At 40.4% G+C, this 144179-nt stretch overlaps 1 protein-coding gene across 2 annotated transcripts; it reads right to left on the minus strand.

The window, feature by feature from the left end:
* Window positions 1–2608: 2608 nt before the first annotated feature.
* Window positions 2609–69594, minus strand: TRIQK (triple QxxK/R motif containing). Of its 2 annotated transcripts, none has more exons than XM_074145457.1 (4): window positions 69507–69594; window positions 50884–50964; window positions 17583–17668; window positions 2609–7781 (listed from the first exon to the last, which is right to left on the minus strand). In XM_074145457.1, exons 2-4 carry the CDS (start codon window positions 50942–50944, stop codon window positions 7668–7670), a joined length of 261 nt encoding a protein of 86 aa, XP_074001558.1. In that variant the 5' UTR covers window positions 50945–50964; window positions 69507–69594; the 3' UTR covers window positions 2609–7667. The 2 variants fall into 2 exon arrangements, with proteins under 2 accessions (XP_074001558.1, XP_074001559.1); XM_074145458.1 differs by lacking the exon at window positions 69507–69594 and adding an exon at window positions 51167–51200 and having other exon boundaries at window positions 7668–7781.
* Window positions 69595–144179: the final 74585 nt, after the last annotated feature.

The raw sequence follows: 144179 nt of genomic DNA on the forward strand, positions 1-144179 counted from the left end.
CATGTTTCTTGCCTATGCAAAATTCCTGTGCTGCAGGAATGCTTCTTGTTTCCAAATGCCCTTGCTCACAGAGAGCACTTTTTCTTTCTCCTGTATGTATATTTTACATGAAGATGTACAAAACAGCAGTTGTCTTCTTCCAAACGCAGGAATTCATTTAGTAAGAGACATCTCTTCTGCGTAAAACAGCATAACATAGTGTAGCAGAAACACCAGCCCCCGTGAGTTTGAGGGTGTAACACTCACAAGCAGAGTAGGTTGTCACAGATGTGTTGCATCTCCATCACCCCATAACACTGACATAGTCCAGTCACAGCAGAGTGTATATGAGAGATGGAATAATGCACATGAATAATGCACTCTTAAGCATTTATTTTGTTTTTTTCAGTTGTCCTTCAGGCCTTACCCATTCCACCATGATATCAACTTGAAAATTTCCTACTATAGAAGGTAAAACTCATTGACAAGGAAAAATTTCAAAACCGTTGGTCTTGTTAGAGTCATAGAGCTGATATTTCTGTGGAGAATTTACCAAATGTCAGCATCACAGTCTTTGGAAGAAGTCATTCATATTGAAGTAATTCCTATTTTGAGGCAACCGTTAACCAAAGGGAGGCAATTATCATTCATTCTGAAACATCTCAGAAGAGAAGCTATATTTGATGAACTCTATCACCCACAAACAAAGCCACTTTTCTATTAATTAAAAACAGCCAATGACTGTTTTACGAGAAAAATTAATTCTGATGTATTCTCATGAATAACACAATCAGGTTTATAACTTGTCTTATTTTAATGTGAACTCACAAGCCTTCAGGTATAAGGGCAAGGACTGTCAAATGGCATTCACGAGAACAGAGCAGGTTTTAAAAGCTGCTCTTCAAGGTAAAAATCTCTATAGCGCACTGGGAAAATTTCCCCCACATATATTGCCTAACTTTAAATGAATTTGTGGCTTTGGTAATGATCTGAAGAAACTGCTCTACTCTCTTGTCTGTTTAGCGCATACCATTATTACTGGAGCAGCAGAGACACGGTGGCACAAAGGTAAAGTACTGCCTGAGACGAGCAGCTCGGGAACGGCTACGATTAATGAACAGATAAACACAAATATGATTGTCTGCCTGTTGCGAAGGAACAGTCACGAGCTCATTAGGGCAGTGAAACCCCATGATACTGTTGTTAAAACAGCCCTGCTTTAAGCAGACAACCATAGCACCTTAGCTCATCTTTTACATGAGAAGCTGAAGGAAGCCATCACAAGAAAAGCAAGCAAAAACCTGACTTTCACCCTGCGGGCTGCTCTGAAGGCTCCCCCGGCAGGAGAGGCTAAATAAAGCTGCCCTGAATCCAGAATTTGCTGTCCTTCCCAAACCAGAGCAAGTCTTACTGTATTACACAATAATACAGCAACAGCTTCAGCCAGGAGAGAGCTGGGGAGATGGCAGGTCACTCAGCTGGGGAGATGGCAGGATAATGGTTACAGTTTTCCTATCAAAAGCAGGAGGCACAGGCTTGGCATTCCTTGACTGGAAAGCAGTCTCACAGACACTCAGGGAAACAACTATGCAGAAACAAGTTTCAAAAGGACAACAAAAGACAATTTTTTTCTGGCACCTCCCCGGGAACCTAATAAATAAAAGTAAAAAGCCTGAACATCTCAGCTTCTATTTATTTGTGATAACAAATCAGGCACCAGTGATGGTAGGAGACTCACCCTGTAGGTTAAGCTCTGCTCTGTTCTTTTTTGTAGCCTGTCCAAAGCAATCCAGGACCACAGTCCTACTCCAAACACCAGCAGCTCCCCATTGAGCGGGGGTGATGCCTTAGGAGTGCAGAATCAGCAAAAGGGCTCCCCTGCCATTTCCATCCCTGTCCCTCCTCTCTGCTGACAGTATCACAGGAGAAGAAGGTGTCTCTAGAGAAATGGGGACATCGCCAGTATCAGTACATTTGCATTTAACTCAGACACACAAAGATACTTTACCTTGGCATTTTTTTATAAATGAAGGCAACAGCAATTAGCCTGTCTTATGCTTTGTGTAAATCCTCCAAACCCCATTTATTCCTTACTCAAATAAAGGAACCATTGATCCAATGAGAAGCTACTTCATTTCAGACATCTTTATCTCCTCCTGGCCCTTTTTTTTTGCCCTATGAAAAATAAAAAGCTGAGGTAGCTTTGATTTGATATCAGAATTAGCTTTCCTTCCACCCTCCTCTTCTTGAGCAACATGGTGAGTTGTGAAGCGGTTGTGTCCTGGAAGAACTGGCCACTTCAATTTTCTCCCACCCTCATTCCTGGAGGAACTGCAGCAGGAGAATGACATCAGTTTGTCACCAAACTCCATACTCACCTCCTGTGGCTTCGCTCTTTAAAATTCCTACAATCTCTTCGTGAAATGGCAGACTCAGAAAGATCTATATGCTGCTCAGTTTTTCCAAGGTTCAGCAAAATGAAGCTCTTCATAGCTCACATCGACCTGAACAAACACCTTTTAGGGAGAATTCAGGGAAGGCATGAACTATGCTGCAGGGCTGTCAGCTTTTAGCTGCTTTTTTAGTCACTCCGAATAAGACAACAGAATCAAGCCTATTGTTTGACTAGTCATGTATTTATTTGTGGTTTTAACATGCAAAACCAGTATAACGATTATAGAAGTTAGAAAAAATATAGCACTGAAAAAAGTATTCATGCAGAATGAGGCTTCTACTTGAACTACCCTCCACAATCACCAGTTAGTTGATTTGTCCCAATATTTATAGTTCATCATTGCAACTGCCAAAACTGGCAACCACCAGGATTGTTGTCTCAATTAAGGACAGTAAACAGATTGTCCCATTTTTTTTTTTAATGAAAAAATCTAAAATGTAATACTTCACAGTTTAACATGTTTATTCACTTAAACGAGCTAAAAAATAGTGGTGTGACATCTGCTTGAGAGACACTGGTACCTTACATTTTGGCTGTCTCCCCACCAATTTAGTTGTGATTGAGGGGGGATAAAAGGAAGAGTAGAGGATTCTGTCAATTAAATGCATTGATGAACTAGAAAAAATATTGTTCCACTCTTGGAAAAGTGTAGAAATACATCTACAAAAGAATGTACTACAGCAAACTAAGAGGACGATGGGGAAAAGTGGTGCGAAATATCTCCGTCGTCTCTTTCAGGGAAAAATATTGTAAGCATAAGATCACAGACAACTTTGCCAGTTTATTCATCTCCTGGATTCATTTCCCAAAGTGCAGGCATAATCCGCTACAAAATCTTTTAAGAAGCAGTTCCAACATCACATTTCTGCTGTCTTATTGATGTGCCATCTTGTTATTTTCTTAGTCATAAGCAGCACTAATTATCATGCTACTGTAAGTAAAACTTGAAATGCGATCAAGATCTGTAGTATCCTGTTTGTTGGCACTCTCACTTGCCTGGTCTGCATTTCAAGTACAGTCCTTTACTGAGAATTGTCCTGAACGCATCTGACCTTCACCAACTGGCCCAGTTGTGCCTTACAGGCACCATTCCGTGTCAAATCAAAATGAAACATCACTCTACTGGTAGCTGCTGGCAACATTTTCCTCCCCGAAAGGGAAGCATTCAGAACTTGGCCCCAAGTCAGCAGATAAGCCTCTTCCACGGTAGCAACTTTCATGGAAATGGGATGAGCGATTTTGTAGGGCTTTCACTGTGCCTTCCTTTTCGTAGGGTTGTTGCAAAACCCGTTTGTTTTCAGACACAACTTGTTAGGTCAGCTACTCTAGATGACACCTAAATCAGACGAGCTTGCTCATGCCGCGCGTGCTCGCAGTTACGTGTTGCAGCAAAATCTCACAGTCTACGTGTCGTCCCCGCTACCGCTGGTCTGATGCATGGAAGGAGCTATGACAGATTCTGAATCGTGATGTCTATATGATACGCAACAGTGAACTTTAAATAAAGCGTTCTTCAAGAAAAGTTTAAGTATATCTCTAGGGTCTATTAGGGAAATGCTTAACATGCCTCCTAAGCTTCCAGTAAAATGTATTTATGGACTCTAGGAAATAGAGTTAAAGCCTTTCCTTGGCAATGTTCACCAGCAGCACTAGTAAAACTACTATACTGAGGCTTCTGTCCTGAGATGGTCTACGTGCTTGTTCTGCTTTTGTAGGATCAAAGGGAAAAGGAAAACTGCTGAGGAAAGATTTACTGAGCAAAATCAGCAAAATCACTGCTGGAAGACTGTTGTGCCTTCCTAGCCAGAGACTCTTCCAGATGGGACATCCGCTCCCACCCACAGTATGAGGACTCAGTACAGGCATCTCCTCCACAACCTCTGCTGGAAAGAAATTCAGTTTATTCCAGAAGCAGAGGGAAACAATGATACTGACATCTACCCTTTCCCCAGAGGTGAATATCCTTGAAAAAATCTGCCCTGTTAAGCCAGGGCTGCTGTGTAAACTGTTTGATCAGAAATCTTTCTTTGAAACAAGCATATAAAATTATTACTTTTATAATAAAGTCATTCTGTCTGAAGTTGAAGGGAGCTACATGGAACAATTTTGTCTGCAGAAAGAGATCTGCTCTACTGGTATCGGCTAGGATGCCAAGGGAAGTTCTCTTCATTGTCTTTTAAGTATTCATAGGCTACGCTTATTTTTAATATGAGCTTAGGGGCTAGAACTGCCTAGAATAATCCAGATATTCTAAAACTGTTGAGCATCACTGCTCACATTTCAACATTGTGCTGTTTACATTGCTTTAATGTCCTTTCAAATGTATATATAATTCAGTGTGACACATCCAATATTAATAAGAGCACAAAAATAGGAAAAATACATTTATTATTAAAATAGACACTGAGCAACTCATACAAAGATAGGTGGTCCAAAAACCAAGAGGCATTCAATCTGAGATATAACTGAGGGCAAAGTAAGTCACATGTTTGCAAGATTAAAATCACTCTCTACTTTAAAATATCAGGCGTGGACAATGTAGCACTCCCTAAAGCAGAAATAACTTCAAGTCAGTTTCTGATTTTCCCTTGGAGTAAATGAGTTGTAATTTCAGTGAACTCAGAGGAAATCATAAATCAGTAAGCTCAGAATCAGACCTCATTGCTAATATTGTTGTGTTTGTGCCTTTTAGAAAACCAGGGATGAATAATTTGATGAGAAGTGGGAGCTTTTAGCTTAAAAAAACTATTGACATAGTCCCATTAGAAATTATTGCACTGATAAGAGAAAACATGTATTTGCTGCAATATTTGCCATGTATTTCTAAGTAGAGTGAACAGAAGTCTACCCAGTTTACCTAAACACAAGGAAACTTTCTGGTTACATGAGAATATCTTTCATGTGAATGAAAAGGCCTAATCTAAACAGTCTAACTGCGAGCTATGGCACTTGCCGGCGATATGGACTGATAAGCCACAAATCAGGGAAGCTGCTTCAATCACACATATACGCACTTCGGATTTTGTCTATGAGTCAGAATTATGGGAAATGCAATCTTCCTGTTCGAGGAATTTCATGTTCATAAATTTGACATCACCCAGAGAGCTACGTGTGGACATTAAGAAAGCAATCCTCTCAGTATTTTATGGAATAAGAAAACTGCTCATGCGAAGTAACAGGAGAGGTCTGCAGCTTCTGCGACATGTGGTGTGGCACTGGTGAAGTGAAAGGCATGTCACATCCAAGGAGACAGCTTGTGATATGCTTTTCTCTCCACTGAAAGTCGGGCCATGTGTCAGATAACGCTTCGCCATAAATGCCACATGTTGCTAAGCGTTTGGTCATGTGTGCGAAGATTAGCGGACTATAGGTCATATGAATGCACAAATGTTAGGGTTTTGTGTCTGCAACAGTCATAATTAGAAAATGAGAAATATTTGCATGTACATGTTCATGCTTTTTCATATCTTTCTTGGAAGACTTGTACTCTGAATTTCTAGAGGAGGTGTTTTGGCACTGCATAAAGGGAATGAGGAGTATGACAGATAAGAAGTGGATCCTTAGAGACTCATAATGTATATGGTCATAGTTACTGTATGGTTTAAAAATTAACTGTATTGATCTAAGTTCCTTAAGTGGTGATAATGGGACTGTGTCAATTTAAAATAAATATATTTTCCGTTATAATACTTGCTATGATTTGTATCCCTTTGTCTTCACAAGCACTATAAGAAATCGTAGTCAGGCATTTCTGGAACAAGTCAGTAAATATCTCAGTTGCAACTAAACCTAACATTCAGCCCCGAAATTGGTATCAGAGATAAAGCCAAGCTAGTTTGCTAACAGAATTTCAGAATTATTGTTAACTTTTCTGGAAGTCAACCTGCCTAACTCCCTTGCCGCATCCAGCACCAGCGGCTCTATGCTTTTCTGGGGATCAAAGTGAATCCGAACTAGAGAAAGACTGACCATGTTTTTAAAAGGATCGAAAGTGAACCTTTGCAACCACAAAGCTCGGTTTTATGCCAAAGCCGAAGCAGAACAGGATAAAGCCAGAATTCTACAGCTCCCTGCAGCTGCTATGACACACTGACTTCTGCAAGTGGCTTGTGGTTATCAAAGGGATCAGAAATGTTATCTACAGTGCATATTCTGAAAGGTACTTTGCAAGAACTGAAGGATGTCATCGAGCCAAGATCTTCCCAATTATTAGTACACATTAAAAAAAAAAAAAAAAGGTTTCTTATTACTTACAAATTCTCACCTTAGTTTGGCGATTGAAATGATTGTATAACTGGAAAGCAATTTTTTTTACAACATCCTCCTAACAGGTAGTGCAAGTCGATACCACAACCAGCAGGAAGAGTATAATTAAAATACGATTTTGACTTCATATTAATAATAGAGCAATACACTAATTAAAACCAACATCGACTGAACTTTTTATTTACACTAGTTCAGACAGCACAGGAGGCAAAGAACTGTGTTTCAGAGGCATATGTGAATGTTAGAGCTTCTGTCATCCAGGTGCCATTTCTGACAGAACACATGTGTGCTGAACAGTTGGCAAAAGAATGAAAAAGATTACTGCAGATATATGGGCACACAGAATCTGGGATGACATAAAATTAAGTCCATATAGGAGGTGACAGACTGCTTCTAAAAAGACTTTTTTTCCCCCTACAATTTCTTCCATCTTCGTGCGTGCGCGTGTGCACACATGCACAAGGAAGATTAAAAGGGAGAGAAAGGATGAGGGGGTTTTGATATATTTTAAATACAAATCAAGAAAAGACCTTTTTATTTGGTATTTCTGCTTTCTTTTGGGAAAGGAAAAGGAACCTAATTTGGCTATTAGGAAGCTTTGATTCCTAAATTTAGTCAAGGCAGACTCTCCTCCTGTGAAGTCAGCATCAATACCCATGATAATAATAGCACCTGTCTTTTGACATCAAAGTTCTCTGCCTGAGAAAAAAAATAATGTAAACAATAAACTTCATGTATTGTACTGCTGCTCCTGGCTTTGGTGTTAACCAAACACACTTGCTGGCCATGAGCGTTCCCTTATTTTGGAGATTTGGAATGTAAAAGTGACGGACGTATTGCAAAACTTCCTTATGAATTTAGACTGCAAGAAATGGCATCATTTACTGTCTCACAGTGAAGGTACTGTGTGCTCCTCCGTAGTCTTGTTCAAGCTGAAGAAATCTTGGTGATAGATTCCTCGCCTCTGCTAGTTTTCATCTGGATCCAGATCAAGGTCAACTTCATTGGAAATGTTAAGATAAAAGAAAGCATAGAAAGCCAACAAAAATACCAGTATAGCGGCAAGGACAAGGGCAACTTCCTGTAGAAATAAGAGAAAAAAAAAACACCACAAACCAAAACCTGTTAGAAATAGTACCATATTTTCAGATACATCAGGAATAAATACTATTTCCATTCTATAATGCACATCAAAATAACACCAGGCATATATAATTGCATAAGGCATTGATACATTAATGATTTCTTCTTTGCGATTACCATTTCAGAGTGTTACAAAATCCATTCACTTAATAAAGATTCTGCTAAGTCTCATATACTGCCAGATATGGGATATTTGGTTTAAGGATCTTTGGTCTGACCTAGAAATAGGAGCTTTACGTCCTTTTATTATGCTATTGCTTCTTTTTTAAAAGAAAAGACAGAATTCACAAACCACAGTTTTGAACACAAATTTAAGTTATGAATTTACACTGTGAATTTTGATGTTTTCTAGCAATATGTTACTGCTTTTTGCCAACAAATTTGTAATTTTTTAATGAAGCAAACACAGTATGGTGGAAGTCAATGAAAATTGCTACCTCTACCTCCCAACCTCCTGGCATGCATCAAAATATGGAGCTACAAAATCCTTCAGAATTGGATGAAAGTTTTCTTCCTTCCCCTCTGCAATAAGGCAAAAAGCACAACAATTTGCACTTGCCTCTCTTCCCATAAAATATTGCAACTTGCTGCATCTTCCCTAATTAACATAAAAGAGTCTTCCAAAGTATACATGATTTATAGCAGCTTTCAGAAGCAGAAAAATGTTTTTGTACTACACGTCACACTCATTATGTGACTGCCTATCATCCTGTTCTATCTTAAGGCTGGACTCTTAAGCTCCAACTTTAGATCTCAGATATAATAAATCATAGCATGATCATCCTCTTTATAACACTACTTCTTTCAAAGTCACTGTATTTCACATTCTTAAGCTTTTATTCTCCTGGAAAGCACAGCACACTTCCTATAGTGTTGACTCTCATTTTGCTAGACAATGAAAGAAGAAATATAAATTTGAGAAAAATCCTTATGTTCCTTCAGCTCACAGAAAGCACCACTTCCACAGCTAACAACATACACTGCTTCATTCCTTATTATCATGATGTATTTTAAAAATCATGCTCAAAAGGAACAGGTTAGTTTGTACCCCCTCCCCCAAACTGTTTTCCCTCTACAAAAAGAAGCAACCACCTCCCCTCCAAATCTCAGCTTCTTATTAACCTAGAAAACATCTGCATCAGAAGAATCCAGCTGTATACTTAAAAGGAGAGGAAAAAAAACAGTTCAGTGACTCTGTAACAACTATTCTGAATTGGTACAGAAGATGCCACATCAAATCTACTCCTCCAGTGGCACTGAAAGGAGATGCCTACACCATACCTAGACAATCAGAGATCCTTTACCGTCCAAGGAGAGAATCTGACCCTCCTTGGTGCAAGATTAATTGTGTCCTCTTAAAAGAGGTGTGGTGATTTCTTCCTAAAAATGCCTATTTCTCCCCTTAGACCAGAAGGGGAATTGAGATGATTTCTCTGGTGTGGAGACCTGCCCTGCAGGATGAATTCCATCCAGTATCTCTAGATTTGTGGCGGCTTCATGACCAACTTTGTGTGTCCACTGCCACGAAGGAGTTAAAACTGTACTAGCTTCATTTTTTAAAGTCTAGCCCATAATCTGGCATTCTTCTATAGAACAGCATTTCATTTGCATTTACATGAATGCATTATATAGTTTATCAGAATGTTGGATCAATAATTCAACATATGCCATCTAATAAACTTTGAAATACTACTGCCTAGTTGGCGTACGCGCTATAGGAGTCTTTGTTCTATAGAAACCTTTGCTTTACATTTTATACGGATGATTAATTGAGATGTACTTTAAATTTATTTTACCACATTAAAATTGCTCCTGTAAATTTGCTGAGGCTGCTTGCTACAGATTTCAACCACATTTTCCTCTGAGAATTATATCACCCTCTGAACCTCATCCTCCTGATTTCATATGATTTGATTAAAAAAAAAAAAAGAAAGTACATCTAATTCACTAATATATTAAAGGAAAGTGATTTTTGCTTTGTTGCAGTTGCAACACGTCAGTATCTCACAAAAGGGCATGGCAGCATCAGACAGGTTTCATTTATTTCCTTGTATCCACAGCTGTGCTCCCAGACCCATCTGGCCACACAGCTACTAATCTTAAGAGGATGTAATAAACAAGTGACATACAACTGCAAGCTCCATCTGCTCAGGAGAGTGGACAACAAAACCGTACAATGCAGGCACCGTTCACACTTGACACAGAGAGCAAATTCATTCCAGTATTAAAAAGTTCTTTCCCTTGTTTGGATGCCACGCTTGCCACCCGTTCTGCTTTGTGATAGGTTCATCTTTCCTTCTCCCCAGTCTCCCTTAGGAAACGCCGTGGTAGCAGCAGCAAAATTCGGGGGAATGTTTGCATTAAAGGTTTGTTTTCTAGGAAGCGGAACTGGGAAAATCTTGATCAGTAACTGTTTTGATGGGAGTAGTTCTTTAATTGCTCTCCCTAAGTTTTACAGTGAGTAACACTGAGATAAGAATACTGCTTTCCTTACACGGGCACTAGGAACGGGGTGGCTGGATCAGTATTTATTAACCTTGGGAATGAAAAGGTTATTGAAATTCCAGGTTTGAGAATTACGCAAGAACCTTAATTTTGAGTTACTGAAGAAGGCAGAGTAACAAAAATCTAAAATAAACGGCCTAACAAGGGACAGCTGGTTCTCAGCTAGGGATACGTAGTCTCTTAAGAATTGTATCCAGTTTATGAACTTTTATAAACATAAATTTTGCAATGTAAATAGCAAATGAGATGCTACACTACTATAACTGTCTTTGCAACAACAGTATATATTGTCATTTTAATTTGTTTTATACTTATCAGGCCTTGCTATTTGTATTTTAAGCCATGCATAGAAATGAAATGTTAAAATACTCCCCACTCGGCATTATATAGCTCCCTTTCTCTTGCACTTTATGGATCATCCCCATCATCCCTCTGCGAAATCCATTTACTCAGAGGATTTCACCATGAATAATTAACCAATATAGAAAAAGTCCTATAGAAATAAACTTAAAATGATCACAGGGCTTTTTCTCCTTTTTTTCTTTTATAACATGGTACAGATCGCTAGGAAATAACATCCCTGCTCTCAAATCCCAAAGTACAGTCAAAGAAGCCTTTAAAAGGAACAGAATTTTCTATTATATTCTCTTATATTTAGAATAATGTCTGTAGAACCCTACTGATTTCAGCTTGGTTAAGTTTTTCAGAAACTTTTCCATAAAGGAAACACATGCCATTACACCATAACGTAGATTTAATTGTCCTATCATTTTTTTGTCAGTTTTACGTCTCTCATGTCAAAATACTTGGATAATGTCCTCAGATTCACCCTACTAGAGCAAGTTGCAGAGTTGGGATCTAAACAAGATTAATCAGGAGATGAAAAAACAGAGCTGAGGAAAAAAATGTTAGTTATAATAACACAAAGCTGGACACTGTACATGGCAGCATCATATCCTACACAGATAGAGAAATATCACACTTTCAGGAAATTTCAGATTTTAACATATTTTTTATTGTCCTCCAAAGAGAATTGTACCTCTTTCACCTGTAACCAGCTTAAACCTAGGTGAAAGAGTACTACAAATTGCTGTCTTTGAAATGCTAAACTATCCCTAGCTATTTCTGCAAAGAGATGAAAAGAAAATCATGCTGATCAAGGATACCTTGAGAAATGAAATAAACATACATGGACTTGACAATCAACCTTTTAATTCCATATAATTTCTAACTGGAAGACTTTATCTGGACATTCACTGATCATTTTTTAGAGTTTCAACAAAATCATATTTAAAAATGGATGTTTACTTTCTTAATGCAGGACTTTCTACATCTAATACGAGGTAACAAAAGAAATTTATTAAATTTTATCAGTAATTTTTATGTTATAAATTTTTAATTGTAAGAACTTCAGATGGAACAAAGATCATTATTGTATCAAATAATGAGAACAAGGTACTATTACAGAGTCATTTAAAAGGCCTGGCTATGTGAACACAAAGCAACAGGATTTTAATATAATTTTAATATAGTTAAATGTTAGATAATACATACAGGTAACAAATATATAGATAGTACTTAACAAAATGGAGGACTCGGCATTGAAAAACTGTGACTCTAAAAAGGTCTTTGCATTTAAGGGGTAACCACTCCCTCATTGTGATCTCTGGATGTGCAAAGGCAGAGGGATTTCCAGCAGGGAGATGACTGGTTTTTATTTTATCACAGAGAAGAATGAGAGGTAGTTTGGTTACAGCATATAACTATATATGCCATACACCTGTATTTAAGTAAGACGCTTCACAGTGTGGGGTCCTTCTATCTTGTTTATAAGAACCTCTCAAGGTCCAGCTGCCGTTAGATAAGCTCAGTCTTGAAATAAGATGCCATTTTCTAGGAGCAAGAATGATGGAACATTCCAGTTGCCTCTTGGGGAAAATAAGGACTTCCATGGCTGTGAGTCTTCTGCGGTCAGTTCTCTCAAAAAAAGTGCATTTTTATTTAGGTGTTGGGAAGAATACTTCAACCTGGGCTTATGTGAAAAGGAGGTCCTGGCTGCCAGCCTTGCAGTTGGTGAACTCAGCCCACCAGACTGCTCCCCTCCTTCGAGGCCCTGGGAAGACTGGGATTACGTACATTGTCAGTGCTATGTTCTGAACCCCTGAAGTCCCAGATTGTTAAAAGTAACTGCACCACATGCTTCAGTGTTTCAGACTTTTCTATATAGGATCAAAAGACTTTTCCTTCTTTTGCAGGAAATTTTCCTCCAATTGTATTGATATAATTTCTGGGATTTGAGGTTTTGTTGTTGTCAACTATCCTTTGAAGTGTTAAAGATTGGTTGTAAGTAGAGAACAAAGCCTGAGAAAGATAGACTACCGCTCCGAGACGGTACAGAAGATCCTCCTAAGCTCCTGCTTGGTGTATCTTGTTCACATGCTCAAACCACCACAATTACTGTACTTATGCGGACAGGGTCAGATGGAAGCACTCCGATTTTGTTTTTCTCTTTGTAGGGTTTTTTTCCCTCCCATTTCAAAGTAGGGATCAAAGTCTGACTACTGGGATCACTGGGAATATCACACTCTGTTCACTGGTGGCACATTAAGCTGCCCAGCTCTTTATGCGAGTCACATACATAAACTGGTTTGAAGGCCCAGTATTTTGGCCACTGTAAAGTACTTGGACTTCCTAGAAAGAATTTGGATGAAATTTTATGATCTGTAACACACAGAAGACCAGATCAAATGATCTAATAGTCCCTTGTGGCCTTAATTTCTGCAAAGCTATGAAACTATATTCCCAAATTATCTTGGCAAATGTAGTCCACTAATTTAGCAGATTATGAACAGCATGAAATCAGAGAATAACCTTTGCCAAAATACACTAGGAATGTCTTGTTATCTATTCATACATAACTTGTTCCAGATGAGATAAACTCTTAATAGCGAGCTACACAACAGATTAAGCAGATATGCAAAAATGACAGACAGTAAACTCTCACTTTTTTAGGAAACAGCTTTTCCTTAGCTCAATCAATGTGCTACGTTGCTAATAATTCTCTGTGGAGTGGTATTCTGCAGTCAATTATGTCTTTGCAAGTGGGTGTAAAATAGTACTGTTCAGATTTGTGTCTACCTTTCAACAAGAAAGAAATCTTCATCATCTAGCCCACGGACCACTGATTCATTCTTGCAGCTTGTGAAAAAAATCTCTTCCCGGGAACTCCCATTACTTTTGTCCCCAGCGCACCAAACCCCAGCTATCTGGGGCTGAGCTTCCACATTCCTCAAACCATTTTCTCTTGCCACCCACCTGCTGACACCTCTTCCTCACCCACGGAGGGCAGAGCTAGCACCGATGGTGCAGACCCCCTTGCTGCTCCACCTGGTAAGGATGAGCAGGTGGGCTTCCCCCAGCATGAGCCCCCCGCAGGGGGGACAACAAAACAACCACACAGAGAAGGTTTAGAGGCTCCCTTTTTGGTACTGCTACAAAGAATTTCGTCTTATCCAAACACCAGGAGACATACAGCATACTACTTTATCTCCGAGTTGTTCCTTGAGACAGGGGTCCTGCTTTTCCAAGAGATGCCACCGTATATTTTGGCACTCACCGACTGCACTGGTGTCACATAGACAGAGCCAGCACAATAGCTCTGCTACAATATTTAATTTTTAAACATGTTTAAAGAGCAAACATTACACACCAAATACTAGGATGGTCACCCTGCTTGAATTAACTTTTGATAGTTATTAGTGCTTAGCTGCGTCTCTGACATTATCAACAGGGATAAAATCTCTCATTGGGGAAATTAAAAAATACTAAATGCCAGTGACTGAAAGAAACTTTGTTACTTTAAACCTTGCATTAAAATGACAAGGCAATCGAAGTTTGACAAGACAAGCTAATTAGTATGCCAGCGATGAAATGTGAAGGATCTCCAGGGGATTGGTTCTCAAAAGTTTTATGTCATTTATAGGGCTTTTTTTTTTTTAAGCGAATCTTGTCAGCTCTCATGGTGAAATACACAACGGTTGAATTTCATTATCTTCATAGAAACTAAGGACTAAAATTCTTCACTATTTTCCAGTCCTCTTGGGTTTTTTTTTTTTTCCCCTAAATACTACCTCAAGTTTACAGCCAGGAATACAAGCTCTTCAGGACGCTAGTGCAAAACAACTCTAGAGGTATCAATGAGCACTAAAAATCCTGTCGTTTTAAGTGGCAGTATGGTAGTTATTGTGTTAGATATTTCACAGAATTATAAAACTCTCTTTCCCAGAGAGTTTGTTCTTTTACATGTATGATAAGGATATCCTTCCTCTACAATATTTTTATTAATTGCAACTTAGCTTTTTATAAGAAAATATTAATGTATTTTGAAATGCTGCATACTGCATCATGTACTGAAACCTGGATAAACAAATAAAATATATGGTAAGTACACGTATGTGTGTTTTCTCAAAGATTTACAAGAACTTTGGACATTTATATTTAAAGTGCTGCCTACTTATTACCTTGCACCGTAGTTACACCGTTTTTTTTTTCCTCAACACAGACCAAAGTTAACCAACTGCCACAGCACAGAGTCGGGACCTACATCATGTAAAAAGACTAAAATTCCAGCCTTTGGAAGGTGAATCATGTCGCTTATCACCCTCAGAAAACTTTGTTAATAAGAAGTGACAACTGTGATGATACCTTCCCAAAGGAAGAGCTCAGGCACGCTCAAAAGCTCTGAATATTAGGAAGCAACTAAAGGAACACACACTCAAGCCTCAAAACAGTTCCATGAATGTACATAACCTGATGGGACCCGACTTTGCTGACTCTTCTGACGGCCACAGACACGAGGAGCGATTTAAGACTCTGCTATCACACTCAGTAAGAGACTTCAAGAAATTCTTATTTCAAAATTTATCCAGAAGGCAACAGAGGAGTATCTGGGATAGGCGTGGAGGATGAACGTAAGAAGACTGAAGTCCTGGAGGAACTTATCTGAGCCAAACAAGCCCTGCCTGAGAGAGGAGGAGAGCTTATGGGGCTTCACAACTAAACAGCCTCTCCTGGGGTAGGGAGGGCGATTTCCCTGCAGACACTCCAGGCGCATCCACTGCCCATGATGAAGCTCTGCTGAACCGGAGGGACAGAGCAGGGTGAAGAGTTGTCACTGCGAGACGGGAAGAGGTGCAAGTTTACCCCGAGGCATTAAAGATGCCTCGCTTCCTTGCTGAGCGCTGCAGGGTCTGTCAGCAGAAGTGGAGAGTTTTATTCTACAGGGATCGCCCGTATTCTGGTGGAAGTATTGTAACATTTAGTAAGCCTGAGGTCGCTGGCATTAAGCAGGCTCAGCGAGAAGGATGCATACAAAGGCCCTGATCTCCTTCCTCCTGGAGGGAAAGGTGCCCAACTTACCTTCCCTTTTGCTTCAGCTGTGTCAGCTTTTCTCAGCAATTAGGAAGCAAAGCAAATGACTGCGATCTGTTTGGGGATGATCCAGAGCACAGTTTATGGTCCAGGCGTGCAAAAAATGTTACAGCAGGAAGACAATATTTTAAAGAATTTCTTCCTTTTTTTTTTTTTTTTTTAAAGGCAGAGGCAGAATTGCAGACCTGAGAGACTGCACGCTGGAACTAGCAGAAGCCCAGAAACACAACATCCCGTGACCTGGAGGGCACATGTGCGCCTTGATGGGAAAACTCATTCTTACCTACAAGTCAGCTGGTGTTCTGCTATAACATGCAGGAACCTATTTGTACAAAATAAACCATTCTTGATTTCTTTACTCACTAATACTTGATTCTTCATTATACATACGATCACATGTATGCTTTCCTGTTCTTCCTCATTTTAAGTAAGAACTACGGAAGAAAATCAGGAAAAAAGCGCAGGTTTTGAAGGACCAAAGTTCGTATTTTTCTCACTTGCGAAAGACATGCAAAAAACTTGCACATATTAAAAGAACTAGGCTGTACAGTAAAAGTCTCCAAGTAGAACATCACTTTTAAAAGGTCATGTCATTGAAAGTAAAATGAAAAGAAATAGTAAAATTTAATAAGAAAGGAAGGAAAAAACATTGAACTCAAAAGGTTAATAATCTATCCTTTAAACAAAAAAGGCAATCTACTTTTTCTCATTAAAACCTGACACACAGCACTAACTGAGGAGATTATGTTGTGAAAACATACTGCATCGCACGGTAATGCTTGATCGAGATCAGCAATCAGGAGCAAAAAGAAAGCACTGTTTCGTGATTATAATAGCAAATTCTGGAAGACAACCAAATACATCATCTGGCAGCTCAACAGCTGTTACAGCTTGGTAGTAATACCTTGGCATTTGCTATAAGCTATAACTTGAAAAAATTGATTTCTCATCTGCTAGAAACAAGAAAACGTTCGCCTTTTAACATTTCTGAAGTTTCTTTCACTAGAATACCCAGGTATTTGATCCACTTTTTTATTTTGCTCAGTTTTTACCCTTGCTGCTAAGCTAATTGTATATCAATTTGATTCCAAAATAAGTTTGAGGGAAAAATACTGGATGCACCTTAAATAAACACTGTGCGTTCAGATAAATTCCATTTTGATGACACACTGGGTAGCAGATAGCACAAAATATGGTCCTCCTTGCTCACATTCACAGCCGTGATCAAATAGTCATTATTATACTTCATACCTGCCTGAAAAAGTGACATTTCCAAAATAAAGTTCAGTACCTTTCCATGTGTTTTGCTATTAGTTAAGCCTTCTTTTTCCAAGCCTGAGGCAATACACAAGGATGTAGTCTGAGATAATAACACTTAGAATATATAATACTTAACAAACCCAGATTTTAAATTACTCCTGGGTACAGGAGAGAAAGAGGAAGAAGGAAGATGATTATTGTAATTTTTATATCTACATGAAATCGTTAAAAGCATTTGTTCTTTGTGTTGAGAGGCTCCCTGAAAAGATTGATTTTTTAAGCATACAGTACTTTATTAGTAAGTATGTATACATCATAACAATGACATGGACTACTTAAAATCTTTTAGCATTTCAACTATTCTAGTTATTTTAGGGTTAAGTAAAAGCAATCCATCATAAATATTTTAGATTCTGGCATTCCACTTAGATTTTGAAGTGTCATAAACAATATCTCTCAGAAATCAATATTCACACAGTACATCTATGGGGAAAAGAAACAACATATATACAAAGGTGGTATAAGCTATCAAATAGATCTCTACCTTTACGCCTAGTGCAGTTTTCTTGGCCTCTGCTTTTAATCTTGTAGCTCTTAACATAGGCCTGGTTTTCTTATAATCTTGTTTTCCTAGAGTAGAAAAGCACATTTAATGAAAATGATGCAAAAAGGATATAAAGAATGTCAGTAATTATTTCAGTTGAAAAGTCAGATCTAACATTTGAAAACACCTCACAGTCCAGCACTTCAAACAGGAGCTACTCTGTAAGACAGGGGCTCGATCCGCGGAACAATGGTCCTTTACACAGACAATGACAGCAACAAGCAAGAGCTGACAAATCAGCGTAGAACCTATTACTTCAGAGGGACACCAAAATACACGTACAGATAGCCACCCACTAGTACAATGTTTATTAAATCGTTCAGTAAGCATCAGACAGCAAGTAAGTAGGTGGACGATGCTTTTCCCCTCACATTTCAATCAAAACAAAATTTTCATTATAATTTTTGTTGGTTAGTCATCTCTAATGCACATATAAACGTATAATACAGGACATTACGTTGAGTGTAAATGTTTCATCATTCTGAACTGGAACATTATTTGCAAGTACCAGAACTCGGAGACATGCAGGTCAGTCCAAGTAAGTGCTAATAAAATCATTGCTTCACACCATCTGCTTGTAAAAACAAGTTACACAGAATCTTCTAGAAGTGCCTTGGACTTTTTAAAAGTTATGGGGACTATCTCTTGCAGCCACGGAGTGCAGCCAAGTGCTTGACTACTGTGAGTCCATATGAACTGAGTTCAGAGGAGGACATGCAAGTACTTAGAAATGGCATAAATCATTTATCTCAACTTAATAACAAAGCATAAAACACTTGATATCTCTCAGGGATATTACTGCTGTACTATGTACTATCAACCATAGCTTCTTTAAGTCAACAGAATTCATGGTACAGATACAGTCACGAAAGGAGGAGAAAGAAAAGAGGAATTGGTGAAGAAAGTGCTCAGAGGGGCAGAGCCTCAGCACAACCACTTTGGTTTTTCTTTTGAAAGTCCTTTCAATTTTTTCCACCTAATGCATACATGCCTTCTTGTCCTTTTTGGCTATTTCCAAAACCGAGCTACAATGCCTAAAGCAGAAGTGTTTGGCCATTTTTAAACCACTAATTTTACTTAATTGTACATTAGCTTTCATTACTGTTATATTCCAATAATTTAACCTTTCCTCTAAAACTGTCCCCAGTAGTTTTGTGAATGCAACACTCTCATTTGCTCAACCAGATGCGATCCCACATTCATAATCAGTAGTGCAATCTTCTCATTTTATGGTCACCCTCAAAACTGGGATATTATAGTGCAGTGGTGAAATTCTGAAACATGAATTGGAAAAGAAAGATCTTCTCCAGTGATATGCTGGATTTGTGGAAACCCACCTCTGCCTTTTTCTACTCTTTCTATCACTCTGCTCCTATTCAATACAGAGCTCTTCTCTGTAGCATATTGTGGATTCTGAACTCGCATTATGAACTTGCTTTCACTGTATAGTCTCTCCTCAGCCCGAGGGATTATATAATGGGAAGGTTTCCGTATTATCCTTTGGTCAGATATTATGCATAAAAGACCTGAAATAACTTAGAAAATACTCAATGACAAAAGGAAAAATAACTGAAACCATGTTTAATGGGAAAAAAAACCCCAACAACAAACAAACAAGACATATATCCAAGGAACCTTCTTAAAGAACAGAGTGAAGAAAAGATGACAATGACTATTTATGTCTGATGCTCCAATATATTCATCCAGTCAATGTAATTCCATTTGCAGGACAGGACCACTGCAGCATTATTCTTCAGAAGTCGATGATATCTGATAATAGGATGCATCAGGAGTACCGCAACCTTTTTTTGAACAGTTAGGGAAAGAATCACAGGAACCACCAAAATGGCTAAGTCATGAGACGCAGCCAGCCAGAAACAGAACACGTTTCTTCTCCCTGAAGTACTGCAGTCATATTTTTGCTATGAAATAGTTAAAGAGCTGTCAGAATTTCCATTATAAATGGCAAGAGTTTATAACTCATAAAAATTCACTCCAGGCTGAAATTTGGCACAGATGTACCCCAGCCTTGAATTTTTTGTTTGTTTGTTGGGAGCCAACTTTCAATAAAGTGATGCAGCTGTTCTTACTTACTTGGGAACAAACTATAGAAATTTATCCATCTGAGAAGTTTAAGCATGAAAAATACCTTCGTTTAGAAGTATGTAACTGACAAGGACTAAGTTCAGTTTCAGTTCTCATAATTCAGGTTTGCTGCTCTCCCATCTGGGGTAAATAAAGCAGGACAGTCAGAGGTTTCCATTCCAGTGATGCAATGGCCTTAGGTAATGAAAACTAGAAAGCCTTTTAAGGCCCATTAGGAATAGGAAACAAGTCAGTTACTGAAATACACCTCCCCTTCCTCCCATTGCCCATTCTCCCTCCTCCTCTCCAAGGCTCAGCTGTGAAGGTGGCACGAGCAGGGGTAAATATTGCACACGAGACCCAGTCTGTGAACTTCATTTATTGGCAGGACCAAGTCTACTTCTAGAAAAGGGAAAGCTTATTGGTGTTCTTTCCCTTGGTTTCAAGCACTCTGCTACTGTTCATTCCAGTATGGTGGCTATGGCTAAGACTGGGTTCTACTTATCTAGAAAACACTTCCAGATTTATATTAAATCTGATACGAACAACTAACCCCCCTATATAACAAATAGGCTATTTTAATAACGACTCTAGAGCTGGTAGTTCTCCAAATCTATGCACCTGCCACTAATTTACCACTCTCCTTGCTAAATGTGATAGCCAAAAGGAAAAAAAAATGGTAGGGAAAAAGTCTGAGTCCACCAAGTGCAAAAGTTTAAAAAGGGCATCTGTAGAGTTCCTTGTAATGAAAACCAGATTCAGCAATTGTACTAAAAGACTCTTAAAACATCTGAACTTTCTGAGGCCTTGGAAAAGACATCTGCACTCCAGGACTATAAAGAACTATGAAATGCAAAGCCCCTACCACGTGAATACTGATCATTACCACCTGGAAAACAAGTAGAAATAAATAATACAGGCTCCAAACCTTCTTTTGGGCCTGCAAATTCAACCAGTTGGAATATGTATATTCACACTCCCAATGCCTTCTAGTTTTATCTCACTTATCCTTCAAGCTTTCTCGTACGCTTATCTGTCAGAGTCATCAGCTTAAGCTGTTTCTTCTTCCCAGGAAGAGACCATCAAAGCCAGTTACAAAGAACTTATCAGACAAAGCCCCATTTGTCTGTTTTACCCAATGTCTATTCAAGACACTTGAGTTTTCCTGAGGGAACACAGGAAGAGAAGAAGAAGCAGCCAAAAAGATAGACTTGGAAAATAACCAAACCAAATCTTACTTTTTTTATTACTTAAGCAAAATCCTTTCCTCTTCTACTTCTCATTATTGTTATCAATTTGTCATCTCATCTCTTCTCTCAAACTCCAGTGTCAGCTTTCCTTAACTTTTTTTTATAACTACCACAATCTCCATTTTTTTAAACAAATTTGCCACTTCTGTCTTTACAACTTTTCCCAAGCCTATCACTTTCTTTCCATTTTTAAGGCCAAAGAACTAGTCCACAATAAGGCAACTTTTCTTACGTCATGACTACAGCCATCATCCCTCTGCTTGTCTTGCCTCCTGCCAGTGCCTCCCAAAACCAGGTGCAAAGATCATCCACCTCACCTCTCCATCCAACCTTTCCATTTCAGGGCTTGAAGTTGCCTTTGACCTTCAGAAGCTCTCCAGAGTCCACCTTTCATCCCACCCCTTCATCCCACCCTCTTGCACAGGTTTTCTCCACTTCTTTGGTGGCAAAGTGACCTCAATAGCAGCTGAACTGAGTTGCGCCCTGTTAATATATCTTGCTTGGAAAACCTTCCATTGATAGAAACAAAGACTATTCCACTAGATGTAGGATTAGAAAAGGGTGAAGATAAGGGTGAAATAGAGGGACTTTTTTAGCTACTAAACACAGCTGTATTGTGAAAAATGCCATGAATATCAGCGATTCATACAACATGCGACAGGAGTTTGTTTTTCCTCATGTAACTAGGATTAAAAAATCTACGGATTTCACAAGAATTTTTGTCATTCATCTCTACTCACGAGGCAAACTGAGGTCCCATAAGTCTTCTATTCAATAATTTTAATACCAGATTAGAAACGACCTGATCTTTTATATTCAGTACTCGTTTTAACTAAACCTCCAATGATACCATGATTCATGCAAAACTTTAACTAAATAACACATATGAGCTAGACAAGTTCATTAAGTTCTGGGTGATCATTGGTATTTTTTTAGTCTACAGAAAGACTGTGACATTACCTGGTAGTATGCATAACACTGTACTTTTGCATACATACCAAGCTTTGTTACACATGTAACTGAGAATGTAAGATGCTGAGCGCTATATCTAAGAAAAGTGTCTACATTTAAGATTGTGTTTAAAGATGCTGTGGCTTAAGATACAACCTGAACAAATCCATAGAATAACTTCACGAGAAAAAAAAAATTAGATTCCCAACCCTTCTAGATATTTACTTTTTCATTCTAACAATAGCTCATTACTGGAATTGAATAACAGACTAAAGACTGCCTCTCTGCTTTTCAATTCATCAGGCTTAAGCAGAAACAGGACTGCATCTTTGGCCTTTGTTGATGCTGCTGTCCAAGCTTATTATCATATGAATATCTAGTTATTGTTTTATAAATGTTCACATTTCGGGAGCTCCCTGCTTTCTTTTCTCTCAGTAGACTTTACAATATCCACCTTCATTATCATCATGTGGCAGCATTGCTCTTCGCCTGCATTTGCTACTTTAAAAATTAATGCACTGCTATTTTCTGAATACTGTACTGCGTAAGCTGCTTATGAGTACATTATGCTATCAAGCAAGCACATGCAGAAAAGCTTCCTAAACTGTTATTCTTTCAATGAAAATACAGCTGGTTCTGCTTCAAAGGCACTTCTTTTCACCTGCAAATGGACTTGCTCCTACACTTATTCCTCAATTCATTGTCTTTTATTTGTGTCTGCAAATCTTTAATTGCCTTTAATTAGAAAAAAGTAAATTCAGTGCTTTAATCTCGCAAATACATTCAATCATAATTCTGTCTGGGATGAATACCAAGTTCTATTCACTGACTGATCTTTATAACAAAGGTATATAAATTTATTGTCCGTTTATATAGACCACACCAATTAAGCCACAATGGAAAAGGAAATAGATAAGAGTCAAAATATTTGAAACGAGAAATGTGCAATCTAAATTTAATTACTCAGACAAATTATTTGAAGATGAGTTATTTACAGCATGCCAAAAAACCTGACAGATAGTAAAATTTGCTAATCAACATTACAGATTTAAAATTCCTTTCAACACTTTAACTATAATTCGTAACAACCAACAAACTGCTGCCCTGAATCTTTCTGTGCTGGTATTACAGTCATAATCAAAACTTAGGAAGACATTTTCCATTCAGTAGCAATCCATTTCATATGTTAAAGTATTGTTTAAGGTGTAATAAAACTACAACTACTGGATAAATTTTAGTTACCAGAAGTAGTTTAAGTAAAGTACATTAATGTAACTGATGCCGAAACCCATACTAAAATGCATACATGGCTAATTAGGAACTAGAGACAGACTGTGGCAAGCTTTACCGTCAAACTGGAAGTGTGAAATCACACACCTAGTTAAGCTAAAATCAATGTTCTTATTATCATTATTGACCAGAATTAGCAAAGGTTCCAGGAACCCTCCACAAAACCCCACAGAACAAACACAGAACAAGAAAATGGTCCTCTGGTCTTTTCAGGGTTTCCACAGCCTGGCTTTGAGCATCCCTTCCTTTTCCCTGCTACAACAGGGGGAAGGGAATAGTTAGATCTTGCTGTTGGGGGGAAGGTCCACGATGGAGAAAGGCTCAGTCACACTGTCCTCCACAACCTCCTTACATGCAAGTCACAGAAGGTCACAACCATTGCACCTGGCTTGGGTTTTAGGTGATTGCTTGTTTAGGTCTCTCTTTACTTCCCATAGAGAGACTTTTCCAAAGAGCGAGTGACAGCAATTGTCTAGGACAGCCTAAAGTTGGTTGTGGAGTCTCCTTCTCTGGAGATATTCAAAACGCACCTGGATGCATTCCTGTCCAGCCTGCTCCAGGTGAACCTGCTTTGGCAGGGGCATTGGACTAGATGATCTCCGAAGGTCCCACCCAACCCCTACCATTCTGTGAAAGTTCTTCCTGGCAGTGCTTATTTTACTGCCACCAGCAACAGGGAGAACCTAGAGATGTTCAGTGACCAAGTCAGGTGGGTTGGTTTCACCTCTAAGGTTAAGCAAAATGAATCTGAGCCAAGAAAACCGGATCTAAAGGACAAGTGGAGAAGGAGAACCAGTTTCCTACATGATTTTATCTGGATTCTCGGGACATTTGCAGACATGGCCAAATTACCTTTGAAGTAATTATCTTAAGTATTACTAGTACTATAGAGACAATATTACAGACCCACGAAGGGACTGTAAAATGCATCTAAAATCACAGCTTGAATTCCACCCTTGCTCAGCTATGCTGTGGTGGTTCCCAAGTCAGATAGCTATGTCTGTACTACAGGCCCACTGTTGTGAAGATGTACCATAATTATCACACTGCTTCTTCAGAACCGTTCCTGTGTACCAGCTATGGTCCCTAGGGCTTTAAGCTACAGTCTCATAAGATAGTTTAGGTTAGAAGGTATTTCTGGAGGTCATCTGGTCCTATCCTCCACTCAGAACAGATCCATCTTCTAAAATGGATCCAACCTGAAATTAAGCTCCAGTTGCTCAGGGGGCTAGTCTAGCTGAGCTTGTGTAGCTGAGTTTTGAGTATTTCCAAAGGTGGAGATTCCACCACCTCTCTAAGCAACCATTTCCAACACTTGACCATCCTTCTGGTAAAAACATTTTTCTCCTACCTAGTTGGAACTTCCATATTCTAACTTGCCTCTTGTCCTACCATTGTGCACCTTTGAGAAAAGTTAGGCTTCACTCTGTCTGTAGCCTCCTATTAAATATTTGTAGAAAGCAACAACATCTCAGTTGAGCCTTTTCTTCCAAACCAGCTCTTTCAGCCTCTTCTTCTACATCCTGTGCTCCAGACGGTCATCATTGTCCTTTAGTGGACTCACTCTAGTATGTCCATGCCCTCGTAATTTTCTTGTAGATGGGTAGGGCATTTGCCTTTTTCCAGTCATCAGGGAACCCTTCCCTGGAACCAGCTAAACAGCTGACAAGTAGGGAGAATTTGGCCATAAAATCACATTGTCTGGAATACCTTAATGTAAACTATGATAATGTAACTAAAGTGCACCAAAGGAATTCAGTAGGGTCTGTAAACAGCAAGTCAATGGACTAAAAAGTTTAACTCAGTTTGTGCTTTCAACAATTCCATAACTTTACAGTAGTCTGTTTTTTAATAGTAGGCAATATATATTTTTTTCCCCTGCATGCCCTGGGACTCCTCAAAATTGGTCTCTAGCATCTCAGTCTCCGGTAGGAGAATTTTTCTTTAAGTGCCTTTATTAATGCCAGCAAGTTAGGTGTCTGGCGTAGGCAAAGAAGTGTTTTCACAAATGTTTTGTAACATCAGCCAGATCCATAAAGGTACCTACGCACCTACCTTCTAAGATGTGTGTACAGAAGTAGATGATTAAACATCTTTGAGAGATTTTAAACCAGTCACTGTATAGTCATTGAGTAACAGAATTTAAATCCAGGGAAATTCTGTGGAACTCTACTCACACACAACACATCTTAAACACATGTGCCTCATCCATAACACTTTAACTCTAAAGCTGGAAATAACCATTTATTTAGCATGTTAGAGGAACCTCAGAAAAATAAAATTCCACGGGAATTTCATGCCTAAGCTCAGTTAAATTCAGACAGCAAAAAACATATCAGTAACAGCGTTATGATCTGTTTGAGAATCGGTGACAACTCTAGCTCACATCTACGGAAACAAGACTAAGCTCTCAAGTATTTATTATTGGGTTTTGTGCTCTCAGTGTCACACAGACATATTCAATGACCATTGTTTTCCTGAGAAGCAGAAGTGAGATTTTCTTATTTTTAATTGCTGTGATTCCAAATGGAGTTTTTGGAGTCTTAGGTTAACAGAAACATTTTGATATGTCTTATACCTACTCAAAAGTATATCTGCACTCAGAAAAGGCATGAAACCCCCCCACAGCCTCTCTCTCTTTTATTCAGGTTTAATGGCAGCTCAAATCACTGACCATTTTTCAATCTTGAGAGACGGAACAGCTTGACACTAATAATACATTTGCAAAGGACACATCATCATTTAACACAACATTAAGTGCTCAGGGACAACTTTTTACCGTAGACACAATGTGCTCTGAGCTCAGGGTTGACATTTAATGCTACAAAGATAATCCAACCAGTCATTCATGAGGGGTAAATTAATTTTCAAGCAACTGTATTTCAGCTTTAAGCCAACAAGAAGGATGCATTAAAATGAATAAGTTCCTTTTATGCTGCATGTAAGATTAAAAAAAACCCCAAAATATAAAGCATTCTTAAGTACCAAAACATACCCATTTAATTATTGCTATCTTTCCCTGATTCCAAAACAGAAGTCTGGTAATACCCCTTAGAATCCCTTAGAAAATCCCTCTGAATTTGCTATGAGTTGCCATGAAAAGCAGCATTTCATTAAAGAAATGCTTTACATTTAAAACTTGTATTAGACATACATTGATTGTAATGAGTAATTAAGAACATATTTAAACTAGCACCTTTTCTGATACTTCTTTTTAAGGAATATTTTAATAATCTATATAAGCAATTAAGAAAAGAAATTCAGAAAACTGGTAACCAAGAATGTACAAAACCAAAAAATAACATCAATACTTTAAATCAGCTGGGTAATTTCATGGTTTCCAGTACCTGTAGACTATACTCAATTAATTGCAAGACTATAATAAAAGATCTGAACAACAGCACTAAAAATATTGATCCTTACTAGATAACTATTTGATGGACAGTCCTTGTTCACGCCTTTCAGTACTAAATCATCTTTTACAGTCTTTTGCTCAAGCCCAACAGGTGCATGCCTACAGCCATTAAAAAGTAATAGCTCCGTGTAAAAGGAGTACCTTAACACACATGATGGCAGTTCTTCAATTAACCTTTCCAACAATCTCCTTAACATTTCCTACTCAAACAGACAACTATGAAAACATTAAATACCTTTCTTAAAAACAAATTAACACAATTTGAAACAGATCGCTGGCTGCTTCTTTTCTTCTCCACTTACATAATAAATACATGCACTGATGTGCATGTGTAGTTTTGAGCACACTTTTATTGCTTTGCTATGGAACAACTACTAGTAGTGGCATTTTCATATAAACAACCATGTTTTAATATGAATGCTGAAAACAAGAAAAGCAAAACAAAAATACTGCTACTTAGAAGTGAAGTACCTACCATTAATGCAATTAAAAGCCCTATTTTTATCAAACATTTGATCAGATGATTTTTGGACAAAGGAAACTATCGTGCTATTTCTTTGATGATGAGAGGTGTGAAAAAGGCAGCGTAAGGTGTGGCAAGAAGGACACACAGCACACAAAGACTGTTTTTGCCTTTCTGAGACAGACTGCACCCAGCTCCAATTTGGCTTACGCTGATTTTATTAACATTGTTGGCTGCAAGTAGAGGAAAATGTGATATACTCCAAAATAAGTGGAAACAGACTTATGGTCAGAGCTTTCTGGGAAGACGGAGGTAGCATGCAGCACCTTCGCTACTGAGCTGTGCAAATCCTGAGTGTGCTCTTCTGGTCTTTGCCAACTCCGTCTCTCAGAGGCCTCAGACTTTCTTGAGTATATCCCGTGTGAAGGTGTACTCAGCTCACTTAATAAGGGGAAAAGCTGAACAGGAGGGCATCTGCCAGATAGAAGATAAGTGGCAAAGACAAAAGAAAGAGATATAATTCCATTGTTGTCACAGATACCAGCCTGGAGGACTCATCCAGCAACCATGTTCCCCACAGGGACTAGAGAGTCACAGAAAAACAGGTCCTTAAAAATGGAGATGGTATAGCCTCACTAGCTTTCCCCCAGTGCTTCACTAGCTTTATCATGAAAAGATTCCTCATGTCCAATATCTACCTCAAATCTCCTGTATTCAACTCTTAGAACGTTACTTTTTGCCATATCCACCACAGACTTAGAGGACAGTTGATTCTGTCCTCCCTTCCCTTCTTCTTTGCATAAGGCTTTTATATATTTTAATAATATATAACTTATATAATAATATAATAATAGAAATATTATTTTTATTTTATTATATATATTTTTAATAATATATAACTTATATAATAATAACATAATAATGTTAACTGCCATTAACATGGCAAGTCTTCTGCTCTCCAGATTGAACTAGCCCTTCAGTCCCAGTCCTTCAGTCTTTGTTTTCTGGGCTCCTCTTGCTCTCCTCTGGACTTTTTTTCTGAAAGTTGAACACAGCACTTCATCTGAGGCCTTACTGGTATCTTTTATGTACATACTCTCCTTATACACTCAGTCACAGTCTGCCTGTGACTCTGTTCACTGTTACAAAACCTTCCTCCAAAATTATTGCCTAAGATTTCTTACCTATATTCAGTTTGTAGGCTGATTGCTTGTACCAAATCTTGCCCTTTTCCTTGTTGGATTATACTCTATTTTTACAAGCCATTTCATCAAATTTAGTTTGAATTTTAGTCTTAAGCTCATCTCTTTACTGCCTCCAATACTGGTGTAATTTGCAAACTGAAGTCATCATTCCAATTGCAATTAAAATATTTGGTCTGGGACAGACCATTATGGATCCCTCATTACACCTGTACAAACAGACAATAAACCATTAATAACTACGGAAAACAGCTTTCATACCAGTTTGGTACCCACCTTGCAAGGTGGTACCTTCATATTCATGCAGCTCTAGTTTGTTTACCAGAATACACTGTCGAAAAGCCTTGACAAGGTCAAGGAATATGGCACCTCTTCCTCTTCCCCATCGATAAGGTTTGCTACTCTGTCAGAGAAGAAAATTCAATTGATTTGACAAATCACGTTGACTGCTTCTTACCTCCTTGTTGTACTGTAGATGCTCACACGACACTGTCCCTGTCCTGAAGACCTTACTGTGAAGGATGAGGAAGCTGCATTGATTAATTTATGAATATTGTATGTCCCATCTGTTTGCTTGTTATTGTGATGTTGGCTTTATAATTACTAGAGGTTAGCTCCAATAAAAGCTAGCCTGTGCTTTAGGCTGGAAGCTAGGAAAATACTACTAATAGTTCTCCACTGAGAGCACTTAAAGACAATACAGGAAAATATAGAGACTGATGACCAGGTCATCCAATTCAGTTGCCCACAATAATGCATACCCATGTAACAGATGTTCCACAAAACATCTTCTCTGTTCTTAACCCCACAACTACATAGCCAGAAATTTCTGCCATTGCCTTATATAAATTACTTTCTTTCGACCTTAAACAGGAGCAACTGAGGTCACAGGATAAGTCAAAGATTCCCTACTGGGGTGTTTTTTTAGGAAAAAAACAACACACATGTAAATGATTCCAAGACCATGATCAAAAGGAAAGCAACAGCCCCTTCCCTCTTCCTCCACTGAAGAAACCCCCTTCAATAGCCCTCACCTACCTGAACCAGCAAGAAATTCTTCCAGACCACATCTCTGGCAGTAAGTTTAACCTCTTAAGTAAATGAACAGGCCTAAACCAACCCCTGCCTGATTTTTTTTCAATACCAGTAATTTGAAATTTATTCCAAATTACTCTGGTGTGTATCATGCTACTGCCAGACAACATCACTGAGTCATTCAGAACAGCGGTTGCTGAATAAGCACCACAACATCACCAACCACTGTAATAATATTAAACCTTCTCGATAAAGGTCAGTGGTGTTTCAGGAGTGGAGGACCTCTCTCTCTGCTGTAGTTAACCCCACACTACCTAATGTGTCCAACTTTGTTATGTGACTGGGGCTTGTCACTGGAGGATGTCACGGTGGAACTGTGGCACCACGTGGATCTGGAGTCATCCCTTCTCCTATGCCCCTGCTCCTCCACGAGTACCCTCCCAGGAGCCATAGATCTCCCCAACCAAACCTGACCAGTCGTTCTGCTGTGGGACTTTGCTTAGAGGAGGGATGGTGACAGTTAGCCCAGGAAGGGAAGGACACGACCTGTCACCTACAGCTTCCTTTTCCTCAGCTGGATCAGGGAGGTCTTGGGGGTGGCATGGAAAACCTGAGCAACTTGAATGGATGAGGCCATAGGAAAGTACTGGACTTCCAGCACAGATACCACATCACATCTGTTTTTAACAGTTTCACAGCTTTCTGTTCTCACACACAATACGATAGCAGTGTTTGAATGGTATTAGTACATCACCCAGCACTAAATCATGTATCTGATTTTATGAAGAACAAAAAAAGGCTTGCAGTAAACAAAGAACATTGACAAAGTCGCGTGATGAACCAGGGACAGAGCCTCAGAGACTGAAGCTAGGAAAAGCGAGGGTCACTTCTCTCTAATGCCCGCCTTGTTGAGCTGAAATCCCTTTTAAAGTTAGTCTGCAACCTTGCTACCCAGATTAAAAACATTCCTTGCTTCAGAGTGACTTGCCGTTAATTCACCACTGGTCACAACTTGCTAAAGAAAAGCTTCCCAAGTCTGAACAGAACAAAGCCTGGACTGGAGCTAGAACTCATGGGTAATGGACTGAATTTACAGATTTAGTCCAAGTATGGGATTCATGGTGTTCACCCAGGAGCAGAGAAGGTGCAAGAGCTGAGGGGGGGTACCCTGTGAATGATCACAGCCACATTTAAAAAGGGTAAGAGTAGGAGAAGGAAGAAAAAGACATCTGGGTGAAGAGACTTGCATGAGGTCAGGCATGAGAAGAATGGCACAACTGTGATCCTGAATGCCTTAACTCCTGATCCAGTGCCTTATCCAGTGGATAATGCTTTTCTCAGAATCGAAAATAAATTGGATGCTGTCTGCCAAGATGCAGTAATTCCTTACTAGTAAGTCATATCATTCTGGACCAGCTGTGTATTACAAGGCCATCCCAAAATACAAGTTGTAATTTATTAATTCTGCCTAAGTAAAAGGTTTCCAGTAATACTGTCAGCATTTGCAGTTCTCACTTCAATGAAGCATATTGCGAAGGATGCTTTGTCAGACCTATATATCACTGTCACTCCAGGAGTCAGTGCACTGACAGTCTTAGCAGAGGTGGATGTTACAGGATACTGCGAAAGTGATTATGTAAGATGGAAAAGCAGGTTTTTGGAGTCTCACTCCAGCAACGCAGAAATCAGAGGCTTTTAATGGAATTAGCGGAGAAGGGAACATCTCTTGTACACATCACTGTTATCCCTTGGGATCCTAAAATTACTTGTGAGGAATAATCTCTCCAACTCACTCATAATTTTAGCACTCCTAAGAAGTACATATCTTCAGTTCGCCCATAACTTAAACTTCTTTCCTTCAACAGAAACACCACCTGACAGGTCTTAACTAAAAGTGAATGACAGCATAGCAGCTTACTCAAAAGTGTAAAGGAAATGCATATTTATGAACACCGAGAGTAATGGTTTATGGACCTCAGAACTAAAGGTGTAATGGTGTCTTAAAGGCATATTAGGAGACAATTTTACCTTCAAAAGCCAAACTGTGCTACAGCCAGTGATGAGATCCTTGTTTGTGTTAAGATAATAGGATAGAGGAGCCTGATCAAAATTTATCGGTATTTTTCCAGACATCATACTACTCCATCCTTTTCTTTTCCCTTTCTGAAGGCTCATAGAAAAGGAACTACATGTGTATGCATGTGTCCCGGTTTGAAGTAAAACCGAACCAATTTTCTGTTCTGTAACTTTACATCCTAGCTAGGCCTCCTCTAACTCTCTGAAATTAACGGCATATTGTGGAGAAAACTGCTCGTTCTCAGAATGATAAGACCAATGTTTGTGCTCCATGCCAAGGAATGGTATGCAGAGAGGCCCTTGCTTATACTTATTGCTATAACAACCAAGGGCAGCCAATTTCGTTATTTGCCCCCTTAGAGGGTCGGAAACGGAAAAAGCGTAAAGAGGTCACATCAGTGGGGAGGAGGGGACAGGAGAGGTGACCCAAACCTGACCAACTGGGGTATTCCATCCCATCTGCCCCATGCTCAGTATAAAGGCTGAGGGATCAAAGGGTCAGCCCCTTCCTGCGATGGCCGACGTCCAGAGAGGACTCTGTCTGTTCATCTGCCTTTGATCCCGATCCGTGTGTTCCTGACTCCAGAGCTGGAATCCAGTTCCCATTCGTCACTGAGTCCAGTCTGGGACTTCCCCAGTGCCTGCCGGTGATGTGACTGTCATCCTGGGAGCTTGATACGGTTTTGTATATATTGTATCTATTTCATTATTTTCTTTATTTTTATTTTAATATTAATTCTTCATTAAAGTAGTTTAGTTCATTCTAAACTTCTGAATCTCTTTATCTCTTTCTCCTCCTCTCTCCTCTTTTGGGGGGGGGGAGAAGGGGGGGGAAGGGCCATCTGTCGGTCTGGTTTTGGTAAATTCAGCCGAAACCACGACAGCATGTAGAGTATTAAGACATGTAAAATACTGGCATCTTACTCCTGACTTCAGAACTGGACTTTCTGCCTTACGGGTGAATGTTTGGTATCACCCACAAGTACCGCAATCTTCAATATATAATGAAGAATAGCTGAGTTTTACTTCACACCTTCTCTTGAGGCATATAAATTTGTCAAATAACTTAAATGCTGTGTTTTTCCACTCATTTTGCCATCAGTAATGGTAATGAGTTTATCTGAGACCTTTTGATTCTATTTCATCATTCGCTCCATCATTGGCACCAGCATCAGTGCTCTGTTGATGTTTTGATAAAGTCAGTTGGTTTCCATTATAGTCTTATTTTGAACATGATTGTATTATAAACAATTTCAATAGTGAAAGACATGTATTAGGGCAATTTATTCAAAGAAACAAGGATTGCTCCCAGCATCATTTTTTCCGAAACTTTATTCCACAGGATGATCTTTTAAGTATGCTGCCTCTTGTAAGGAATATACAAAAGCTGGAGAGACTGCTGAGGAAAATAGTCTACCATCTGGAAAACTATTTGATTAGAACAGATAAAGCATGGAGCTGTTTCCTATTCCTGAATCTTCCATAAAATTACTGTATGACCTTGGGAAATCTCTTTTCCTTGCAAGACTTTGGTACTCATGAAGAACTCCGAGATCCTGGTCTAATAGTGTAATAGAAGTGAAAAACACTCATGAATGTTATCTATTAGAGATGATTCTCTGATGGCCTGTATTAATTTCTTTTTAAAGATTTTAAAATTACATTTACAAATATAATGAGAAACAATTAAAAAAAGTACCTGAAAAAGTAACCGAATCTGCTACTGACCCTTAAAGTCAATTTCTTATTCATTAAAAATGTGTGTTAAATATTTATAAACCCATGCACAAAGTAATTTCAGTTTCTGGAATTAAAAGCATACAAAATTAAACAGAATTAAACAGAAAACTAACACTCAGCTACGCCTGTTTCCTCACAAACTGTTTATATGGACACTGCTCTGATCACAAAGGTCCTAGGCAACCTCACACCCCCTTCTCTCTTCCCTTGCTGAAGAAGTTGTCCCTTTGTGTAGAGTCACCTAGCCTTGTTTAGCATGTGATACAGGACACACAACTTCAGCCATGGACCATTAGGTGACCAGTGACTTGGTCCTAGTTCAAGTGCATCTCCTGCAGGAGAGCCCTGATGTGCAGCATCAGCAGAGAGAACCTCCCCCAGCTTCGCTCCCATGGGGGTGGGCTCCCAGCAGACAGGACAGGCATTGCTCAGGACAGATGAGAGAGGTTATTTGTAAACTACCTGTACGGTTCCCTATTAACATTTCTCGCTCTGATGGATTCCGTTCCTTAAATATACCAGAAAGGACACATTTATTATACACAGCATGGAGAGTGAAACACAGTCAACGCATTTTCTTTTCAGAGTCATTTTTCAGTTCCTCACAATGTTGAGGTTGTGTCTCACATTTGGGAGTGTATTTTTTTTCTGAATGTCTCATTTTGTAGATAGATAGATAGATAGATACAGAAACACAGAACAAAACAGAGCCATACACCCTCCCTATGGCCTGTTTTTCAACAGTTCATTTCCTCAGAAGAGAAGAGACGCAACTTCATTTTCAGTAACAATGCAGTCCTTATGACAGACATACTTTTCATAGATCCAAGAAAAAGCCAGTGGATCTGATTAAGTCAAGTTCTAAGAATTTAGCAAAGGGATTTTGCATATGCAGAATAGAGGACACTAAATTATTAAAGCAAAGTTACTGCAACTAACATGCATGAAATGAAGATTTACATTGAGTTACTTAGTTCTTTTGGTGCAAAATCCAAAGGTGTGGCAGGAATACAATGCTAATTTAATGCTCATGTTCTAATCAGTAATTTTTTTTTTCTGACAATAAAAAGGCTACAGAATGTGGCAAAAGGACTCGCTGACTGTTCACTCTGTGGTGGGCTAGTGCTTTATTTTTTATTTTTTTTTCTCCACAGAAATATCATAGGAAAAATCTTTAGGCACCCCCCTGTATTTTTAATACAGATAGGGATATAACAAGTTCAAAGGCAGGCATTGAAAAGTCAAGGAATAAATATAAAGTTGTCTGCTCCTAACATAAATACCAGAATACAGAATTTCATGAATTTTTACCATTTTATGATAATGTATGCTCTTCAGAAGCCCCTTCCTCTTTCAGTGGCTAAGTAAATATGGATGATAAGACTCATTGATCAAGTTGTATGAAGTGTAGTAAATGAGGCAAGGGATCAATAGAAGATGACAAATGCATTTTCGGTTAGGGTAATAGACGAGGACCAGAATATCTTTTCCCCTCTCAGCCACATATTTTGGATATGACCTTGGACAAGGCATTCATGTTTTGATTCATTAAATGTGCAAGCAGTCCTAGATAACAGTCCTCCGTCTTATGGGCTAGGAAAAACGCAGAGATTTGATGAGGTAACACATGGCAATAGTCTTACCTCACTCTTCTCTGAGGCCAGCATCCCACGCCACACTGAAATGGCAGCCTCAGCTGATATGTCCCTGTGAAATGTTAGCGACCAACAGTACACACAAATACACGTGCCTTGATCACTTTCTGCTCCAGGTGTTTTCCCAACTATAACCCACTCGTGCCAATATATCGACCTATTCCAAGATTTACTGGGAATGAAGCTCTTTCAGTGTCCCCCATATGGAATCACGGAGTCATGGAATTGTCAGAGTTGGAAGGGACCTCTAGAGATCATCTAGTCCAACTCCCCTGCTAAAGCAGGATTGCCCAGAGCACATCACTCAGGACTGCATCCAGGAGGGTCTTGAAGATCTCCAGAGAAGGGGACTCCACGACCTCCCTGGGCAGCCTGTTCCAGGGCTCTGGCACCCTCACCGGAAAGAAGTTTCTCCTCATATTTAAATGGAACTTCCCATGTTCCAGCTTGTGCCCGTTGCTGCTCATCCTATCACTGGAAACCACTGAAAAGAGTCCAGCTCCATCATCCTTCAACCCACCCTTTAGGTACTTGTAAACATAGATAAGGTCTCCCCTCAGCCTTCTCTTCTCCAGGCCAAAGAGCCCCAGCTCTTCGAGCCTTTCCTCATCAGGGAGATGCTCCAATCCCTCAATCATCTTTGTTGCCCTACGTTGGGCTCTCTCCAGTAGTTCCCTGTCTCTCTTGAACTGGGGAGCCCAGAACTGGACACAATATTCCAGTTGTGGCCTCACCAGTGCAGAGTAGAGGGGGAGAATGACCTCCTTCGACCTACTGGCCACACTCTTCCCTATGCAGCCCAGGATCCCAGGATTCCACCAGGATACTGGTGTGCACTTCCAAGATCCAAGCAATTTTATGCCAAAGATTTCAGTAATGCTTAGTGCTGCACACCCACATGAATTTCTTTCAAAATGTGCTAAGCTAGGTTAAAATAATTCTTGGGAAATGACTGGTTTTGGAAACGCTATTCAATAAATGAATAGATAGGTGGAGAAGGAAAACTCCACCGAAAGCACTTCAGTCAGCGATGTATGCAGTGGAGACCGCCCGTATTTACCATGCCCTTATTCCACAACCTTTGGCATCTGCTGTAAACTGTTTCCAAACTCCTCCTATTACTCAATGAAGTATGTTCCCAGGTTCCTTGACAACCTACAAATACTACGCGTTTCTCTTTTCTGTCCCCCTGGAGATGAGCTAATTGCCAGAAGTATTTGGTGTTAACCATTTTTTAGTTTCCTACTGACATTTTTTGATGACAACAATGCCTGAGTCACATCCTATTCCTACCAGTGGGACGTGCTGCAACAGCTAGGGCCAAGGGGTGACATAGGAAAGTCCTGTCAAAGCTGTACAACAGGGGATCCTCCATCAAATTGCATACTGTACTTACTACTAGAATATTAAATACCGCACTTCTATACTGTAAAGAACAAAAAGAGCAGCAACATCAAATGTACACCCAGCAGTTTATTAAAAAACCCAACCGAAACAAGCAGGAAAAGATGATGCTGTGGACATGTTTTGATAGTTTCACCACATTATGTTGGGAGCATGGGCACTGGAAAACAAAGGCTAATGTTATGATTGAAATGCCCCCCTTTTCCCTCATCGCTCTCCTTTTAGCCTGGACTTTCAGCCTGAATTTCATATTCTGTTCAACACCGAGGAAAAGACCTGTGAAAGTCAAGATTATGTTTTCAGTTCTACGGAAATCTTGATTTTGGTGAAAATACTCAGTATTAATTTTTCCACAAGTAAAACTACAGTCAGAAAGTTATGGTAATCCTTCCAAATACATTTTCTGGCTATAAATATCTCAGAAAGCTGCTCCACTTCACAGTGAAACTTTGTCCATATGGAACATATGACTAGGAAGGACTTGGTGAACTACTGAAATCCAGTATTCTGTTAGTGAAGGCACCCATATCATTCAGTTTTGTTCAAAACTGATCATAGAAAATGATCAGTTGGAAAACAAGGCAGAGCTTTGGGGTTTTTTTTTTATCTTTAGCCCTACCAGTAGGACATTACTGAAGAAGCTCAATCTCCTATTGGCAAGAAACTGCCTTCTACTTTCCAGCTATGTTTCCTTACAGACAATTTATACACAGTTACAGACTGGTTATATATGGACTGTTGTCTTTCCCAAGTGTTTACTCCCAAAACATTCATGGACTGTTGTCTTTTCCAAGTGTTTACTCCCAAAACATTCACTGAGAGGAACCATATTTGCCTTAGTTTGTGTTCAGCTGTGGTAAACAAGGCTGCTCTTGGTCACTCTAGTAGTTCTTTCAGCCACTCTTTAGCTTTTGATTAATTTTTCTTAAACATGGATGAGCAAAAGTACTCAGTACATCAAATGCACTGTCTCCACTGCCCTATTTAATGGCTTTAATATTTCTTATCTCCCCTTTAAATACATACACGGATAAAACACCCTTTTTTCATGACCATGGGTGATCACTGGAAAAAAGGGGACCTTTAAGATTTCTGGCTGATGAATTGACAGTATTGGGAGCAAGCTAGCTGGTCATCAAAGTAAAGATATAAGCCATGTTTTAAGATGCTGATGCAACCCACCCTGACATTGCCATATAGTGATGTATGACAAGTTCCATATCACTAGTTTTCTCTTTCTTCATCTGCCCATGCACAGGCGCTCTGAGAACCTTTTCTGGGGTAGGACTCTATGCCAACACCACCCTAAGCAAATATTCCCAGCATTTCAGAAACAAATGAGAATAATGGCAGAGAACTCCAGAGTAATTCAGGATGGAAAGGACCTCTAGAGGTTACCTACTCTAACCAGAAGCTAGGCCAGGCTAACCTCAAAGTTAGATCATGTGGCTCAGGTCTTTGTACAACTCAGTTTCAAAAAATTTCCAGAGACGGAAATTCCACAACTTCTCTGGGAAATCTGTACTGGTGGTTTACCCAGTATAACCCACTCTAGCCAATATATCAACCTATTCCAAGATTTACTGGGAACAAAGCTCTTTCAATGATGTCCCCCATACTAGTGGGGGGACAACCCAGTTTCAAAAGATTTCCAGAGATGGAAATTTCACAGCTTCTCTGGGAAATCTGTACTGGTGTTTAGCGTCCTTGATCATGAAACTTTTCAAAAATTATTACTAAGTTAGCAACATGCACAGTTCTTTGATAGTATTTTGACAACAGACAACAAATAAATCGTGAAGAAAGATAATGAGCCTTTTACTATCTAAATGTTATTCCTTTTATCTTCCCACTTATGGATTGGATTTTGCTCCCAGTTACAAGGATGAAGCATCTGAAATAACTTTGCTAAATTCAGTAGTGTGATACCTGTTCCAAATCTCCACCACCATAAAATCCACCCTTCCTACTCATGGCCTCTTGACTGTAGGAAGTGTTTCTGTTCAGACTAAAAATTACCTGAAAAGTAGCTGGATAAAGCAAAAATGTTAACACTGAACTATGCTTTTCAATTTCTCTTTTCGCATCAGTGATAGAAGTAAGATGGCGAAGACTGTGTGGGAGGATCCTCTGTGGACTACATTTTTTCTGCTTTTGCCACAGCAAAATATTTCATTCTCCCTCTCTGAAGAGTACATGAAAGCCCTTCCCTCTTTGTCCTTTTCATGACGATTACTCATTAGAATTTCATAGTTTTCTCTACACAAACACAACAGGTCATATTTGCTTTTTCCATTAAATCATTTGGACAGAAACGCTACCATGGAATATATGCTATGGGGTCTGTGGTTTTCCAAGCTGCCTATCAAGATACACTGAGCCTCCTGTGTTACAGACATGAGTCTGATTTTCTTGTAACTTTACCAATCGTTTCCATCTGGTATTGTACTTAACAGGTTGATTTTCTGAGACACTTCACACTATGAAGTATGTTAAGGATTGTACCTTCAGTTCTATTTGATTTGCAATGTATTCAATGTTTCTCCCTGTGCAGTTCATTCTAGTTTGCACAGTCCCCATCTACTCCAGAAAAGACACAGCGGACTGCAGCCTATCTTTTCTGGAAAAGTATTTCTTCAGTGATAATCCCACTAGTCACTTGTCTCCATTTCTTCCTGTTATGGTTCAAGAGAACCCATAACAATCTATTGTTGTTAGACAACTATTCTATCACCCGATGACCCCTCCCCACCCGGAAAGGGGAATCGGGGAACACAAAGAAACACGAGGGTTGAAATATAAATAGATTTAATAGACTAAGACTAAATAATTAACAATAATACTAAAGAACCAGTATTAATCCCGATACTGATATAAGACATAACAGGAATTATACTCAGCCAATTATATCAGTAGGAAGCTGTGCACTCCCAGCAGGGACAGCAAATGGCGGACACTGGGAGCGCAATGGCTTCAGGAGGAAGGGAAGGCCTCAGGGCTCCGGCACCAGGGCAAGGAGTTGTCTGGACCCGCCGCCATCAGGGAGAGAGCCCGCTACGCAGCACACTTTTCTAATTTGTATTGGATGTGACATTCATGGTATGAAATAATCCTGTTGGCCAGCCTGGGTCAAATGCTCCTCCTTGTCCCTGCACCTGGCAAGGCTCGAAAACACTAAAACCTTGAATCCCCCAGAGCCTGGCTGGCTATAAAGCAAGTATTTTCACAAATGCAGACACTAGAGTCTTCTAAAAGTCCAATATTCCCCAGCATTAGAAGAAAAGCTAGTCCTGTGTCTCTCAACCCAGGACACTTTCTAATGTTTGGTAGGCACTGTACTATACCTGAAGATTGTGGTAAAGGCTGTGCCAAAAAAAAAAGAACTGCATTCAGGTTTTGCTGTGCCTTCCACATGTATGGAACACAACATCATTGCTCACTGCAGACATACCTCTAAAAATACATGGATTTATACTATCATAGATACAATTCATAAAGTAATTCAGCCAGTAGGACTGATCTGACCCACAGAGGCCACCAGACTGAAATGAGAAGTGGTTCTAAGATGTCAGGGGAAGTCTACACCAGAAGCGAATCCGTCTTACACTTTCTAATCTGTTGAACCTGACTGTTACACAGAGTAAAGACTCTTCCTAGACTCACTCCAGGCACGGCTTGACTTCGCAATATGTTCAAGAGCAATACTGGCTTATGGCACTTGTTGGCCTGAGTTTTGCCCCCGCAGTGTGCCGTCCTGCTCTTCGATGCGTATTTTAGCTCAGGTTGTGCATGCAGCCAGACGATGAAGGAGATCAGGGAACTGACTCAACTGAAAAACTGCCCAGCACATCTTTTTCTTCAGGCTGGATCAAAATGGCACACAAACGGCTGTGCCATCCCAGAGGATGGTATAGTGTACACCGTGACATGGGGACAGGAACAAGTAGAGAGAGGTAGGTGTTGCTAAAGGTCACTTTGTAACATCAAACTGTACCCTCTGGCTATCTGGTTGCAGGTGTACCAATATATTATACAATATAGATATTATATATCAAAATATATATAAGATATATATCAATATATAATATATATATTATAAGTCAACAGGAACTGGAATTCACTGGTCTTCACACTCCAATTGTTACAACAGTCCCTGGCACAGTTTGTGCCCTGAGTAGCCCTTTCCCAAGCAATTCCTACACATGGCTCAGGAGTTAACATGGGCCCAGAGCTATTTTCAACAAGCAGTTTGCAAGCAGCCACTCTGATTTAGGGGCAAAAGAGTTTAACAGTATGGTCAGGGTCATTCGATGCCAGTTGGCCGCTGTAGTGGCCAGAAAGCAGTACCGGGCTTGTTTAACCTACAGGTGCAGACCAGAATCACCAGCCCAGATTCAGACCCATCACCTGTTAGAACAGAAGCCTACAGAGATGATTCACAGAATCACAGAATCACATGGGGTTGGAAAGGACCTCTGGAGATCATCTAGTCCAACCCTCTTGCCAAAGCAGGTCCACCTAGACCAGGTTGCACAGGAACATATCCAGGCGGGTTTTGAATGTCTCCAGAGAAGGAGACTCCACCACCTCTTCTTACATATCCCCACTCAATGCCTGCAAAACTCCTAGGAGGCCCCACTTGCATTCTACTTTAAGTTAAAACTTCTTCCAGCTCTTCAGTGACAGTGACTGAAGGTCTCCCAGGCCAAGTCTACCCAAATAGTTGCACACTCACTCTGCCTGCGATGTGAAGCCAACCTCAAACCAGGAGATGCACTGCCATAATACTCAGTGTTGCGGCCAAGTTAATTAGCGCTGCTAAGAGGCAGGTCATCACGGGCACAACGCTCAAGAGGTCCAAAGCTGAGGGATTTAACGCACCCTCTGAGTTCAGACTGACTCACAACAGCTTCAGCGAATCTGGGCCACGCTCTCATCAGCATGCTGTAACCTCGAGCTGAAGGGACCATGCCTAATGCTGAGACACTGTTTCACTCCATATGCTAGTTCATTATCCAGCTCCTCTCTGTTTTGACTGCCAACAAATAATGATGTTTTTCAACACTTCTCCACTAGGAACTGAATGCACAAACATCGCATCATAAATGCCACCCAACATCTGCCAGGCAGTTACCATCTTCCCATGACTATCACCTAGGCTGAACCTGAGCAAGTGATTTAGTGATGAGCTGTGTCACATCCTCTTACCAATCACACCCGAGATCATCCAAGATGAACAAGAAAGCCCAGAGGTATTTGCTTAAAATACCACAGAAGAATTAATTCTAAAAAAAACCCCAAACAAACATGCATACTAAAATTACTGTTACTTTGTTAACAAAAAATCAAATATCACAATTGAGGATATCAGTATTGCTACAAATCTTACAGCACCAATGCAGACATGGTGATAATGATAAGTTATTTACAGAAAATAAACTAAGGAAAAGGCAGGCTTTTTCCACCTTTCCTATTTAACAGGCAGTCAAAACTCTTGAAAATATCATTATTTAATATATGAGTTATTTTAGAACAGTATCAATAATTTAGCAGAGCAAAACTCTCTCAGTCAGTCCCATGGTAAAAAGGGTATCTATGTAGCTAGGATGATGACAAGGAGCAGATTTCAAGTAAAGTATTTCAGAGGTTAAACAACAGATTAGTGACTTGCCTTATATTATCTATAAATTTATTAGCTGCAACTAGAGTACTCAATCTGGGCAGAGTATTTGACTTCCCACATCCCACTTCTCATTGTAGAGCTCTTTGTTCACTTCATGGTGTTTTGCTGTACTGATCCAATGGCTACATAAATGAAAAATCTCAAAATAACTTTGTATGTGTGAATACTTTCAATAATGCTTATTTTTAATCGGCCTTTACCATCAAATTAAAGCAAAAGCTAGTCACATGATGTTTGCGATTTCTGTAACTGTAATTCAGATTAAGCAACTGCCTTTTTATATTTTCATTCGAGCAGTCTGAGCTTACTAAGATCATTCTCTTGCTGCCCTGGTACTTCATTTCCCATCCAACACTTAAAGCCTGCAAGTCATATGTAGAGCCTAGCAGACAATCCCATAAATAGTTCAAGACCTTGAAAACCACAATGTAGCCAGTTCCTAACTTTCTTCCAAAATAAGGCATAATAGAAGCAAAAGCTTCCACTGAAAAAATATTTTTAATACAAACCAGTCACAGAAATCCCTGACAACGTGCAATTAATGGACCGCATGATAGCAATCACCGATGTGAACAAATTCATTACAAAAGCCAGATGACTGTTCTATGGTCATGCTTACCCTGAACACAGACATCTAACACATTTTTTCAGGCCATAAATAGGCGCAATACCTGCTGAACTACATAATGCACACGGTCACATCCTGAAGCATGAAATGCAAAAGTCCCTTCGGCTAAACCTCTTGAATTGAGTCAAAGGGACTTTATGTCTTTCTTTTCAGACCAGAGACCCCTGCAATGTTCAACGGACCCCTTGCTGCCTTCATTTCTGCTAGTGCAGAGAGTGGAGGAGCAGCAGAGGTTTAACAAACTGCCACCCTCCATGGCAGGACAGCGGCTGGACAAAACTTAACTGCTCAAAAAACAAAACAAAACAAAAATAAAAAAAGTACTACATCTCATCGCACTGTAACCGAAGAAATGCAGTTACAACTATGTGTTATGGCCACCTCAAACATCTGTCAAGCGCATCTTGATAGCCGCACATGCACTGGGTTTTTTCATTCTTATACCTTCTGCGCTGCTGCCTTGTGATGAAAGAAGAGGAAATCAGATTCGCAGCTCAGTGCCTAGCTCTCCTTGCATTTATATTGACATAGTATTACCTACAAAGACAAGCACATGCACCACACGCAGAGAATGCATAATGAACACTGTATACATAGAAAAATTATGTCTGAGATTTTTTAGAATTGGGTGTCTAAAGTTAGATTTACAGATTCACATTGAGATGAGAGTACTTTGAAGTCCACCCTTCACACATACAAGCTAAGATTTTCAAAGCCTGGTAAAAGTATTTCTAAAAATGTTAAACTGCTCTGCCTCTGAATGTAATATATACATGCTTATATGTCTGTAGTGAAATTTTTATGTATTTTGGAGAGGATGCAAAGAGGTTTGTTTTAGGGTGATTTTTTTGGCTGTAGAAATGAATCCATTGAAGAATGGATCACAAGCTGAGAGTAAGCACAAGCACAAATATGTATCATTGCAAGAGCCCTGTAGACACCAGATACCTTACAGGAATTGCAACTGCTTGAAATAACACCATGCGAAATGCAGTTCAGCAATCGGAAACAGTGTGTTAAATTTCACTCTCATTTACACCTATAAAAAAATCCGTAGTGACTCCACCGAGTGAAATGGTGATATTGTTGGTGAGACTAAAATAAGAGCAGGCTATGAGCCTCCATCTGTATAAAAGTACTACACAAGTGTAGTATAAATGTATGGTAAAAGTAGTATAATCGAACAAGTTCAAAGGAACTCTGGGGTTTTGCTGCGGAGAGAGGATGGGAGCCAAGGGTTAGATACACCACCTTCCTCCTTAGCTTCCCTGCATGGTGTGTCTACAAGCTCCCACAGCCCCTGGCTCTGCAGCCACCCCTCCCGTCCCTGCTCAGGATGGAGCCACATCTGCCCGGCAAATGAAAACAGAATAATATCCACGCAAACACAAGTACATATCCAGATCTACCATCACCTTTCATGCTCTAAGCCAAGGCAATAAAATATAGCTTTACTGCTTTGGACTTTAAAAAATAAGTGATCACATACTGTATGTGCTTAAAATCCATCATCAGCCTTCACAGAACATATTTAAAAACATCCCAATCGTCACAAAATGTGGATTAAATTAGTAAAGCCAGACTAGGCTTCACTTCACAGCAGTGTTTTCCTCAGCTGCTCCTGCTTTCATTTCCAAGAAGTGATGCCACTGGCACAAAACTGAAATTAAAACAGCAATCACTGACCAAAAGATCTAGTTCAATTTTTGCAATAAAGAAATACATTCTTCATAAAACCTCCCCCCAAACAAAAGGAAAGGGACAACACGTGGTATCCGTGGCATATCGTTGCGAAGTACAAAACTCAACATAGGAAAAGATTCCAAAACTTGCCAACAGTCACACATAATAGCCAAAGGAGGGTTTTTTCCTACTTCTCTTTATTATGTGCTTAATAGTACATTTTTATTAGAAAAAATTCAAGAGAGTAAATGTAATGTTCCATACGCAAAAAAAAAAATAAAAATGGGGCACAGTGTGTGTTGGAACTGCCTATTTCTCACGTTGTTTTTACACTCTAAATAAATGGTAGGAGAGGTCTCTTCCCTTTTTTTCTCGACTTAGAACCTCAAGTATTTGTTTCTGTATTTTTCCCCTCCCTCCCTTTCCCCCAATAAATAGGCGACTGACATCAAATATGGGGGGAAAAAAAAGATGACTCATTAAAAAATAGGCTGGAGAATTTTCAATCCATTGACATCAGTCCTGCTACACCTTTACAGCAGAGAGCAATCTCAATGATGCAAATGCTGCCTTCTGGTCCTGTGCCTTTTCTTAAGAGACAAAAGATAAAAGAATTCCTATTTTGTGACAAATGGTGTGATTTTGAAATTTTCAGCACAAATTCAGTCCAAACTTTTTTTTTTTTGCTGTTGCTGCTGTTGCTGTTGTTTCAGAAATGAAATCTAAAATTTTGATGCTGATAACAAACATTTCCTGATCCAAAACAAAACAAAACAATCACATTTCATTTCAAAGTATGTAATATATTTCAGAAGAAAGTATTGAAATGTAACACTTTTCCTTTTTTTGAGCTGAAAAGGAAGACTTAGTGGCTTGTTTGATTTGTGTATGTAACGGCACAACTCAGGATAAGGAAGGTGAAGGGACGTTAACTCTGTAAAAAAACAGAGAAGGTGAACAATAACAGAAAACAGAGAAAAAGGTGAGGTGGCAGAGTAAAGACACTTTTAGCAGCAGGGTAAGTGGAGATGGCAATCCACCACAAGAAGGGCTGCCCTCTGGAGACAGGGAGACAACAGGTCTGTTCTCACAACTGAGCTGGTAGCTGGAGGTGGGAACTCCATAGATGTTCTTACTGCCAGTAGCTCCCATCCATCCATCCATCCATCCATCCATCCATCCATCCATCCATCTCACCAAGGTCTATTTTTTCATAATGTCAGTGCAACCATATTACCACAAACGACTTCTGGTTTGGGAGACTGGGACTGCTTTCCTTCACCATCACCCCACTGACAGCTAAGCCACTCTGTCCAGGAGGTTGGGAAGCAAGAGCTCAGCTCTGCCCACCATGCTCATGCTGAGACACAAGCTCTTCTCCACCTTATCCGGGCTACAGTGGGATCGCAACCCTTGGCACTAGGATGAGGTGCCTTTCTTCTGGACGAATCACCAGTTCCCCACACCGAGGAGTTTTAAAAAAGGGGCGACTTTACCCACAGAGTTTTATCTGTTAACTTAGGTGGGCAGTTCCCCCTGCCCTCCTGTGCTGCTACAGCCGGGGTCTCAGGACGCTCAAATAGCCCCCTTCACCACCCCATCGCTCTGTGTGTGCTACGCCAACAAGCTCCACCACCGAGCCATCGTGCTCAGCCTGGCAGCTTGTGCTTTCCAAAACAAAAAACAAATTTTATTTTCATTCATAACTTTTACTCCTTCCCGGGGGATGTGAGGAGCCTTGTTTACTCCAGAGATCCCCTGGGCTATGCCTGTATAAGCTTCAGCCCTAAAAGGATCAAGCCGGCAAGTCAGAAGACACAGAGCAGACAATAAGCAGACCCTTGAGTCTACAAATTGGAAGTTGAATGATTGGCAAACAACCTCTCCTCATGAAAAATTATGCTACAGCAACACAATAGTAATGGGAGCCAAAAGTATGTCTATTCCTGATTTGTAGACCAGGTTTTAGTTATGCTATAATCCTCTCAGTATGCCTGCTTAGGATCCCGCAATCACACGAGTCATGAACACTACCCACAAATCCTGCGGCTTCCATGCCGAGCAAGCGACACACCAGATGAAGAAGGATGGAAAATATACATGTGGAATTGTTCTGGGAACTTAAAGCACGCATAACAGTAAACAAAGCAAATATGGTGCAAAACCTGTTGCTATTTTCACAGCATTTGCGGAGCAAAGCCGCATACATGCAGAAAGATGCAGGCTGCCTCACACCTTTCCTCTGATCCCAGCAAATTAAGCACAGCAGCACAAACAGCCGCAGCGAGAAGGAAACACTACGCAGAAGAGCTGCCCCTTTTGCTGCTGAACGACAGGTATATGTTTGGGTATGTGAGAGAGCGCTGAATAAACAGCGTTAAAATTACTTCTCCTCGTGCCTCTTTCGGAGCCTCGGCTGCTCACGGGGAACTGAACGGGGAGAGATTCCCTCAGCTCCGTCCTCCCTCCTCCAGGCGCAGCCTCTGCCAGTTTGAAAAGGTCGCTGCTGTTGTTCCCCGTCCCACCTGGGGACAGTCTTCAAGGATCCAGTGCCAGCTTGGTCTGATAACTAAAAGGCTGCCTCCGCGCCTGCAGAACAGGCAGTGCCGCTGTCGGATACTGGAGCACTCGCTGAACGAGAGGCACTACAGACAAATTTTGGCTGGTGGCAAGAGAGGTGGCTGAACGCCAGCTGACAGAGAAGAGCAATATCAATCTTTGTGCCGGGGGAATCCTCTGAGAACGCTGCTGAAGTGAACAGCAACCGCTAACGGCACAGTGGCGAACGCCACACGAGTGATGCGGCACTCACCGGAGGAGAGAGAAAAAGGCAAACGGCTGAACTGAAGTGATCAACACGAACTTGAACCGTGGCACGGGGCAAACATGTGGCGTGCCGTATGGAAACTCAGAACAAAACAGAAAGCTTGGAACAAAATGAAATTAAAAATCTGCTTTTATTTCAAATTACTCCACTAAACATCTAACTGAAAATTGTGTTGAAGTTGACATGACTTTGTGACATGTTGTTCCTTGAAGACTGCCATTTTACATCCAAAAAAAAGGTATTAAAAACGTTTCAATCTGCTTACCTTCTATCTAGCAAGGCTAGAAAACATTAAATTATGAGCTAAAAATAACGCTATACCATTAGTCAGCAAGAGACAGCTGTTCAGCCAGCACCCATCATAATATTTTCAAGAATCCATAGATACCGACCGTCTGGAAAGGAAGGACGGCAATCATTAAAAACATGGATTTAAAACTTCATATGGGTTTGATAAATTAAAATTTTAAAGACAGGCCCCATACAGCCTCCCTTTGCTCACTTTTTCTAGATAAAACATATCTGGAAGAGGATGAATAAACACCCATCTCCAAAACAGATGAGCCTTCTGTCTCTGTTCTCATACAAACAAGAATGACTCTCCCATAAGCTACACAGTCCTGGAGCATGTCAGCATTCTGTATTCCAGGGGGTCTTCTACTCAACAGCCTCACACTAAAGCATCCCCACAAAAGTCCCTAAGCTGCAAACTCTAGGGCTTATTTGATGAATGGATTTTAAGACAAAATTGAAATTCTTCCTGTATAATTTTCAATAAGTATCTGAATGAGATCATGAAGAATTAAATCAGGAGGAGTTAAAATTAAGTATCTGGAGCATCTCTCCTGTGAGGAAAGGCTGAGAGATCTGGGACTGTTTATCCAGGAGAAAAGACCTCACCAATGTGTGTAAATACCTGAGGGGAGGGTGCAAAAAGGATGGAGCTAGGCTCTTCCCAGTGGTGCCCAGTGACAGGACCAGTTGCAATGGGCACACACTGAAACACATACAGAAAAAATGTTTTACTTTGAGAGTGGTCAAACACAGGAATGGGTTATCCAGAGAGGTCTGGGAGTTCCCCTCCTTGGAAATACTCAAAAGCTGTCTGGACATGTTCCTGGCCAACCTGAGGTGGCCCTGCCTGAGCAGAGGAGTTGGACGAGATGATCTCCAGAGATCCCTGCCACCCTCAACCATCCTGTTATTCTGTAAAAAACAGATGAATTACCCTCACTTACGCAAAACTACATAAGAAGAAAAAGAATCAAGAAGTAATGGCAAGAAGATTACGAAAGATTTCCATTTTCATTATGGCAAGAAAAGTTCTTTATTAGACAATATCTGTCAGTAATACACCTATTTCTCCTATAATACACCTAAAGGCATAATGAGACTAGAAGGATAGCTCCACTACGCTCAGCTACCAGGCCTAAGCTAGCCCAAAATGCTTATAGGTAAAACTCAAACATGCCCACAACATTAGAGTATAAAACCGTATCCATAAATTTTCAACTCCCCCCTCTCACATTCATTAAGTTCACCGGTGAGATCAGAGAACTAATTTCCATTGGCAAACTCTATGGCTGTATCAGTGAATGACCAGAGCGGGACCTGAAATAACCATCAGAGCAAAAGGCAGTGGATAGTCTATTTTAGTTCTTGCTCTCTGTCCTCTAAGGAATACTGCAATCACAGAAACACCTCCTAGGTTATATAGTTTATTTGCCTGCTGGTGTGAGATTCTTCCCTACGATAATTTTGAACACTTGCTTTTGCCAAGTTAAGAGCAATGCACCGCATCTGAGGAAAACGAGCTTGTAATATAAAAACTCAAAACACAGACACGCTATTTTGCAGTACCCAATGGATCACGGTGCTGCATTGTATAACAGAGAAGGTGCCAAATTGTTCAGACAACATGATAGCCTGAAACCAGAGAGTCAGCAACATAACAGGATCCCTCTTAGTGCTGGGCTCTAATACAAATCCTCTCGTCCCCTTGCACAGCACGGTGTCCTCTCCCCTGCTCAAGGCACAGCTGATCAGCCCTGGCATCTCACAGGTATGGGATGTGCAACCATGGTGCTGTGGGGTGGTAACGCGCAAGAACTAGCCCAAGTTGTGGCAGAGCAGGAGGTAATTCTGTGAATCTCAGACGCAGCTTTACACCCCTCTGGTCCTGCAGCAGCCCAGCCTGCTCTCCGGGGATCCCACTGAAGATCAGCAGTCTCTTTCACCCTGTGGAGGACTTCAAAAAATGACTCCAACCATGGTCACCTGAAGGTGTTCACAAAGGGAAGAAAAGCAACCCTAAAGGAGGCGGCTGAAAAAGAAGTAACCGCGATGAAAAACATGTGGAGAAGATGCCAGAAAGCTGATGCAACCATCCTCTCTCCAAACATCCAGTGACACGGGACGTGTCATCCAGAAGATGAGCTGCAGGGCTCCCACTTCTCACCAAATCCATTTTGGTGAAATATTTGTGGTGTCATCTTCAGCTGGGCACTAGTTTCCTTGCAAGGTTTTCTACATGAAACCTAAATTGCACAAAAGTGGAGAGCCCATCTATTTAAACATTTTTGGAGCATATCTGCTTCCCATCTGTAAAAGTACTTGCAGGTTTTCAGCCACATTTCTAACTATCTCGGAGAATGAACTGAGGCAGCCAGACACACGAACTGCCCAAGATTAGGAAATATAGAGCATTTGAGCAACCTGGTCTATTGGGAGGTGTCCCTGCCATGGTGGGGGGGGCTGGAACTAGATGATCTTTATGGTTCCTCCCAACCTAAACCATTCTATGATTTTATGATTCCACAGCCATCTAAAACAAATAAAATATAAAACAGTTCCTTACTTTCAACTTAAAATGCAGAAAAGATCATTAAAATACTTATATTAAGTTAGTAAGCTAGCACTAAAAAAATTTAAGACATGATAAAAATAAGATTGTTCACATACACTAGCTCTTTCACTGTGAGAATGTACATTATAAACAGCCTTTTTCTCAGACACTTGCTATTTTTCTGCATATTTAAACACAGATGTGGGTGCTTAGCAACTGTAAAACAAAGTCATTTACTTAAATAACTACATAGAATAAATACTAACATAAAGTACTTCATTTTATATATGTACTTTTAAAATACTGTGTCTGTTTTATAATATAATATTATTTAACACCTAGAGAGACAGAATCCTCATATATAGATTCCAAAAATAAGTCACTTACTTTTGCATTTAGGCAAAGAAAGAGGGATTTGTTTCTGCAATGTATGTACCAGTGTGAGTGTATGTGTGTGCATTCATGTGTGCACACGTGTGTACTTTGTATACGAGTTACCTACATTTACAATGGGTAAGAACAGAAAAAAAACAGGAAAATAAATGATTAAAATGTCAAAAGTATTCCATTAATGTCAGAATAAATGTCATTATAGAATGTAAAGGTCTGTATCATTCCGCTTATCAAAAATTGTTATGAAGCTGGAACAGTACTTTGTCAGAAATGCCCATATTTTACACTGGAAACAAACAGGAAAATCATGAAAGTTCCAACAGTTCAGAAACATCATGTGGCCGCTGCACTGCAGTATTTCACTAGCATTTCCAAACACAGAATATGGTCTCTTTTCAAGTTACACGAACCACCAGCTGCATAAAAGGCTTTGCTCAATGAATTAGTCAACAGCATACATAAAACTGTTTTCCTGGAGCATGCATTATTTTGTACCACTCTCAAGCTACATGAACTTTTTGAAGAGGTATAATACATTTTGTTAAACAAGCTGGACTGGCTGCAAAAAACAGAGATTCTTTTTTTAAGCACACAGACTTTTCTTCAGTTCTCTTACCTATTTGTTTCCTGTATTGGTCAACGGGAGTCCTTGCTGTAGAGGCATCTTTTCTACCCATCGTTTTCAATCCAAAAATCACTGTCAGTATCAGAAAAAAAAATAAAATGCATTATTCCTAAATAAGTTCCTTAGGAAATCAATGACTTCTAACATCAGAAAAAACTGTAACAAGCAACATTTACATGATTATACACAAAGACATAAGTCTTCCCAGAGTACAATGAGAAACAAGAGTTAATCATCGCTATTTTGAAGACTATTGCATCAATTCTAAACACACCTTTTCCCCCATTGCATGGGTTATTAACATTACAGAACGCCTGTTAGTCTGAACAAAAAAAAAAGAAAAACAAAAAGGATTTAAACTGATTGCACTGTAATTCAGCATTTGGTACCACAGAATTACATTCCTATATAATCTTTTTCTTTAGTAAACGAGAGAGTGAATGTAGTATTGTGAGCTGCTTGTATTGTTGGCAAACACATTTACATTACGCCTGGGAGTCTGAGGCAGGGCTAGGCATGTGAGCATCCGCTTTCCTACCTTCCTGCCATGGGCTCTAGAGGTCTGCCAATGAAAAGAAAGTGGAGAATAAAGGTGAGAGCTGGGACCGTGCCCATTTTACACCTCTCAAAGTACTGAGAGTTTAAATCACCTTCAGTGCACTGAGGTAATCCTGGCTCCTGAACGGGCTTCTCGCGTTGCACAGAGCAAGCGGGTGACGCTGGGATTGCAGAGGGAACTGCACTACCGTTCATCCAGAGATGCTCTTTTTGGTACTTGGGTGCTCCCACACCATCTACGTCACCGAACAAACATCCTCCGAGCAGTGTTCTAGCAAACTCCCAATATACCCACTTAACGTGCAAAACCTTATGGTCTCATATTCATGAGTGGCAGGGCTGCCACTCAAAAGATACAGTAAGATTCTACAAACATGCTCATTTCACCTCTGTTTCCATAGTGAAAATATACCTGGCTTTTATAGCTACACTTGTTGCTCAAAACACTGGTTTTCAACCATTTTTGGCTAGGCTGAATCCATCACTCATCACAGCGATGATAAAGCCCCACCGTTTGACCGTATTTATGACCCAAGCATCCCAGCATCAACCCCTGCACTCACAAGAGGACGGACATTTTTCCACGAGTGTCAGATTTACCGTTCGAGCACAGAAGACACACAACAGCCAGCCCAACAGCCCTTTCCCAACCAGCCTTGGAGAGCCCAGTGCCGAGGGCAAACTTTGGCTGAACCGTCCCGGATGGCCACAAACCATCTGCAGATTGTCCCCATGTGGCCTTGGAGCATCTGCAAGAGTTTCACTTTTCCGTTAGGCAAAACCAGCTGCGTTACAGCAAGACGAGCTTCCCCGGGCTCTGCCAAGGAAGCACAGCCTTTGGCACTGCGATGCCAAACCATGGGCACAAAAACACGCCGAGACACTGCTGAAAGGGCGACCGTGAGCATCACAGCCTTAAGGCATCCACCATTATTTCCTCCATAATGTCAAACAAGAAGTTCGAAGTATAGCTGCAGGAAGGATGCCATCAGTGATTCGTGTTTAAAACCCATAGCGTTTCTTTTTTTTTTTTTTTTTGCATTTATTCTATAAGAATTATTGGCATTTAATGCCAGGTGACAAAATGGGAACAACACAGATGGAACCAGGCTCCTTAATTTAAAGTGTGGGACACAGGGCACAAAATGAACTTTGATTCTCAAAAATCAGCAAGTTTTTTAAAAGTTATTCAGGAGTAGTAATAAGGTATAAAAGAACACCACAATTTTTTAATCTGAACAGAAAACTCAATTATAATGTTCTAATGTTTCCATACATTATTTTGGCTTAATTCAGAGAGTACTCCCATTTTATGGAAAACACTGTAAGCAGTGAACTGTAATCCACTGGGTTTTTTTCCCCCCTCTATTATGCTTTCCAGCTATTCTCTCAACCGAGTTAGAATTCTCACATAACATTCACATCATAATAGCAAGAGTGGAAAACAAAACTAACATTTGAACTTTCAGCTAGTTGAAGAGATAACAGACACATTTTACACTGCAAAACTAGTTCTTGGCTTTTTTATGCCACTGTCAGAGAATGTTTTGACTTGCCTTTTGCAATTTCAATAGCCTACTAATGTTTTGTAACAAAACGTCAGCTGTGAAAGATGTTTGCAGTTTTAGCGGTGCCAATAAAACACAAGAAGAAAACGCAGGCAAAAATTACCTCCTGAATTAATAGGAGGCACAGAGACGCTCACGTTTGCCCGTGTGGCTCGGTGTCACCGACTCCCACATCTAGAACCTCGACTCCTCTTTGTTCTTCAAAGGGACGCAGTAATCATCATTCATTTCCACTGCTTTGATGGTTAGATAGCGAACACCCGAGAAACCCATGGAGACATTAGCACATACAGCCGCAATGTCTAATAAGACAGCTATTTGCATAAAAGATCAGCCACAATTTAGAATGTGTTGTGATAGATGTGGAAAGGGAATAACAGATCTATATTAGCATGTAGGAAACCGAGATTGTTTTCACCATTTAATTCCTCAGGGACTGTGGCTCATCACCTTCTCTTGTAAAGAATCCTGCATTCCCTGAGGAAGCAACTTGCCACGAGCCAGAGTTAAGCTAAAATATGGATTAATAAGAGATAATATTTATTATTTATGAACCTTGCTGTACGAGCGGTTTCCAACATAACTTTCTGATCAGATTTCCATAACGGAAAAGCCTGGAACCTTTATGAGTCACTAAACAATTTGAAAAGCGCCTTTTCCCCATTTAAAGTAGCAGTGGTCATCTTGCAACAAATAATTGGTCGTCTGAACTTTACCGTGAACGAAATTTGCAGCCAAGTCTTTCCCAGCTGTCTCTGGCCACAAGCGGAGGATGTGGCCTTTCCTCCATTCCCTTGCGGAAGGGACGGGACAGGCAGTGCGCCGGACCACCTGCACCCCCAGCAGCCTTCGGGTCCCTGGCATTTTAATGACTACATAACCATTTAAAAAACATGCAAAGGAGCTTGTCACTGCTCTTTTTACAGGCTACTAAAAATACTTCAACAGTAATTTCCAATCACTTGAAGGCAACGTGAGCCCTTCTCAACTTCCAAGCTTTTACAAAAGATGGTTTTGAGAAAATGACGCAAAGCCCAACGGAATGATTTTTTGTTTATTGCTATTTCAGAGATACTACAAGGTCAAAAGATCTCTCTGGTTTTGTGGTACCCTTCACTGTTTCTTCACCCTCTTTCTCTTTCCTTCTAATAATTCACCTTTGAAGGCTTGCACCCTCGGAAGAACACATAATTTTTCTTTTCCTCTTTTTTTTATTCATAAGCAGTGACTGATAATAATTAATACACAATAAATTGCCTATTATCACCTATCACTGTCAATAGTATTTTGTGAGATAAAAACCAGTTCAAGGTCTGACCACAGGAGTGTTTAAATCCCAACTCACTATTCTTGATGCATACACAGCCAGGATCAACCAAAAAAAAAAAAATTAAAGCAATTACTTTAATGAACTAGAAACATACTATGAATTACTTTAGAAATACTAATAAAACATAAATACAGGGACTATATAGCAAAAGATTGCATTACGTGCATTTGTGGTGCAATACAAATGATTAATAACAGTGACAAGGCTTAAAGTGTGAACCAGTGAACACTCAAAGACCTACATGTGCGTGCATACAAACTTTCTTAGAGGCAGTATTCGATAGTATGTCTATATTCTTCAGCAATAAGCTGCCTAAATAGTAATAGAGAGCATGTTAAAGAAATAAAAATAATCAATGAAATGACTGGTTTTGTGGCTGACACATAGCTAGTCAGTTGAGAGAAGAGCAAGTAAAAATTCAGAGCAGAAAAAAACCACTAGAGAATGTAAAAGTACCGGGCCAGGCCTTCAGCTCAAATTGAAAATGCAGGTGAATGCACAGTGAATACCTGTATTTATGCAGAAGTACTTCATCCTTAATTGCAAATGGATATCTAACTTAAAAAAAAAACAAACCTCTTTTTTTTTTTTTTCTTGGTTGTTCAATGCGTTGCAGGGTGATAATTTGAACTCATAACACGAACGATTTTTTAATAGGATTCAAAGCTTGCTGATGTCAGTGAAAGAACTGGTCTTTTACTAGTCAATTCCACAGCTCACAGTTTAATAGATAACGGATATTAAAACCCTTACAAGTTACAAGAGAGCAAAAATAGCCTTTTATCCTCCTCAGGTAAAATCCAAGGAGCACATCAGATCGTCTGTGAACATCAAGTTATTCCAAGGAACTGGTAGTGCTGCATTTAAAGTGGGAAGCTGTCTGCATGTAGGTATTTTGGAAATCATTGCCGTTACTTATTTTAATTAGTTTTTTTGGTGTATTCATGAAGTACAGTAACTAAGGCTTGTCTGTACAGCAGTGGAAGAAATGCAGTGGAAGTAACCTGCAGACAAAATTGCAAGAATAATGCAGCTGAATACTGTAACCATACTTTAACAAAGAGAAAGAATTTAAAAACCTTTACTGCTACTATTTTAAAAACCCTTGCAAATAAACAAACAGAAAAAAAATGAAGAAAAAAGTCCATTCATCTCCTATTGCTAATTCTTACAGCAGTCTTCACCATTTCTCTGGAAAGTCTGTCTCAAAGGATGAGATTATTTCAAAGGAAAGTGCACCTGCCCATGGTGCTTCCTGCAGAATGTAGCTCTACTTTCTTTGGGGATTTATTTAATCTTATTTTAATAAAAGGAATTTAACATTTAGTTACTGAATTTAACCTTGAAAGCAACAGAGGTGATTTGAATTCAGTTAAATTTGGGAAAATGAATCTAAAAAATGGGATCCGTAACTCCAGTTGGAACAAATATTGCTAAAATCATCTTAACATTCTACACAAGACCAAAAAACGCTGTACCATGTCCCAAAATTAAAATCATCTAGGAATTACAACTTTTATACTGCCATAGATCAGGCTGTTTCATAGCTTCATGTAAGCAGTAGGAACAAAACACACATTGTTAGTTCCAGTAAATCCCCTTTGCACTCTAGGGAAAGGAGCTGCTCTGTTGTTTGTTATTATACAACGCCTACCAAACCCATGAAATTAGCTCCAAAGTTATTTCACAGAAGTAGTACACCGGTAACAGTCCATACGAATACTCAGCGTATTCTCCAGGCTGTTTCAAAACCCTGGGGCAATATATTACGCAAAATAAATTTCATCAACAACCCCGATTAGTTCCACCTAATTTCAGGAAGGTAAGCGAGACACCCAAGTTATGCAGGAGCCCACCTCTGCTCCCTTTACGGTGAATGAAGAAAGAGATACAACGGTAAGGAATCCAAACCGCCTCTGGCAATCTTGCTTTCTTGCTCAGCTCCTACACCTCCCCTAAATACCTAAAATTTGGTGGGATTATTTAGGCTCAAGTATTTGTGTTTGCTCCTCTAGCCAAAAGTCTACTTACTTTTGCTAGATGTAAAATGTTTCTAAATATCTGAAGAGTTGAAAAGATTGTCATTAAACTTATTCATGACAGCCAGGAAAAAAGTTAAGATTTCACGACTGCAAAACCTGACTACGATTTTTTTAAAAGACTTCATAATTATGTAAATCTGGGGTTTTTAAGCAAAAAGATGGCATTAAAAATGTCAAAGGTTCCTTCCATTCCCAGTAGAGTACAGGTTGTCACAGGTTTTACAGAAATAAGAATCAAAATGTACTAGCCCAAAATTCACTTATAAAAACATTAGAGAAGATATCTGTTTAGCAATTAGTGTTACACTTGTTATAAAAACAGTATGACATTTTGCAGAAGAATATTTCTATTTGTAGCGGATTCAATGCACCTTACATTTACTTTTCATTGTTAGGATTTGTTATTTGTCTTCAGAACCAAATTCCCTACTCACTTCAAAGCCGAGTAGAGCTATACCATCTGTGAAACATATATTCATTTTAATATGAAGACAGATCTTCATCTGAACAAATTTAAAATTCCAAATGTTCAAAGATGAACTTTTTTTTTTCATTTTTATGAATATATGACGGCATTGGTGTGTCAAGAAAATATCCTTAAAGAAGTTCATGAAAGCATACATGTGCCTCAATTCTGCTTTGCCAGGCAGTTCAAAATGTAGTATTTCCCAGAGGAAAGAGTAATCTCTGCGAAAGGGAAAATTAAACGATAAATGACACCATATGCAGCATTTTGGAATAACCTTCTTCAAAATAACAGAATCTGTTTAAACTTTTTTTTTTTTTGGGGGGGGGGCTGGCTATGCTAGAAATCAGAGGTAAAAAGGGTGGGCAGAGAATGGGCATCCAGACCACCCCAATGCCCAGAGGTACATCCACCAAGGATGGATCCAGCCTTCATGGGAGCAACCACAGCCGTACAGACACCTCTGTGGTCTGAGGGTAAGTACAGAGGACACCACCACCACCACCACCACCATCACCATCACCACCATCACCACGCTGGCACAAGATGGAAACAAAGCCTGCGCTCTCCGCCTCGCGTGTTAAAACTCCATCGAGTCAAGAGCAACAACAAGAAACGATTACTTGCTCCGTCTCAGTAATTGAAGCGGCAGCAGCAAACATTTTGCGGTTCAGTCAAATCCAGGCAGTTTTATTCCCTCTTTGATCCCCGCCACACACCCCTTCAGCTCTCATTTCCTTTGATGAAGTAGGGAATAATTCAAATAACAGGTATAAAGCTAGAGGTCATAGACCTTGAATTTCAATATCAGCTAAGTCTGCCTAAGCACTTCACTTCTAATATGTTATGAAGTCAGAATTCTTGAATTTAATAGAGCACCACGTGCTCTGTTACGTCTTATTCCAAAACCTCAGAAACTTTGTTATGCCCTGGTAGGTGTTACAGCAGGGGAAAAGCAACCTCTTTCCCTTTTTTAAACCAGAAAATAACCCCTCTACTCTCATCTCTCCTTTAGTTTTGAGAAGTGACAAAAAATCCACCTTTTCCAGATGCTTCTCCTTTCTTGGGACTGCCACAAGTCATAGCTTGCTATAAGCTTGGGTGCTTTAATTATATTCAGTTGCCAATTCCTCATTGGTAGATTTTAAGCTTAGGCTCATTTTTGATGGAAATGAAATTCTTATTTCTTCCTTAAGTGAGAAGAAATATTTAGGCAGTAATTATACTCCCCTTTAGCATATCCATCTTAAACTACTGTTCACAACCATCCAGAGGCCAGAAAGTTTGTTTCACGAGGTTTTCAATATTGCAAAATGGGATAACGACCTTCAGTGAGAATAAATCTTGTAACTTTTGAAGTTATTCACACACAAAAATAATTGGAACAGTAAGTAATTCCACATTGATTTTTTTTTTGTGGTTTCTACTGTGCCGTTTTTTCTGCTTACGTTATCTTGGACCATTAAAAATACAAAATTTCTGAGTTAATTATTTAAAAATTGAAATGGTTTCTTTGAAGAAATGTATCAAAACAAGACAATTTGAAACTGCTGGAATTTTTCCTTACATCCCGTTTTTAAAAAAGTGCTTTTTAATGTATTTTAAAGCTGAGTTTCAGCTTATTTTTCCCCATTAATTCTAATATTGATATCCCATCTGTTTTGAATCCATTTTCATCGAAATTTGTCTATCATTCGATAAGAAAACCAGCTCACAGCAAACAGTCCATTCCTGCTTGACAATCAACCTAATAACTGAAAACCAGAAGAGAAAACAGCCACAAATAAGCCCCACAGGCACAAAGCCGGGAGGCAGACAAATGTGCCTTTCTGTTCTATATTTCACTGTACTATAACACGATGTCCCACCACACCTGACTTCAAGCCACGGTAATTGCTCAAACTGGTCACCACATTTATAGCCTAATGATCGCCCTCACCTCTTACCTCGAGCAAGCACGCAAAAGCTGAAAGCAGGCTACAAATGACAGCAGCAAATAACACTTCAGTACACGTAGACCTAATCGTAACACCCCAGCAAAACTGAATTATTAGTTCCATTACTAAACCTGGTGTTCAAAAGGACTTAAAAGGTAGTCCTTCCACCCAGCATTCAGAATGAATGTGAGGGGTTTGCCTTTCTCTGGAAGTACCGCAGCTCAGTAAGTATTAGACTGATCTATGAATGAAGAAAAATAGTTTTATGTCATTTTTGTTGTCTCACATGCTGTATTGCATTCCAGAAACCAATTCAGCTTTAAAAAAATAATAAATCTATTCTAGTCACAATGTAAAAGAAACATTAAGCATGAAGAGTTTTAATGTGTTCCTTTGGGCATTTAAGTTTTCTTCTCTTTTTCAATAGACAGAATAACCTGCTAATCTTCCCCATAAAAGACCAGAAGATAAAGCTGACATGCATTTCCGTAGCCTTAACGCAATACATCATTTTTTGTATTTTTTTTTAAAAATTGTCCGAGGTGAAAACCAGTAGATAAGACAGGAGATAAACCAGTAAATAACTTTATGTTAATGTATCAAATGCAAAGTTCAGCCCTACAGCACTTAATAATGAGCTTAACAGTCAGGCTGAGTGAATAGACCCGTAGAAGTTAACAGCAGCATTTTCAAAACCAAGTCCTACTCTATTGGTTTTGAAGGATTAGGCAATAATTGAGTGAAGAGTTTAATACGGCTTAAATAATATTGGCTCAGTAGTTCCCAAAGTAGTTCAAAACAATAGGCCAAGCACGCTCACTGCAGATTATATCTACATTGCTCAAGACTTGGCTCTCCTGAAACCTACCTAGAGATCCCATTAAAGGCAATGATTTTTTTAAGATAAAGACTAAAGTAATAGCATACATGATACCATCTTTGGGGGAGCTTTATGTTCTATTTGGGCAAAAAGGGAACGTAACATCATTGATATCTATCAAAAATCTGAATCTTGAACTAAAAATTGAATTAAAGGAGTGGATCAAAAAGAGGCTAAAACCTTTATATGGGCCAAATGAAAAAATAAGCTTTGATAGCCATCAGAAAATGTGGTAAACTGTTTACTTGCCGTATTTTAAGGTAGAGGGGACAAGTATGGAAGCTGGGAAGAAAAGGCAGCAAAAAGAAAAGTCAGCCACCACCAGAAGAGTATCAGCTGAAATATCAGAAAGTCACGTGAACATCTGAAGGTCTCAGACACAACCATTTCTGTGAATTTCTGCCTCAGTGCCCTTCACAGCTTCACCTGTAAGACCATAGGATGGGAGGAGACTGTGTCCCCATCTATTTCTGCTACTCCTGAACAGTGTGCACGCGCGTCACAAGGCATTTTGCTGCAAGGTTCACTGTCCAGGAAAACGCCAAAGGAAAGGATGACACTGACTCAGACTAACACACTGAAAAAAAGTACTCCTTTGGATGTTTCAAGTCACGCAGTACACGTGAAATTCTATCTACTGTAAACATATGAGTGAAATACAAAATTTAGCACTTTTTCATAGGTTGCTGCTTTTGGAGAGGGCACATTTTTAACATCTTGGGTTCTGACGTGTGGCAGGTTGGCCTTCTCTGGCCCAAAAGATAGCTCTGATCAAGAGATTTCCATACCTCAAACTAGTTAGAATGGAATAGTTATGAGACTCCTAAAAGAGAGCATTTAAAGAGCAGCTATCAGCTTGCGAACATCTCTTCAGAAACACTAGTCTGAGACAAAATAGCAGATGACAATCCACTCCATTCCCTCTAATTTCACTAGGGGTTTGCACGTGCCCTTGGCTAGTGTCAAAGGAGACTATATGCTCCGGCATTACCATAAGGTTTTATTAGGAGGAGGGGGATATACTGCCTGAAATCTACCCTCGTGGACTGCATACAACAACAAAAAAACTTGCTAGAGCATACAGGAAAGCAAGTTCAGCCCGGCTTGTATAAGGACAAAGAGTCAACACCAACATCACAAGAAACAGCAGGTCTGCTCTGATCCTGCTACTTTTGCTCAGTCCAGCCACTACGGTACCGAAAGCTGCACAACCCTGTAACCAAGCTTAAGAAGTTTAAGGAGACCTGGGTCAACTCTGACAATAACTTTAGGTAAGTTGCTTCTGCTTTCAACTTCCGAAATACACTCTCTTATGCACTCAGCTTTACAGCCATCCCAGTTGTTTTCATACTGATTTTTATTTATTTTTTTTTTTAATGAGGTGATTAATGAAAATCTATACCAATATAGTACATTTTTTCCAGCTCTTCACTATTTCCAGCACTGACAGTGCTTAAGTCTGAAGGCTCAAAACCAGACAAGTTTGGTCAGAGAGCCATCGCCCTGAGCTTTTTCCTGCACACACCATTCCCTCCCCTTGAAGGTCTCCTCAAGGTACAGTACATGTTCTAGAGTCCTTCTATGGTCAGGATACAGAATTGAACCAAGCCTATACAATATACATTACTTGTGTGCAATAAATGACAAAATGCAAGTGCTTTGAATTCTTTACTCTGCATATATGGCTATGTTTTAGTACGGTACCCACATTTAGATCATAATTTCCATCAGTCTATATAAACATGCATGAAGATAAACAGGCTCTCTTCCCATGTAGAACTGGAAGAATTCACCCAGAAGCTTTGCTTTGTAAATCATTTCAGATGTATTTTACTGAAGTCATAAAGGATATTAGCAAGTGTGCTGGGACCTTTTGTTTTAAATTATTATGATCTGTTACTTTAACAGAAGTTACTAATATTATTTAACTCCACTGGTGTACTTAAAATGAAAACAGTTTGAAGCTTTTTTTAAATAGATTTTGTCTCTATAATAACCATTTTTCCAGAATCCTCTCTTTCTAAGTTATTTAGCTTGTTGGTCTGCCGCTTTGTATACCCAGGCTTTCAAATTTATCCTGTCTTCCAGAATAAAAAGGTAAACAGCAATCTAATAATGCTTTGTTAACCTTTTCACTCAATATTATGGGAAGATTGATTCATAAATCAAACAGCAAATATCAAGAAATTCCAAAGAAAGCAACATCCATCCCCGACCACTTTATGATTGCAGAATCAAAAAAACCCCAAATTATTAGCTGCTGCAATTCTTTGTGGTTCCATTAAAGCCATACTTAAGTTTAATCATGACAAAGTCTAAGGTTGAAAAAACATATTATAGAGAGCCTTCCACAATGCATATATACAACAAAAAAAAGAATCAATGCTTTCCATGCCCTCTGGAATGGGAAGAAGCGACAAATTCACACAGATGCGGCACAGCCTTGCCCGGGACACCCAACACTGTGCGTGCAGGAGGACCTCTGCAGCAGCCAGGTGGGACAGACAGCTAATCAGAGCTTGCTGGGGTCCAGCATGGGTGAGGTGAGGTAGACGTGGTCAGAAAAACCACAGCAAGCTTAAACCCATTCTCAAGCCCACCTACTAATACCTAATACCATTAACAGAAGAAAGTCTCCGTCTTCCAGGACCTTCATCGTGGTTTCAAATTTTTCAGAACGTGTTTTTCATAGAAATTAGAACTAGAGGCAACATTCCAGCACTGGCCTTATTAAAGGGATTTAAACCACCCTTCTCCCTCTCCCCCCAACCTCTGCACCAGCCCTTTCTGTCACTGCCCTGCACTTGAATCCCCTTCGGCTACAGGCGCTTCCTCACAAACCCCAAGTCTTCCCGCAGTCACACCTTTACAAGATAATATCTTCCACTCCACACACACACCCAGCACCCCTTCTTCCTTGACACATTTGCAGACAAACTGCATTTTAGCACACTTATGTTTCCATGATCTAAGCCAGGTTTTAAACGTCATCCCCTCTTCGTCAATCCAGCAATCACTGAACCGTCCATAGTTTGTCATAGCTTGTCACTCCTGCTTCTATGTTTACACCCAGACAATTGACTACAACAGCAAGAGGCATCACACCCGACACGAACGCTGGGGAAGGTCCCCACAAGCCCTCATCTGTTGACAGTGGCCTCCAGCCATTACTTCCGAGTGCTGGCAGCTCACCAGCTCTTTATCCGTTTTATTGCTACTGTACAGTCCTAATTTTTAAATTAATTTTAGTTGAGTAACAGTAAATCAAGGACCTAATCAAATTTAAATGTCAGCTATACAAGTAGCGTACTTTCAGTTTGACAGCCAAGACACCAAAACAAAACAAGTAATACACTGCTTCAGGTTAAGTGTTTCCTTTTGGCAAGGACTAAGCAATACCAAACTGGCCTAGCAGTAAAGGGATGTAATCTTAATTGGCGGCAGCATAATCAGCTCCACCCAGCAGCGTAACACTGCAACCGCCTACAGGACAATTTCTATGGCACACATATACTACATGACAGAAAGATCTGTGGTTTTTGTTATGTGCTTTTAGGCATGATCACTTCTAAGAGCAGACAAAAGCACGAGGTGAGAGTTTAAGTAGAGACGGTGATATGGTAAAGCCAAGTACTGAAATGTCCTCCACACTGACTTGGTGCAGGAACAAGTTGAAAACAAGGCCATTTAAAAGGGAAAGTTTAAAACATGTTCAGCTTTAAACTACAGGGGAGTCTCATAAATAAGTTCTGGGTATCTGAGAGGCTTGAAGACGTTGCTGACCCTGGGTGTTCAATCACCCCTCTGCCAGGGATGAGCAACCTGTAAGAAAGGGCAACAAGAGGGGGGTACGCTCTGCCCCCAGGACCCCATTCTCAGCCTACACATCAGCGCAAGCCACCCAAAAAGAAACATGAGTTAAGGTGAGGGAAGCGAACCGAGGTGCGGGTACGGCTGGCTTTCCCATACTGACTGCGATCTGAAGGGTGAGGAGAAGGCGACCAGCTGGCAGCATCGCAAACCACAGCATCTAAAGCTTCCAGAGCACATCTGTCAGAGCCATTCGTGAATAAATTTGAGCATAAGAGTTTGTAGAATTGAGAACTTTGTATGTAAAGATTACAATGAAAACACAATAGATAAAAGCATAAAAAGCTACAAAGGCTGATTGATAATGTAAATGTGAGAGGGAATTATCATGGGTAAACTTAACCTTTTCTTCATTTACACCACACAGCACAGCCGGAGAGAAAACAATTGAAACTTTGAAATCTACTGCATTTCCAACCCAATCTGTTTCCCACTATAAAAACCAGTTCATAACATAAAAGGTTATTTTGTTCCATTATTTATTTTATTTCAATGGAAATAGATGAGGACAAGTTTGGCTTTCTGGCTAGAGGCACCCAACTACAGGCGATTTAAACCCGTCTTTTATTTTGTTGTCTTACTTAAGAATAGAAATAACGGCATTAGTAGCTGACAGGAAACTTGTGTGCAAAACGGTGCGCTTCAGCTTGCCCTCTGGATTTTAACTTCCCAGTACCATCCTCAACATTAACCCAGTGCTAACCTTTGCTCTTTCCCTCTCTCATTCTTGCCCTTTCTGGTATAAGCGACTTCTCCACCGTCAGCTTCTGCTGTCAGAACAGTCTTTCCGCATTTATTCACTTTGCCAGTTCAACATCTATTCCTGGATTTCTGTTCCACCCTTCCTCTCCTATCTCCCATCCTTCTTTACACTTGCTACTGGGTTTACGTTGGCTAATTCATCACGCCAGGTCTTTCCAATTCTGTCTCGTTTTTGATGGTAAAACATACTGGATGAAGGACAATGCCAAGAACGATCACAACACATGAATAAGCAATATTTTGTTGATATATGAATTATCATATTTAACACTGCAAAAAGTCCTGGCACACAATAAACAGTATTATATAAAGCTCCGTTGTATCATTGCAGTATGTGGTTAGAGAGGCACAAACTTAAAATTGCTAACACTGACTTTTAGCCTCGCTGCTAAAAAATGCAGGAGAAATGGGAAACAAAGGGATTAGCACTGTCCATGTCAAGAATGCCTGGAGTAAGTGTTTACTCAGCCCACTGAATTACAGGGGTATCTATGCGCAGCTACTGATACAAAAGCACCTGGGGTGCCTTGACATTTTCCCATGACCTTCAAGTGTAATTCTAATGAATAAAAATGTATCAGGAATCATAAGCTGCTGCAGATAATTTTGGGATATTAGAGCTGCATTAATGCAAGTCCTACTAGCAAAAACTCATCCAAGCGCTTTTTCTTCTTCTGTAGCAGTACCAGTGACCATCTCTGTTTGTCATTACACAAAACAGAGTTCGTTCTTAAATGGCAAACACCACCGTTTTTCTGGAACTTTCTTTCTTATCTTCTTTCCAAAGAGGAAAAAAAAAATCTTACCTGCTTATTCTGTGTGTCAAAAAGACTAAAAATTATTACTAAAGAGCCGTAACATAAATTGTGTTTCTTCATCTCCTCTACCAACCAATGACACCATGATGTTTATGTGGTGCATAACGCTGCAATGATATATGAGATCATCAGCTTGGTAACTAAAAGCAGTTTCACTGTGCCTGTGATTGATAAACTATGGAAGTATTAAAACATTAAAAATGTTAATCTTTGTAATAATCTCCTGAAAACTTTTTATATTAATTTAAACTATCGATCATTTTAATATTTAATCATTGCAGACTTCATTTGAAATGAGGATAGCCATTCACTGAAAAGCACTTCATTTTTTATTTAAAAAAAAATGATCGGCTTGTATGCATCCTGTAAATCTCTTCACATTTTTTTCTCAATAAAAAGTAAACCTGCAAGCAAATGAAAAAAATCTACAAGAGCAGAAAAACTGAAAGCAGAGTTTGTGTCAGAAAACATATCCTTTTGCAGTCCTGTTTCCTAGGAGTAACTGTGTTACCACAGTAGTACGGCAAGAGGGTTGGAGGGTTGAGGGAGACTTCTACTGTAAATGAAAATCATTAGCTTCTTTGTCTTCACCTTACAACCATCTATGTTTCATTCTCTTTATGTATCTCATACAGACTGAGAGAGCTGGGGTTGTTCAGCCTGCAGAAGAGAAGGCTCCGGGGAGACCTCATAGCAGCCTTCCAATATCTGAAGGGAGCCTACAGGAGAGCCGGAGAGGGACTCTTTGGCAGGAAATGTAGTGACAGGACAAGGGGTAATGGTTTTAAATTGGAAGAGGGGAGATTTAGATTAGATACTAGGAAGAAATTCTTTACTGTGAGGGTGGTGAGACACTGGAACAGGTTGCCCAGAGAAGCTGTGGATGCCCCATCCCTGGAGGTGTTTAAGGCCAGGCTGGATGGGGCTTTGAGCAACCTGCTCTAGTGGAGGTGTCCCTGCCCATGGCAGGGGGGTTGGAACTCGATGATCTTTAAGGTCCCTTCCAACTCTAACCATTCTATGATTCTATGAAGAGATAAGCATAACAATTTACTCACGAAGAATAACTACTTAATAGAGTGACTCATCTCTCCAAGATGATATTAAACTGGTTTAGGTTTTTTAGCATGTGACCCCATTTTGTAACATTAGCCTGCTTTAGCCGCATATAAAGACTTTCCAAACTATCCTATCCTTGTCTATAATTCACAGCTTGTCTCGCCTAATGAAAAATTCAGATTAATATGGAAATATCCCAAAGGAAAACAAACCCAAGACCTTCCTAGTTATGAGAAAAATCTCATGGAAACTCTAAAACTCCAACTGTGATTAACTGCAACTAATCTTGATGGTATTTGGTTTCTTTGACAGATTTTTAAAACTATGTAAGAAACAAAAACTAATTTATGGTATCAAGAAACAAATTTCACAGAAAAATCCAAGCAAAATGTCTTAATTACACTGCAAAAAAAAACCCCAACCCTCATCAAGATGTTTTCTAGGTATAGTCTACTAAAATTGGATGTTTCCTGGAGCTACTGCCATAAAATAGACTGAGTTTAAGTTGTCCTTTAAGACCAGGCTGCAGGATTTGGCTGAAATATTTGAACGAGGTGGATGCTAGATATATACTGGGCAGTATCACAGGTTAATATATTAGCTTACATGACAAGTGTTCATTCTGGATTTATGACCAATAGGGAGTACCTGCTATAAAACTCACATACAAACTGGCTTTCTTTTCTGAAGAGGCTGCAGTGTAATGGCAAGAGCTATGAAGTTAGGGAGCTGGCAGAAGTGCATGTAGAATCTTCCAATGCATATAAACTTACTCTGTATAGTTCAAGTTTATGAAAACAAAATAATAAAAAAAACGCACAGTCATAAAAGTACTGCCTTTATTCTTCATTTTACAAAGAAAGGATGTATCTTGTTGCATATGACCTTTTGCTACTGTCTGTTTTTAAGGAAAGATGTATGGAAAAATCCTGTTCATTGTATGTGATGCATTAATTGAATTCAGGAACTCAGCTGCTTTCATCTGAAATGGAACAGATAGTCCTGTTTTCATGGAACTTAATAGAAATACATATATGTGTTTGCATGTATATCAACACAAAACTTAAAAGTTAATTGTAAGTGGAGTTTTACCAATGCTAACAGGAATCTCTGGTTTAGTCATTTAATTTGAAATAATCTTTCAAAACCTTGATAGTTGAAGAGCTCCTAAATCTGTGTTGGAACAACTGAGTATTTTCTATATTGCTTTTGCAGATACAAAATTCTGTTTTAGACAGACTGAGAAGTTAATTGTAGAACATTGTTGTAATCTCTACTTGGTTAAATTAACAAATCAAATTCACAGAATTGCAGGATTGTTGATGTTGGAAGGGACCTCTTTGAGGTCATCTACTTGGCCTCATCTACTCAAACAGGTTCAGCTAGAAGACTATACATAAATTATACAATTATAAATTATAAAGTAATAAATTACAAAAAGATTTTACAGGTTGAAGAAAGAACAACAGAAAAAAGCGAGCAATTGCCCTTTCGTAAAACAAATGTGTCAACTGTTTGTATTGCTGCGATTAATTCATTTCAAAGTCAACACTACTTTCTCCATGTTCACACTTAGAGTACTGACCTGAAGTAGGTTTACATTTTCACAGCTTCCATGAAGACAGAAAACAAGCCCTAAAAGGGTAAGTTGTACTAATTCATGATCAAAGATAATCATGCCAACAAAAGCATCTGCCAATTTTTCCTTAGTGAGCTGACAACTTATTTTCTGAACAACAAAGTTTGCCCCTAGCCCGTTTTGTACCAAGAGGTGAAGTGATTCAGCCAAGGAAGATGTGCCAAATAGCACTACTTAAGAAATGGTTCTATTTTCACCGTACTTGTAGATTTTTGTGTATCTCTTAAACATCACTTTCTACAGTTTTCCACTATGGAAGTCACACATCAGTAGCGAAGGCTGGAAGAAAGTCAACACGTCTTCATTAAGAGGTACCGTTCCATTCTGATTAGCTCTTTAGGAATGAGCCCGGTCCCCAACAGCAAAGATCTTAAGCCCTATGTGACATGTAACTGAATTACCATGAGTGAATGTGCGTGCCAAACATACAGCCCAGTTATACCACAAGCTCTTTTAAAGGGGCTTTCTGGTACTATGCTCTGCCCGCATAACTATGTAGGCTGACGTAAGGCGGAGCAGTTTGAGAGCCACACGAATACGCTGGCAGAAATCCCTGCCAACACTTCATATTTAGAAATGTTGCGGCTCCTGTATTTCTGCCCAGGATTTTCTGAGCATAAGCCTGACCAGCGGACTCTGCAGAAGAAAACACAAAGGAGTCCAATGTCCAGAACACATCACACCTGCAAGGTAAACACTGCCAGCTCAACAAGTCCGGGTTGTATCAGATTTACTACACACCACATACAGCCCCATTACACACCGCACGTGCAGCAGCTCAAACACGTACTGGTCTTACTGTGCGTGGGGGGTCAGCCTACATTCACACACACACAGAGCAGCTGTTTGTCCAGCTCCCAGACACCCGGAAACCTCACAGAGACGGGGTTCCACACACCCACCCCCACAGCCACACACTATGATGGCTGGTGGGCAGCACGTGAGGAGTTGAGCTCGTGGGGGGAAAACCATGGGGTGTCCTCACAGGGAGGCATCACAGGCTCCTCTCAGCTCAGCCAGCCCAACAGCCCCCCGGGCCAAGCCTCAAACACAGCCCTCACCCAAGAGACCCCCTGGTAAGGGGTTTATTTCCCTCCAGTTCGGCTAGTGACAGCCTGGCAAAGAACCCAGCCTGGCACCAGCCGCTGCGGGCACGGGGGAAACAGGCCAGGCAGCCGAGGAGCGTTAGGGGCTGGATGAGGTGGCACGGCCAGCCCCGGCCCTGAGGGGGTCCGCCAGCTCTCGCCTCGGGCAGAGCTCACCGCCGGGCGGGAAGAGAGAGAGGAGGCTTTTCCCGCCCATACCCAAAATGGCCGCGGCGGTGACCGCTGACCCCTGCCAGACCCTCAGCCCACCTCCCGAGGGCGGCACCCGGCCGCCGGCGGCACCGCCCCGATTGGCAGCGCGCTCCGGCCAATCGCGGAGGCGAGCGCTTTCTCCCGGCCAATGGCAGCGGGGGCCCGCGGCGGACAGTGGCCGGCCGAGCGCACCGCCAGGGCGGACGCTGCCTGCCCGCAGGCCAATGGCGGCGCCGGAAGAGCGGCGGGGCAGCGCGCCCCCGCCACGCCCCCGCCACCCCCCCGCGGGGGGGGGGGGGGCGGTTGCCGTGACAACCGCAGGCCTGGCTATGCGGGCCGGCCCCGGCGCCCGCGGCCCCTCGCCCACCCCGAGAAGCGGCGCGGTACCTGGGGCCGAGCGGCGGAGCTCCGCCTCCTCTCTCCTGTCTCGGCGGGGAGACTTCCTGTGCCGCCGCCGCCTCCTGCCCGAGCGGTCCCCCCCGCCCCGCCTCCCGCTCCCGCCCGCCCCGTAGGGCCGCGGCCTGCAACGGGGCCGGGACGCCCGGCCCGCCGGGGTGGGGGCTGCCCCGGCCGCCGCCCTCCCGCCGCTCCCGCAGGTGCCTCGGAGAAGCCCCTCGGGCAGCGACTGCTTCGGCCGTCGCCTGCCGGCGGCCCCGCTGCCCGCGCTTCTCGGGTGGGTGTGCCGCAGGGATCGCCAGGGGAGATGCTTTGGGGGTGACTGGAGGTTCAGTGGTGGAGTGCTTCAGCATCCCCCCTTCACACCATCCGTGCTGTTTTTACCACTCTTTTGCCTACCTGTGTCAGAGTAGTTGCTCCAGACACGTAGAACGAAAAGCAATTAGCCACTTTCACATCATCACAAGCCGACTCGTGAGGGAACTTACATTTAAGATCCTAACAATATACTTATGGGAAATCACTAACCCTGTCAGGTAGTTTTTCACCACCTTGAGAGGATGCCAGGTTCTCCGCAACAGAGAAGTCATTCACTTGGGTGCAAGAACTAAGCCACTCTCTCTGGGAACAGCTTACTGATTAGTATTGCAAGTGCATGCTTTGCCTCCTGCAAAATGGCAGCTGATAACCGAGTGTAACACTCCCCTGTAAGGAAAGATACACGAAAAAGAAATATTTGCGTTTGTTTACCTCTGCAACTCAGGAGGTGAAAACCGTACCCAAGCTGAACTTTCCCATCTTTCTCGATGACAGGCATACAGAGTGGGGAATGAGCCTACAGGAAAGTTGATTAATCGGAGTTTCTGCCTGGCGTGCGTAGCAAACCGCAGGGTTTTCTCCAGTCGTTTCTGTAGCAAGCTTAATGGATGGCTGAAATGAAACAGCTCTCTGAGAAATACAGCCAATCCTGATTTCAACTGATGAGACACAAAGCTTTTTTTGTACCTTTTCTGCCAAGAAATCGTACACTAAGAGTATTTAGTTGCTCCGGACATGGCAGCTCGCTGGACACAACCTTATGTTTTCTTACTGGGGTATCTTGTCCCCCGTGGGACAGGGGGTGTTACATCTACTCTGGGCACCAGTTCTGATTTTTCTAACTTCTGCATGTTCAGAATTTTCAACAATATTCATTCATACTCTTAATGGTAAGACGAGAACCATGCATCTGTAAAATATAGCAACCTGGCCTAGTGGGAGGTGTCCCTGCCCATGGCAGGGAGGTTGAACCTAGGTGATTTTTAAGGTCCCTTCCGACCTAAACCATTTTGTGATTCTATGGTTCCAGTTTTTAATAATTTGATTCCTTAATTATTTTAGTGTGCTTCAGTTAAACCCAATTCATGATTATGCTCATGGACATTTGAATATAGTATTATGTGCAAACCAGCAATCTCATTCAAACAGCTGTTACACATGATTTTTGACTGTGTAATCACAACCAAAATAAATTAACATGAAGGAATATCACAGTTGGTGTATCCAGCTACATGATTTTGCGTTATCTGAACTACTGCTGAGGAGTTTGTCCTTGTGAGTCCTAGTAGCAAAATACATTTAGTCCTAGTTCAGTTTCACCTAAGTTCACCTAATCATGATATTCATTTCACCACCAAATTATTCCAAGTAATAAACCTGGGTATGCCCAACAGCCTTGATACTGAATCCATAAAGAAGAAGTCATAAGGAATTATGACTTAATGAAAAGGAGCTCTACAACCACTGAGGAATTTTCACCGTTTTTAGTTCTACTATCTTTAATTTCTTCATTCTTTATAGGAATTCTTTTATGGGGAAAGAAAAAAAAAAAAAAAAGCTTGTTTCCCGTTGCGAGGTTTCTTCTGCAGAGAAGGCAGGCGTATTGGCGGAATGGTCAGGAGAGCAGCTGACAGAGGGTAGAAAGTACTGCTGACCAGCTTGCTGTGTTTTGTGGGTTAAGCAGCAGCCTGGGTGAAGTATATGTGCCATAGGATATTTATAATGGGTCTCTTGCAGGTATAAACACACAAGGCACATAATTACTAAATATGTAACCGTAACTGAAATGTGTACCTCTATCAGTCAGAGAGGAATATTTTATTGGTCTTGCCACACCCATCAGTTTGGTGCCGTATCCCTTGAGGAGGTGAATTTAAAAATCCAAAATGTTTTTTAGACTTACATGGTCTTATTTCACAAAAATTTTGAAGCAAATGTATCGGCCATTGTTTTCGATGACTGCCTTTTCCTGGTTTTCTTCCTACTTTTCATTTCTTCTCAAGATCTTCAGCTTATTCTGACACTTTGACCAGAATCTGTCCCTTCTTGCTCTCCTTCTATGTAATGGTTTTTAACTTAATCATAAAGTTAAGCCTACTGAAAATAGGCTTCCTTTTCATATTTATCTTTTGTAGAGCTCCTAGAAGCAGTCCCTGAGCTTTTAGAGTTCAGTAGATAAAAGTTTGGAAAATGATGCTCAACATCTTTGTTCCAAGTTGACAACACAGATTAAATTAACATACAGAAAACTAACTCCCCCAAATACAACAATTTGTCTGCTGTCTAACCTGATGTCTTCTCGTGTGTGTCTAACCACCAGGTTAAGCTCAAAGATGTGAAAGAATGTTCTTATTTATTTTTGTTCCATTCATTTTGCCATTACTATGAGTAAGAGTTCTGTCCCATGTCTCACCCAGGGCTGTAGACTGAATGTTGCCAATAAAACAGCTATTTAATTGGTGTTATTATTCAGGCTATCATTAAATCTGTCAGGTAATACCTTCCTCCAGAACTTCTAAAAGGTACAGTATTCCCCATCCGACCACGAAACTAAAACTCTCTTTATGTGCCTGTCACTTCCTAACAATGTCATTTCTGGTGGCTTTGACAGATGCAGTTCTGCTCTGCTCGTATCCAACCAGAACTGCTGCTGAAAGGAGTAATCCCCTCAGCTCATCCCTTTGTCCATGTCACTCCCCACTTTGCATCTCTCCAGAGTCTCCCATGTCTACACTTTGCTTTCATTTTGAAATCCCTTATTCCTGTCTTGTTTTCACTTAGCTTTAATGTGTTGCTTCTCCCCTCTGACTAACCTAGGATTCTGGCTTCCACTGTGCTTTTTTTCTCCTTTTTTGTGTGTTAACAAACCCTGTTGCGCTTTCCCCCACGTAACTATGTTCCTCTCAAATCCAACCAAAACCACCAGCAGAGCAGAGTTACGTGCTGTAACTTGAGGCCACTGGTGTGCTCCAGTCAGGCTTCTCCTGTATTTACCGTTTCTGCCCCTTAGTTCATGTCATGTCTTACATTTCAATTGCAATCTCTTCAGCACAGGTACATTCCTCTTGCTCTTACTTCAGTGTTTAGCACCACGGTCCCTAAAATCAGATGTTCCTAAAACCTCTGCAGCGTCGGCTGTAGCAGAGCAGCTCCGGATAGCTGTCCTTACCCCTGTTCCCTGCGGGGGTAGAAGGGATGCCGAGCCCACCCTCTCTCCTTCCAGCCTTCCAGCTGAAAATCTCACCGCCATGTCAGTCATGATAGATGGTGCATTTGGTGACACAGACAGCCTGCCATTAGGACAAACTCATTTCGCTGAAGAGCCATCTGATGGTAATGACTTTCAGTCACAGGCTGACCTAGGCTGGCTCGAGTCAGTGTGCTGGGGGTGGAGGGCTCCCTATTCCATTACCAGTACTCTGAGCCATCAAGTCTGCTCCATCCCACCCCTACTTAATCTGTATTGATAGACTTGGTAGCATTTTCCTAACTGCTATCATCCATACAGATGTCCGCCGTCATTTTGTTGATACAGTCAATCAATACTACATTAAACGTTACCTTCAGTTTACCCTTAATTGTCTAAAGTAGATGTGGTATTTTCATTATTTATACAACTATGCCATTAAATTATGCATTCCAGATTAAAAGAATAAAAGACTTGTTTACATTATTATTATTGCTCTGGCATCAACTTTTGGATTTCTGTGTAAAGAAATTAATCTCCTATCGGAGGGGGAAATGGGGACTGACAAGCACTAGCTCCTGTTGCCTCTGGGACATAATTATGCTTGCAAATACAAAACCAGAAAAATCATAAGCTTAACACAGTAGAGACTCTTGAAAGTTTCATCTCAGCATGAAGCTATGTTTTAATTATTATTTTTGTCTGCATTGTTCAGATCGACAGTGCACCAACTAGAATAAGTGCTTATCCTAGTTAATTCTTCATGAGGCTTATGTCACTGGAAGATGCATTTAATTTATTTCCTTATTCTTTTCTTAAGCCAGCACTGACTAAGTGGTTATCTATAAACATTCAACAAAGGTTTTACTACTTTAGGGCCCGATCTGTTGAGTCAGTTGGAAACTTCAAAGTGCCTTGGAACAGTCCCTGTTACAAGACAGAGGTAAGCTGTGATTTGTTTGGGGACCCTGCAGAATAAAAAAAAAAACACACCCTTATTTGTACTCTACAATATTAACAGATTTCCTGTACGGTAGAGATTGTCTGTTCTTATGATCTGAATTTGGACACTAACTTCCCCACACACCTCAATAATAGTTTTATATATGTATGTGCGTGTCCTGATTTCAAATGAAGATTAATAACATGATGTTTTATCTAACACAGTCCTTGGAAATATGCTAGGTAATACATACAGTTCTTGCACCTGAACAACTGCTGTCTGAGTTGTGGGAGAGGATTTTCATATTTACCGATTTAATTAGGTAATTACAATACTTCATATTGGGAAAAATCACATATTTTGAAAATTACTGTGATGCTGGTTTGGTCATTTTTTTGAAAAAGCGAACCTGTTAAGTATCAACGTAATAGGTATCTACTACAGCATCAAAAAAAAGAAGCTTAACTTCCGAGAAGGAATGTGGGATTTGCCATGCCAAAATTAACCAAAGAAATGCTCTGCCTCCAAATATTAGTGTGGTCATCCAGGAAACAAAAACCTATTTACAATTTTATAATTTGTAATATGGTTTGGGAACCAGGTTCTCCACGTGGCAGGATAGTACCCCAAATTACTAGGTTGATGCAGTTCTCCTCAGTTTCCCTCAGAAGTCGCCTCCATTTTGTACGAATAATAAAATATTCCATTAAGTCTGGACTTTAGCTTACTTCTTTCCCATCCCAGATGTGTGCCTTATCTGAATTATGCCCTGTCCCCCTTTCTATACTGCTACTGCATTAGCTAGTACAGAGTTGAACACATCAGTAGGAAAAACAGAGCTTTTCCTCGTACACCCAATTACCCAACAGCAGAATCCTGAGGGCCCTCTCCTAGCAAGTGTAGGATCTGAAATCTAGGCTGTATTTTGAATCAAGTAGAAAGAGGGATTGAAAACAATTCCCATGAGGTGAATACTCTTGCCTCTGGACTTCAAGGTAAAACAGAATTTCTTCTCCATGGAGACCTGTCCTTGGAAAACTTTGTGTAAAGTGTGATCTGAGAAGTGCCACCAGACCAAATGAAACTGGCATGATGATGCAGCAACACTCCGAGAGTGTAGTAACTAAGGGACAACTAAGTGTTGGACTTTATTTTGATGTGAATGTCACCTAAAGCAGCAGTTAGATGCCTAAGTCCCTTTGCATATCCAGCCAAAGGGACTCTGTAAGACCCCAGCCTCATAAACCTCAGTCTGCTTAATGTAGCAGTGGAAATTTACTGGGTGCTTTGATCACCATCTCTGAAAAGCTATTTAAGCAATCAAAATCTGGTAACAAAGAACTCCTTAACCTTTATATACTGTTAGAAAAAATATGTATGTAAAGAGCTAATAGCTGGGAGCTTGAGCTAGACAAAGTGGGACTAGAAATAAGGCACACACTTTTTCTGAGCATTATACTGGATTCTCCAGTTTTACTGAATAGTTATTTTTTCCCCTCCTAGAAGAGACCTTTTTCTGTGAGGATGTCTCCTGGCTTTGGAGAAGCTGTAAAGCAAACTAAGGGATGGTAATCATCCCTTTCAGCTTTACACTCCATGCTTCTGCTCAGCACACTATCAATTATAGGTAGTTCAGTATTTTATTTCTTATTGCTGTTTATTGTGTGGTGTCCCTTTTTTATTTGCTACTTAGTAGACTTCTCTCAATAGTTTAAATGCCTTGTAGTTATTAATATCACTCATATTTGAGTGATTCAGAAGCAAAACTTAATTAAACTACATTGCAGGCCTATAAGATAAAGGGGCAGCAGCATCACAGTTCTATAGATGGGGAAGTAAGGCACAAAAAGCAGCTTGGAAACTACAGACCAGCACATCTGGCTTCTCTACCAAGGAAAATGGTTGAAACTACAATAGCAAATAGAACTGGATGGATGTGACATATGGAGGCAGATACCCCATAATTTTTGTAGATGAGGGTCACACCTCGTGTATCTATTAGAGTTGTTTGAAAGAATCGCCTAAAAATGTGGCTAAAGATGACTGGTCAAAATATTGTAACTGGATAGCCACAACAGCTGAGTTTCTATGGGAAAAAAGGAAAGTTACTTCTCTTGTTTAAAGCCTAGAATAAAGTAAATAGAAATAATAGCTCTTTTTGTACCAATGTGATAGTGGTGTGTCGTGGTTTAACCGTGGCATATTCACAATAAACTGTCTGGGATCAATGCTGTTCAATACAGTCCTAAGTGACTCAGTAATAAAGCAACAAAATTTAAAGCAAAATTAAAACAAAAAATTCAAAGATTAGCAGAAACACCCAATGATATTCAGGGACTGCATTTTAAAATGGCTGATGAAATCCAGCAACAAGAGCTACACATGCACCATGGGAAAAATAACTGTCCGTACAAATGATGGACAATAACACTTTCATCAGTAAACTTACTGAGGGTACACTGTGCCCCATTATCATTATCCAGATCATTAATGATGATGTTAAAGAGGAATGGACCTGGTATTGATCGCTGGGGTACACAGCTAGTTACTGGCCTCCAACTAGACTTTGTGCTGCTGATCACCACACTCTGGGCCCAGTCATTCAACCAGTTTTCAATCCACCTCACTGCTCATCCAGCCCATACATCAACAGCTTGTCTATGAGGATCTTACGGGAGATGTGTCGAAGCCCCTACTGAAGTCCAGGAGACAATATCCACTGCTCTCCCTTTGCCTACGAGGCCAGTCATTTCACTGTAGCGGTTTATCAAGTTGGGATGCCCCTTGGTGAAGCCATGCTGACTATTCCTGGTGATTTTCCTGTTGCTATTGTGCCTGGAAATGCTTTCCAGGATTAGCTGCTCCATCACCTCCCCAGGGATCAAGGTGAGGCTGACTGGCCTGTAGTTCCCTGGATCTTCCTTCTTGTCCTCCTTGAAGATAGGAATGATATTTGCTTTCCTCAAATCTGGAGGCACTTCTCCCAGTGACCATGGTTAATCAAAGATTATTGAGAGTGGCCTTGCAATGACATCTTCCTCAGCACTCATGGGTGCTTCCCATCAGGGCCCATGGACATATATATGTCCAGTTTACTTAAGTATTCCCTGAACAATCCTCTTCTACCAAGGGTTCATATTCCCTGCTCCAGCCTTTGTCCCAGGTCTTTGGGACCTGGGATTCATGAGGGCCTATCCTGCTAGTAAAGACTGAGGCAAACAAGGCCTTCAGTACCTCAGCCTTTACCATGTCCTGTGCAGCCAGGGCCCCCATCTCATTGAGCAATGGGTCCACATTTTCCCTAGTCTTCCTTTCATCTCCTAAACATACTTGTACGTTAGGTTTACCCAGAACTGTTCTTTGATGCTGAGCTCATGGCACATACCCATAATATTATATTCCTTCTAACCTTCTAGAACAGCATGGCCACAAACAGGCTTTCTGTTAGTAACCATTCCTGGTGGATGATGACTCGTGCTTCAGGAGTCTTGAACCGTGCTTGGGAGCAGTTTGGGCGAGAGCTAGTGGGCATAGGCCAGTACTGTGTTGGGGACTGTTGTAGGCTGTATAGTAGCACAGGTGATCAAATGCAAGTGCCCAGGATCAGGGTTCAATGTACTGCTATAGACACAGCCTTAGTGAGCTATTTCTGTTGAAGAAGGAAATCCCAGAGTCAACGGTAGAGTGTTCTCTGAAAATATCAGCTCGGTGTTTAGCAGAAGTCCAAAAATCAAAGTAGAGAACAGAAGTCATCATTATACCACAGTATGCAACAACGTGTTTGTGTCTTGAATACTGCGCCTTGTCACCGCATCTCGGGAAAGACACATAAAAGCAGAAAACGTTACGGAGGTGGGTAACAAGGATGATCAGATTTGGCTACTGTACAAGAGAAGATTAAACTGATTAAAGCTCTTCATTCTGGAAAAAAGAAAACATGCAGAAGGGACACAAAGTCATTGCTTGCAGAGAGAGCGTAAATTAGGAGTAATTATTCGCTGCTTCCAAAAAATAAAAAGAAGGCGGCACCAAATAAAAAAACCAGGCAGTGGGTTTAAAACAGAGGTCCTTGCTGGAACATGGACCTGCTTCTTTGCTTTGCCTTATTTGGGATGATCAGTGGACCCAGTTATCTCCCCTGCTACCCCCATCGTGTATAGATGCTGTGTATTTAGCTCCTGCTGGTGAGGGCAATGCCTGCCCTGTGGCCACCAGTGGGTCCTGGCCAACCTGCCCTGTGGAGGAGCCCTGCTTTTGCTCCTTCCTGACAGTAAATTTGTAATTTAGACAGAAATTCCATACCTCACTGTATGGTAAAACTCTGTATATGTATAGATATGCATCTCAAGTGGATAAATATGACATCCGTCTCTTTTTTAAAAAAAGATTTTGTGTTTTAAGGTTACTACCATCAAAGTAGCATTTATATTATAGTTAGTGGTTAAGGCTGCTTAGAAATTTTTCTTCTCCGTTAATGTTTGTTTTATGTGGGCAGTGTTAGACTTTTATATATTTCATATATTTTATGGATGGGCAACAAGATTATTCAATTAAATGAATACATGATTTAGAATGAAGTAAGTATGGCTCCTGCACAGTTTTGTCTCACTCATCGTGACAGGTTACATGTATTTCAGGGAAAGTATAGTTAGTCACGGATGCCTATTCCATGGTGCCTACATTCCTCAGATTCGTAGTTTACAGTCAGAAGAGAAGGTTAGATCATCTGCTCTCACAGTCTGTGTATCCTATGCAATTAAAACTTGTCCATTTATTGTTGTGCTGAGGTTTGACGAGCATAGGGACATGCACTGTACACTCTGCAAAGGAGTTATGGAAATCCAGAGATGGAGAATCGGTCATATTTCTGCTGTGGTTTGTTCCCACAATTAATCACCTTCATAGTTAAGATCAATAACAGCCAAAGAAACTTGTTCCTAATTTCTCATTTGAATCTGTCTGATTCCTTCTTTCAGTTGTTAACTCTTGTTCTGTCTTTATCTATCAGAGAAGTCTTCAGCATCTTTTCACTGTGACGATCTTACACACTGTAATCAGACCACAGTCTAACCCTCCTTTTAATAAACTGTACTTACTGAGATTTGGGAAGTTTTACTGAGATTTCTTACTGTTAGGAATTTCCTTCAGCTCTCACATAATTTTTACAGCTGTCTGCTGCAGTCTGTCTAATTTTTCAAAATGCTTTAAAAAATACACATGATAGAAGTGCATGAGCTATTCCAAAAATGATCCCATCAGTCACAAATTCAGAATTCAAACATGCCATTAACCCTGACCATTACTTTATTACATGATTTTATATCCAACAACAGAGTATGTGCTTTGTCAAAGCTTTGTTTTGGCAAATTGCATTGAATCATTTAGAATCAGTGGCCATAATACCATAATAATTTAAAATCATTGTTTTCGAGGATAAAGCCTCCCACCTTTGTAGTAATCACTTGTAATTCTTTATTTGGCTTCATTAAAAAATAGATTAATGGTCCCAGCTTAGCAACAGATTCTTATCACTCTATAGTAATTCCATCTTCAATGTGATGTACTACCAGCCAACCTTTCTGTTCTCATTTTTTATCAAAATGAATGTATATTTCTAGCTGGAGCTTTGGCAAAAATATTAGCACGTGTGTGGCCTGCTGTCATTCCCTGCAAAACCTCAGCAGAAGTTTATCTTCAATAATAGCTGCTTTTTTGGTTCACCATCTATTTCCTAATACCTTTAATGCATGCTCTATTGTTTTGTTATTAGGAAAGTCACGCTTTACCATTTCTTCCCACAAAAGCAAGCGAACTGCCAAAATTTCCTAATTATCTTAATAACAAATCACAATTATAAAGCAGGTCTTCTAGTTTGACAGCCTTTGCCTAATTGACAGAATGCGTCGTGGCTACAGGCCACTGAGGTGTGGGAGCAACCTCAAGGCTGTCCTCTGGACCACGTTGGCTGCTGGTCCTTTTTTACTGTCAGGAGGGAAGGCAACAGTGGCCACTGTCACTGGTGGGACTGGCCCCCCAAACACCTTTTCCCTTTGGCAATGATTGACACAAGGCGGAAGGATCCTTCCTAGAAAGATCCTGGCATCACCTGCTAGGAAAAGCAGATGGGATTTTTACACTGCCTGAATTCAAGGGTAACGTGAATGCTCTCACTGTCAGCACTTCAAACCACTTAAGTAAGTACAGACATAACCTGTATTTCCTGGCTGGCCACGAGTCCAAAGACGTTAGGTAATTAGTTCCTTAATTCCCCTTGACTACAATATGGCTTTGTGAGTCTCATTTTCCTCTATGAAAGCTCTATTTCAGTGTTATCAAACCCAGAGTTTGGACGCTTAATCTTAAGCTCATAATAGTGGACAGCATTCATGGAGAGCATCCCCATTCTCCTCCTTGTTTTGTAGGGATGGAGTAAGAGTGGAGCAGTAACGTGCTGGAACTCTTCAAACCTTACAAATAATTGCCAGGCACTGCCTCAGTTAACTGAGAAAGTACTGAACCGAAATGATGCGGCTTTGCTCTGTAACGTTTTATCCTAGCTGCTGCGTATCGTGGCTCTTGATGCTTTAATGGCTGTGTGGATTCTATTTTTTTTTCTATTTTATTTCTTTTCTATTTCTTTATTTCAATCCAATTCCTAATGAAATTTATATCAGAATAAACTAAATATAGATAAAACTACCTAAAAAGGGTATTTTCAGGGTTAGTATAGCCGAAGTGAACCGTCTTTTCATTTTCATCTGCTTAGAGCATCCACTGACTCAATGTCTTTATTCCAATAAAACATTTACCCAAATGAAGGGCAGTCAGATCTGACTGGAATTTCTTTGATACATTTTGTAAATATATTATTACTAATACTGGTAATGACATGTTGAACTGTAGACCATATAAATATACAATAAAAAGATATTCTTTGCCTGAAAATTTCTGAAAATGACCTTCATGTAACACTAATGAACTACCCTGCAACAACAAAATAGTGGACACAGTTTGAAAGGGGGGGGTCATTAGCTTTGAAGGAGATGTTAAAAAATGTCAACACTAGTTTAGGATGAAATATAAAAAAAATACACAGTGACATAAAAAGAAGCTATTTCTTCAACATTGTGCGTAAAAAAAGGACTTGAGTAGCTGGAAATAACTGGAATGTTTTTAGTTCAAGCCCAACCTGTATTTATAAATAAAAAGCTGGTTTCTCAAAAGATCAGGAATTAGGATTAACTTTCTACTGGGAAATCTATTCCAGGGTAATTGAATTCTGTAGTGACAAAGAGGAAGTACATGCAAATAATTAATTAGCAATAATTCAGCATGGAGAATTAATACTTACCCTACATAACTAGGCAAAAGGTAGCATAGCTGAAATCCATTATTATTCTTAGTTATGAATATTTTGTACATATTTTTCTTTCATCCAGTATCTAATCTCTTCTTTCTTACTGAAAATATTATTCATTCCAGAGTTATATGCAAAAATCCTCATTCTGCAAACATTTATGGATGTGCTTTATATTATACAATCCAGTTCTAAGTTAAGAAAAGTTCTAGCTTCTAGGGACTGCAGTTCTCAAACACTTAATTTAAAAATCAGCTTAAAATCAAAAGATTTTTTTCCTCCTTAATAGACTGTACATTTTCATGTTAGCAGAATAATTAATAAATTAATGTGACAGGAGGCAGGATAAGTATGAAGATTGAAATGCTACATTTACAGCTCTAACGTGTTTTGAGAAAAATCTGATCAAAGGCATTTTATGAACAGAAATTTTCTGTTTCCCTTTTGGGGTAGATTGTCTTTACTGTGTGAAGAGGAGTACTACTGGGAGCAGAGAATCTTGTTTTGAAATCTGTTTTCCTAGAATGAGTGCTTTACTTTTGCAGTTTCATAGCCGTTAGTCTTTTTCCAGCACTAATCATGCAAGTGATGTCATAAAAAGTAACTTTTATAAGTTTTAATCACATATATTTCAAATCTCAAATAGGCTGTTCAGACAATACAGTGTTTAGAAGACCCTATTATACCATGCGGTAGTGTGTGATGAGGAGATGCTACATTTATTTTAGGAGAGAAAGAAATCTGTATTTCATTTGTTACACTGCTAACTTCACTTTAGGTAATTGCATTCAGCTTTATTATTGCCCAGAGCAATAACTGATTGTTAGTTATTGAAGTCTGAAATGATTTTCTCATTTCCCAGGGGAATCTGGAGATTTACATGGTGCACAGCAGTAACTAATAGATATAATCTGGTCATAATGTAGCCCTATAATGTGTTATTTACTTGTTGAGAACACGGATGTTGGACATTTTAACATTTCCTCAAGAAGTGTGGCAGATTTTACTCATGATATGTGAGGTTTAAATGTGTACTACTCTTAGTTTCACAATGGTTGAAATGCCAGCAACCATTAAAAGGTATATAAAGCACTGGAGATCACACACCGGTACTGACCCAGCTGCAGTGGAAGTTGGACAGGTTTTATCCTTGATTTCTAAAATGTATGCACACGTGTTAAAAATAACCTATGATAAGTAAAATTTCATCAACAACAGATACTCATTAGTTTGACTTGGAATATTCTTATTATATGAAGATAATTACACCAGGACAGAGAAAAGCTTTTTCTGGAGCAGAGCTTGCTTTTCTCGCTCTCCTCTGACTTGTTTGTCTATCTATTTCAGTACCAGTGTATATGCAACCCTGAGTGTTTTCAGTAGCTGTGTGCCTTGTTTGATGAATGTCCTGTGCCATTCCATAATCAAAGGACATTAAGGGTGTGCAGTCACAAGCACAATGTCCCTGGTTGTGTTCTGGAGGCAGCAGACGTTTTAAAGGTGGAATTAAGTTGCCTGAACATAGGCATCTGATGCCATTTTGCATTCCGTGGTGTATTAAGAGCCTCCCCACAAGACTGGCACGTAAGGAACAAAGTCTACAGAACATTTTGGCCTTCTGAAGCAGCCAGGGGAGACACCTTAGGGCACTTCGGGTGTCTCGTGACACCCCTTTTTAGTCAACAAACTGCCCTACTCAAAATCTGTTGCATTTATTTAGTGCCCAGCACAAGGGACCCCAACCTAACTGTGACCTTCTTTATGGTAGTAAAATAAACCTTAAATAACAATGACTTCAAACTCAGCAGTTTTGTGGTACAAATGTCTGCCTTTGAAGCCACATTCAGAAATGGGGTTTTAGAGAAAGAAAAAAAGAAACTGTTTTGTAAACTTGGGCTCATTCCGGCTTGCTTAGTTAAAATACTCCATTTTGAGGTTACAGTCAAATGAACTGTTAATGTTAGATAAACAAACCAATAATATGAAGTCAAGTGATCTAAGCCTTATAATATATACTGCCAATACAAGTATGTTATTCATGATAGTCAAGTAGATAAAATACCAACTGCTGATTGTATAATAGTGGTAAACATGTTTTATTAAAGTAGGTTTTCCTTTCTATCAAATATGAATGTTTTATGAAGGCTTCAGAGTATTCTTCATGGAAACATTAAGGAATCTGTTCTTCTCTCAGTCCCCAGGGGATTTGTGACTATGATTCACATTAAACCTAACGGGAATTACTGACATAAATACCTGGTGCATCAAGAGGCAACCAGGCTCTTCATCCTTGCCATCTTCATCATCCCTTCTGCAGAGGCTCCACCTCTTCCCAAGCTGCTGCTTCTTCCATTCCTAGTGCTCATTTCTTCATACAAAAACATTCCAGCTAATGTGGGAGCACCTTCTTTAGTGTGGAAGATTGCTCGAGAAAAATCCTTCTCCTTGACTAATCGTGCTATGTTGCTTTCTTCACTAGAGACAGACCCTGTACGACATGGCTCAGACCTGGATGCCATTTTAAAGTTTTATTGGGATCCTTATTGGGTGGGGAGAGAATCAGAGCCATTTCTGCTCTCTGGATTCAGCTCCAGACTGTTTATTGTCAGGGTGGAAGATGAAAGGAAAGAGAGAAGGAAGAAAGCAGTAAAGTGAGGACTGCAGGAGAAAAGGGAGGGAGGGAGTGAGAAAGGACAGGACAGGTCTGTGCTCTGATAAAAAACAAAATATACAATTAAGAGTTCAAAGCCATTCCTTGCCAAACGGCAATCAGAAAGAGCAAAATAAATGAAATCCAAACAACACCATCCTCCCTTGAAACACCAACCCTTACTATTCTGCCTCCCTCCCAAAAGCCAGAGCAAGCAGCCAGACCTGTATCCTGGAGTTAAGCATCTCTTTAAAGCCTGTGGTAGCTTTTCAGTGAGAGATGCTTGACTTACAGATCCCTGTCTATCTCAAAGCATGGTCCAGAACGAAGGTGCTTCATTTGTTTGACTCTTCATATGCTGGCCTAGATTCACTGCCTCATCTGCACCTGCACAAACTACAAATAAAACCACCTGAAGCAAAAAGACTGGGTTCCAGTGGGTAACCTTACATATTACGCCGTGATGGATCACTGCCGATAACACATGCTAAAAATGTCACATTTCACACTAAAGCCATATATCAGGTAACTCCTGCACTGGACCGTCAGCCAAGGTCACATACATAACCACTAGCAGATTATAGCTAGAAATTCTTTTTTAAGGATTTTAGTCAAAATTAAAATGACTCAGTCTTTGCAAATTTTGTAGTGTCATTCATTTTCCTGTATCTTCATTCTGATCTCCTATGCCTCCAGCTGTGCTACGTTCTCTGCTAGTTCTTTTTTCCCCCCTCAGTCACCTCCATGAAGCTCTTTCTCTCCCTTTTGTTGCTGCACTTGCATATTGTGGAGGGGTCTTGTATTAACAGAACCTTTCAAGCACGTTTAGTTAGCTTCTAAAGATAGCTGTCACTGCAGTCAGTACTTCTGCCCTTTTGCTAATTCTGACTCCCTCACATTGGCCCTTTTATATTATGTCAGGTGTTTGGGTTTTTCCATAGGATTTTTTCTGAAAAGTAAAAAAATCTATACAGAACTAGAATATAAGCTTTTGAGAACTTGTCATGCGGTAGCTTACCTTATAAGTTTACTTTCTCTAAATGCCATCCTCGTACAATTTCTGCGATAGCCACATGATCTGCTAGTTTATAACAGCACCTCTCAGTTTTTAATATCAGGATCCTCTTCTCTATACTAATTATAACTCCACCACTCCATTAAGTGTTTATCATAGGTCTCTGTACCCCAATATTAGGTTTTCTTCTGACAAGACCACTTCTGCAAGACTCATCAGCCGTATTCCAGGGGAATTAAATGAATCTGGAATAGACCATGAAAACCTTTGGATGCTCAGGTAAATAAGAAATATTTCCTATGGCAGTGAATTGGAAGACTTGGAGTTTGGTGGGATATATGCCAAGAGAATGGCAATACCTGGTAGGAAAATGTTTAAGCTAGATGATAATGCTAGTCAAATAACAAAAAGAGTATGGTAATACATTTATAAAAGAATAATACAATCAAAAAACTTACCATATCATTTTCATTTGATTATTGAGAAGATTTCTAACCATTTGAGAGTAGAAGGACTGAAGTAGCTTCCAACTGAAGTATTTGTAGCAAGAAATCCAACCTTTTTTAAGACAGACATTAAGGAGAGCACCTGGTGTGTTACTTGTGATAGCCAGGATATCGACTTAGTGATCCAGGGGTATTTACTTGCTTTTTTTCACTGACCTTGGAAACGTATCTGGGAATGCTATGTCCCTTTCTTGGGTGCTATATAAACAACCACCTCTGCTGTGTGGCTTTATGGTTCTGCCTTCCAGTCTATCCAAAATGCTGCTAACATTTCCTCCTCTGAACACATCTGTCTGATAAGATCAAAGTCATCTTTTTGCATTTTTAATGTGTTAGAAAACCAGACTTAATTTAGTGGTCTTTGTTATCTTCATTACTAAACAAAGTAGGAATCAAAATGCATGATTCTTGCTAGTGTCTTAAAGAACCAACTCTCTAACTTGGTAAACTTGATTTTATTGAAGCCCCAACAACCTATTGGATAATTATGTCAATACTGTACATATCCTCTTTGGCTTGCTACTATTTTCCTGTTTCGGACAGATTAACTCAGCAAATAAACTAAGTACACATTAACTGTATTGACTGTCAGGTGAATAACATCAATTATATATACCTAAGTTGTATTGCATTATCAATAAAGAAACCAGACCTATTAAAATCAACTATTAAAATTAACTATTTCAGTGCTTACTGCTGTTTGACATTCTCAGGCTGTGTGTTCGAGCTATGAGCAATTGGCTTCTTAATTTCCAGAATATACTTCATTAGAAAAAGTGCTTTCTTTTGGAGGCAATGGAAGCTTCCACCATTCCGTTGTTCATCAAAGGCTGACAAGCAGGTCTCCAGCTACTGAACCAACTTGTGCAGCTAGAAGGTAAAAGCTCCTTCTTCTACTGAATTCAGTTTACAGCTCTTTAAGATACTAGTAATTTTTGCTGCTGTTTTAATTTCTCAGAAATTATTTTCATATCTTCTCACATCCTGTGCCCACACCTTTCTTCTTAGTAACTTTTTAAATGAAAGAAAAAAAAATATTCAAGTGGTCGGTTATTCATCTGCCCATGCAAAGGACTCAACTTTTCTTCAAACCATACCTAGACCTTTTCAAGGTTTGCACTGAAATATGACTGTGTGTTTCCTAACATATTCTATAAGGACTCCTAAGGTCAAGGCCTTTATAAGGACAGTCACAAAAATTTCCCTAGACCTTGAGACACAAATTCTAACACCATATCTCTTCACTCTCTAAAAGGCCATGTGATAACAGAATTATCACTGATTTATCAAAGGATAAGGTGACAAAGCCTTTGGTATTATTCATATTGTCTTCCATTAAATTACTCAGGAAACCAGCATATTTTGAAAGAATAAAACAACATTTTTGGTGATGGCAGGGAAGCCACTGCAGTATTCTTGCAAAGCCTTACAGATTAGTAAGCTTTATTAGTAATTATTCAGCAAGGTGAGAGCCATCACCATGGAATACAAGTGTTTTCAGGAAGGAAACATTACCGAGTACGTGGGGTAGATATTCTGAACCATAACAACTATTTGTACATAGGCTATCACATAGTCTTCCTCTCATATTTTACATCTTGGGCTGCCACTGTGTTTACAGCAAAAGATTGCCGTTCTTCTGACTGTATCATTTTTAATTGACCAATTTAGAAATAAAGCTGAACTACACAAAAATGTTGTTTTTCCAGGCTTTGGGGGATTATTAAATGACCTTGTCAAGTCCTGGAGGATAACAAAAACCAATGTTTTGCAGTTAAAGTGAGAATTTTTCCCTGTTGAAAATTGCCCGTTGTTTTTATTATTGTAAGAACTGGTCCACTGAACTTAGTGCAGCCTCTGAGGTCTCAGTGAGAATCCTATGATTAATGAGGTAGCCATTAATGTCAGTAGATTGAACAACTGAAATCTGATTATATTAAAGTGCTTCCCAAACATTAGGGTCACATTAACAGTTTATTGAAACAAGCTGATAAAATTTAAAATGGTCATCTAATTCCCTAGGGTTCCTAATTGTTGCATGATAAATCACTCTGTAGAGAAATCTATTACAATGTTCCAAATGAGAAAATGTAATTTACTGTACCATTAGTGGGGTGTTTGAAGCACATCAGTTCTTTCATGGGGGAGTTTTGCCAGAATAAGACAAAACTCTGTATATGGAGATTTTTTTTTTCTTTTAGGTCAAGATAATGCTCATGCCTTGAGCTGCCTAAATTATGTAAGAAAAATGAGGCATCTTATGGAAACAAATCATCTGACAGTGACTTGCAAGTCTATTACTAAAGGTCCAGCATGAATGAGCATTCATCTATGTTTATGGTATTACTTTACTTACAAGCTCATTTTTGCAGAGATTAAAAAGTTTGCGTGACTCAATTACAGTGGCTTCTTAAAGGGAAAGAATCCACTGAAAATTCTCACGATTCTGGCTTCCAAACCTCAGATGCTGAAACAAATCTCTGCACAGAGGATCTAAATTACTCAAATCACTGTCTGCAGGATCAGGGTAAGTCTTTGTTGTTTTTTCTCTCTTTGGTGTAAAAAATTCCCACACGCTCACCTGTACTTACATCTTTCTTTCCCCCAATTTTATTAATTGTATAATTTTATTACTCTCATTCTGCGCTTGGGTAGAATTTGAGCTTCAGAGATTAATATACGTGTTCCGTTTTATGTGTGTAAATAATGTAAACAATAGTTTATAAAATTTATTTCTATGTTTGGGCAAGAAGCTAATCATTGTGATTGTGTCTGGATCTTTTCTATTCCATAGAAACCTAAAAAAGGCATTACAAGTAGAAGGTCCTGTCACAATCACAACTGCCATTGATAGATAGGCAGATATCCCTTCATCTCAAAACTTGGCATCAGACAAAACAATGAAAGTGAGATATTCTAGAGACTAAGAGATTTGCGCACAGAACAGTGGAAAAGAGTTGCTGAAGGACTGCAGACCCACCGTTGGCTTGAACACCCTCATTTTTCTTCAGTCACACTGGAGCTGAAATGGCACATGGTAAGGGACAGTGGTTCTGTGATGAAGGGTTAACAAGCAGCTGAATGATGAGCATCTCAACATGCACTAATTCCGTCTCTTGTTTGTTGGTAACCTCAGTCATGCAGTCACAATGACCATGCCCTTAACTTGCAGTGAGAATGAAAAATAAGTTTAGGTCTCACCAAAACTATTATTAGAGAGGAAAAAAAATCTCAGCTTCATCCCTTTCATGAACGGAGTGCTAAAATATTGTAAAAATGAGTGATTGAATGGGATAAAATGCTGACATTTTTACCTGGCATCCTACCAACAGGTACCAGTGTTTTTTTGAAGTGTGTCATTCAGCCTGTGACAAAATTTTATTCACATTGCATACGAAGAGGAAATGTGTACATGTTCCATTTTCAAAAAAAAAAAATGGGTGCAGGATGTGGAGTTTTTAATACTGCTTGCAGCTTGGTGGCATCTGGGAATCTCAGCTGCACGGCAGAGTTCTGTGTACAGGCAGAGGCACAAGCACAGGACAAAAAGACATGTTTCGGTAAGTTTCAGAGGATAAAAGAAGATACAGCAGATGGATGTAAGGAAGTTAAAGGGAATGTTAAAACAAGCAGCAGTCTCAGCATTGTTTGCTGTAGGTTTCACAGAAAAGGAGAATTCTAGGCTGGCTGTGCAGAGAATAATAAGGTGCAGCTTTGTGAAAATTTGCTGTTCCCAGAGAAAACACATCTGGAAGAGGAATTACTGCCACTGCTTCTGTTTTATGCAGTGCCTCGCTGGTCAGAATAGCCTCATGGGAGACTCAAGTGCAATTTGCCAGCCTTAGTGGTGTGGAAGTCAGGTTGAAGAGGATTCAGAATCATTTTTGAACAGAAAAAGCCCTCTAGATTTTTGAAATGAAAGAGACAAGACAAGAAATAAGGTGGCAGTTGAAGGGAAGTCTTTTTTAAGATGGGAAAATAATTGTTTTTGTAATGAGGGGAAGGAGCAAGATGAAACAGAAGCAGAGAGTAAGAGAATGACTCTCGAGTCCCTGTCTTGAGGGGGCTCAGGGGAGATAAGGCATCAGACATACACCCAAATACATATTTAAACTGTGGAACTCATTGCTACAAGATATGGTGGAGATAAAAAGCGTTTGCTTTTTTTTCAAAAAGAGATTAGACTTTTATATAAGATAGCTTCATAAGTACCTATCAAACATGATTGACCCAAAGGGACCTTTGACTTAAGAAGCCACTAAACAATGCTGGATTTTATTTTATTTTATTTTCCTTACCATGTGCTAATTACTTTGCTTTCAGATATAAGGCACTAAGTCCTGAACAAAAAGAGTCACTAATGACGAACATACCAGCCTTTATATTATGCTGATGGAAATACCAGACTTTCATGGGCCCTTTTGAAACCACTGGAACGGGTGTGACTTCATCTTTCTGAGAGAAAGAAGCTTGCCCGGACTTCGAGCACAAAGCACAGTTCCTTGTCAACCTCTCATACCTTCCCATGGCCTAATGGAGCTTGGGGATCCAGCTGCCTTTCCCCTGTCACTAAACCCAGGGATGAAACTGCATGAGTTCCAGACCTCTAGATTAGACCTGCTTTCTCTTTCCTAGGCTGGGCAGCTCTTGGTTGTCACCTCCATTCATTTTTGGTCCTCATGTTAACTTTGTTCTTTTCAGTTGATCAATCAAATGAGGAAGGGGGAAAAAAGAAGAGTCCCAGGGACCGCTAAATTTTGCTGTGGAATACTTGATAGAATAGTCCGGTTCTTTGGGTTTGGTTTTTTTTTCCTGAGATGAAGAGATGAGATGGAAAGGTGAAAGAAAGAAAATGTGTAGAGATCAGATAAAGAACTTCATCTGAGGAAGGAAAAAGCAAAGGCAAGCCAACAAAAGAAGACAAATCAAGGGATGTGAATCAGCGTGTTTCTGGTTCAGGTTCAGCTGCAACAGAAGTCATTCCAGTGTGGTTCTGATTCAGGTCAATATCAATTTATTATTCAGTTTGGGAAGCCCGGCATAGTTTGGGTGAGCTTGGAAATTTAGTGACAGAAAACTGTAGAGGTGTATTTGACAGGGACTGGGCTACATGGCAGGGCTTCTGTCAGGGAGAAGCTTTTGCTTCTCTCTTCTCTCCCTTGTACATTGTCTTTTCAAGTCTGACACATGGGATGGAGGACTTGGAAAGAAGAAGCACAGCACAACATGTAAAGATCATCTGGTGCCATCACCATAACACTGGGAGTGGGGAAGAGAAAAGGGAGAAGGTTAAAGTCTCCATTGAGTGTGTCAATTTAGTAAATAGGAGGGCTTTTTTTGGGTCCAAATTTGCCTTATGCCTATACATGGAGTAATGGAGCATACATTCAGACACACCATTGCACTTGAAGAAGTTTTCCTCTTACTGTAGACAAAGTTTGAAGGCACATGCTGAGATCCCATCTGGGTGGTCCACCTACAGTGTGGCTGCAGGATCCTCCATCAGTTTGTCCTCTGTGTGCAGATGGTGTGTGCCTGGGACTGGTACCTTGTCCAAACCTACTCACCACTGAAGTCATAAGGTGGACTTACTGTACTGGACATATACAAGGTCTCAGCAAATCAAACCCCTCTCCTTCCTTCTTTGTGTCATACCAGTTGGTAATGTAGACCTGCCCATAATGTCTCCTCCTTTCTTTGTAACTCCACATCAGTCAAAACACAACATAGAGGAACAGAAAAAACACATTATTGAAATACACTGGTAGAGGTGTTGAACCCAAACAGTCATCAACAGAAGTACCACCACACAGCGCCCTGTCTGGAGAACAGGTTTGAAGATCCAGCTGCCACCCCCATCATCACTGGCCAGTTTTCTCTCCCATGCAGAGAACAAGAAGTGGAAAGAGGAGGTGGAAGGGCTGTGGAGCTGCCCCATGTAGCACAAACTTAGGGTTCCATTGTGCTAGGTTGTCATGCTGGTTACCTGAAAAGGCCTGCCTCTCAACCCAAAGGGACACCACTGGGATCTGCATTATACTGACTGCATTCCTGGGCATCCTGAAGAATTGTTAAGAAATAAATAAATAAGAAAAGAGAGTAAAAACAAGCTAATACATTAGCAGAGTGTTTCCCTGACAGTGACTGATATCCTAGACTATATGACGTTAATTCACTGCACAGCTATTAGTTTGGGAGGCACAAAATTGTACATCACTCGTACACTTTCTCTCCCCGTTTTTATTCTTTAGGAGTTGGCTGACTTTGAATTGAAGACCACAGAGTCACAGTGGCTGTGGATGTGCCCCCACAGAGTTTTTTTAATACACTATTTTACTGGGGACAGGTTCTTCAGATGTAACTTGTCTGTCAATTTTTCTCTAATTATTATTATTACTGCAATCTGTGAATGATATCTATGAATTTCTGTGGATCTATGATAACTATGGATTTCTAGGTTTTGGCATTAGAAATGTGAATATTGCCTAATGTGCAATTCAGCTCCTCTGAGGCTGCTGAAGGGTTCCATGCTGGTTTGCAGGGACTGCTTGCACACAACACATTGCAAATTGGCCCTTTGAATGGTTGGCAGTAGACTTTTTTGTGATGCCTTTTGTGTGAAATTGCCTTCCTGGTTTTGGTAAAACCTGACTGAAGTTAATAGAACTACTGCAGAGATGAATTTGGACCTTTGTATTTTGTTTATTCTGAAAAAGGAAAAAGAAAAAAAAATTGCCTTTATGGAATAAGAAAACATACATAGTATTTACCTGAAAGCTCTCAAAAGCTTTTTCATAAATACATGTCGTATTTCCGTTCATGTAAATGTGTATTTATATTTTTACAAAAAACCTACTTATTAGTAGCACAGTTAAATAAGTGTTTTGGATGTGCAGTAGGAGTTTCTTAGCTCAAGCATGATTTACCTTATCAGCTATTATGACTACCAGGATAAATGCATATTTTTCTGTAAGTAAAAATGCATATTATTAATATTTTTATAATACTTTACATTTATATAATGCCTTTCATCCCAAATACCATAGGATATTATGTATGTGAATAATCCCATTGAACTGGTGTGAATAGTCCATTGAAGCCGATGGGACTATTCACACAAGCAAGACTATTCACATGAATTAGAGCTATAGAGTCTGGCCCTCATTCTAGAATGCATTTTTTCTCCACAAAATTGACACTCACCATACATGTTAGTTTTAAATAAATTAATTGGAGAAGAGATGAAATTGCCAATGCTGCTCATTTCAATATATTTTCAGAAATTCACATTTATGAGTAAGGGTAGGAGGCCAAATATTTTAATATATCTCTCTCTCTCAAGAATATATTAACATGATAGTTTAGTGCTGATTTAAAATGAAGATGTCTCTTGTTAATGGCTCATCCCAAAACAACTTACTACAAATAAGGGGCTTAACCCTAGAATTTTTACTTAAGGAAGCAGGTTTTAATCACGTTAAGAATCTTATTTCAATCCGTGGGATTACTCACGTGAGTTATGATTCCAGGATCAAGATTATGGCCAGATAAACTAGTGACTAATATAACTGATTACTTTTGGTCTATATTAAATAAACATTTTACTCCGAAATAGACACTTGGGGAATCAGTTTTGGGTGACAAAGGGTTTCAGTGCTGCTTTTCATTTGTGTGTCAGAGACACTCAGGAGGCAAAGTTTTTGCAAGATTCAGGATATGTTATTTTTTTACCTTACCAGCTCCAACTCAACAATGTACTAACAGTAAAATAAAATTCCATGAGAGAATAATTTAATTTGGCACTGATACTTGTAAAAGGGTTCTTGTTCTGCTCTGCTCCACGTTGATTGTTCCTGCATTCTCAGCCTACGTCCATCCAAGCAGTTGTGGAGCTGTACATTGATCAGGCCAAGGACTGATCTGGCTGAAAACTAACCAATTATTTTTTGGCCAGTTTAGCTTTAACCCTTACTATTTACTTACTTACTTCAGCCCAGCTGAAGTCCATGACTGCACAAATAGCTGCGCCAGCACCAGGGAGAGGGTGATGCTCCTCTTGAACTGTAAAATGCTGGAACCACTTCCTTCAAAACTGCCCATGAAACCACAGCATCAGTGTGCAAGGGCTGAGGTCAGCAGGGACCTGAACATTGGAAAGGCTTAACACTCAGTGGCAACTCAAGTTGGTTTTCCTTCAAGCAGGAACAGAGTTAAGTGCCTTGGAAAGATATTCTAGACCACAGAGGTAGGAGTGGTGGTATTCAGGAGAAAATGGCAATATAAGGGTTGTCTGGGCTTTTGAGAGGCTCTTGTTCACCCCTCTGTATGTGGGACGGTCAGGGCTAAAAAAAGAATTTAAGAGACTGCCCTGTAAAGTGGGAAGATCGAAAAAGAGATGCAGCGTGGTCATTGATAGCACAATGGCTGGTACGATATCAGGGCTTACATTCTTGCTCTAGAGCAGCGAGAGTGATGTTGAGAAAAAAGAGGAGAGCCCCATTCACCTTCCAATTCAGTAAAACTGAGCCTATCGCTCAGCTAGACCCTAACATCTTGAGTCATGTCCAGTGAGGAGGTGGGTCTGCTAATGAGCCCTAGATGAGGGTTTGCAAGAATTATGGGTGTGGGGTTGCTGATCTCAGGTTAACCAAGGGGTCAGGCACACAACAGGTCAGGAAGGTCAGCTTGGACTGGAACACTGGCAGGCGTATTGGCAAAAATAAGGAAATGCAGGCACCTGGGGATTTAGTTGCTTTTGAGGACCTCGGTTTTTTCCGCTATTGAAGTTAAATACTTCAAGTGGCTGAGCAATGCCCAAGTCCCTTTGCAGATTAGTCCTAAACTGTCAGAGAAAGTGTAATTTATTTTCTCTATATATATTATATTCCTTGTAAATCTTCCTATGCCCTGGCCTAGAGGTTGTATTACCCTCACCTTGAGGAAAGATCACTGCCATAGGAGGAATATGAGGCACAAAATCACTTTTCAGTTTTGTATCCATTATATGGGTTTGTTCATTAGTTCTGAATATCATATGGCCAAAAAGGGGCTTATTCTCTCTCAAAAAGCAGGTATAACCTCAAGGGCATGTAAGAACTTCTGTTTGAAGGTCTCATATGAAAACGTAGCAAAGTATTTTTCAGCAAAATTTTTAAGAAAGCATATTTAATACTTTGTTTTCTTAAGTATTTATTTCAAATACTTCAGATTCACTATGCTTTTAATACTAATGTCATACTTAAAATAAATCACAATGTGTACTTCCTGTGATCTTTTCAGAACGCAATAAAACAGATTGTTTTTAATGGCTGTTCCAGCAATGAAAAATATCTGTGTTAGGTGGAAACAACAAATTGATGCTTTTTCAATTCCTTTTAATGGCATGAGGATCTTTGCAACATGCTGTGAAAAATATTCTCTTAATGATAGGCCTGTGGCACAACTTAAGGAGTCATCAAGAAATAAATGCTCTGCTGTCTGGCTGGCAGCTTGGTGTCCCTTAATTGAAGTATTATAAGATTCTGTGCAGAGTAAAGCCTCCAGGGTTTTGTAGCTAAATGGCACGGACACCTCTGATGAGACATGCAGATGAAGATGTGTCAATACAATCTTCACCAATTTGCTGTAATAGCAGAGACTGATTAATTTTATAACCACGGGTGCTTCTATTAGCTAACCTAAGGAATGATTTAGACTTTATTAAGCGACTTATTTTTATCTTTTTCGAGAGACTTCTATAACATAGTTTATCTCCAAATGCTAGACAGCAACACTTTTTCCAATAAGGATTCTAAATTTATTATTTAAGGAGGAATCATGAGTGTAACTCAGTTACATATAGCTTAGTTGGGGTGAATCTTTGGGACTTGGCAAATCAACTGTACTTAGGTTGGTGTTTCTCAAAAAATAAAGTGGCTTGATGTCCTATGGAACTGAGATGGCAGCTCCTATATACATTTTTAATGTATGAAAAGGGAAATTGAAGCAACTAAATCAAAAGTCTGTGGCTCTATATTTTTATCTTTTTTTTGCTAGACTATAAAACTTTAATATTTTATTATAATTGCTTATGGACATCTAACATGCTTTGGTTACCCATAATCAACCAACGCTTTATATTTTAGGGCTTTCCTCAATAAAATATGAATTACCACATGGACAATGCATTTCGTGATTGCTGTGCACAGTGCTGGCTGTGTAATCACGCTGCGCTTTCTCCTAGCAATAAGGAACCCAAAATGACGCTTGTACATCCTGGACACAGCAGACAGTTAGGAAAATGGTCTTTCTTGTCTGGATGGAAAAAACACTAATTGTTTGCTGTCATCAGTTTCCTTACCCGTTCAGCAGGAAGACTGATGGCCATGTTTTTTCCATCGCAGATGCCAGTGTGTCTCCCACTGCGGAAACTGTACATCCCGCCTTGTACCCTACTACTGCCTCCCGACACGGGACTGCATCCTTATTGCCGAAGGAGAATGTTTTACCATTTAGTGGAGACAGGCCTCCCTCCTTGTGAATATGAAAGTCTTACTTACCAAGACAGACTGACCTCGTCTTTTTCTTTTTCTGTTCTTTCTTTGTTGTGTGGTTTGGGTTTTTTTCCTGCTAGCCACCTCTCATACAAACTAATAAAGAATATGCTGGTCACAAAAGCCAAGTCCACACATCACTAATTATAGCCATCAGCATGAGTATGGAGTAAACCACTTCCAGACCATGGGTCAAAGTTTCACTCGTACACAAATGGCAGAGAAAGCAGTTCTCATCATGATCACAGGATCTGGATACAATATAAACCAGCCTTGTGCATCTGTATTTACAGTCTTATTCTGAGATGGACACCTACTGCATAAACTGATCTGTCACAAGGTAGGAGAGCTGCACATAAAATCTGAGGTTCATATTTTTGCCCCACCAGCAGAAATGTGAATGTGGGAGGGTGTTTCTTTGGATAAGATCTTTTTTTCTCCCTTCCCTGCTCCCCTACTGGTTTTGTGCTTTGACTTTTTTGTGTGTGTTTGTGTGTGATTCACCATTTTTATACATTCACTTCTAAATTGTGGCTGAATTCACAAACATATTTCAACATTTATTTGTTTGAAAATTGTTCTTATTACTTTTTCTATACAGTTTCTTCTCTTTGACCAACTGTTGAAATTATGAAACAACAATAAAAATTTCCTCAGCGAACAACAAATTTCGCTTGTTCTTATGCATATGATGAAACTCACCTTAATAGCAATATTCTCCAGAACCACAGTAGTTCCATACTTTATTCTTGCAGGCATGTGAAAGTTCAGCGTACAAGATTCATCAGAATCCCTGCTTTTTGACTTGCCTGAGATCTTCTGAAGGTCAAATTGTTTCTAACTTTGCCTCCTGCATGCTCCATATACATTTTTCTCATGTGACTGGTGCTAGCCATGTGCCAGCGGTTGTCTGATCCAGCATGGCAGATCCAAATGCTTGTCACTGCAGATACACATGTTCAAAGAAATCACTCTCCAAAGGTTTGAGGGAGCCAAAGGCAACTTGCTTGTGAAGAATAGAAACAGCATCCCGCTGGAATTCAAGCAAACGTTGGTGATCACGTTTTATCATACTTGGTTTGCTTTTTTCTCTTTCCTACATCTGCAGGCTTCATTTCCCCCCCTCTCCTAACTAGGCTCACTATCATCCTCACAGTTTCAGAGTTGCAGGTCAGAACCGGAGCAGCACGTGAAATCTGGCTGCTTTATATCAAGCAGGTACATGCCAGCTATATCTAGACTGCTTCTCTCAGTATTTCAGGCTTGTTCTTCCTGCAAAGATGAAGAAAAGTGCTGCTGATTCAGGCTGCATTCTTGTTAAAGTGAGTAAGAACCTGCTCTGATGCTTACATTTCTCACTGAATGCTGCTGTGGCAGCTCCATGATATCCTACCTACCAATTAGTTTTGCCTTCGAGAGCTTCACGGGGAAGTGAGGTTGAGGCTGCTGAGAAAAGGTACTATGGCATTTTCTGAAGATCCATTCCCTTGTGCTTGAATTGGGAGCACAGAGACGTGATTGAGAAACGTCTGTAAAAAAGTATATTTATATATGTGTGTCTGTGTGTGTTTGCATTTACACATTAATCATGAGAAATATGCCTTAAAAAAAGAATTATATATGGCTAGATCACTTTTCAAATTAAAACACAGGCTATTACTGCAGCTTATACTTGTAATTCAAGCAGTACCCCTAGCACCCTGCCCTCTGCATCCTCATGGAGAGACAGGAAGGAGACCTGAGCTCAGAAAGGCTCATTGGCACCATATTACCCCATCCAATGAGGCTCCCTAACCCTTGGAACAGTGCTGCACCTAAAACTGATTGAATCACTAAGCACTATTGATTTCAGCTTTCTAGAGAAGCCATTCATACAGCCTACAGTGTATAAAAGAGCTTCTATTCTCCTTGAAAATGATTTAATATAAATAACTAAAATAAATGTCAGTGGGAGATCTGTGAACTTATTAAGAAGAGGTAGACCTCTTGATGTGTTGCACATAGACTGAATGTGTATGCATATAGATTTAAATAATGATACATGTATTTTCAGTCCAAGTCTGGCACAGCAGCAGAATGGACCTCAGAGGGAGTGCAAATATACCCCACAACTTACGTAATGTGCATCTGCATAGGGAAACCCATGCCGGCTCAATTAATCCCACCCCAGAGGCTCCTAAAGGTTGGAGAATGCATACTCATAAATGTGAACTCCATCCCCTGGTCACACAGGCAGTCCCCGGAGACCCATTTGCACCCACCTTGTCAAGGTGTTTTTGTGCCTTCAAGGGTGACCAGGGCAGGGGAAGAAATTCTGCCTTACAGCCAGAAAGCACCAACCCGGGTCCCTCCTGCACAGATGCGCTACTTGCTTTGGCCATTTAATTTGGTTACAGACCCCTAAGAGTCCAAGCAGGTTCCCGGTGTGCCCAGAAGATTTTTTACCCCTCTGCTCCCTTCTTGCTAAAGCCTGAGAAGATGCTGGGAAGGAGAGGCCCTGCGCCTTCCCTGGCTTCCACCTCTGCCCGCCTTGGGAAGAGGACAGCAGTGGCCGTGCAGTGCCTGCTCTGCATCCCCATCCCTTGGGAGGAAACACAGAGCTCCTGTTTCGCAAAGAAGCAGTGCACTGCCCCGGATATTTTCCCAGCATCTCCCAGTCTTTAAATAGTCTTGTTTGTTTATGCTTTCTGGAGGTGAAGCATGGAAAATACAATACCACGCCAGATCCAGGCATTTCAAGCTAACTCTGATTCCTAGTCTGCTGCAGGCAGTAAAATCCTCTCTATCACCTCTGATGGACCCTGGATCAGGCAGATAGCGAGGCATTAACAAAAGGTAAAATTCTACACATATGTGCGCACACACAGAGTGTTCATGCAGTGTACACATCCATGCATTGCTTTAAATTTTCATGCTAATATAGCATAATGCTAAACTATAAAGTGGGCCCATCGCTCAGTTAGATTTTGAAAAATAAAAATAAAAAATACCTCCCCTAAAATTGGACAAGATTTTTTATGTTACATGTTCTTAAGGCATGACAACCATCGAAAGAGCTATTTAGCATGTTACATGGTTTAATAAAAATAACTTGTCTGGCAATGTCTGAAAGCTTTTGCAGCTGCAGGGGTACTTCTTGGAAATAAATTTGTGTTTACACAGGTGCAGCCATATTTAACAAAATTTTTATATGCAATGCAAACAGCTGCCTGTCTGTTTTCTTTGGCAGAGCTCTTTCCAACTGAAACAATTTGTATCAAACATATCTCTCTGTGATACCTATATAAACAATAGACAAAATTCCTGTGAAAGGAAAAGGTTTTCAATAATATGTCTTTTAGATAAACTGGAAAGCAGAAGCAGCCTGATTAGAAAAGCCTGGCCCTTCATGAAATATTTTACATTTGAGAAGACCTCAGGTATCCACGGGGGAAGTATTAAGCGCTCTGTAGGATAACTCGGAGAGTTTTATCAAGTTACAGTCAAGTTGAAGGATCCCATGATCAGTGAAAGATGCTTGGCAAATTGGATATTTTCCTTAACAACAGCACTGTAGGTACTGAGGAACGCTGTATTATTCAACTTTTGCCATATTTTTATATAGAACGAAGTCTTTGCCAAAATATTTAACCTTAAGTCAGTTATCATTTTTTTACTATACAGTAAATATTTTAATATATTTTTTCCATTGTATGAAATTCTAGTTCATTCAGAAAACTATAATTTACAAAAGTAACCCCATACTTTTCCAATTCTTTGCAAATATTCATGTTTTTGAAAGGCTGCCCTATCACCAGCTTGCTTTCTTTCTTTCAGTAAAAATTCAGTAAATGAAATGAAAAGTCTGTGGATTTTAAATTGCAGTCTGGAGTTTGGGTTTCATACACAGTTTCCTCAGCCTTCCCTGTTCCCAACCAAAACAGTGAATAGGAAAGAAAGATTTCTCCACTTAATTCATCTTGATGTTCACAATTCTGTCCACTATTTTTTCATGTACTAAGGTTTTCTCTGTTTCATTTGCAGTGGAAAACGTTAGTGTTAATATTTACTGCTATTGATTCAAATTGTGATAGAATATTATTGTACACATACACAGAATACGATTAAATATAATTTTAATTATTTTAGCATTGAGGAAGAATAATTTTCTGTCCACAGAGGAAGAGCGAACTCCCCGACAGTATTATCTTCTCATGAATGATTTTTCTTTCTTTCTTTTGTAACCACGTAGTACAGCGTGTGAACCCATGCATGTGATAGATTTGATTGGCCCTTTTACTTCATCAGAGAGTGGAGAAGGTAGCGATGCTTCTAAGGCATCCTCACTGCAACAGAAACCATGTGTCTAGACCAAGATTTTAATAAATTATATATTTGTATAACTCCACTGACTTCAACGGAGGATCCAGTGGGCTTTGTGCTGTGCTTGCGTTTGTGCGAAGCTGACACAGCTCCAGAATGACAAATCTGCCTCCGTTCGTTACCGTCGCTGCAGCTCCGTGGAAAGCCCTTCCGCAAAATGCAGTTTGTCTACCAGCATCGTTGGGGCTTGTCATACCCTCTCCTAGGCAGTGTGCTGGAAGCACATTTTTCATAGAATCATAGAATGGTTAGAGTTGGAAGGGACTTTAAAGATCATTGAGTTCCAACCCCCCTGCCATGGGCAGGGACACCTCCACTAGAGCAGGTTGCTCAAAGCCCCATCCAGCCTGGCCTTAAACACTTCCAGGGATGGGGCATCCACAACTTCCCTGGGCAACCTGTTCCAGTGCCTCACCACCCTCACAGTAAAGAATTTATTTCTGGTATCTAATCTAAATCTCCCCTCTTCCAATTTAAAACCATTACCCCTTGTCCTGTCACTACACTTCCTGACAAAGAATCCCTCTCCGGCTCTCCTGTAGGCTCCCTTCAGATATTGGAAGGCTGCTATGAGGTCTCCCCGGAGCCTTCTCTTCTCCAGGCTGAACAACCCCAGCTCTCTCAGTCTGTCTTCATAGGGAAGGTGCTCCATCCCTCTGAGCATCTTGGTGGCCCTCCTCTGGGTATGCTCCAACAGCTCCATGTCCTTCCTGTGTTGAGGACTCCAAAGCAGGACACAGTATTCCAGGTGGGGTCTTAGTGAGGTGAGTTGTTTGTTCTTTCCCTGTGGATATGCCCCTCAGTATAAATACAGTCCAATAAACAATCCTTTCTTAAGCTTATTCTGCACATGACATATTCACATATATCCACAAGTTTTATTTACATATACATGTTATATACCTATATAGAATGAGGCAGTACATTACTGCTGGTTGGAATTATGGCCACAGAAGAAGATTCTGTGATTCTGCATTTTCTACACTTCCTGAATTGTTCTCGCCTTCTGTTTGAACTTCAATCTGATGAGCTGAGAACCCAAAAGACATGTTAAAGAAAGTTGTGCTTCATGTGTAAAGGCTGCTTTATGTTTATATGACTGCATTAGCTGCGAGAAGCAGTTACAAAATGAAAATTCTTTGTGGGTACTTAGCTTCTCTTTCCCATCTAAATAGCATTTAAAGCATTTACTAAGGTGTGATTATTTTTTTTCTAAGTTTAGGAGGCACAATTCTATCATCAGGCATGCCTGCACATTTGGTAATTGTGTAAGCTTTGCGGTTTTGGTAGGAATAGATTTACTAAGTGAATGAGGACTCCACATACCGCTTAAGCCCTTAAATTTTCAGACTGAAAGATTTTGCTCCAATGATTTTAGTTGAACTGGGCCCTAAGCTAAATTAGGAACACTACTCACTGACAACCAAGGAGTTGGAAAATCCAGTACGTAAGTTTGCGATAGCAATCTTTTTCCTAATAAATGAACAATTAGATAAAAGAGGGTATTACGTTCAAGTGAAATTAAAGACATTAATAAAAAAGAGATGGAGAAAATTTCACCTTGATGGAGAAAATTTATTTACACATTAACTGGGGACCGTGTGCTCAAGAGCGATGATCTCACCAGACGTTACAACAGAAACAGACCGGAGCCTGGGGCAGCTAACCAGAAGTGTTGAAAATGGCACCCCTTTATTTCAGTAAGTACTAACCAGCGGTTCTTAATGCTGCTGGAGACAAGTTGCCTAACTGACTGCTGGACCATGACACCTTTATAAACACCCCATTCCGGTGTCTCTGTCATATCCTAGCTAGCTTTCCACCAAAATTCCCTGTTAAAATACATGACTACCACCTTTCTGTTCAACCTCAAAGTAAAAAACATTTACAGGAACGTGCAACGTTATAAAGTCTATGAAGACTTTAAGAACCTCCTAGACAGAAAGGTGCTTTACAGAAGCAATTATTCTTATTTGAGTAAGTAATTTCTTCATTTAAGTTACTTTAAATATACCTCATCTGAAACACTTTCATAAGACTTGTGTTCTTTCCTTTATGGGCTGTTATTTTAATATGCTGTCTTTATGTGATATAGCCCAGGTTTGTGTGCGGACCCTAAAAGATGAACTGAAATGCTACAGAAGTCGAATCCTTTGTCCCGGATCTGACTATGAGGAAGCACAAAGAAGCTGAAGATGTACTTTAAAGGGATAGCCAAATTCTTGTTTAAGTCATTGAAAGTCTGTGAGAAAATCATGTCTTTGACATAGATATGTCTGATGAAGACTTACTACGGGGATCCTCCCCTCGAAAGAAATTCTTGGGCAACCATCATGAAAAGAAAGAATAAGACTTGTAATCAGTAATACTGACTACAAGTTTGGCAAGGCTGAGATAATGCGCAGATACATTAAATCAGGCATTAATATTAAAAAGATGATACTAAAAGCTATCTCAAACCCATCAGATAACTATGTTAAAGATGAATATGAACACAACTATGAAGCTTAACTACATTCTTTGGTATAAACTGTATGTTGAGTTATGTCTCCAGAACAAAGACCCGTACTGCCCTGTAGTGGGCGATGGATGAGGGGGCCTTATTCGTTCCTTTATCATTAGCTTATAAATCACCCTTCTTGCTTTTCATGGTTTCCTCTTACTTCCTCTCCTTGAAGGTCCAGCATTAATTTAGGTTGTGCTGCCGTGTGACTGCCCTGAGAAACTTCACGTATGTCTATGCATTAGCACCCAGACCGGCCATTCCTGGCGGAGCCGCTCGGGTGGTACTCCTGGGACAGGTTTTTCCATTACAGGTAGACAGTTCATCCTGCTCCAGTCTGATGCGGTTGTTAATATTGTTGTTCATTTACAAACACAAGCAAGTGTTGTTACCCCAGGTGCATAAACATGAAGTTAAGTCACTGGGAATTAATCCTCCCAAGATAACGTGGCGAAGCAGTGGTGCAAATATATTATTACATCATTCAAATTAATCAAGTACACAGTAAAATTCTGCTGCTTGTGACAATGCTAGCTGAAATAAATTATCATACAGATACAAGGAAATAAAATGGGCCAAGGACTATTTTCTAGCTTTCAAAGCAAGTGGCACATCTCACATCCATATCATTAAATTTAAACCGTATCTCCTTCTATTGCCCAAAAATGATAATTAAAAAAAGGGGTTTTGTCCTACTTAATCCCTACTGGGAGCAATCCTAGTCCCGTTCGGCCTCCCTGCAGCACACCTGCATATTAGCTGCTGACTGGCATGTGCTGAAACTGGACCGGAGCGTGTGCTAACAATAAACAGTATGGACAGCCCGGGGCGTAATTATGCCATGGCCATATTTTTGCCATGGTCGCCCTGCTTAGGTTCCTGGCAGTGTGCTTCATCAGCTCAAAGGCATTTTGAAGGCAGTGGAATATTTTAATTTTGTGTGAACTGAGGACTTAAACAAATCCCAGAATTCTCCCTGCTTTATTGCAAAACTGCTTGAGTCCCAGCAGACTCCAAAGGAGTTTGGTGATTTTCTGGAGAATGTTATATCATATCACAAAGTCAATTTAGAAGTAATAATAAATTATTTTTTTTTTTATTAAAAAGGTTTTTCAAAGAGTACTGACCAGGAAGATACTGGGTTTTTATGTTTCATTCTTGGCTGCCTCTCAAAAAAGTGAGAGGCCAAAAATCTACCACCTTTTTATTAATCATCTCTGGATTATTTTTTTTAGATTGAGAATAAAGATTTCTATTGAGTACATAGCAACATCTCAAGTTCACATTGGTGATTAAAAAAAGATCTATGTCCTAGGACTTGAATCTGAAGTCCTGCAAAGCAAAAGAACCTTTGATAGCGAGGACAAACTCTGTTGGCTAAACAATACAGTCTCACTGGTCTTGGTTGTACAAAGCTGTTGAGAAATCTGCCATCTTTCATTCCTGGAGGTGTTCTCCAGAGCACAGAATTTATTTGGCTTTGTAACTGGCATGTGCTGTAGTAAAAGCAAACTTTTTTCGGGGCATTTGACTGCATTTTGTCCTTACTCTGGATGGAGTCACGTAGTTAGACGGCAGATACAACCCTCTCAGCCCACAAGCTGGTAAATGCAATTACAAACCTCTGTCGCCGTTGTCTTTTATTATGTAACCCAAGTTATGATGTTACTGCGTCCCCCGTCTGCCTGTGATCACCATGCCACTTCATTGTTCTGGCCTTTTCTGTTTGAAACAGATGTTTAAAAACATTTGAATAAGATATTTTAGTTTGTAGACTTCTTGTCATCATCCAGCAAATTTACAACAGTCAGCAATGTAAACATGTACTTGACAAACTCCAGCAGCTTGTAGACTTCAGTTCATCCACTCATTTCAGTGAGGCAGATGTTTCATTTTAATACTCTTCATACTATAGATTAGGATTATGTTTTTTTCTTTCTTTTTCTTTCTTTCTCTCTTTTTTTTTTTTTTTTTTTTTTTTTTGAAAAGGGAATAAACCTGACATGCTACTAATGTCATTTCACACTGCGGGCCAGATGGCAAAAAATGCAAAGGCTGCAACTCTGTTTATGTACGGGGAAAAAAGGAATTTTGTTCCTGAAAGACTTTCAGCTCAATCATTTGTTACTTTAAACTAAACACTAGATGATGAATAAAGTAGGACTATCTGAACTTCAAAAAGGTCCTTGAGATTAAGTGCTTAACAATGTAATGCATCTGGAGGAAGAATATTACATTATTCCTGCTTGCTGCGTTGCAAAGATGTTGGGAACATTTTCACTGTAGCGGCTGCCTAAGAGCAGAGTGCTTCAAGACAACATTTGGCAGTCCCTTGGAAATTTCTGGAGATATAAATCATATTTCCGTCACCTTTTTTATTCTTATTAGTGAAAGACGGTACTTGAGCAGAGGATTGGCAGATTGTTGTTTTATCTGTCATTTCAAAGCAACAAAATGGTATATTTACCAAGAATTGTGTAAAATGTTTGCAAAGAAATTCAGCATTTTTCCAGGTTACTTCAATGTAGACTCTGAAACTTAGAAAGGGGAATATTTTCACTTCTCCCCTCCCCAGCAGGTTTATATTGATTTGCAGATTATCACAGAATTCATCTAAAATTTGCAATTCTACATGATTTTTAGAGAAAGGCTGAGAAAACTCTAACTGTGCTTTGATTTGTTCATTCGTAAAGTAAATGTTCCAGAAGAGATTTCAATTTGGGGATCAAACTGTTTCACTTTGGTTTTTTTTTCTGCCTAGTTCTGTAGTACAATTGTAGGACATCTTGGATGTTGTGGTCCAGTTGCCTCATTCTGGTGTGTGGGTGGACAGGGCGGTATTTTTCATGAAACACCATCGCTCTTCAAGAATAGAAGTGGTTCTCATGCATCACTGAAGACTCCAGTTTACTGGAGAAAGTAAACCTTCAGACAATGGGGGGAACAGAAGGGAAGCAAATAGCAGGCAGCAGTGCAGCATCATATTCGACTCTAAATGTTTGCATTTAGGACAACGTATTTCAGTTTTTGAGTTTTTTATGTATTTTTTATTAAAATAGTGGTGTGTGTTTGTTGGGGGGTTTTGGTTGTTTTTTTTCGTTTGTTTTTTTTTTTTTTTTAATTAATGCTAGTTTAATTCCTCAGCTAGCTCCAGTAATTTCCAAACAAATGTGAGAGCAAAGTTTGGACTATAGGAGAAAATATTTTCTTCTTCTGTTTCATAAAGACTTTTTTCATTAATTTCTCTCTGAATGTGTCATCATAGCCTCTGCATGACACTAGACTGTGTCTGGAAGAAGAAACTCCTATGTAGCTTTCCTCAAATGAGTTATGTCAGATTTGTAGAGGAAGGAATTAACGATGTAAAGAAGGGGAACAACCTTTTGAGATGAAAATTGTCTGGATGAACCCAAGAAAAACTCAAATAGAAGAACATTGACCATCCTGCGACCTCACAAAATTGCTTCCTTCACTCTTGGCTGAACACAGTGATGATATATCACAGTATGCATGAGAATCTGCCCGGATTTGTTAGTATATTAGGCCCTAGTTAAGACTGAAAGGCAAAGATAGGATATGCACAGGCTGCATCTTTCCCTGAAACATTTGCTGGTGCTGTAAAAATGAATATTCTCCAGCATCAAACTGGTTGGGGATAAAAGGAAATAGATAAGAACTCTTAAAGTAAGTTCTCAGCAGTATTTTTGACAGTTCTACTGAGTACAAAGATAGCATCAAAGGGAATTATTATAAATGTTTGGTTAAATCAGGTAAGTAAATGCATTGAAAATGAAATAACATCAGGTGTGTATCACAAGAGGAGATTTCATTTTAGGATATTATCAAGTAATATAAACTGTGGCTATTGTGGATGTAGTCCTAAACGTCATGGTGGTAATAACAAAACACTCATGTTACTTAAGAAAACTCTTCTGTCCAGATATCAATATCTAAGAGATCCAAAGTTAAAAATAATTCTAATACTTCTTATATTGTTATCATTTACAATATAGCTTAAATTTTTTATTATAATGTAGACCAGGAGTAGACGAGGACTGAAAGCTCTGACTGAACTTCTTCAAATGCTTGAACTGTTTGAATGTGTCTGAATCTAACCCACCCCCATACATTTTTGATTCTTGGCCAAATCCCAATTAATTGTATCATTTTAGATACAATTGAACTTTTCATGCAAGCGACTGACCTTACAAATTTTCCAGCATTCACACTACTAGAAATTTCTGAAGAATAAATTATCACAAAAGTTTCCTCCTATTGCAAACTACTAAATCCTAATCTAGACTCTGAAATTGTTATAGCCTCCAGTCTATACCCAAACAAGATTCAAGTATGTGCTCAACTAAGTGTGGCTAAAATTTTTGAAATGTCTGGAATATATTTTGGAATAAATCTACTGTCAATCTTCTTTTGGTCTCTTACATTAAATCTATCAAAACTGAAGTGGAGGTATTTTGATACATAGAGACTCCCTTACAGAGAGAATACTCTGTGATGTGACTAAGAAAGTCTTATAAAATCTCTCTGTGCTACTTAATTAAAAGATGATGGGCAGAAGGGATAATAGGTTGTTTCTCAAATTTTAATGAATTTTATCATCATAATGATGATTACCAAATGTCTATATTTGCAAAAGAACAGCAGTTCATAAATATCAAATTTGTGCTATTATTAACATGCAGAATGTGCCAGTTTTTATCAATATAGAAATCTGGTAATTATCACTAAAGCTATTCATTAAAATTAAGAAGTAACTAAATAAGGAATAGGAATGCCACTTATTTCTTAACATGCGAAGAGCAGAAATATCTACCTATTATCCTTTTCAGGCATCTGACACTGTGACAATGGAATAGAAGGTTGTCACGGTATAATAGTCCCCAGCTGTTGGGTGGATGTGAGCTGAAACTGAGGCATTTATCAAAAATAAACACCGGGGGAAGCTGGGAGACATTGATCCTGGGACAACACGGTTAAATCGGTGGTATTTCTGTTCCAGCGAGTGACTGATGGGAATGCAGCCGCTTAGGTCTGAGGGGTGTTGGCATGACACAAGGGTCTCCACATGGTGATTGGCCAGGGGTACCAGGGACCCGCTTGGGGTGCCTGGTCAGAGGTGAGCTTCTACAGGGGCTTTGTGAGGTGTTGCACCGTGTCATCTCTCTGGGTGTCGTGGTTTTGGCTGAATTTACCAAAACCGGACCGGCAGATGGCCCTTCCCCCCCCTTCCCCCCCCCCCAAAAGAGGAGAGAGGAGGAGAAAGAGATAAAGAGATTCAGAAGTTTAGAATGAACTAAACTACTTTAATGAAAAATTAATATTAAAATAAAAATAAAGAAGAAAATAATGAAATAGATACAATATATACAAAACCGTATCAAGCTCCCAGGATGACAGTCACATCACCGGCAGGCACTGGGGAAGTCCCAGACTGGACTCAGTGACGAATGGGAACTGGATTCCAGCTCTGGAGTCAGGAACACACGGATCGGGATCAAAGGCAGATGAACAGACAGAGTCCTCTCTGGACGTCGGCCATCGCAGGAAGGGGCTGACCCTTTGATCCCTCAGCTTTTATACTGAGCGTGGGGCAGATGGGATGGAATACCCCAGTTGGTCAGGTTTGGGTCACCTCTCCTGTCCACTCCTCCCCACCGATGTGACCCCTCTACGTTTTTTCCATTTCCAACCCTCTAAGGGGGCAAATAACGAAATTGGCTGCCCTTGGTTGTTATAGCAATAAGTATAAGCAAGGGCCTCCCTGCACACCATCCCTTGGCATGGAGCACAAACATTGGTCTTATCACTCTGAGAACGAGCAGTTTTCTCCACAATATGCCGTTCATTTCAGAGAGTTAGAGGAGGCCTAGCTAGGATGTAAAGTTACAGAACAGAAAATTGGTTTGGTTTTACTTCAAACTGGGACACTGGGACTCTCCACCTCACTCCCAGCCTCCAGCTGGTGGTCTCTAGCCCCATTGCTTATCCGCCTGCCAGAGCTGGCGAGGAGGACCAAGCGCAAATTACCCAGCGGTGAAGGGGCTAGGGAGGCTGCATGTCTGCCTCCCACCCCAGCCCTGGGGACACCCATGGCCAAAGGCTCGGCAGAGCCCCCCAAGGGATGGTTCTGGAAGGGGAGGTCAGCACCTCACCCCTGGCATGGGCCCACGCTCGCCTCAAGGCGCAGGGGCCCCTTGGAAGATTGTGCATAGCAGGGCCAACAGCCATGAGCAGCAGCGGCCTGAGGGGTGAGGCTCACATGCCACAGGGCAGCCCTAGTTTCTCTGTCATTGCTTTGGGAAAAACAGATGGGAGGGTGCAAAGTGACTAGGAGGAGGTCTAGCACTGGAGGTCACAAGAGAAGGAGCCGGTAAGGGAGCAGAAAAAGGGGCCATGCTTTCACTGCCACAGTGACCTTCTGGTGGAGCTGGAGCTGGGCAGGAGAAGATGCTGAGGCTGTGTGAGGAAGCACACCTGCACAGTGTACCGGTACAGCGAGGAGGTGGTCCACACTTCCACAAAAGCAGCCATCAAACCCCCATGTAGTACTGACTGTGAGCCAAATGAGGTCTGCGGCGTGGGAAGGGGTGGCACTGGAAGGGACTATCATCATGCTTATCAAGACATTAGCACTAGCCAGCAAGCTCCATCTGCACTGGACAGCAATGATTTTGAAGCAGACCCAGTCTTCCAAGGCAGTGAAGGAGCAGGTGGAAAGGGTACACTTTTGTGAGGCAAGTACTGGTTACCTCTGTTTCATAAAGGGCTTTTTGCTCTCCTGGCTTTGTGTTATACATCTTCAGCCTCACTCGCTGCCCCCTCCTGTGTAAAATTTACACAAGCATTGAAAGATTGTGGAATACCCAAGGAAATCATTTTTCAGTCGATTGAGTTCTTAATGGAAAAACCTCCCTGAATGCTATCTTACAAATTAGAAGATCCCCTGCTTTCTAAATAGTTCAATTGAAATCAGCTTTTGTATTTATCCTTCAGGTCATTCAGGCTCAAATGTTGTTAGCTCTGAGTCAAAAAGTCAGATTTTTAAAGGGAAAATGTCAAGTCCTTTTAGGCTTCAACTGACCTTTTAAACCAGATTAGGGATTTGAAGCATTACACATGGATTTCTACATTTTGTATCACAGTATTTAACAAATGATCAAATACAACTCCCAAGAATACTATTTTTACAAGCTTGACATTTCAGGCCTTAAAGGATGTTGCTGGTCTTTCTTTTACATAAAATTACCCTGGAGAAATGCAGCCTGTTTTCTGCTCTTCCATTTCTCTTTCATAGGAAGGGAAGTTCTGTGCATTTTATTTCATGCCGTTGTTCTCTCTCTGGCATTGCAAGCAGCAAAATATCATGATGAAATCCTTGAGATATGCTCAAAGTGATTGCTACAATAAATTCACTCGGTGGGTGTCACATACGGTTAGAGTACAACTCAGGCAGTTATAGACGCCAACAGGGCCCTAGGAATAGATCTGACCTTACTTTCGTGCCTGTACTGTCAAATAATGCCACTAAAAATGCACTAAATCTTCCTAGGAGGAGATAATAGAAACCATCATTTGGTTCCAAGCGCTTCCCTCACACAGGTAGGACAAAGAAACTGGACGGCAGAGTGGGATAGTGGATGTGTGAGAGGACACTCATGAGCTGAAGGAGCAAGCTTGGTCCAGTTCCCAGAGCTTGCAGACACAGCAGGAACAGGAGTCCCATTCTCAGCTACTGTGGTCTGTAGCGGATTTCTGACAGAATCTTACATCCCATGAGCTAGACAGTCATGGTCATTTGGTACTTCTAGATGGTGATATGGAGAAGATAGAGACAAGGCAAATTTCCCTCCTGTGGGCTGTCAAGGGAAGGAGATCCTAATTCAGAGGTATGACATCGGAGGGCTCGGTTTTGCCTTGCTGGCTGTTCAGCCCTTCTCCTGCTTCTGAGGTTGGCCCGTTAGTGTTAATCATGGTGCTGGAGTTTGTAGCTGGGGGTCATTTCTCTGATCACATCTGGAGACAGACTACCAAATAATTTCACGTGGACTAAGTGGGCACCAGATAGCAATGGGGTTCAGGTTAGTAGGCTCTGCATCAAACCACCAGACAGAACCACCAGCTCCTTCTAAGTCTGTAGTGGAGACGTGCTTTTTCATTCCAGCACGTGGGTTTTTTTCATACAAGACTAAGACCTGCAGGTTCCCTGACAAGTTTTCTTGGTAATTCCAAAATCACCCCTGAAGTCAGTATCATTATAAAGTGAAGAAGCCATCTCATAGCTTGACGCATGGTCTGTTTTTTGTTCAGGGTCTTTTCCCGGTGACTTGACTCCAACATAGACAAACATGACACAACAGTGCTACACACTGCACTCCAACAGGGTGGAAGCACAAGAATTTGTTACCAGTCAAAAGTTCTCCATTCTTTGATTAAAAAAAGGGTAAATTTTTAGAAAAAGAGCAGTGACTGCCTTCATGTTACAGCCCTGGGTTGGTAGCTTGTAACAGAGGCGTTCTAGTATTTTATTTGCCTAAAAGTCTGTTACTGTGCGTACCAAAGTACCTGGATGTTCTTAAATATAGGCTTGCAACATCTATACATTTTAAGTAAGCACAGACCTTGCCTTCTGAAACAGGACTTTAAAGTTTCGATTGCACAAGTTATTGTTGTGTTGGAAGGGACTGAAGTGGCAGGTCTTGTTACAGCCAGAAATCATGCTGACTTTGAGTCACTTCTGGTAATTGCTAACAATAAAATAAACACCATTCTCTGCGTAGAACAAGTGCATACCTCTGTATGCTTTGATACTTTCTGCATCGAGACACTAGTGCTGTCATTACAGAATCAGAATAATTCACTTTTCCCAAGGCCTACATCTGAAGGGAAGAATATAAAAGAAGCAATCAGCAGCTCTGTGCCTGGGGTACAAAATCATTGTAGTCTGAAGCTAACGTATCAGAATTGTTTAGAGCAATTATTTACAGTCCCTAATGTTAGTTTTGGTGGTGATTTCACTATTTTCAGCTCTTCTAATAGATTGGTTTAGAAGTTCTAAGTTACTCAAAATAATATTTATAACAGAAAAAAAACATTTGCTGCTTATAGCCAGATGTAGAAAGTCATGACAACACCTAATGATAAAATTACCAAAGACATCTGACAGATGCCATCTTTGTGATGCTATTGTTTTTTCTAAAATAAAATAAGCAGCTATGCAGCTGTTTTAAAATCTTTGTCAGACTTTATCAAAATCATTTACCTATCACCATATATTTGTTTCTTGTAATGGAAAATACCTGCAGTATGACAAGAAGATGAGGTTAATCTGAAGCAAATCAACATGATAGTTTTCCATTATTGGAACTCAAACAGGCTTGTCAACAAGGGATGACACAGAATAACAATGCTGCTGCTGTTACACAAACAGGCGTTCACAGAACAAAGAGTATTCTGAGATAAGTTTTTCTTCTTATTTGGCAACATTATATCATGAAAATTAAGTTATTCTGTTAAAGCCCGGGAAGGCAAGCCCTTTTGAAATGACATATTCTTTTGAAGCTTCCACTTTGCTCAAGTTTATCTCCTTTCCTGCCACACAAAGGAGTCTTTCATTGCTTTAGTCATTATTAGAAAGACAGAATTAAGAAGAGCTTGCCAGAAAATTTTGGATTTATCACGCACTCCAGTGTTAGTGGGAGCACTTTTTTCTGATATAAAAGTTATATCTACTTAATTTGTAAATTTTATAGGATAGATATTCTGGTCATCTGTTATTTCTTTGGAAGCAATTATACATGGAGCCTTGTTGGATCCTCCATCTGACTACAGGCACTTTTGTTTATGCCAGTCAGCTCTGTGCGTTTACAATTAGACGTTCGTTTGAGTTGTGCTGAAGTGTTCGCAAGATAAAGCTCTGAAAAAAAAAAGGATATTGCCCCCATAGCTCCCATTCAGAGTGTTCTGGACTTCCTTTCTCCATTAACCAGATGTGGCAAGGAAACAACACCACAAAACTGAAATGGCTAGTTACTAATGATAACTTAATGGATATAGCGTCACACGTTATCTCCAATTTGGGGGACATTTTGTCAGAACAGAGTTCTATACTAGGGGCATCAGTTTTTTTAGAGTTACCAAGCGGGAACACAGTCAATTGGAAACACTAAGTCTGGGATGGAGAAAACAGTTGGATGTTGTTAACCCTCCCCCCCCCAGTTATGGAAATTGTTGTTTGCTTTTAAAAAATGCAAAACCCTCAGCTCTTGTTTCAGAGAATCTGTCTTCTCTCTTAAGTATGCTGCAGGAATAGTTTTCAGCAAGTTACTCCAGGAACAGCCTGACTAATGAGGAACTCAGGTGGGTTTCTAAAGCAAATGTGTCACCAAACGGTACTGGTAGAGCTACTGGTTAGAGCTACTGGCAACCAGCAGGCCATAGTCCTGTCCTCACCGTGCAACAGGGTGTGATGCAGAGGTTCCTGAACTAGGACTAGATGCAATGGTAGGCCTGGTACCATGTCAGTGTGCCCAAGCCAACCATGAGATGGCATTTCTGATTTGTTACCTCGGCTGGTATCTGTGCAGATTGTTCAATAGCAGCATGGACCAGGCTGCTAGGGTATCTCTAACACAGTGCCCCTTGCACTCTGTGACATACTCATACCTGACAGTGTTGTTCACCAGTTCACACTCGATGCTTCCCTGTACTCTTCCCCTTTTTTCTGATTTCCTCAGTCTGAGTGGAAGTGGGTCCTCCCCAACCTGCCCCTGCCCCAAGAGCATTGGCAGGAGCAGCCCAAGTGCTGTGTTTTACATCCATCCTGCATGCTGCCTGGGAACAACCCATTGGAACAAATGACTGGGGCTTGGGGAGCAGGTAAATGCTCAGGATTTTGGGACAGCCAAGAGAGCGAGAGGTAAGGTACCCAAACAATGTTCCTCGGGCCTTACATCAGCAGAAATGTAGGCGTCATATTTTCAGAAGCACATGATTGCCTTGCTCCCATTTATCATCTGCCTTTACCAGACTAAATTAGCCAGAACAGGAAGATCTGACAACCGTTCTCTGGGGTTCGTGCTAGTTTAGCACTGCATGGACTCAGTTTTCACATTACTCTTCACGTGCTCTCTCCCTTTTAATTCATTCTTTTTTTTCTGGTCACCCACTTTTCCTCTCCCTCGTGCCAAAGCAGCCTCAGTCCTTCCTCCAAACCACTGCTCAGGGCACACACTCCGGTTAGCAGCTCAGTGCTTTGCTTCTGTGTCTGAGGTCTGTGCTGAGCTTCCTCCACCATCCATGGGTTTGGGCATAAAATCTTTTGTTTGCCTGAGAACGCTTTCCCTTGCCCTTGACTTCCAGGCAAGAAGGCTTTTCTTTGCTACCAGTTACTTTACATTTATATTGGGTCTATCTTCTCAGAGCACCCCAAAGCACTTTACATACTCTATGCAGGAATCAGTGGAGGGTGACTGCATTGGGGCTCTCTTGTCTCTTGTTATTTCTGAATTCTTAGTTACAGCACTGTGTGTCATGGAAGCTGACTTGGTGACTGACAAGGTTAATTCTGCTTTACCTAATTCATTCCAGCAGAAAAGCCATGAAAAAGTACAGTTTAAGTGCATAGCATTTTAGAGGGAATATCAAGCACACTTCCTACACTGTTTTAATCTTGCTCTAAGGGAATATATGAGAAGCATAGTTGATAGGAAAGAGTATTTACATAATTTAGATTACTCCAGAGCACTTCATTATAATACTTAGAAAGAGTGGAAAGAACAAGCCTTTTGGAGCTGACTGTCTGGGCATCAGAACCATCCTTAGCCAATGATGCAAATCAACCCTCTCAGCAGTCAAGGAGACTAGAGTTTGGATAGCGTTCATCACAAAAGTATAAAATGTGTGAGAAAGGAAATATTATTTTACATTTGCAAGGACATACCTCTATCTATTGTATTTCAGCCATTCAATAAAAAAACCACCAACATGGTATACAAAATGAGATGCTGCTAGAATTTCTTAATCAAAAAACACACGTTGGTATAACTGTCATCTTACAGGGACAAAATGTAGTCACATGTTTGAAGGTTTTACAACCTTGCAACAACAGTGGTTTCAATGCTTACATCAGAACAGAGGAGGGAGTATGATCATATTTAAACTTAAGAGGTCAATACTTCACAGCAGCCATGGAAGAGAGAAAAATGACATTCCATTTAACTAGCCAGTTAATGGATGCAATATGGTATATTAACTCTTATTTGAAGGTAACTTTTGGAAGGGCAGAACACAACGGATAGTAGTGAGATTACATGTGGAAAGAGCAATCACAGGCTGTGAACACTGGATGTTTGCACTGTATATTCACCACATGCTTCCAGTGGACTGACCCACTGACTTTGAAAGACTCTATAAAAGGACTTGGGTTTTGGCCAATCCACCAGACTTTCTTTATTGGTCCCTATAACGCAGTGCATACCTCAATCCTACCTTGGGGACTTACAAATGTACAGCAGACACTAATGGGTATGTGTTTTGCACAGTCCATGCCCCTGTCCTCAGGCTCCCCTCTGCCTGGTTAGCATGTGAGATACCTCCTTGTACCTACATCCACTTATTTGCTGGACAAAAAACTGAGACATACTCCAGAGGGAGAGACTTCGAGAAGTCGCACTCCCAGCATTAACATTTCAGTCAAAGGTCCTCTTCTTCCAAAATGCCTCTAGCTGGTGCCATGCTGAATCCATGAACCCGTTCAAATTCCTCTTGACTGGTGCTGCTGTAAAATATGGTCTACATTTACACTGAATGTCATGGGCTTATTGACCATAGTGGTCTCAGCAATTCAGAAGATACTCAGTTTGACCAAGCTGGTGCCCAGCAGGTTGCTGGACTTGTGGACTTGTGGAAACTAGTGTCTCTTGGCACCTGGTTCTATCACCTGTAAAGTAGAGCACCCACATGACGGAAATCAAGATTGGCAAGAAATCATGCAGTTCAATGCACCATACTTTGTTTTTTATAAAAGACCATTCCACAAGGTATATTGCACAGCCCTGATATTTTGTGGAAGGACAATGAGTCTGGCCTAACAGTTTCTGCCTACAGTTAGGCTCAGTTGAACCCATTGCTGGTGATGATGATCGCAAGTTCACTGAGCCCTACACCTCAGATGCCCAAGAATATCAAGAGCTAATGGGTAACTTTGACAGGAAAAACGATGACTTATTTTTCCTGTTGGCTAAAAATCTCTTCACCAGCATGCACCTGAAATCCCTTTTATAAAGCCTTATTCCCTGTATAAACCAGGAATGGAGGCTGTGGTTGGAATACTGGAAGAGACCTCTGCCCATCTGTCTTGGTCACCTGATGATGTCCCAGTTGTTCTTGCCTAGAAGATAATCTAATTCTTACTTTTCATAGATGGTTTCTGTGCCCCAGAACAGATCAACATTAAAAAAAAAGGTATTATTGTTTCTAGGTAGCAAGTCACTAGAAAGGAAATTAGTAGAAGGTATGTTTATGTAATCTCATTATTTGGTCTGTACTTGTAAGGTGATCGACAACAGTTCCATACTTGATACGAATTAGAATATATTTACTTCTTTCTAGTTTATCCAGGTTTTCATCAATAACACTGTCAGAGGTAGAGAATCTCATGGTCATTAATTTTGATAGCTTTATTTTTCTGAATCTGAACTTCTTTCTGACTAACATATCCCTATGTCACTAAAGCATTTCAGCAAAAAAAAACCCCAAATATTTGACAAGAATACAGTGGAGAATACATCATCCTCTTCAATGATTGCAGTACAGAGACAAAAAAGGTATGTGCCTTCATGGCATGGGCAGCTCTTTTAAGTATTCATCAGTACATTGATTTTGATTTCACTGAGGTTCCTCAAGGCAATTCAGCAAAGATTTTTCAAAGGCAGTGCTTCACTGTTCTTCATAAAACAACAAAATTGACTGGATAAATGAGTTCGTGTCTGCCTTTAACCAGTTTAAAGAGCTTTCATTATCTTTCTATGTCCAGATTGAACAAAACCCTTCTTTGTAAAGATGACTACGTAGAATTATAGAATTGGACCTGACCTTTTGCAACACAAGAATCCCAAAATGAACACTGTTTGTTCACATTCAATTCCCACATCGAAAAGTGAAGTATTATAATAGCAAGAAACTTTTGGCACCAAGGAGGCCTTCAGGCAACGGCGTTGTCATTTTGAAGGTGAACAATGTCTGATTCAGGTTTTTATAAGGCTTAAGAACCTCAAAAACCTCCAAAAAGTCTTGATTTAATACCAAATTCAAAGATCTTTTTTCTTTTCTAGGTTCAGTTTCACAGTAAATAATTCCCTAGTCCAAGAACACTAGTCGTGGTGCACTATTCTGTGATTATGAATATTTTCACCCAGAAAGCACCTTTCAACAGCTTGTAATTATCTTATGATCCTTCCATTTTGTCAATGTCTCCATGATCTATAATGCACTATCCAATATTAAGGCCAGATCATGCCAAAATGTGTTTTCCATTGAAACAAAATGTGTCAAGGGAAAGCCTAGTCTTCACTCAATATTTCAGATCAAGAATGGGCTTCTGTTCTTCAAAAACTAATTCTACACTTGGAACAAGTAAGCCCCCTAGGTTACTAAGACCATGTCACAATCCTCTGAGAAGCAATCACCATGGACATTTTGAACATATGAGCACCTATCTCTTTGGGTCACACTTTAAACTTCACAGACTATGGGCCAGTGAGGTTGGTGATTAGAGATCTCACATGGCATCTCATTCCTGCCAGGCAGAGATGGAGATGAGTCAGCCCATGACTCCAGCCCTGCCTGAGACCCTGTTTCCTGTTAGGTGGAAAGTGCACAGCTGTTTAAATGCCACTGGAGAGGCCAGGGGTCCCGTGGGACGCAGAGTGACTAGGAATGGGTTGCCACTGCTGGAGTAATTCCTCCAGTCAGCAACCTCCTCTCTGTCCCGTGCTGAGGAGCCCCTGGGAAAGTAGAAAATAAAAGCAAAAGCTTGCGTGTGCTCTGCATGTGCAGGACATCTGGTCCTTCCCAGGGGACGTGCCACCGCGTACAGCCCTTCAGCGGCAACTGGAGGGAGCTGTGTGGCCCACCCAGTGGGGAAGGTTGGGCACCCCTGTTCAGGAGCAATCATTTAAAATAGCAATTAGGGAAACATTTGGCTTTCAAGTGCTCAGATCACTTGCCCTTGCAACCCAGCTTCAGGCCCTTTCCCCTCACCTTCAATTCCTTTCATGTAGCTTTGCCCCCAGTTGCGTCCTTGTGTCCGCAGAGCAGCTCCTCCGCCTTTACCTTATACCCATGGGGGCTGCCTCTCGGACCCCCAGCCCCACCCCAGCTTGGACCTGTTTCCTGAAGGCAAAGGGCTGCCCGGTCCCCATCAGCAGGGGGAAGCTTTGTTGTACTGCTGGCTCTGGCTAATTAGCTCTCCCAGACCTGATGTTCTCCAGGACTCTTTGCACAAACAGCCAGGGAAACAGGAGGCCAGAAAAGGCCTCGGGGTGAAAGGCTTACTCTATTGAAGTAAGATGCAAAACTCCCTTTGACTTCAACAGGGTCAGAGTTTTACCCTGTAGCTTTAATTAGCTTGCATTGTTGTAATTGTCCTGTGCCGCTACATGTGGAATGTGAAGTATGGTATGTTCAATAGTGATGTATACATAAATGATTTAAGAGGATATTAAAGTGGAAGAGTAGATTTAAATGGCATGAAGTTACAGGAGCAGGCTTGTTTAAACCCTACATACTCCATACTCCATAATGAAACTGAAATCTATGTGATGCCCCTGTAATTTAACAAAATAAACTAGCTCTCCCAAAAAAGAGTATCTGTGAACCACTGGGAAAAAAATGTCACAGAAAAATGGTCTGACAAAAATGCCTGTAAAGTGATTCAAATCATTCAGAGTGTCCCTTCTAATAAAGGCCTGAAGTTTTCGTACAGATTTATGGGTTTTAAGCAGGATGAGATGGCTGTTATAACAGGGAGAGGAGGGAAGGAAAACCTTAACCCTCCTGCAAAAGGGAAGGGATGCATGGTATAGGATATTTAGCATGCTGGAGTGTAGTGGACGTAGGAAACACATGTCAAGGTGTCACAAGTGGTGCATGGTGGCCAGAGAGCCGACATTGCAGAATGACGGATATTTTGACAGGAGCCACTGTGTGAAGAGTGTTCTATGCAAATGCTGTGCCTGGGATAATGAATAGTATAATTTTTTCCTCTTCTGAGAGTTTCAGTGGAAAGGACACCTGGATTTCACAGAAAAAAACCCACAGAGGAATTAAAAAAATGTTTTATTCATTTATGATACAGACTCTGTCTTGTGTGCAGATTTCATCATTTCATTGTCTTTTGTATCTTGAAGAAGAACAAACAGCTGGGTCCTCACTAGATGCTTCCATAGAAGATTTATTTTATTTTCTTTCTTTTTTCTGTTTTTTTCTTTTTTGCAGAGGAAAATACCAGTCTATTTGAGCAGAAAAGCACCAGGCAATGCTTCCATATTTCCCATTTCTTACCCATGCTGAGTGAAGAGGATCAGTCCGGTTTGGCAGAGTAGAACAGGAAAAGCCACATCATTTGCTAGCATATCTGAGTCCTTCCTCACTCACACATGCTGGAGTGAGGAGCAGTGAGGCCAGGCACTACCACTGTCCTCAAAAGGCTGCCCATGAACGTGCACAGGGCTTCAGTTCAGTAGAAAGTTCACAATCCAGGATTCAACCCATGATTATCATTACTGTGTTCAGCCATGGCTTCTGCATCACAATTACATGCAAGATAACTAAAGTGAAGCACCTCACATACTTTTCTTGAGCCTTCCCCAAATTTTCAGTCTTTGGAAATTAGCCTTTTGACATTCCTTTGGGATAGAATCATAGAATCATTTAGGTTGGAAAAAACCTTAAGATCATTGAGTCCAACCATTAACCTAGCACTTCCAAGTCCACCACTAAACCATGTCCCTCAGCACCACATCTACGTGTCTTCTAAATACCTCCAGGGACGGTAACTCAGCCACTTCCCTGGGCAGTCTGTTCTAATGCTTGACAACCCTTTTGGTGAAGACATTTTTCCTAATATCCTATCTAAACCTCCCCTGGTGCAACTTGAGGCCATTTCCTCCCATCCTATCACTTGCTACTTGAGTAGATAGGATGATATCAGATGTTTGCTTCTTGAGGTAGAGAGGTTGATGGTCATTCTGCTCTATGCTTCACTTGCACAGGTTTGCTCCAGTTCTTACACTAACAGATTTCAGGGTCCTAATGTGCTGTATATCATAAATTTAATACTAGCAATTCTGTCCACTTTGCATTGTATTTCTAATTGCTTACATGATAGCTGTGAAAAGACAAAGCATAACTCAGTGTGCTCTGAATTCTCTTAAGGGAAGAAAAAGTTTCTTTCCATCTCCTTTGTTATTGCTATAACAATATTCTTTGCTAATGCTATTTACAACTGAAGTTTAATATTTTATTCCATAATTTTCTCTAGATTCTCTATTGCGAATCTTCTTCCTTTTAGGAAAATCTGGGGAGACAGAATGTCTCTATCAAGAGAATCCCATGCATAAGGGAATTAAAAAAACAACTTGTAATGAAATATGCTAGCAATTGTATAAAAATACATTGTGTGGGACTTTTGCCTGTGGCAGTATGTACGCACATGAATGACAGTATTGTGTGAGACAGAGCATTGTGTTGTTCAGTGCCAGCGTATAAAGCTACACTTATTTTGCATAAATATTTGACTGCTTTCTGGGATGTCTGGGATTTTTTTTTTAAAGTAATGTTCCATTTTTCTTTCTCTGCAACAACTCCTTGGATTTACATGTTTCAACCATGGCTGTCACAATGGGGAAATGTTCATGTGTCATTTCAGTAAATTTGATCAAATCAGGGAGGGGGAGAAGCGGGAAGAAAATTTACAGCTTGAAAATCAACAAAATCTTATCTATTTTTCATCCATAAACTATTCAATAAATAAAAAAAGAGGTTATGCTTTTAGACAGAAAGTCCTTTAAATTTCTAATTATTCAAGCTTCTCAACGTTCCACATACCTACAGACCACCTCCACACCTCCATGGGAATTCAGAAGTAAGATGTCAGCTGGGGATGTGGTCTCTGTACCAATATCTACAAATAATTGTCTTTCAGTGTTTCAATCCCATGTGGACTTATGCAGTGAAGATTCTTCTCTTCTCTGATGCTCCGAAGTAAGAATTTTTTACTTAGTTCATTTGATGATGAGAATAAATTACTCAAATTGATCTGGATTGCTTACTTATTTGGATCCACTGTTTTACAGCCTCTTTACATTTAAGAAGCAGGAAGGATACATCTGCAGGATGGGAGAAGACACCTTGGAAACTAGGGTCTCAGAAGAGGATTCAAGGACAGGAAAGGACAAGAAATTCAACAAGAGCTTCCACTTCAGTGCCATGGGGAAGCTAGTTTCAGCTTTGTAACTAGATGGGCCAAAGAGGTGTTATCTCTCAGCACATTGAAAAGATTGATGATGGGACAATGTATTCAGGTCCTGTGCACACAGGATTTAAATTTTTAATTTAAATTTAAAGTTATAAATTGGAAATTTAGTTTGAAAAAAGTCTTAAACTTTATGTGAAGGCTAGAGAAGATATTTTGCAAAGAAACGTGACTCATTCAAGTTCAGACATAGATTGAAAAATGGCACAGTGAATAGAGGAGAAGATTGGACGGTGAATCCCAAAGAACTTTAAAGTTTCCATCTAATCCAACAGAAAATAATGGCTGAAGTCACTCATATTGATAATATAAATTAACTAACATTTAACACTGTGAATTATCAAACTACTGGGGTAGAACCTCTGCCTCTTGGAAACTTAGTCAACACTGGATGCCTGGGAGGTGCCTGATTAGCCATCCTTACATAAATGTTAGTCAGCCCTCAGAATAAGGGTAACTGAGTAAGCGTTAATAGACCATGTTATATGGGAGATCCAGTGAGATAATCTAATGCCTCTTTAGCCTGTACATCTGATGAACTCAAAGAAAGCTCTTAAAAGGCTGATTCAGGAAGGAGTTCTCCCATTGCTCCCATTTTGCTGCTTTTTCTGCCTAGTTTGTTCACTCAGCACTTCCAGATGTCAGCTGTGACACTTCCTATAGACGTCAGAGTAACCAAAACTGAAGGGAAGGCAAGAATCGAGAGCAGCTTGAAGCTTCGCCCAGTAACAAGTTGGCAAACTGAGTTATCATGTTTATCCAACTATCACTCCAGGAAAACTGCACAAGTGCAAATGGCTTTTCAACCTTGGGTATCTCATGGACAGCATTCACAAGAGGTACACTGACTCACTAAACATCCAGTAAGTCTTGCTCTAACCCATCTCATTTGGCCCAGCTGATTTTTATATGTGCTAGCAGGCACATGGGAACACTGCAGAGGACTTTACTCACTGTGCAGTAAATTTCTGTCACCTTGTGCCTGTGGCCTGGGTTACAGGCCTGAAAGAATGACACCCAGGTTTTCTGACTGCACAATTCTGTTGCAGACAAACCCAGAGTATTTACATTTCACTGAAATGATTCCCTTTTTGATAAGCAATGTTTGAATGTTCACATATTTTGGCTTGAGAAAGCCATAGTTCAAAAGCTAAAACAAATCTATTTCACAATATGTCCAGTTAAAAAAAAAAAAAAAGTTTGACAATAAAGATATCTGTTCCATCATAATATGATGTGCTGCTGAAAGGGATTCAAGAAAACCATCCCAGATGGGAGAAAGGTTGAGATCATGAACAAGCCACAGAGCATGGAGGTAGTTTATTCTGTGCTCTGTGTCAGGAAGCAGGATTGACAGAAGGTTCAAGGAGTAAATCTTTAATTTGAGTCTGTGAGCTGAGACTGGCAAAACTGGAGCCATGCTCTGCAAGTCTATGGACACAACAGGAGCAGTTCATGCCCTCTGCATATGCTGCACTGCAGTTCTCCAGTCTGTAAAAGTTTGGCACTATAAAAATTTTCAAACATGGGTCTCACCAGAGCAGGAACCACTCAAAATAACCACCCCCCCAACCAAGTCCGATGTCTCTGTGTTTGAAGAGCCCTAATATCATAGAATCATAGAATGGTTAGAGTTCGAAGGGACCTTAAAGATCATCGAGTTCCCCTCCCCCTGCCATGGGCAGGGACACCTCCCACTAGACCAGGTTGCTCAAGTTCCCATCCAGCCTGGCCTTGAATGCTTCCAGGCATGGGGCATCCAGTGGTCTCCTCTGAGAGGCATCATGTCCTAGAAGTCAACAGGCTGCCAACAAAACTGCTGCAGTCAGTCAAACAGTTTATCTTAAATTGAGATTGACTCACACAGGCAAAATATAATAAAGGAGAGAGGAAGTGATTACCTCCTTGTTCAGGCAGAGCTGGGCAAGGTGAGCTCCTCTGACATTGCTCCACTCTTCCACGGCACTAACGTAACCTCTTGGACAGCAGATACAAATGGAGTGGAAGAAATGCCCTCCACAGCCAGTTGTGCTCTCAGATGGGAGGTGGCAATCAACAGCCCCACATCTCACCGAAGACTGAAGGCTACTGCCTGCGTGCTCTGCCTTGCCTTGACTCCTGAGGGGTGGGAGGCACTCATTCCTCTTTCCTAGGCTGGTCTCTAGGAACAGGCGAATATAGCCAACATAAGCAATAGCTGAATGCAATAAACCACATAAGCATCCAGTCAGCTATGATTCGATATCCCATTCAAATCAGAGCACAACGGTGATCCACATCTCCTCAGACTCTCCTTCCACGAAGGTCTGCAAACTTTGAACCTCAGGGCGTGCAGCCTGGCCTTAGGAGATCGATTCTGTGCATGGTAGGTGAATTAGGAGGCAAAGTTAGACTCAAACTGGGGCAAAATCTATAGCACAGACTGCACCAACAAGCTACAATGCCTCTAGGCTTCAGAGCAATTTCCACAGGGTTGTTTCTCCTCTGCATGATTTCCCACCCAAAAGGAAGATTAACAGTTTCATAATAACAATTGCCATTTGTAACCGTCAAGAGAGACTGCATCTCTTCAGAGGAGGAACTAAATTTTTGGTATCTCTGTGGAACAGTTGTTAACCTCATAAAGTATAGATTGGTTTCACCAGGTCTGAGCACGAGCAGAACTTGACTGTCTAAAAGATCTTATACAAATACATAAGACAAAATATGTGTAATTTTAACAAGCCAGACAGACAAAGATTGGCAGAGGAAACAAAGGTGGAGAGAGGCACCTGGTTCAATGTTGTTCATCAGGTCAATGGCAAAATCAGTGCATACAGTTGCCTTACATAGTCTCTCCGAGCAGATAAAGTAGTACTGTGAGAGTGTCCATATTTGTTAACATCAGATATTTTCATTATATGTCCATTGAATTTTCCTTGGCAGGGGTTCTTCATGTTACTAAATTCTGGCCACATTCTTTGAAAGAGTGATTTAGTTGCTGTAGGTTAATAGATGTGGTTTTTACTGTCACAGGGAAAAGCCACTATTTTCAGTCCTTTAAAAAACTTGTGTTCTGGTGAAGGAGGTGAAACAGCTGAAAAAACTTACTGCACATGGCCAATGGAAAAATCAACAGATGACAAAAATTAAAACATGTTGCAATAAAGTGAAATCAGCTACACTTTATCCTAGGGATTCATTCATACAGTGTTAACCCTATGTGAAGGGAAACCTGATATGTTTTCCCTATTGCAAAATACTCAACAACAGAATTTGTCAGCTATGCCCTGGTAATTCCTCATTCCCACATTACTACACTGAGCAATGCTGAACATTTTTTAACAATTAGTAGTCTCACAGACTGTTTGCTTTTTAAAAGCAACTTTCATACTTAAAGTTGAAAAAAAAAAATATTCTGTGAAAAAAAAAATAGAGTATTACATTGTTTTCAAACTTTGTATGCAAAGATATAAGTGCCCTTGAAAGTGAAATGTTCTATTCTTGAAAAAGAATAAAAGGCTTTGTGTCCATTCGTATGAAATACTTAAACAGATACATATTCTCTTCCTTACTTTCATGTGAGCACCCAGAGCAGTTCAAGAGTTTTTTCAATAAAATGCTTTGTGACAGAAAAGCAGTTTCTGCAAAATCAAAATTTCCACAGGGAAAATTTATCGAGTTTCTTTTCTTTTTCTCTAAGGAAAAGAGAATTTAAATATTTAGTTCTGAAACATGCTTTGAAGTGTATGAATTACCTTCAAGCTGAAAATTCTGCTTTCTTGCATCTATAAATAAACTGTGTGTCTCTCAGTCATGCATGTTGGCAATGTTAGCAACCGGTCTGTGTGCTAGGCACTTACTCCTGAAGTGCACAGAAAGGCATACATTCTGACTTAACCTGTGTTTCAAAACTCACCTAATAAAATTATCAGTCTTCTGAGAGACTCTGCAGAGGGGAAAGCATTGTACACTCTGTATTTTCAGATGGAATAGGTAATAGCTGGGAGTCTGAAACAGTTTGGTAGCATTTAATTCCATGGCACTCTCCTGTCAATGAGGTTTCTTGTTACACCGTTCCACTGCTTTGTCCCAGAAAGTGACAACCAGTTCAACACCGCACAATGCTATCTGCGGTTCACAGCACAGGCACAAATGAGTTGCAGCCCAGTACAATTCCTGATTTTTAATTATGATCACTGGCAAATAAAGTTGCTGAACGATCAAATTGAAATTCAAAGCTTTTGGACCAGCAATGTGAGTTTGCTCCACATAAACTCTGGACTAATCATTTATTATATTGTTATTTTTATTAGTTGTTATCAACTATTATTTATTTGCTGCATGCAATGATATGTTATATTCCGTTTTTTTGCCTGCTGTCGATGGCTGCTTTGTAATCTGAGTAGTCTGAATCATGGCAAGGAAGATGACAAAAGCATCTGCAATAATAGAAACAAAAAGGTTTCTATTAAGTTTAAATGATAAATTATTGCAAGTAAATAATCTAAACATTCTTAAATTAATACCAGAGCTGGATAGTAGTTAAGTGGAAATAACACTACTAGTAAAGGCTTGCAAATCAAAGGTTAGTTAATGTAGTTTTCCTTGTGATCACCTGGCCTGGTTGCTGTTTATTTCTCCTGTCCCGAAAAACCAGGTACTCTTGTTAACAAAGACCCAAAGAAATCACTACACATATATTTCTCGAAGTGAGATTTCAGTGAGTGTCAGGGAATACAGAATCGAGTGTACGATTGTGTTGTTCGGTATCCCACACATGGCAATGAAGCTGAAACAACCTCTGCAAAAGGTGAATGCAAAACTCTATTCTGCAGAACTCTTACCCAACACCCTGAAATGAGATACTGACTTAAAACCAATGCCTGAGACTTTATATTGTTTCCGAAGTACAGTGTAACAAAACAACACAAAAGGTGTTAACACAGGAGATTGAGCTAGCTGTGATATCTGTATTGTCTGTGTTTTCTATATCCACGCTAAGCCTGTTGCACCCCGTATAAGAGAAACCTCATATAGGGAAGAAACATCCTGAAGGAAATATTGATTTGTACTACAGTACATTATCCATATAATTCTCCATCCTGTTCTGAACATCCTAATAACTGCACATGAAATTGAAGTCTTCATTGTGTTTTACCTGATTTTACCTATCACAAAGTATAGTTAGTCTACAAATCTTGTACCCAGACGTAGTACAAAGCCAAGTATATAGTAGCATGATTTTTTTTCCTCCTAGAAGAGAACTGGAAATATTTATGAATAATGAGAACATTCGGCATTGTATCAGCAAGGTTAAAACTGAATTGATTTCTGAAGGGTATCTTGCAAAAATCAGCTGTAAGGCAAAACAACGGGAGGAAGGGTTGGACAGGACACAGCTACAACATGATGCAGGGCAGGGTCTGGTGGCCCCAGCTGAGATGCAACAGAGTCCTGGGCCATGGTCAGGGGCGGGGAAGACCCCAGGAGAGGCTGGGCAAGGCCAGGAAGGGCCATGGGTGCCCCCAGGGTGCAGATACCTTGATTAGCATAGTCACCCTTATCGTTCCCTTAAAAGTCTATGAATGATACTGGTAATGAAGAAAAGGCTCACAGAGTGTGGGGGAACAGCGAGGCTTTCAGAAAACTTGGAATCCTCAGTTAGATGCAATTTTTGGAAAAGAGACTGTCTTTTCATGAGGTTCTTCATACTTGCAAAACCCACCTCCTGCCAAAGGTAGCAGGAACTTTAATGATAGTCCCTGTGTAAGAGCTTCACGAAGGGGATATTTTAAAATAGGTAAATAAATTGCCCTACTGAAATAAAAAATAAAAAATAAAAAAGACAGCTCCAGAGGTGTTAGTTTTACAGGAAATCCTGTCTCACTTGGATGGATATAGAGAGCCTGAAAAACAGCAGAACTGTTAGGTAGCAGAGGTGAGAGAAAGAGAGTTACAGAAATACTTCATAAAGGGACACTATTCACCCTGTGTATATACGGACTGCACACACAGAAGGTTACACTCTTTAACAGAGATGTATAAAATCTCAGTACAAAGTCCTCTTTCTACAGCTGTCCTTGAGACATGTCACAGTGCATCCCTGTTGCTAGACAGATGCTAATCCTGTGTTAGTGTAGCCAAACCTACTTCATCAACGCAAGAAAGCCCTTGTCCATCATAAGAACCTCCACTGAAAAAAAAAAAAAAAAAGGAAAAATAACACCTGAGGGAAAGAAAATGAGTCTTAAAACTGGTCTTGAGAAACACCAGACCTGGACTCTGTTAAGCAAAGGGTGAGAAACCAGTTCTAGATAATGGAATTATTTTTTCTTGAAGTTGTCCTGTACCAAGACGCAGGTGTGAATTTCCAGGGGACCCGGCAAGGAGGGTGCACTTTGACATCACCCTCACTTACAGATCATACCAGATGGTTAGCTGGCAGTTGCACAGTTGCAAGCTCATCCCATGTGCATTCACCCCCAGCCAGATGTACACATCAAGTCTTGTCTCTTTACATTCTGTATCTGCCAAGTTGAAATGCAATGAGCTTATTAATATGTACAGGATTCAAAGCAGGGTGGGCCTTATAGGTCAAAATTAACCCAGAATTAATTATGTGCCAAAGAGCAGAACTTTGCAGAAGTATGCATCATGCCCTGTGCTAGAAGCTCTGTAGACACTGCTTCACACCTGGCGAGTGCCGGTGTTAAGAACAAAGAACTTCACCTGTTTAGCTTCAGTTCAACTGTAAAACAAATCCTGGGATTGAACAGAGCCAGATCTGACCCTGGGTTTTGCTCTGTGGGGGATACCTATGGTTTAAAATGCATAGCAATGACCCAGAGCACTTCTTCAGTTTCATATCCCCCTTTGCTTGTTATTTTGGATTAAAACCTGTGTGATGCAAAGCAGCACTTTGTCACAAAATGTTCACTGTCTTTTTTGTGGGCAGCCAGATGCGTTTTTGGGGCCAGCTTTTAGCTGTCATCCATCAGTATGCAATGCTTAGTGGTGGAGTGTAATAAAGCAGTTCATCAGGGTATGATTTGCAATAGGGTGAAAGTATTTAGGTTCTCTGTTTGAGCATGTGTGATATTTTTGCCTACTGTCCATAATGAAAGCCAAATGTGATAGTGAAGCATTCATTTCTGCCCTAAAATATTCCAGGCAATAGAGCTATGTCCTTGTTTATCCTCAAAATTACTGAATGTATCCTTTCAATAACTGCTTTGTACTATTTTTCACAAAACTATTTTTTTCTGTTTGGTTTCATAACCAGAGCCCTAAAAGAATTTTCCACAAATAGGAATATTCTTCCTAAAAGACAATTTCTGCCTGACTTTCTGCTGCATGGATAAACTTTGTCTCCTGCGTTGCAATAAGTTATTCTTACTGCAGAGATTGTCATTACTCTAGAAAAGCAAGGCACTGGACCATATCCAAGCACTCAGAAACCTCAGTGATAACAAAGAATTTGTACGTAGGGAAGGAGAAGTACAGTTCTGTGCCATCTGTATATCACTGGCTTTTAAATCCAGTTCACTCAGTAGCTGGATGCGTGTAGATGTTGAAAGGGACTAGAGAAAGAATGGGTCTTTGTCTAGTTGAAGACTTACTTTGGATTCATGCCACCTGTCAGACTTGACATAAGGTCAACAGTGCCAAATACTGCGAAGATATTAAGGAGAATAAGAATGGATTTCTCCCTTGTATCCATTGACAGCAACAGACCTTCTGTGCCAGTCATCTATCAGTGCCAGTGAGACAGATTCAGCTCCCTGCCCCGGCCTGTGTCTGTACCGCCCGTGACCCTAGATTAACATGAATAAACTTGTAAGCGGGTTCTCTATGAGGTTTCATTAGAATACCAGGGTTGATGGCAGGTGGCAGATGAACTGAAACGATGTATTCAGGACATATTACTGAGGAGAAAAAACTGAGGATGGGTACTGCTAGAAATACTGAGATTCCTTCCCTGAATGAAGCATTAGCTATTTCTGCCTAGATGATAAAGCAGAGATATAACGATAACACGAGTCCCCAGGTCTTTGACTCCTTGTCCTGTGGGTGTAACATTAGTATAAATTAGCCAGCTGCCTAATTTGCTGGAGCCCGGGTATCACTGCAGTTGTATTGGGACCACCAAATTTGGGGATAGCCAAGGAAATCTCCATAGAGAGCTACTGCAGAGGCACATGAACACAGAAGACTTCTGTAACAGGTGTTAGTAAAATTTTTAAAAATCTATGGAAACTAGTTATGTGTTGTAATTCAGACTGAGCCCCAAAAGAAGTGTGTAGCAGAGTTACAAGGTTGCTGCATGCTACCACTTGTAATGTTGTTCTTTTGCACCATAGTGTTCTCGCAAACCTCAATTGTGTTGTGTCACCATTAACACAGAATAACAAAGAAACGGTTCACCAAACTCTATAAAGTTCTGGTGGGGAGGGAGCCCACTATTCCCAAGGTAAGAGCTTTCCATGAAAAAAAACCCTCACCTTGATGTTAAGATAGCATATGCAGAAGGAACAGACAGAGTCACAGAATCACAGAATGATACGGGGTTGGAAGGGACCTCTGGAGATCATCTAGTCCAAACCCCCTGCCAAAGCAGGTCAGCCCAGAGCAGGTTGCACAGGAACGTGTCCAGGCGGGTTTTGAATGTCTCCAGAGAAGGAGACTCCACCACCTCTCTGGGCAGCCTGTTCCAGGGCTCTGCCACCCTCAAAGTAAAGAAGTTCCTCCTCATGTTTAGATGGAACTTCTTATATTCAAATTTGTGCCCATTTCCTCTTGTCCTGTCACTGGGCACCACTGAAAAAAGACCGGCCCCATCCTCTTGACATCCACCCTTTAAGTATTTATAAGCGTTGATCAGATCCCCCCTCAGTCTTCTCTTCTCCAGACCAAAAAGACCCAAGTCCCTCAGCCTTTCCTTGTAAGAGAGATGTTTTAGGCCCTTCACTGTACCCTCTCCAGCAGTTCCCTGTCCTTCTTGAACTGGGGAGCCCAGAACTGGACACAGTACTCTAGATACCACCTCACCAGGACTTGTCCTGGTGAGGGACAATATAAATAAGGCAGCCCAATTTGTATTTTGATGTTAAGCTGTTATAGATGGCGTGTTCTTCAGGCAAACTGTTAAGAATTGGCTAACAAAACTATCTTATCATCCATGATTCAATGAGTGGACTACAAAACTAAACCAGAGGAGTGTCAGTGAAACTGTGGACAAGTACAGGATGTCAAACCTTTCCTTTTTCCCATATTTAGGCCTTTAGTTATGATTGATACAAGAACCTTAATTTCAATGTAGGGGACCTTACACAGAATAGAAAGTTCCTCATGATTTCAAGTGCAATTTTTCTTCTCATTTGACACGTCGCAGAATCAAACGATATTAATTTGGAGTCATGTAGTGAAGCATCTACATCTCTTGCAATTACATTGAGCGTTATGGAAATAGGAATACATTAAAATGACCAGATTTTAATATATTGTTTTGGAGACTGAGTGGACTAACAACATATATGCCAGCTTTTTCTCTGAATTTGACTTAACTGAAGGAACCATTCCTATCTTAAAATTAAATATTCATATCCATTATTATTCTCGGACTAGGGACAATAATTTAAATTAATATCAAGATGCGTTTTTAAAAATCATCTATCTGCCATCTTAACTACATTATTTTCTACCTTCAGGCACTTGTTGTAGTTTTTATGAACATGATTCAAATAAATTGGCTCTTTTTCCTCGGTGGCTTCTTTAATTACTTTGTTATTATCCAAGGAACTGGTTTAATTTAAATGAACACAGTGTTCCTGCTACTACTACCCAGAGAAAACACAGACTTAGAACATGCTGTTTTGTAGTTACAGTGTATGGCTCTGCATGTGGATGCCAAAACTGGTCTGGTCTTACCCATTTACCCACCTTCTGGTGATCCAACAGACTCCTGCCAGCCCAGAATAATCACTTGTCCTGAACGCTGTCTTGTGAGTCTTTCCAGATAAAGAGTAAAGGTAATTAGGCAATTAGATTAAAGGACAGTTTTACAGAACATTTATTTCATACCTAGACTACACAGTTACTTCATATTGCCCAGGGCAATGTTCCCTTACCAAATATTTTTGTATTTTTAATCAAAGAAATGTGTGTAACAAATAAACACAAGAAATTAACAATATTTGCCCTGTTATGTCCTTATATTCCTGTTACAGTAATACAGGTTGGTAATCCAGTTCTGTACATAGGTGTAAGATTCTTCCTCCCCCTCTTTTTGGTGTCATTCCAACTAAAGTACATAATAAAATACATAAGAGTGTGTTTTTTTAAAAAAATACAGGCAAACATTGGTACTTCATAAAATATTTAAAGACCTTACAAAAACGCAAAACTGTATTTCATTTCCTGAAATAGTTATAGTTTCAAACTCCATCTATTTCTTCTAAACCAAACCCATATGTGCTCGAGGCAGTTTTAATCTGTAGAAATACTTTCTTTTTGGCTGGCCTGCATGAGTGAACATTAAGTATGAAGCAACAAGTACGGCAAGTCAGGATATTGAGAAGAAATTGTTGTATCTCAAAGAGCAAATTGTTAAAATCTGAGTAATTTCAGTTTGTTTGTCTTTTTCTGTGATTAAATATGAGCTACATGACCATATTTTACAGCAGTAGACTAGGTAGCTAGCGTATTTTGGTATTTCTATGTGTTTTAATGGTAAGAAGTCATCCCTGTGCCACAAAGCTGCCATTTTGTGTCCTTTCCCTTTATAGATGATGTGCACTGTCATTTTTTAGAGTGCCATTCACATACATAGTGAAATGGGGGCCAAAGCATCACACAGACTACTTACTTTTGGTCTTCCTTTATCACTTTCTTAATATCAAAAGGAGCTCTCAGTGGCAAACCACTGGAAAGGTGAGCGCAGGGAGGGAGCAGCTCCTGGTCACCAGTCTCACAGCGTGGACACCTTGGGAAGTCATTTGCGGAATAGGTGAAATGCAGCCTCTTGATATAATGGCATTCCTCACCGTTCTTGTACAGACAGAAACAACTGCTCGAAACACAAGTCAGAGGACAGCCGGGCCCGGCGGCTCGCTGTACTTGATCTGTGGCGATTGCTGTAGGCGACAACCCTTGTTGGCCCTGATGTATCTCCAACATTTGATCTAATTTCTGTTGCCATTAGTCGATTAATATTGTCATCACGGAACCAGAAAGAGAGGCAAATGCAAGAAAAAGCCTGTGATTATTTTCTTTTTTAATGTGATCTCTGCTGAGCATAAGGTTTATATTTGCTTAATTAGGGCTTCACTATAAACATTAATGACCCTAAGGCCAACCTGATTTGTTTGAGAAAGGTAATAAATTATCTGCCAGAACAGTTTGATCTCTGTATAGAAGTCTTACTCCAGCTGGAGCCTGACTACATCCCCAAGCTTCCCATCAGTTCATCTCACACGTCTTTTTGCTGCACCACAATTCCTCTTGCAGCAGCCTCAGACATGTCAGTAAGAAAAAATATAAAAAGCCTCCTCTTTCCCTTTCAGATGGATGCTCTGCTGCCCACCGCAGCGCTATGTCCTGAACAATCATTGCTTCTTGCGACTACCAGGAACGTGTCAGGATCTTGAAAGAAATAATTAGATGCCAACTTCAGATAATAGAGTATTTAAAAATCAATTAGCCTTAATGGGAATACTTCGCAAGTTTTCTCATGATTCTGCTGTTTGACACGATGTGTTGAAGTGTGTCTCACAGACAAGTAATAGCCCAGTATCTCACGGGAAAGTGAAGCCTCTGCTGTGATGTACTAAGAGTGCATTTTACTGCTTCTGGAGTCCATTCATTTCTTGCCATACCAGCGTCAATGAACTTCCTAGCTGCTGTCAGCGTGTTTAGTGCACATGTCAAACCAGCACTGTGCTAGCCCTGACATCAAACAAGCTGGCGGCAATCAAGATATTACCTCAAGCTGGCAAGAAAGAAAAATAATGGGACCCTATAAGGAGCAATAACTGAAACACTTTCTTTATCGACCACCCCAAGTTTCCTGTAATCTTGTAGCCATAGAATAATTAATCTGCTACAGACGATGGCATGAAGAGTGTTGAGAAGGAACAAATTATATCTTTTGCTTCACACTCCATGGAAATGTCATTTTAAAGCATTTTAAAGAGGTTTTTGGGAGCATGTTCTGCTTTCTCATTTCCTGGGATTTGCCTGGGAGCCAGTCTGGTCCAACTTTGTCCCCTTGCTGTAAGTGCATCCTTGAACACCTCTTACCCCTAGAAGGCACATTACAGACACAACACTGCTGGTCTGCTTGGCAATGTGAACACTTTTTGGATTATTTTTTTTCCTTACTGCTTTCTCTCTGATGCCCTGATATTATATGATGGGGTGGGTAACTGACTGATCATTCAGTTTGCATGTCCTTCTGAATACAGCTACCACCGAATCCCTTCAGATTAACTTCAGTGTAAGATTTACTACTTCTCTAGTCTTCCCTAAGTCCAAAAAAAATGCACATTTTATTTTCCTGCCTCTGAGGAAAGGAAAGAAACCAAAGAACCACAGAAATGTGACCTCTTCCCCTGTCCTCCCTGTGGTCCGTCCCTGAGATCTAAGTATGTGAGAGTTTGCAGACTCAGGATCAGTCCCCTCCTTTCCTGGGGGGTACCTGAACCCATTTTTCCAGGGAACCACCAGCATCAACAGGCTACTGAATTCTCCTAGGCAGAATTTTGCTTAACCCTTCCTGTTGTTGATGTTCCAGCTGCTATAGATAGCAACCCCTTTCCCCACCCTGTCCCTCAAAAAAAAAAAAAAAAGGACATTAAAGCCTGGCATTTGAAACACAACAGGGAGATGAGATACCCGAGTTTCAGAGCCCAGTCTAGTGAATATTTTGTCCCTTATCCCCAGTAGCACAGTGCCAGAAGGGCAGATCAAGCAATCCCCACAGCTTGCAGCAGCCCATCGCCTAGTCCTCCTGGGAGAAGGGAAATCTGGAGTCCAGTGCTTCATGCAGCAATTGTCCTCCAAAGTCTCAAGTATGTGCTGTAAACATTGAGTCATGGATAGAAGGGGATAAAGAAGAGCCCCAGCCCTGCCTTGTCCCCACTATTTTGTGACTGAAACACCTCTTCCTACTTACACACATACACAAACACAAAAAAGCAAATCCAAGGCAAAGAAACAGCTATTGTTGTATTCCTGGCCAAACCAACTTGATGTTTTGTTGATGTTTTTTCTTAAAATCCCCTTTGTGTTGAAACACTTTGATATATTTTAAACATTTGAGAAATTAAACAGAATGGCTGTTCATATAGTAGACAAATATTTGTCTGTTATACATACTAATGGCACAAAGATACTGCATGGGTAAGGGAATCATCATGATTTTTTAAAAAAAAATACTTCATAAGCTTAGTAAACAAAAACACATATATAAATCAAAAATAGCATAAATCAAATTTTGTCTGTGGGGTGCCCTTTCAAGCATCAGAGCGTGGGAAGAGACTGCTGTGAAACATTAAAAAAAATAGCTCTATTTGCATCATTTCAGTGGCTCCAAACAAAACAGCCATCATTGCATGAGATGAATAAGGGATGCACTTTCCCCTGTCATTTTGCCTGGCACTTTCTGACATCAGCTCAAACTTTAAGCAGCACTCAGCCAATCCTGCAGCATTATCATATCACTTTGACCATAAAATAAATAAATAAGCAAACTCACACAGATGCAGCAGCATATCTGCTTAAATGGATTGTTCAGAGATTTCTCCTTGAAGTTAGTTTCTCAGGCTTTTTAAATGGGTAGCCTTGAGCTCATATATCTCTTTAAGTACCAACACTATGAATCACCTTGAAGAACTTTAAAAAAAAAAAAAGAAAAAGAAAAAAGGAAAAAAAAACTTTACTGTTGTACTAAAAATGAAAAATGGAGTTCCTTCTGACTTCCACTGCCTGAGAACTGTGTCATCGTTTTCTTTTTCTTCTTCTAGTTTATAGACTCAAGGAATAAGCATTTCCCAGGCTTTGGCTGACAAATATTTGTATACGAAAACACCTGCACGACTAAACAGAACAACATGCTTTCATCTTATCCTTTACTCCGCTTAGCAATCAATTCTTTTGCAGATTTGCATAGTTATGATGACACAGTAGCATTGTTTCTAAGCGCTTGTTTCATCTGCCTGTGTTTTCAGGCGCTTATCATTAGAGTATATTATAAAATATTGCTTTGAGCTGTGCAAGCTGCCAGCTAGGACCCTGAGAAAAGATACAGGGACTATTGCTTCACACACCTCCTGGGATTGATGGGAATGTGGGCTATGGCAATACCGTGTCCTCTTTTCCTAAGGCAACAGGTAGAAGCAGATAACTCAGTTGGAGTAGATGGACATGATTCTTTCCTAGCAGCCCCCATCACGTTGGCGGGCTTATATAGTGCTGCTGTTGCAAATAAAGGCAGCCTGCAGCAGAAAGGGAGCTTCTGTGTCCAAGTCCCACTCCCTTGAACATGGAGCCAACCCTTGTTCTTTTGTCTTTCCATCTCTCTTTTACTACAGTTATAGTAATGGCAAAGGTTTAATTTTGAGTCATTACCATCTATTATATTAAAGAAGCAATGTTTGGAATTGGAGGTTGTTTATTTTTCTGAAGTGACCACCTTTAAACAAGGATTTAAACAAGCAAACCAGCCGGATTTTTATAATTCTTTGCAAGAATTCACTGAAAAAAAAAAAAAAAAAAAAAGGAAGAAGAAAAAAAAGATGATGGAATACAAAAAACCCGGCAGAGCTGTATTTAGCATGAGAACATGTTCAGGTATGGAGGTATTTTCTGTTCTTTAGTTAACAAGGAGTTAATTTTGAGGTTTTATTTCCTCCTTTCCGTTGCAAGTGCAGTAAAACTATAGGAACTGCTGAGGAGACAAAGGATGGGAATACAGGGAGGGAAGGCATCCCAGAGACGGTTTTATTTGTTACTGTCTTGCTTCCTGTTCTAATTTGTTTTCATAGAGGTTTTCCCTTCATCAGCCCATTGCCAGCTTTGCTTCTGCTTTCGAGACCTTCCAGGTCTGAGAGCAGCTGTGCTAGCCATGAACGTCGCTGCACCACCAGGCAGAGCCAGCAATGACCCTGTGGGATACTGGGAGACTGCAATATTCCCCGGGGTGCTTTGATCGAGATTAGGCTCTGGAGGTACTGAGCGAGGCTGCCTTTTCCCCTCTGGTCTTGCCATGTCGAAGCTCAGAGGAGGAGGGGGACCATTTCACCTTCAGTGTGGGATCTGGCATCAAATCAGCTTGTGGGGATGGGATGCAGAACAGGAACAGAATAAATTAATCTGAAAGGAGCTCTTGTGCCCAGACAACAGTCCTATAGGCAGGCAAGTGAAGCTGTGCATTTATATGCAGTGTGGAGGGTTGGCGAGTCTGCTCTCCAGGCTCCAAGCACTCTCTTGGTTAGACTTCAACATGACAGACAGCCATCAGGTGCAGACACAGATGGGAGATGTAGGAATTCTTCCTAGAGAGGACTGAAATAGCTCCTGACATTCAGAGAGCTGTACTGGAGATGGACACTTCACAGAGACGGGGCTAAAAACCACCATGGCTCAACGTGAGAGGGTGGGGAACGTGGAAGAAACTGTCTCCTTGAGAAAAGATCATAGCATCTTCTGAAAAGAGGTGTCTTCTCCAGGCTGGGAGCCCCCAAAACTGCTTAGCCAAATTCATTCGCTGCCATGGACTGACTGAGGCAGTTGAAAATTTGGTACCCTGTTTCCACATCCAGATTTGGGTGGTCCTCGTTGGTGCTGTCAGGGCACCCCTGTCAGGTGCTGCTACCTACCAGCCGTGGAGGAGCCACTTCACTGCTCCTTGGAATGTAGGAGCACATCACACATCTTTCCCTAAATTATGCCCAAATCAATTATCAAAGTGGATGTTCAGAGTTGATTTTATTACAATATTGCAGGCTTGGTACTCTGTACAAGGTGGATCAGGAATCCTCTTCCCATTAGATCATCCCAATCTATTTGCAGTATGGGTTTTTCTTTTCCTGCATACAAAGCTTTGTAGCTCCATTTATTGGGCTGCCACTGCTTCTGTGCTCTTGGTTTGTTTTGTGTGCCCATGGGAGCAAAGAGGAAGCAAAGTAATCTTAGGTTGAGTGGAGATGCTTCAGATAGGGGCTTGTTAAAAATAATCACTACTGCATGCAGGCTGGTGAGAAAAATGGCACTGTGGTGTATTTTTTAAAAAAAAAAAAAAAAGGAAGAACATAGGAAATTAGCAGCTAGGAATGAAAGACGGAAAATCCCCCGTTGTCTTACTTGGACAAGTTCTGGTATTGCTTAATCAGTGCTTCAGCAGCTACACTGTGAAGGAACGACACACACTTCAAACCTGTGGTGACTCACGAGCAGCACAGCACATACCAGCAGGAGCAGCCATGAGACCTCACATGTAGGATGCTCTTTCATTCAGGCAGGTTTCATCAAACCCTAACTCAGAGTGTCTCACAAACTGTCTATCAGAGAAATTCTTTGTCCAGCATCAGATATATCCAGTCCTGGGCTGGAATGAAGAAAATGTTTAACAGTGTTCATTCAGAAGCAACACAAGTAAGGCGTCTAATGAAAATACAGTGGGATTTTCACACAAATAGAGTGAAAAAACTTAGAATGAACAACATCAGACCAAGGTGCAGTAGCACCTGCATTTTTACTATGCCCCTCCAAAATGCCAGTTTTATACTTATCCGTACTTGCACTTCTGAGGAAAATTATTGAAATGAACCTTGGATGTTATATTCTGAAATGGGTATAACACAATGCCTCAACCTGCCCATACACTACAAGCTTCTTTTCCGCCCCTAGCCCCGACCCCAATGGACTTGTCAGCAGTTTCTATCATTAGCAACATAATCCCTCCTCTCTCCCGCTCTCTCTTTTTATGTTTTCCCAGGGCTGCACCAACAATGAATAATTTACCAGTGTGGAGAAAGAAAAGTGTCACTACTGGAGTCTCAAGGCTCATCACTCACAAACCTGTCACATGGTCAAGAGTCATCAGTGCCATTATTTGTGTGAAGAGAAATTAGCACTAATCTACTACTGAGTCTCTTGCTCCAGCCACTGTAAATGGTGCCAGATTCTCAACAGAGCAGATTGTCTGTGCCACTGCAAATTGCTTATCTCAGGAAAGTTAAAAAAAAAAAAAAAAAAGTTGTCTTCTCACTCACTTCGCAGAGGACATCCCACATGTGTTAAGAATCAGAGGAGAGGCACTGCAATGCAAAGGGCTGTTACCTTTCCCACACTGAAGAAGTGCTAAAGATTTGCCTCTCTGCTATTAATAAAGAGCCATTGAATCCATAGAGGGGATTTCAAGCAGGACTTCCAAAGGAGTGCATTTTTTTTTGCAAAAAGGAAATACGGCTTTCCATGTCACAGAATAAGCATGTGAATGCTGAGATTTGAATTTTAGGAAGGAGAGGAAACTGAACCATGAAACATAAACAAGGCACAAAATAGAACAAAATGGTGTCTTGAGTAAATAATCAGGGCAACAATGAGAACTATTGTACTGTGAGGGGCTTCCTCCTATGAAAGAAAGGAAGAGATGGGTAATGTGCTTGGTTTGTTCCAGCACTCATTTCCATCCATCGATCCGGGGATTTGAAAACTGCTGTCATCAGCAGGTTTTTGGAATACTCCCTACGTGAAATCCACAGCAAAAGCAAAGCTGCCGTCGGCCCGGCTCATCCTCGCAGCAGAAGAAGTGACAGCTGGAGCTCGGAGGCAGAAAATCCTGCAGTCCCTCCTCGAGGCCTCAGTGGATCCCATCAAAGGGCGAGGTTTGCTCTCCACCCGGGACCAGCCCCCACATCTGGTGGAGTCCAAGCAGAGCTCCTGGCAGGAAAAAAAAAAGGTAGTTCCCATCTCTAAAGGTTTGAAATGGATTCGTTTTCTCTCTCTCCTTCCCTTTGTTCAAAATAATTTTCCTTTTAATTGCTAGCAAAATAAGCCTGTCTGAATAGGGGAGTCAGGAGTGAAAAATGTAATCCTCTGGATCATGAGAGATGCTGGCCTAAAATCAGAAACATGCCATTATAAAACAAAATTTGGAAGAAGGAACTATTTTATTTTGATCAGAAAAGCACTCAATTTGTTTAAAAGCCTTGCCTTTTCTCACTCTGAGAGGATCTACAGGGAGCCAGGTCTCTGGCCTGGGTCTGTGCCTGGCAGCCAGCCTTTAGGATTGCCCTCACGCTTCTCCTTGGCAGCTCTGCTCCGCCAAAACACACTCCGGGGGCACCCCCCAGCTATGGCAGCCAGCGTAATTCCCAAAGTGGGAGGCTACATGAGAAACGTTACACAGCCTTGGGCTGTATCATGGTTTGCACCTAAGATCCTCCAAGGACACTATACATCCTTCCCACCGAAGATTCACCTCCTCTCCACCACAGATTCATCTTCTCTCAGCCCTCAAAGACCACTCTGTCTCCACTTGAATCTGCAAGAAGATTGTGTTTGCTCTTGAGGAAACCAAGAATAGATGGTGTGGCTTGGAGAAGATCTCCCTGTCACAGCGAGAGGAGGAACAGCGTGTGGAAGGACTGCTGGGATCAGGAAGGTCCCCAGAAGTACAGAGCTCTTATGGAAATATCTGCAACTAAACACCAATGCAAAACCTCAAATAGCTTCTCAGATAGCCAAATAAGCCTGAGTTTTAAAGTCCAAAGCTCTTTGGGTTTTTAATTTTTTTTCAGAATTTATCTTTTTTAATTAAAAAAAAAAAAAGGCACAATTTCACACACGTTTCCTGTCACTTGTGCAAACTAATGATATTATCCTAAAGCTGGATTCCTGACTGAATTTCCTGAGTCACTTTCCAACACTTATCCTCTCCACTATTCCTCTTGTCTTGATTTTGACTGTATTACCACCCAAGAGTGGGAAATGGCCATTATTAAAAAAAGCTTAGCAGATGAGCAGCTAAAAAGACATCCAGATTCTCCTTCCTTCTCAAATTCTTTCTGCTGCTCAAAGTTGCCTATTCCACTGCAGTTTCAGCACAGTTGTGTGTCCCAGACCAACACACACCACTGCCAAAGAATCACCTCGCTGCACTCACTGCATCCCCAGCGCCCAAGACTGACTCCCTTCCCCAAGGCCAAGGTTTCTATTACTCATCACATCCTTGCCAAGAGAAATGACCTACTTTCCAGAAAAATCAGGCATTGCAAATGCGCTCTGGGACTGTGGGACTGGGAATCAGGGGAGGGGACCGACCGCCGGTGAAGTCCGGTTACAGAAGGGAAGGATGGGAGCTATCAAAGAGCAGCTTGACCAAACAGGCACCTCCCGGTGGTGCTGGGGATCAGCTCACCGTATCCTGCCTCTGCTCCTCTTCATCTCTGCACAGCAAATCGCTGCTGCTGTTCCAGATCGCTAGAGAAAAGAGACAGAAACCTCGATTAAAGTGTTTGAAGGGACGGTTCAGAAAGAAAGTAACTGTGGCTGAAGGCTTGAGATATAGACTTAGATTTTACTGTTGTGTTGCTCAGGAACCCCTGATGCTTTCTAGCTCCCTGAGCACATCTGTTGCTGGAAACATAACAGTGTTTACCTTGTTAAAAGCAACTTGTGTCACAGAGCAGCAAGGAGGAGCAGAGTGGCTGTGGAGGCTCCTGGGAGAGGTTTCCACCACGCGCTGCTCCCTGCAGCTTGTAAGGTGAAGGAGAGGGCACCCTCGGCCCCATACCTGGACTCACTACAAAGGCAGTCTTGGCAAATCATGGCCTCTCGATTAATCGCAGGAGAATTGGTCTCCACCTTCCACAGGGAGGGTAAGAAACTAAGCTGTGAAAGCACCTTACATCACTCCATTGGCAAACAAGGGCTTTCTTCATCTGGCAAGGCAGTACACACATGAAACCTGCCAATTGCAGAAGAGCTCCTAGGCAGATCTTGGCTTTCTCTGTGCTTTTCCAGTGTCTCCATCTCCATGATGGTATCATCTGGCTAGATGGTGATACCCATGATGTTACCTGGCTAGATAAGAACCTCATAGATGACAGAGTAACAGGCAGGCACCCACAAAAGGCATTTTGGTTTTCTGCAGCTGCATCTATTCTGCCCAACATTTCAATCTTTTTAGTCACATTCGTTTTGCCTTCAAGAAGGAAGTTTATTGTGACCTTTGCTCAGACCAACTGGAACTAGCCTGAAACATGAAAACTGTAACGTATCATATCTGATGATGTCAGCTCACACTCCTCTGCAAGCCTCCCCAGACTGAGTCATAGCAGGAGGGTTCAAAGTGAATACTTAATAGCATTAACTTAAAGATATACTGCCAGTGGGCTAATTTATCAGTAATTCAGAATGGGTGAATTTTCCTGACTTCTTGGTGCTGCCTTGTCTATCTCCCAGTGAAAGTGAAGCAGGATGCTGTTCCTCTGTCTCGGATCAGTAACAAGCTGGAGACGATTTTCATTTACAAACACAGCTCCAGCATTTGCTTTAGTTCTTTCTTAGCACACGCTTTACATCCTTGCACAGTGTCAGGTATCAGACCTTTAAATTTGGAATTTAAAAATATGCAGGAAGACTCCGGCCATGTTTAACACGTTCATGGCAAGCTGCCCTCTGTCAGACGTGCATCCCAAAGCCTTGTTCAGCAATAGTAGATGCTCCAAAGTGACCCTAAAACAAATCAGAGTGTTAATCTGCCTCATAACAGTAAAGCTCAGGTCACACACCACATGTATGACCTTCTGGAAAAGCTCTTAGACTGATAAACGTAAAGTCCATTAGGATCTCCCAAACAGATGTCAGACACACGCTGAAACTTCTGAATGCATTGCTCTCTTGCACCAATACCAGTCATTAATGGCTGGATATCATATATATTGATCTAGCAGTGTTTCAAAACACAGTCCACTTCTTAGACTGGTTGCTCTCAAAAGCAGAAAGCACTTCCTAAGCAGGAGATGTTCATTTCTGTCTCTGCAGTGCTGTTGACTCAGAACACCTTGCGATAAATTTCGTGCACTGCCTTGGTGCTGAGCAGAGCGGTGTCAGTAGGTGTCTGCAAAAACAGCTCCTGCTGTAGGTCCACTGTGAAATTCGTTGCACCACTCATGAGTGGCCAATATCTCTCAGTCACTTAATGAGCTTCTCTGAAAAAAAGTTCTGCTTCACCCCGGAGAACCCTCTGATTGATGCAGTCTGCAGCTTTTGTCTTTTGTCAACTCATGCTTGCCTCATGATGCTGCGATAAATCACAAATGCTATGATGCACTAGTTGGTTTCGCTGCAGACTGAACCCGTTGCAAATACAGATTTACACAGTTGCTTTGAAACTTAACCTTTTTTTTCCAGCTTTCTTTACAGAGGCGTGTTTTGCAACAACCGACGTCTGCTTTCTCTCACACTTTATTATTATCAATTAGCAGGGTCAAAGAGCTCCCCTTAGGAAGGTATAAAACAACACTTTTCCCCTTTGGTTTTAATGCCCTACACCAGTTTCTGTGCCATCTACTGTGTAGCAGTATACCTCCCACTTGCCTTTGTGATCCTAAATATCTATGCCCTGATTCGTGGCTGGGGCATGCAGCAGCAGCCAGATCACAGCACTTCCATGCAGACCTTTTTATAAGAGCACAACAGTATCCGTTAAAAGAAATGAAATCTCTCACTTGAGGAAAAACAAAAACACACATGCACGCACAAAAACCCACAGCGACCTCATATTATAGTCTGCAGCTAAATCTGAAGCTGTATGGACCCCAAGCCAAAACATAACCACAGTTTAGGGGAAGTGGCATAATGTGTACTATAACTACAAGGTTCCACCACAATAACAGACCTAGAGAGCCAGCCAAAAGGTGAGTTTATTTGTCTTTGTTGGCAGTGAGAATTTGTTTAGATTTCTTTGGCTGAAATTTCTTATTTCCTGTAAAAAGGAGAAATGTAACATTCCCCTGTCCCCATCAATCCCCACCAAGACTCCAGTGGCTAGATCCCTACATGCTCCGGCAGCTGAGCACCTGTAATGCAGATCTCTTTTCTCTGACCTGAGTAGCTGTAATGGGTTATTATCTGAGTGACACAACCTCTGGAATGGCAGAAGATGCCCCTTTTTTCTCTACTGACGGATTGAAGAGCTAAATTATAATTTAAGGAACCAGGGACCCAATTCTGTCAAAACATCTCATCTAATTGTTGCTTATTCAAGAGAAAACTACATAATCAAGTAAAAGTGTTTGAGGGTTCCAGGTCTAAAAAGAGATATCAGAGACAATATTAAGTAAGTGATGTTAATGCAAGGACGACCTTCTAGCTATTGTGAGGTTGGGGTTTAACAGCTCAAGAAAAGCTCAGTAAGGGGAACAGATATTGCTAGCTTTGCTAAAATCAAAACGTGAAAATAATTCTAAATCAAAGTGAAGTTGGTCGTCTGAACTTCACAGAATAAATAAGAGAATACAAAAATTAATTCATTCCACAGGTGAGAGAAAATATCTGACAGTTTTAAATTCCTTCATTTTGAAGACTTTACTGTTTTAAAGCCTATGAACCAACACATGAGACAGTGTTATGCTAGAAATTTAGTGAGTGTTCTTCCACTTAAATGAACAGAAGATTAATTTAAAAACATTAAATGATATTTCTTGAAGAATTTTATGTAACATTCCCAGTGCAAGTTTAAACAGAAGTCAAG

Source organism: Numenius arquata, chromosome 3 (genome assembly GCF_964106895.1).
Source record: "Numenius arquata chromosome 3, bNumArq3.hap1.1, whole genome shotgun sequence".
Lineage (NCBI taxonomy): Eukaryota > Metazoa > Chordata > Aves > Charadriiformes > Scolopacidae > Numenius > Numenius arquata.

What these genes read in the sequence shown, in the direction of transcription:
- TRIQK (XM_074145457.1), bottom strand. Translation starts at nt 50,944, where the DNA reads ATGGGTAGAAAAGATGCCTCTACAGCAAGGACTCCCGTTGACCAATAC. An exon ending in CCAATACAGGAAACAAATAG is followed by an intron (nt 17,669 to 50,883) that starts GTAAGAGAACTG and finishes TTTCTACTCTAG; the next exon opens with GAAAACAAGATTATAAGAAA. An exon ending in AAACTGCACTAGGCGTAAAG is followed by an intron (nt 7,782 to 17,582) that starts GTAGAGATCTAT and finishes TTATTTCTACAG; the next exon opens with GAAGTTGCCCTTGTCCTTGC.